Source organism: Equus caballus, chromosome 29 (genome assembly GCF_041296265.1).
Source record: "Equus caballus isolate H_3958 breed thoroughbred chromosome 29, TB-T2T, whole genome shotgun sequence".
NCBI lineage: Eukaryota > Metazoa > Chordata > Mammalia > Perissodactyla > Equidae > Equus > Equus caballus.
This window is the reverse complement of record NC_091712.1, coordinates 18,818,815-18,962,993: the sequence shown is the minus strand read 5'-3', so window position 1 is coordinate 18,962,993 and position 144,179 is coordinate 18,818,815. Positions and strand designations below refer to the sequence as shown.

Below are 144,179 nucleotides of genomic sequence, written 5' to 3'. Positions count from 1 at the left end.
TCTCACATCTTTAAACTTTTAGCTCTGTTCCTGGGTAGAACAGCACACGACATGTAGGGCACGTAGTCTCCAGAATTTAAAGGTGCTCCTAGTTGGAGGAGGTGCAAAGTGCAACGACTTGCGTCCCTTTGGAGATGACATCCTGACATGCTCTTGAGTGCTGAACTCCCTAGAAACTGGAGAAGAGGTATGCGGGTGGACGTCTTAGAACGAGCACAGAGTGGGAGGATATTTCTGTCCTATGCAAATACTCACAGAGTGGCATTTACAAGAGGCTCTCAAAAATGGGATGAATAAGGTGACACACTCTGTGGATGTTAGCCAGCTTTTCCTCTTACCCATGCTGGTGCTTGGTCAGTGTGTCCAGTACAAAGTGGCTATGTTGGTGGGGATGGAAGCCCTGCACGGACTCCACAACGTGGACTTTCAGTCACCAAGGTTAATTGGGCTGTTGCCACTGCTGAGTGCCTAACCTGCCAATAGTAGAAACAGGTACTGAGCCCCAGATGTGACATTATTCTTGAAGGCCACCTGCAGGTAGAGTGATTACATTGGATCCCTTCTATTCTATTAAGAGGGGAGAAGCCATTTATACTATTGGAATAAGCCCTGTTCTAGGTGGGGGTTTATCTTCCACCTGCAGTACTTCTGCAGCATCATCATCTATGGACTTATGGAGTATGTTGTCCGCTGCCGTGGTGTCCCTCACAACTTTGCTTCTGACCAAGGAACTCATTTCATAGCAAATGAAATGCAGCAGCGGGCTCATGCCTGTGCAATTTGCTAGTCTTATCATGTGTCCCATCACTCAGAAGCATTCGGCTTAGTAGAACATTGGAATGGCCCTTGGACGCGGCAGTCATAGGACAAGTTGAGAGACAACACCTGAGAAACTGGGACACCATTCTACAGTGTGTGGTAATTGATATTTGGTACTGTTTCCGTCATAACCAGAGTAGAAGGGTATAGAAACCAAGGGATGAAGATGGGCTTGGCTCCTATCACTTGTAAACCCACTGGAGAAATTTTTCTTCCCATCTCAGCAACTTTGGGTTTAGAGTTCTTTGTTAATTAACAAAAGATGTGTGCTTCCACTGGGGGACACAAATGTCCCATTGAATTGAGAGTTAAGACTTCCATCTGGACATTTTGGGCTTTCATGCCACTGAATGAATAAGGGTTTGCCCAGTGGCTGGGACGATTGAACCTGATTACCAAGCAGAAGATGAAGTTGCTGCTACACTGTCCGGTCGAGGAGAACCGTGTCTGGAACCTCGGGGAATCTTGGGTGGCAGCTCCTACTTCCATTAAGTCCTATAACAAAAGTTGATGTAAAACTCTAGTAACCTAAGAACAGCAGGACTGTAGAAGATTCAGTCCCTCAGGAATGAAAGGAAAAGAAACGAAGCAGAGAACTCCCTCCAAGTGAGGGGCTGGCTGGCCCTGGGGAAATGGAACATGGAAGAAGTAATGGAAGAAGGAGGGGACAGAAATCAGCAATGGCCTCATATCTCGCACAGAAATGAAGATGACGGCAGCAACGCTTTGCCCTCCTTGCTCATTGTTGCGTCAATTTATGTAAGCCTTCCTGTGGATGGCTGATTTTATAATTTCGTCTTTAGGTGACAGAAGTTCAGATGGTACCATGCCAGACCTAGAAGAGGAATTAACAGCAATCTGAGAGGGGTAGAGGACAGTTGGGACCTATATTTCACCTTTTGGGGGAGCGGGTGAGAGTGTCTTCATTTGTAAGAAAGGTTGTTGCATCTTCTAGGGCAGAAGCAAGTTGTTATTGCTGTATGAGTCCCAAGTAAGGGTAGGAGGTTGTGTACAGATGTTGCTGGCCAAAGGGATGTTTACCGATTATCTGTTAGCTCTGAGACCATTCTTCTATCTTCTGCTCTGTGGCTTTGGGGCTGAGACTCTGCAAACTGCATTTCCCTATCTTCCTTGCCAGACTCCTATTAATTCTGTTCATGGTAAGCAGTAGAGGAGTTTGGAAGGTGGAAGTGGAGGGTAGAAGGGACTTCCAGTGGGCTCTGGCCGCCACATGTCTGGATATCAGTGGGATAGGACTTTCCTCCAGAGGTCTGAAAGACAGCCTTGTGAGGCCCCCTCATTCCAGCTCACATTCTGGAACCTCACCTCTTCCATTTTATTCCCCTAGACTCCTTCTGCAGTTGTTAATTTCTGGGTTACTCTAGCATCTTCATTTTGCTCTTTCAGCCTTCCAACTCCTGTGTAACCAACTCCCTGTGTTATTAAATCCTCTCTGTTTGGAATATCTAGTGTGATTTCTGTTTTCCTAGCTGGACTTTACTATTACAGCTTTCTACCCCACTATAATAGTCATGCCTATCTCTATCTATCTATCTGTCTATGTATCTATCTATCATCTGTCTATTGATCTATCATCTATCAATCATCTATGTATCTATCAATCAATCTATCATCTATCTAGCTGTCATCTCTCTCTCTATTTATCTATCTAACATATCCTAATTTAATTAGTAAGAATGGCAAGCAGGATGAGTTTTGTGAAGAATTCATGAGTCAGGTCAGAGATGGCTTTCAACAGAATTCTGGAATGACAAAGCTTGCCTTTGCCTCTCCCCTTCTTCATTCTTTGGTCTCTGTCTCTTCATCCAGGGCCTCCAGAATCTTACATCCCCTCCCTTCCAAATCTGTGCCCTTTTCCTGCCAATTTCTTCTAAACTCAACTGACAAATAAAGTGCGGAAGCTTCTGAAGGAAGGTGCAAGGAATGGGGGTTACACTGGTCCACCCTGATCCAGAGACTGAGTGGCTCCTACGGTAGTCTTCTGAAATTCCGGGGCCTCTGGAGCACATGATATGCTTCAGTCAAGGAGACCGAAGCTGAAACATTTTTCAGCCTTTTTTTTTCAGTTACTGCAAAAATCAGACAAAATAAATGACTTTCCAGGAAGATAGAGCAGATTCAAAATATTCCATGACCCTTGAGCTTGATATTTTATTCCTGGTTACATGACGGAGGGAGAAGGGCCGTAGACTGGCAGCCTGAGTGTGTGTAGAGACCAAGGGCTTTCTCTTTGTGTTATTTACTTTAAAGTGTATCAATTAGGATACTTCTGGCTGCAAGAACCAGACAATCCAACTCAAAATTACTTAAATAACCCAGTAATTCCACTCTTAGGTATGTATGCAGGAGAAATGAAACAATATCACCACACAGAAACTTATACATGAACATTTACAACAGCACTATTCATAGTAGTCAAAAGGTGCAAACGACCCAAATGTCCATCAAATGACGAATGAATAAGCAAAATGTGGAATATCCAGATAGTAAAGTATTATTCAGCTATAAAAAGGAATGAAGTATATGCTACAATATGCATGAACCTTGAAAACATGGTTAGTGAAAGAAGCCAGCCACAAAAGACCAATTTATTGTGTGACTCCATTTATATGAACTATCCACAATGGGCAATTCCACAGAGACAGAAAGTAGTGGTTGCTTCGGGCTGTGGGGAATGGGAGATTGGGGAGTGATAGCTAAAAGGTACACGGGGTTTCTTGTGGAGGCGATGAAAATGTTCTAACAACGATTGTGGTGATGGTTGTGCAACTCTGAACATGCTAAAAACAATCGAATGGTACACTCTAAATGAGTGAATTGTGTGGTATGTGAATTACATTTTAATTTATTATTACCCAGAACATTACTTAAATAATAAGGGAATTTGTTTCTTCCATAACAGGAAGTCCAGAATTAGGTGTGTTTAACAGTTGATTAATTCAGTGGTTCCACCATGTCATCACAGACCGAGGTTCTCTCCATCTTCAGTTCTACTCTGCCATCTTCAGTCACGTTGTTCGTGCTTGTAGCCTGTTTATTCCACCCTGCCCTCGTGGTTTTAAGACAGCTGCGGAAGCTTCAGACAACCTGGAGTCAGAAACGGGAGTGTCTTTGTCTTATGTTCCTTTATTCAGGAAGAAAAGCCTTTCCCAGCAGTGTCCAAGCTAACCACTCATCGTATCTCATTGACTAGAACTCCTCTCTTACCAAACACTAGATCAGTCCCCAGAAAGGACTTGTGTCACCAAGATTGGCTTGGAGCAGTCAGGTTTCGCCCTGAGCCCTAAGGAGGAGAAGCGGACACTGGAATTTAACCAGGGCTCTGTCAGCGTGGAAGAGGGGACAAGGGCTGACAAGGAGGGAGCCCCAGCATCTGCCAAAAAGAATGTTTGTTGTTAGTGCTGTCGAATCGATTCTGACTCCCAGTGCCCTGTATACAGCAGAGTGGAGCCCTGCCCCGTCTTTGTGTGCCAGCCTCTCTCCTTCCAGTGTGGTGTCAGACAATTCTCTGCTGCTGTGCATGGGGTTTTCCTGACCAATGTTTTCGAAAGTGAGTGGCCAGGTCCTTCTTCCTAGTCTGTCTTAGTCTGGAAGCTCCGCTGAAACCTGTCCACTATGGGTGACCCTGCTGGTATTAGAAACAGTGGTGGCAGAGCTTTCAGCATCCCAGCAACACACAGCCGCCACAGGATAACAACCCACAGAGAGGTGGTGTGGTTCCCTGACTGGGAGATGAACCTGAGGCCACCGCTGTGGGAGCACAAAACCTTAACCACTAGACCACCAGGGCTGGCTAAAAAGGATGCAGGAAGGAAGAATGGGATCAAAGTCTGTCTGTCTGTCTGTCTGTGTATCTATCTCTATCATCTACCTGCCTACCTATGTCCCTAGACATACAAACAGATTTAAAACGCCCATACCTTTGACTTCTTGTGACTGAGAAGTGTGGGTTTTTACCTTTTTACAAATTCTTCCAACACTTGCGTTTTCATCAAAGTGTCCCTAGTCAGGGAGGATTAAAAAGGGTAATGCTGATGAGCAGCCAGCTGAGGTGGCATCCTAGCCTCTGAGAGGCAGGGGGACCTGTGCTCGGTTCACCCAACTCACCCTCCGGGCACCAGCGCTGGCTCAGCGGGAGCAGGCGGGAGGAGAGAGCGACGGTGGGGTCCTCCCGGGGTGAGGCGCGCACCCTCGGCCTTGGCCCGGCCCACCTCTCAAACGTTTCCAGTCCACCTCTCAAACGTTTCCAGTCCTGATCTGGCCTCTGCAGACATTGGCAAAGGGGACGTGTACACCGCCCGGCCACATGTGGTTGTGTTTAACTCTGTCGAACTTTGAACCAACCTCAAGCTGTGCCAGTGGGGAGATCAAAGTCCATAAAGTGTATGTATTTTATAAACGGTGAACTTTTGTGAAGAAACCAAACTCACTTAAGCCAAAGCCATGGGGAGTGTTATGTTTTGACTGATGCATAAAACAAAGAAATAAGGTTGTTTCCCCTGTGTGTTATTCAGGGTTGTTTTTTTTTAAAGACTGTTTATTAAAGTCCATACTTTAAAATAAACATAGAGAATTCTCGTGTTCTTTTCGTAAACACGTTGGAGCCCTTTGAAGCCGAGGATAATGAGGATGATGGCAGACGACCGTTTCCCTCTCCTGGGCTCCGTGTTTTAGTTAGCTGGGTCTTGAAAGGTTTAAGCATCCTTCACCCTTGAGAGAGAGTTTCAGAACTGACGGAGGAGACCGCGGAGTTAAGCATCTAAATTTGCATTTCTCTGCAGACAAAGTCCTCTCCCTGGGGTGGGGCGCACAGCCTGGGCCACAAGCTCTTCTTTCCCTGCGTTAGCATCGGGCCTAAACCCGCTGGGGCCCTCCCACCTGCCCCACCGGGTCCCTTTTCAGCCCCTCCACCCAGCCGTGTAGAAACATGTTGAAACATTGGCTCTGGGAGTGGGGAGAGGAGCCCTAGTTTGTGCCACTGGCCAACTTCTGTGGTGTGACTAGACGCATCTTGGCCCATGGCAAGCTACCCACGTCACCATGGAACGCTGGGCTGGAGAGCGCTGGGCACAGGGCTCCGAGCGGCCGAATGGCCACGAGCACCATGGCCTCTGCCTCTGCCCACTTTCCCTCCTGGGCCTGGGGGTTGATAATTTCATTTGGGCCAGTGTTTCTAAAGGGCAGTTTCCCCGCCACGCGGAAAGTTTCTTCTCTTGTTTTAATGTCCTCCTCCTGGTGCTGTAGAGACACTGGCTTCCATTTTCTTTGCTCCACCAGCATGCAGGGCTCGGCCAGGCTATTCTGGTCACTTCCTTTGGACAGTTCCTTGAATTGTTTCCATGCCATTGTATGATTCACTGAGCCCAGCTTCCTTTCCCCTCTTAGGCAGCTGGGAAAATCAGGCCCCCTTCATATTTTCCTTTGTTGAACTGCTGTATCCTGAAGTCATTCATGCCTCGCTGGGCAGGGGCGCTGTGAGCTGGGGGCCCAGCATCCAGCTCTCCCAGGCCCCAGAGATGTTCCTGGATGGGTGGAAAGCCGTCCTGGGCGGAGGCTGGGGTGCCTGGGGTGAGGAGGTTTTTCCACTCAGTTTCAAGGTCTCAGTGGGTGAGTGTGGGACCCACACCCTGTCATACAGCCGGAGGTACGAGTCCTATTCAAGACGATGAGAGCTTTGTCCAAATATGTAAACACAGATTTTGGCTGGTGGTTTAAAAGATGGAAGCTTAAGTAGTGTTTTGCAAAGAGGCTGGAAACTCAACAGAGGATGCACGTAGCTATGAAGGGCATTCACAGGACTCGGGGGGTGGGTCTGTTCAGACTCAGGTGCAGCCAGGAGGGGCTAGGCTACAACTCTGGGCTGGCAGTCCTTGCCTCATGGAGCCCGATTCTCCTGGGGCCTCGACAGCTTCCCAGGATTGAGAGAGAGCTGAAGAACTCTTCTGAGAACTGGTCTCAGAAATCAAAGACTGTTCGGATCAAGGCAACCACTGCAGCTCTTCTGACTGAGGCAGGAACTGAGTGGGAGGTGAGGGAGGGAGCAACGACCCAGAACATCCATCCTCCCACCTGCCAGCCTGTCATTCCTGAAGCGCCTGGTACCTGCTCAGGGTTCTGAGGGGCGGGGAAAGGGGGCGATCCTCTGGAAGGGCTTATACCGCTTAGTTAGAAGATGGGGGAGAAAGTGGAGCCCCACAAACAATGAGAGCAATGGCTTCACCTCCGTCCTGTCTCCTCCTTGCCGCCTTCCAGCCAGTAACCCCTGTTATTCCTGACACTGACAGTCACAGCAGTGAGAGGCGTCGCTGACTGCATCTTGATTAGGTGTCAGCCGCTGTGCGGACCACTCTGCACCTGTTATCTCCTTTAACCACTACATTAACCCAGTGAGTGATGTGTTTTATTATTACTCCCATTTTATAGTGAGGAGACTGAAGGCTTAGAGGGAGGTTATTGGCCCAAGGTCACAACTGAGCTGAAGTCTGAGGCCACATTTAAAAGCGCCGAGGCTGCTCTCCCAACCGTTATCCGAACTTGTTTCTCTGAACCCCACTGTGGGATGGGGTGCTCTGAGATTCTTGTGTCCTGGTAATGTCCTCCCAGAACATACTAGAAACTAGACCGGATGCCAGCTTCATTACCAGGTTCGGCCAAGCCAGGGATGAGAGGAAGAACAGAACCTCCCCCAGCCCTGCCCCAGAAACACCCCGGCCTGCAGGTTTCCCAGGAGAAGCAGCTCAGAGTGTTTGGGGGGCTCTGGGATCTGCCCTGTATCTGTCCCCGTCTCTCCACGCTCTGCCTCCGCTCTGGGGTGGTGGTTTGCATCCCGCTCACTCACCCATCTGACCCTTTCAGGCAGACGGCCCTGCCGGATGGATGGTTGGCCTGGCTTTCTGTTTCGCTTTGGCCCTTGGACTCTGAGCTCAGGCCCTGTGCCTCAGTTTCCTACCCTGCAGCTTGCTCTTTGAGGGGGTCATGGAGCCCAGCTCCACACTCTCCTCCACTTTCCTTGGTGCCTGAGTCTCTCACTGATCCAGCTGGAGTGTGATTCCTCCTCCTCATGGTGGCAGCACAAATCCAGCCACTGTCAGTCCCCTTCATTAATTGCCCAGTGTTAATCAATCATCATGGTTGGCAGTTCCCAGCGTAGAAGATAAGAGAGGGACAGGTCTGCATGCGTCTACACATCCACCATTGCGAAAATTGTATGGGAAACTTCGCGAAAATTATTTACCTCTCTGTGCTCCCATTTCCTTCCCTGCACAGCGGGGGTGATAATAATAGTTCTCAGCCCTTGGAGCTGTTTTGAGGATTAGATGAGTTGACATGTGCAAAGTGCTCAGAACAGTGCTTGGCAGAGAGTAATCCCTCTCGATGCGTTAGCTCTTTATATTATTGTACATACATGACTTCGCTTCTTCGGGGGTCCTGATCTGTGGTCACTAAGCCACGGATGGCCGGATCACAGAACCATAATAAACCAACTCTGTCCTGTGGTTCCAACCACATTAGCCACCCGTCAGATGCATAGTGTGGGGCGCTTGGCGATTAGCCCCAGCTGACCCTTAATTCCAGGTGACCCAGAGTTACTAGACAGTGTCCAGGGGTCTGACCTAGTTAAGTGTACCTCTAAAGGTGGGAAGGAACTTTGAGCAAAGAGGTAGTCTGGTCTTTGAAATTCCCAAAATTCTCTGTGTAGCTTCGGACACATCACACAACCCTTCCACCCACCCACTCAACATGATCGTGTCCAGATGGCCTCATGACTGCCCAGGATTTCTAACGAACTGTGTGAGAACGTATGTTAAAAATCAGAAAAAACAATCCCTGCTTTCAACAGTCTAGTACGTGGACCACAAAATAACAGTCAATTCCAAAGCAAGTAGTCAGCAATATAGACGGAAGAATGAGCAATGCGTGATGAGCAACCACTTAGCTAACTTGATGTGACAAACCCAGTGGAGCTGTGATGGCCTGGGTGGGGGGCCTGTTTGAGCCCACTCTTTGGTTTGTATCATCTGTTGTCTTTGCTGGATTGGCTCGGGGTCTGCACGTGAAGGGGGGCATTCCTGGAAGTCTGGCCTTCCTGCCATGGGATTTGCGTAGTGGCTCTGAGCTCAGGAAAGACCTGGGTGGGACGGGCTGCTGGTGCTTCCCCGCACGTGCAGCCATCCTGAGCTGATTTCCTTAAGCCTTCCACTCTGACGCTGCTGGTGAGCTGTCCAGAGAGCCGAGTAAATAAACAGCCGGCCCGCCGGGGGGACGAGAAGTTCCTGTCCCTCTGCAGTGAAGGAAAGAGCGACACTCTCCTAGCCGTCAGCACCGCCTCTCAACCCGGGAAAAATGAAGGAAAGCTTTGTTGGAACGTTCTAACAGCTAAACTAATGTGTACATGCATACCAAGACAGTGTGCACTGTCAGCTGACTTGACATTTTTGAGGGTCATCTGTCTCATAAGCCACACAGACTCTTGGACAGCAGTCACTGTTGCTACAGAGTTGTGTCTGGGGACAGGTTCCCAGGCAGCCTACTGCACGCTGGGTTTTGAGATGCGGTGACGGCTTTGTTGTGTGTGCCCGTGCACGTGTGTGTGCCTGTGCACATGTGTGCATCCATCAGAGCTGTTCAGGGAGCTGAGGCCAGGCCTGGGGTGTGAGGCACTATATTCTCAGACTGACAGCTGTGCCTCGCTTGCTTTTACCAACAGGTGAAAATGACCATGTGTCCATGTTGTTTGAGGACCCGTGAGAAAAGCTTTGTGGCAGCACTTTGAGAACAGCACAGCAGTGTTTACAAAGTACAGTATTTGGAAGTTGGGGTGTCAAAACCAGACCCAACTAGCAGGAATCCTGATCTGAGAAACCAGCTATGTACCAGCAGGGACGTTTCCCTCAAAACATGGACATGGAGCGCGTGGTCCCTGGTACTGTGCTCAGCACCTCTCCCGGCTGCAGAAAGGTTAGGACCCGCTGATTCAGCGAAACCGGGAGCCAGCGAATCTGTTTTGGTGACTGTCTTTCCTGATGTGCTCTGCTCCCATCTGGGCTCTCATTTTTTCCTTCTCCTCCGTTAAGACCTTCTCTTGGGGAGAGCCTGATGAACTAATTTCCCCACGATGTCAATTACTGATAAAGCTTGAGGCGTCATGCTCTCTGAGATAATGGTATCTTAAGAGGGAAGAAGGAAATGGGTCTTTAAGTGTGGAATGTCAGGCATCACTGAGTGAGGGGGGAAGGTGGGGATCTGATACACACACGTGCATACACACACATGCGTGCACACACAACCACGCTCGCAATGGCATGCAGCGTGCAAAGCCATGTGGCTCTCTGGAAAGGGCAGCGCTGGCTCTTCTCGTAGTAGGAGAAAAGAAAGCAGACGTTGTCATTTTCCTTCCAGATCCTTACTGAGGGTCTGCCACACACAGGCACTGTCCTGGGTGCTCCCTCGTTTCGCCTGCTGAACCAGAGACTTGTTGAGGCTTATGTCTTAGACACAGCAGCTCCTCAGCACGCGGGCTGGAGGGAGGAGAGTGAATTTCGCAGGAAGCCCCGAGGTGAGGTGAGGCCCACTCTGATGGCCCAGCACTCCCGGGGTACGCGCGGCCCCGGGGGGAGGCCAGGCCCCAGTCTGGTGCACTGTGGCCCTCCAGCCTTTGATTAAGCTTGCCCGTGGTTGGGTGCCCGGTGTCTCTCTGGTAATTTAGCCCACCTCCCAGCACTATGGCCTTGGGAGCACACATTTTGAATTGGAGAGAAGGCAGGCAGCTGGAGGCTGGTGTCAGGTTGCACAGCCATGGCAGGCAGGCGGGCTGGCTGTAGGACTGTTTGCTCTGTTCAGGCACTCTCCCCATGACTGCTGGGTGAGTAAAACATTCCATTTCTTCCCTCTCCTCTCTGTCCAGCCCTGCCAGAATTCCTGTCTGAATTCTTCTTCATTAATAGTGATGTGCTCTCCACCCGGAAGATCCTAAGAGCTCATTTCAGTCGGTAATGATTGTTTTTGCAGGAGGGACCCCGATGGTTTTTCCATCTCTGTTTCCATAATATGTACTGAAACCCACACTTCATTGAAAGCAGATGGTGAACGCGTCCCTCGACGTGCATGAGGAGACGCCGGGCTGAGATGCCTCTGACTCTCTGCCTTCTGGGCAGCTCTGGCAGAATGAGGACTGAGATGCTGGAGCCTGCAGGTGCAGAAACAAGGCAAGTCTGCATGGCTGGGATGAAGGAAAATAGAAACTGCGGGCGTGGGGGCCGCTAGGGTGGGTAGAGATTAAGAGAGAAGGAAAGAAAAAAGCCCATGAAAGAGATACACTCTGCACTCTCCAGGTCTCATTCCCACGCCCTGAGTCCGACAGTGCCAGATTCTCAGGGAAGCCTATGCCTCAGACAGCTGCCCCTCCAGAGGAAACTGGTGCTGAAGCCTCCGCCATAGAAACCCAGGCCTGACCCATAGGCTCACCTGCCCCGTGTGATGTAATGAGAAGCGTATTCTCCACTGTCTCTCTCCAGAGAACACAAACCTTATTTCTCTGTCAACAGAAAAGGCACAGAGAGGCTTGTTGCTCCCCACGCTGCCCCCAGAAAAAGTGTCACCACCAAAGCCCTGCCCAGAGCCCCAGGCCCTCAGGACAATTCCGTATTGTCCAAAGGTCCCCTGTAGTGGCCCCACAAGTCCCTGAGTCCCAAGGTTCCAGAATGCAGACCTGCTCACGCAGTAGACTCTTGGGTGACTTGCTCATCAGAAGCCACTGTCGCTGTGGATATGCTGGACACCCTGTACAGACGTGGCAAAGGCCCAGATCATTTAGGCTGTGGAGGACCCTGCATGACCTCGGTCCTGACCCCAAACTTCAGCACAACTCTCTGCTGGTCGAGAACCCTACTCACCATGCCCCCAGGCTGTAGGGCCAAGAAGAGAGCATGCGCTGTGATAGCCCTTTTTCTATGCACCTGCACTGGGTGCACCAGCCTGAGCCTATGTGGAGACCTGGGCCTGTCCAGGGATGACCTGGTAAGGCAAGTCTTCCCAAAACTTTATTTTTTCTTCTTTTTGGGTAGAAGAAGAAGATTGGTGAAGAAGATTGGCCCTGAGCTAACATTTGTACCAATCTTCCTTTATTTTGTATGTGGTATGCCACCACAGCGTGGCTTGATGAGCAGCGTGTAGGTCCATGCCCAGGATCCAAACCTGTGAACCTGGGCTGCTGAAGCAGAGTGTGCAAACTTAACCACTATGCCACAGAGCAAGCCCCCCAAAGCTTTTATTTTAATGAATCATTGAGGCACCTTCTGGGAGAAAACTCATACCAAGGGACAAGGGAGCCCAGCATAGCAGCTCTGACTCAGAGACAAAGGCAAGGGGAAGGTAGACAGTGATGTGAGCCATGGGATAAGAGTTCAGCTTACTGCTTGTGGTCAGTTTGCCTCAAGTCCATCTCCCTAGGGGCTCCTGGCCGAGTCTCCCTGGGTGCAGAGGCTGGGAGGACACAGATCGAGCCCTTTCACGTGAGCTGCACAGCCTGGGCTCTCTTGGTGGACTCTAACACAGAGAGGTAGAGACGCCTTCCCCACGAGAGCAGGAGAGTGACGCTTTGGCATGTTGAGGGCTCCAATGACGGGGAGCCTGGAGGGAAGTGGGAGCCGGGAAGTGCAGCTCACCAGTGGGAAGTGGGGCAGAGAGGAGAAAGGGCCAGAAGCAGAAAAGGCAACCAACTGCCATCAAGAAACTTGAGAACACAGTGACTCAGTGGACCAGAAGCCACTGAGCAGCGCTGCCTCTAGGTAGGCGGGGGTGGAGGGGGCCTCGTGAAAAACAGGAGATTTGCAAGATGGCTCCAAAAATGCCAGGCAACAACACTAAGTGAGTATAGGTCCCCAAAGCCACCCTGCGGTGCAAAGGGCTTCCTTCCAGAGAGTGAGCGTGTACAGGACCGCGGTGGTGGAAGATTTGCACACCCACCACATTCCTTTGTGTCAAGCACTAACATTTTCACTTTCCAGACCATCTTAGATAGTCTTCCCTGCCCTGTCCTGTTAGGATCAAGTTACGGTTCCAGTTTAAACGCCCTCAATTCAGGAAATCCAGCCTGAGGCCAGAGGTTTCATCCTTTACAGGGTCTCCGAATGACTGAGAATTCAGACTCCGAAGAGCAGGGAGCCTCAGAGAGAACTGGGCGTGAAGCGGCGCAGGAAGTCTGGGCAGAGGCGTGGCTTGTGAGGAAGACGAGGAAGAGGGAAACGGAGGACCCCAAGCCCACCAGTGATGTTGTGATTTGTAATAAGACACACATATTTATTCTTCGTCCTCTTTCTGGCACAGAGCTCCTTAAACTCTGAGAAGTTCCTAAGTGATGAGAAGAATAAAGGTGTCTTGTTACGCGTTAATGAAGTGACTTTCAGACAGCACCTAAGGACGGGGGCTGGCTGCCAGTGGAGCCAACCATGTAAGCAGAGAGCTGGAACTCTCGGTCCCACCGCAGCCTCCCAGGGAGAGGAGAGGGGCTGGCGGTTGAGTTGCATCGTCAGTGGCCAATGATTAAATCAATCATGCTGTCATAACGAAGCTTCCATAAACCCCCAAAATGTCAGGATTTGGAGAGCTTCTGGGTTGGGGGACACGTGGAGACGCAGGTGGAGTGGCGCACCTGGAGGGGGCAGGAAGCTCCGCACCCCTTCCCCAGGCCTTACCTTGTGCTCCGCTTCCATCTGGCTGTGCCTGAGTTATAGCCTTGTATAATCAACTGGCAATCTAGTAAGTAAACAGCTTCTCTGAGTTCTGTGAGCCGCTCTAGCAAATTAGTCAAACCCAAGGAGGGAGTGGTTAGAACCTCCCACTTACAGCCTTTCGGTCAAACGCGCAGGCCACAGTCCAGACTTGCAACGGGCCCTGTGTGATCTGACGCTGTCTCCACGTAGACAGTGTCAGGACTGAGTTGAGTTGTAGGACACCCAGCTGGTGTCAGGGAATGGCTTGGTGGTGTGGGGACCCTCCTCAACACACACATTGGAATAGGGTGCAGAACCCTTTACCATTCATGTTCTCAAGGGCTGGGACATCTCCCTCTTTCTCTGGAAAGCTTGGACAATCCCTTCCTCCTCAGAAGTCCTCCTTCACTCCCTGCCTGCCGTTCTGATTTGACTCTACACAGTGTGTCTTGTTCTGGTCCTCTTCCATGCCTCCCTCTTTGCCTCTGAGTAGGACCCTGAGTCGTCCCACGGAAACACCCAGTGTCCTGACGTGGAACATCGGCCTCTCCGGCACACGGCCCTCTCCTTGGATTGGATGAATTGGTTCAGAGAACTCAGCGAGGAGGGATTGCCTGGTTCGTTGACTGGTGTGTTTATCGTCTGAGGGCTGTGGCAAACACCTGCTCAGGGTGTCCCTAACCACTTCAGGTGGCAGTTCTGGGGGTTGAGAGGGAGCAGCCTCGTCTGCTGGTCATCAGCCCTCCTCCTTTGGCATCTGGGGAGGCCCTCTGAGGGGCTGGGGGCACACACAGCCTCACCTTGCGTCTTGACCTTAAACTTAGACGTGTGGCGGAAGGGCTAGGTCCTGTGCTGATTGTTTCCGTTGATGCTGTTCTCTGATTCAGAGTGGCCTTGTTTGTAACCCCTGAAAACTTGTGACTTTTCACTCCTAAAAGAATAAAAATAATAGTAGCAATCATTGAGCAAATATATATGGTAATATATTCAATCACACACAGAATTCACAATATATAATTCCATAGCAAATGTATGAGATGGGCATGGTTATTATCCTCATTTTTCTGATGACTAGAAGACTAGAGAAGTTAAAAAGTTGTCTGAGTCTAAACAGCGAGCAGGTGGGACAGCCAGGACTGCCCCGGCGCTCTCTGACTCTCAGGCCGGTGCTTCTGAGTGCCCTGAGGCTGGCGAAGGCTTGGAGCCCAGACGGTACTGCCAATACTTCCTGCCTCTGCCTGGACTCGGGAGCCTTACATGGTGGTGGGCCTGCAGGGTGATTAACCAAATGCACCCCCTGGCCCTGGAGCTGCACTCCAGTCTGAGCCACATGTTCTGCCGTTAGTCTGTTCCTTCTAGGAAATCCTGTTCTCACGGCTGGCCAGGCAGAGGCTCACTGGGGTGGCGCTCAAACTCCAGCAGGTTAATGTTTTGGTTCTACCGCACATCTTCTTAGAAAATCACTGCTCCTTCTCTGATGAGAAGACGGGGTCCAGGACAATGCACCGCGCCGGGGACCAGGAGAGCTGGCCTGTGGCCCCATCACAGACTCTCTGTCTGATGCCCTCAGGCAGGGTGCTTATCTCTCTGGGCCTCAATTTCTCCTATGAAAATGCAGGGCTCAGACTGTGCAATTGGTAAAATTTTCAACAACACTAAACATTAGATGATTTAATCACAAAGTTCCAGGATCTTTTTATTCCTACATTTTTTCCGTTCCCGTGAATCTGGCTAGATGCAACATGACGGAAATACCCCTTGAGATCTGGCATGTGAAGTGGTAGATGATACAAGGTCAGACTTGTTGGCATTTATCTTCTCAGTTAATCTTTTGTCATTGTAATCTAACTTAGACTGAGTGAGATACTATGTTCCAGATGATTTTGGTGGCAATTTAATTTGCTTAAATGAACTATAACAGAAAATCAAGAAGTTAGGGCGATTAATACAATGAAGCACATGTGCCCACAGCCCAGCTTCAGAAATAAACCATGAGCCGCACAGATGAAGCATCCATACACTTTTCCTGGAGACTGTTTCTCCTCTCCTCCCAGAGGTAACCGCTAGCCGGAGTTTCGCCCTTGTCATTCTCACACACATCAGACTTTGCTAGGTAGGGATATTTAGAATTTGTTCATGTGCGTGAACATCACGTAACCGGTATCATATAGTGCATTTCATTTTCTTACTGCTTCCTTTCCACATTTTGTGATTTTTATCCATTTTGACTTGTTTCTGTTGCTGAATGATAAGTCTATTGTATGGATCAACCAGAATTTCTTTAAACACATTTTCCCCCTGGGGAACTTTTAGGTTGCTGCCCTTTTTTCTTTCTTCCTTTTTAAGTTACTACACATGAGACTGTTCTGCACATTCCTGTATATGTTTCCTGAACATATGTGAAAAAAGTTTCCCTCAGAATGCTGTTGCTGGCCAAATGGGACCAGGTCATTCTAAATTGCTTTCCAAGCTTTACCCATTTGCTCTCTTCCCTGCAGTATAGGCTTCCACATCCTCCATAACATTTGGTTTGGTACTGTCAGACTTCTTTCTATAAACAACAAAGGTTTTTGAATAAGGAAAACTTTCAAGTGCTTCAAAATTCAAAACTACGAAAGGGCAGAATATGAGGATTCCTCGGCCCTGGTCCTCAGGCGCCTGGTATTCCGCTCCGTGTTAACTGTTCTTAATGTGTCCTTCCAGGACCTGTGTATGTGTGTCCAGGCAAAGGTGTGCATGGTGTGTCTCCCTGTTTTGACTTCTCCATCCCGTGCTGTCCCTGTTCTTTGACCTGACACAATACCTTCGAGTTCCCGCCACATCCCTATACAGAGCTGCTGCATTCTTTGTGTTGTTGAAATCATTCACTGCTACTTGACTCTTTCTTAAAAGAATAAATATTTTTGTAAAACATATCATATGTAATATAGTATAAAACATTTAGGGGCCGGCCCCGTGGCTGGGTGGTTAAGTTTGCACGCTCGGCTTCGGCGGCCCAGGGTTTCGCAGGTTCAGATCCTGGGTGCGGACATGGCACCGCTCATCAGGCCACACTGAGGTGGTGTCCCACACAGCACAACCAGAGGCACCCACAACTAGAATATACAACTACGTACTGGGGAGGCTTTGGGGAGAAGAAGAAAAAAAAAGAAAGAAGATTGGCAACAGTTGTTAGCTTAGGTGCCAATCTTTAAAAAAAAAAATTACGTACAATCAGAACAAGGAGAATAAAAGGAACCCTGTGTATTCTTCTCTCCGGCTCAGAAGAATTACCTCGGCATCTTAGAAACCCTCCTTTCTCCTCTTTTCATTGACAGCTCTTCCATCCACCCTCAGAAGATTCTTCTCCGATCTTGGGTGTTAACGCTTCTTTTGCTCTTTTAAAATAGATTCACAGCCCACGTGTGCATCCCTAAAGGATTCATTACACCATTTGACAGAGTTGCAAGTGCAAATTTAACTGGAATAAAAAAGTGAGACTGCCCCTAGGTTCCCAGGAGAAGATAAACTCAATGGCCTCTCTGGGTGTGGATCCTCTGAAGGTGTAGAAAGAACCCCTTCTAGAAAGGTCGGGGCAAGGCTGTGGTGAGACCTGGGAACCGGGCTCGCACCGTTGAAGCAACTGGTTCTGGGTCCCTGCAGTGATGTGGTCGGTCAAGCAGGCAGCTCAGAACTTCCTAGTCCAAACTGGCCACAGCCGGCCTCCAGCTCCCAGCAGGATGTCAAAGGAGAGCATTCCTGTGGGGTGAAATGAGGACCCTCAGCTGATCCAAGCAGTAGGTCATGGAGGAGAAAGAAGGAACTTCATCAATATAAGGACAGGATAAGTTGAATATGCTTAGCTGGACTCAGCAGGGTACCAGATTTAAGGAGGTGGCCACAGAGATGTTGCTGATGGCCTGTGGGACACATCTCTGGATGCTGTCATCTGGACCGTGTTGCCTCTGTCCACTCATCTCGGGGCCTCCCTTCACCATCCTAGGGGTGCCCTTGCCTCTTTCTGTGTTGGATTTCCATATACCCCTGTCCCTTCTCTTGGTTGACGCTCTCCTTTTGGTGGAACGCTTCTTCTAGTAGCTTCCTGAGAAATGACATGTAGGAGAAAAATTTTTTGAGGATTTGCATGTCTTAAAATGTCTTTATTTTAACCCCATACTCAACAGTTATGTTGGGTAAAGAATACTAGGTCAGACATCATTTTTCTTTAGAATATCTTCTTGCTTCTAGTCTCGCTCTTAAAAAGTCTAAAGCCATGAATATTGATCCTTTGTGCGGCCTGCTTTTTCTCTCTGGAAACGTATAGGATCCTTTAATGGTCCCCGGAACTGGAAATCTCACATGACATGCTTTGGGAGGAATCTCAACAGGCTCTCACAATTTGGCCATTCACGCCCTTTAGTTCTGAGAATGTTCTTGAATTATTCCATTGACGATTGCCTCACCTCTCCTCTCCAGTACCTTTCGGAAACTCCAGTTAAATCTCAGTGTCGGACACCTGGACCGGCCCTCTAATTTTATTATTTCACTCTCTATTTGTTCTCTCTTTGTGTTTTTGACTACTCTCTGGGAGATTTCCTCAAGTTTAACTTCTATCCAGTTTTTTTTGTTGTTGTTTCTGCAGTTGTATTTTGAGTATCCAAGATCTTGTTTTGATCTCTGAATGTCCGAATGATCCTTTTTCGAAAAACCCCATTCTTGTGTCACGGATGAAAAACTTCCCTGTCTCTGAAGATGTTAATGGTGTGCATCAGTCCTGACTTGCACAGTTTAAGAGCTGAGGAATCAAAGGCTGACAGAAGTTCGGTTCATGTTGGGGACTTTCTGATTTTCACACGGTGGTGTGACTGAGGAGGACCGTTTGTTGGGGGCCCCTGGTGTCGTTATCTCAGGATCTTTCTTCTTGGGCTGATAAGATTCTCCAGAGTCTTTTCATCTCCTGGCTGGAGAGGAAGGGCCTGGCTGCCAGTGTTCTGGGAGTAGAATGGGAGAAAAGGGCTGGGTGTCTCTGCACTGAGCATTCAGTGGACATACTGTACTTATGCCTACAGCTGGGACTGACATCATTCAGTCCCGTGACCTTCTGTCACACCCTCTCCAGAGAGGCAAGGACAGAGTGGCGGGGGGCAGAGCGCGCACGAGAGATTGGGTACTTCTGAAACAGCTTTCACCCGGTTCCCCAGAGCTCACCCAGTTCTGACTCTGCCAGCTTTGGGATATCTCAATTTGCCATATTTCCCTCTCAATTCTGCTTTCAAACTGGAAATCTTTTGAGAGCTTCTCTTTCTTTTAGTCCCTTGTCTAATGCAGACGATAAAAGCAAACTCATGGTGTCAATGTTTTGTTTTCCCACTTCTTAACTAAAACCATGGGTTCATTTGGTCCATTTTTCTAATGGCAGGCAACAGCTTGTTTCAGGCAACATGATATATATTTCAGGGCTTTTGCTAGATCAGCACTGCAGTTCTGGTCCTGATATCTGTATCCATCAGCTTAATCTAAACTATGTTGCAATAAGAAATGGCTTCCAAAATCCTAGAGCCTTGCAACATCAAATGTTTATTTCTTGCTTTTTTACATATTGCCAGTGCCTCAGCTTTTGCTCTGTATTCTTTGTTCTACAATATAGGCTGAGGGAGGAGCCCCTGTGTAGTCTGGTGGCAGAGGGAACAAAGCAATGGCACAACCAATGGCCCTTAAAACATCTCTTCAGACATAGTGTAGATTCCATTGGGCAAAGAAAGTCACATGGTGAACCTGACCTCAATGGGCAACATGCATACCTCTCTCACCAGGAGGGGCCCCAGGAGGGCTCTGAGGGGTGAGCCCAGTAGGAAGAACAAATATTTGGGATAAATAATACTATAATACAATCTGCCGCAGTTCTTTTTTTTTTTTAATCTTCTTTAAACTGACTGATCCAAGACTGGGATTTGTCTCGTTCATGCTACAATGTTCTAATAAAGTAAGAAGTTGTTGTCTATCGCCTCTGTCCTTATGACCCCTATCTCTTCAGCGGGCACATGGCCTGCATCCCCAAAAGATGACCGGCACTTTGATTAGCTCCCTGACCACTGCACACCATGAGCTGTTGGCACTTGATCCCAGGAGGTGAAGGAGTTCCCATTGCGACCCGCCCCGGCAAGGTGCCAGCACTCACTCTCAGAGCCTCGCTCTTCCCTGAGGCCCTTTTCTGTAGAACTCCACTCCTGCTGCGGGGCTAGATCCTGGGGATGCTTCAGATAGGGTTTCATTTCCAGGAAAGCCTGGGTGTATGCTGGTTTCCAGTCTCAGGTTCCCGCGAGGTCCCTCTTTCTCTTCCTACTCATGTATATCCTCAAGAGAAGCTCCCAGTACTCGACGTAATTTGAGAGAGATTGTATTCCAGCAAGCAGAAAAAGTCAAGCCCAACTCTTGTCTCCAAATATTCTATATTCGAGCACAAGGCAGGTACCGCATCCTTCCTGTTGCTAGCTGCTGACTGGGCATAAATTAATTTAGTTTACATTTTAGGAACAATGATTAGCTCATGATTCATGCTGCAGAAAATGTTCCTATCTCTTCAGCTCTGTAAGGGTTTATTTTGGTTTCCTCGCTGTTTATGTTGAAAGTTCCAAGATCCACTGGCTTCATTAAATCTGCAAAAAATCCACTATCTAAACAAACAGCACCTTTCTCTGGGTCTGTGGGATACAGACTATTTATTTTTATCTGAAAGTGACCAGCGTTAATTTATGCATTTGTTCCAGATGTTGCACCCAAAAGAGCTAACCTTGCCAGTGGGTCACAGCGTCATCTTGGCTCCTGGAGGGGGCCGGACAGAGCCTCCTCGGGCGAGAGAACAGCGGAGGCTCCGAGCTTTGTGGGCGAGCCTTGCCTCTGAACATCTCTCTCGTACAGATCCTTACAGTGGCCACACAAACCAGCCAGACAGGTCTAGTAGCGTGTCTGTATTGCTTGATTTTGCTCGTGAACGTGTTAGGGAAAGTCATAGAATTGGGGGTTATAGAAAGGCAGCTCTTCACTCGGACTCAAGGGAGGGAGAAGGAGCCTGCGGCGGTCATCAGGGCTTTTCCCGCGTGTCCCCTGCTCCTGCTGGGCACACCTGGACTTGCACCACCCCGTCCCCTTGAGCTCAGGTGGGCCATAGGATCACTTTGGCCAATGAAATGTGAGCGAAGCCTGCTGCGAGGGTGTGCAATTTGCCACAACTCCTTCCCCAGACACAACGGTGGCAGGCGCACCTGAAGCGGAGCCTCTGCAGGCAGGAGGCTGGGCGCTCTGCTCCGCAAACACGCGTGAGCAAGGAATTAGCTCTGTTCCTTTCAATCGTCGTGAATCTGCGGTCATTCACAGCTGTCGCTAAACCCGGGCAACCTTGGCCAGTGAAATAACCCGGTGACTAAAAACCCAAGCTTTTTCTAACACTGACACAAAACCTAGGAGCCATAAAAGCGAAGATTTAAATGTGACTGCATTTTTAAAAGTCAAAATTTTCTAAATGGTAAGAATCATCATACACAAAGCAAAAGGGAAAATATTCGCAACTCGTGGGCTTCGGGCTTGTCTCTCCCGTGTACGTGCAGCCTTTGCACTTGCTGCCCCTCTACCACCCCAGACAGCCACACACACAACCTCTCACCTGCTTTAAGAATTCTCCCCAGTGCCGCCTTCCCAGGAGGCTTTCCTTCAGAATGCTGTTAACAATTGTGGTTCTCCCCACACGGCCTCTCTCCTTCCCTGCTTTATTCTGCTGATAACACGATTGTCCACTGTTGTGTATATTTATTTACTTACTCCTGTTTGCCTGTCTCGAGCCACCAGAATGTCAGCTCCATGCGGCTGGGGATATGTTCTTTGTTGGTGGGTTTCTTTTGTTTACTGTTAGATCTCCAGTACTGAAGGAAGTGTTAGGCGCTCACATCAGTATTTGTTGAATGACTTAATGATGTCTGTTAAATAAAGAAAGTACAAAATAGTGTGAATTTTATCCTACCATTTATCTAAAAGGGATTTTTTTCCCTTTTATATAATCCAGACTGTCAGAAATTTTACAGAACCAACAAGTGATTTCTTCAACAAATAAATTTCAAGGAGTGTAAAAGAAGAAAAGCAGCGGGAGAATCTGTAGGTTAAAAGAGACTTTAAAGACCTACCAACAACTGTGATACAGGGACAATATTTGGGCCCCGATTCCAGTAAACAAACTTTAATAAAATTAGTGGCATTTATGAAGCAATTGGAAAGTTGAACACTGACTGGATATTTTATGATATTAAGGTATTATTGTTAATTTTTAGGTGTGATTGTTGTATTTTGGTTATGTTTTAAAAGTCTTCATCTTTTAAATATACACACAGAAATATTTATAGATGAAATGCTCTGATGGCTGGGAGGGGACAGGTGGGATGTGGCGGAAAGAACATTGTCCTCGAGTTGACATGACTTGAAGCAGAGTGATGGGAACATGGGGTTCCATTATGGGATTCTGTCCACCCTTGAACACCGTCAACATTTTCCACAGCAAAAAGGTTACAAAAGAATGTATGCATACATTCGCGCACACACATGCACACCCCCACCCCCATGACTTGTATATGCATAATAGATCTCTAGAAACTTCCTCAAGAAGGTTATTATATTGGTTGTCTATGGGGGAGAAACTGGGTGGCTATGGGTAGTAATTTTTAGTAAATTTATATCTCGTTTTCGAATTTTGGACACTGTGAATGTATTATCTACTCAAAAAGTTACATTAAAAAACAATCTTTGAATCCAGGTTTTGGTGCCAGACAGCCTGAGATGGCACTCAAGCTCTGTTATGATTAGCTGTGAGACCTCAGGCAAATCACCCAACCTCTTTAAGCCTAAATTCCCCTTCTATAAAATGGCCATCATAGTACCTCCCTTCTGGAGATGAGGAATGTAAAACACTTAGCATAATGCCCAGGACGTAGCAAACTCTTCACATGTTTTAGCTCTTTTCATTTTTACCAACCTCAAGTAAGGGATGGTGCAGAGCCAAGAGAGGGACAGAGGGAGCGAGCTCCCCAGCCCGGGCGGCAAGCTCAAGAGGAGAGCACGCTTGCTCACCTTCGGTGTCCAGAGGGGCTCGCCTTGATCAATATCAGCTGCGGGAGAGGAGACAGACTGTTATTCATCTTAGAGAAGATGACTTTGCGTGGTACTCTGTCTGATTTTCATGTGCCTTTATTTTAAAATTGTGGTTTGAGGCCTGCCTCAGGAATTGGAAACAGCTGGAGCCTTGGGACCTCTGAGGGGCTCTGCCACGGGCAGTTCCTACCTTCCTAGGCCACCGCATCGTCTTCATCTGTAAGGTGAGTGAGTGGGGTCAGACATCCCTGGACCTCTGGCTCTAACACGCTGTGACCTGGTGAACTGCTCCTTGCTGCTTCTCAGAAATATTCAGAAGTCTGTTTCCAATGGTGTCTGGAGGAGACTTTGAATTCATTGATTCATTCAATCATTCATTCAACAAATACGTGCCAGGCACTATTCCAGACACTGGGAATTCAGCAAGGAAAAAACATGTGTCTGCCCTCGTGGGGCTTAAATTCTAGTCGTGGAAGATAAACAACAAACAAGTGAACCAACCGCCAATCAAGAAATCTTTACATAATCGCTGATGCTCGCGTGTACTATCAGGAGAATGAGTACAAAGTGGCACAGAGGACAGTAGGGTGATCGGGGAAGTTCTCTTTCCAGGGGGTAATGGTTGAGCTAAGACCTCAAAGATAAGGCACCAGTTGTGCAAGGACCTAGGAGAAGTGGTCTAGGGAAATGCAGTTCAAATGCAAAATAAATGGCTTTGCTGCTCTCCTTCCTGGAGCGTCTACTTTTAAGGGAACTCACTGTACCCTCTTCGGTCCACTCCCATGGCCTACAGGAGAGCCTACGGCCTACAGGATGCTCGTACTTTAAAAAAACCTCATGTGAGCTGCCTCTGTGAACTTCTCTAGCGATTTGATTTACAAAAATGTAAACACTATACTTTGACGATGGATCAACTTGGTCAACAGATGCCTTATTTGATTCTGCAGACTGTCATAACAACAAATGCTAAAAGCTGTGAAAGCCTCTAGGGACAGTATCCAATTCTCAAGAAGCAAAGGAAAGTCTACGGAATTTGCTTTTTCTTTTGTCTTATCTTCCCTTATCTCTTTTCTTTTTGTTTTTTAAATGCTGTGCCCTTAGACGCTTCACAGAGAAAAGAATGGCAAGTCTCTGCTCCTGATAACTTATCTTCCCCAGGTCGCTTTGCTCCACTCCAGGCAGGCGGTTGCTTCTCTGGGACAGAAATATGCACAGGGCGGAGCAGGGCTGCAACAACCATGGGCAAAATGCATCTTCCTGAGTAAACTTGGCACATCATCAGTCAAGTGCTGCTTTTGTAAACTTTGCAATATAGATGGGTACATATTTTCAGCTGATATTTAAGAAAAGACCTCTTGAATGTAGAGCAATTGAATTCAACCACTGGCCCTTGGTAATGCAAGATCGCACCTTGGTCACTGTCACAGGGACCCTGCACCCAGGAATCAAGACTCAGGACTCACGTGGAGAAGTATGTGAGCTAAGCCATTCAACTGACCCAGGGTATTGTCAGAGCCAACTCTCTTATTCAGTCCAGTGGGGACAGTGCTGAGAGCACATAATACTTTCAGGGACCCCCCCAAAATGTCTTAATTTCACTTAAAACCAGAAGGAAAAACAACTTTTAGGCCAAAGAAGATGTTTTAATAGATAATATTAATATAGTCATATTTATACCAACATAGTCATAAAATAAAAATGTTTTTGATGGAGAAAGGGTCTACAGAGGCAAAAGAGCCCAGGGCGCTGGGTATTGTTCAGAGTTCATGACTAATAATACAAGAATAAAGTTACGCGTTTATTATCTATGATCAGAGAGTATGTTAGAGGTCGAAAATTTTAATCAGGTTTTAAAAACAAAAAGTCACATTGGGAGAAACAATTTGCCATCTGAGGACGGTCTTGCTTCTGGCTTCTTCACTCAAGGGAAAACGTTTTTCCTGATTTTCTCCATTAATTTTTTCCCCGCCCTTTTTTGGCAGCACTGATGTCCCTTCAGTCATCCTCTCAGTCGTGTTGCCATGAGGAATAAGAGAGAAAATGGAGGTGAGACTGCTGGTCCGTTACCTGAAACATGACTATTTCAGAAATCTCCTTACTCTCTCTGTCTCACCCTCATCCTTTCTCTCTTCTTTTCCTTTCACCTTTCATTTCACTTTTCCCCTCATTACCTCCCTTCTTCTACCCGTTCACCTCTTTCCTCCCTCCTTCTTTCCTTCCTTCTCTTCTAATGTATCATGATTTTCCTTGTGCCATGTCTGATGGAGCCTGAAGTGACACCAAAAGAGGAAATTCAGGCCTGGGAATCAAGATCTACATACAAAAAGACATCTTGGGATGTGGCTAATTCCCAAAGGACTTACCTCCTGTCCTTTTTACATACAAGGTAGTGTGCAAGTGTGTGTGTAACAGAATCCACCTGCTTTAGTTTCTCAGGACGTCTTGCCATAAATTTTATCTAACTCCTCACAGTGCTACCCTCAGAAATATCCTAAAAGTATACTTCTGTGGCTTGACAGCAAGTTGAGCAACACGACAGCCGAGGACACTGAATTAATGTAAGTCATAAAAGTTTCACCTCCATGAGATTCGCTCTTGAGATCATAAAGCTGTAGTCAGTGAAAAGTAGCCATTGACTGCGAGCATGGGGTAAATAAATTATCCTTTGCATTCTGCTCTAATCTTGGCTGCAAAGAGGGCATACTAATGCCTTCATTGCAAAACTTTGAATTTGTAAATAAATGTGATTTAGACCTTTAAAAAAAATGGAGAGGGGCAAGAGTTGGTTGCAGGGCAAAAAGAATGTCCTTGCTAAGTTTTTAAGCCCCCAGATTTATGAAAAATCTAAAAGCCTGCTTGGTACAGTGGAAATTTGGGTCCATGTTTAAACACTGGCTCTGCCACTTGCTACAGTCTTGATTGTTTCCTGGGCATGGCCAGGGCCAGACCTCTTGCAGAGTAGTGAGATTTCCAGAATTTAGCTTTCTCTACTTTGAAAGAGCACAATGATCTAAAAGAAAAAGTTTAGCCTATAAGTTATTGTACTAATATGTTATATAAGGTACAGTGCAAAATATATATATTTTATCATGATTTTAATCTAAAAAAGTTTTTATTTATTATAATTGTTATCAAACCAAAGTGGGTTCACTTCCTGGGAAGTTAAAATCAGACTCCCGACTGGAAGTAGTTGTCACACAAAGTAGAGTTTATTTACAGCAAATAGGAGACCACACAGAATTATTTCCAAAGTCGTGGCTCCCGGAACGAAGGGAAGCAGGTGACTTATTTCAGGTGGGGAATGTATTTAAAAGGGCAGTTTTGTCATGACGTGTAGAGGCGGGCATTCGCTGGTGCAGGTGCAGCCTGATAAAGTGCTCTCGCATAAATTGCATGTTATGCTAATAAGGCCCAGGCTTATTCTTGGGCAGAGATGTTAGTATTAAAATGAGGCAGAGGGCATCTCTTAGTCATCTCAGGTCGTCTGCGCAAGTGCTGCCCTTGCAGTAGGGCTCAATCTGGTTTGGGCCAGTTGACGCTGGTGTCTCTCCCCAACATAGCTCTGGAAAACAACTGTGAGGAAGCGTCAAGTGCCTTTAAGCTTCCTCTGAGCTGCTTAGGACATATACCGATGACGTAACCACATTATGGAAAGCAATTAAAGATCACATTACACATGTCATTACTTGGTAGTCATCTAAAATACCTGCTTACTTGAAAATGGAAGAAAACAAAAATAAGGGGGGAAAGTGGATGGATGAAGAAGAGAGGATTTTTTCTGATGGTGAATGTGTTCTGTAATGGTGGACACATCACTCTCCGCATTTGTCAACACCCATAGACCTTTACAGCACAGAGCTAACCTTAATATATGCAAATTTTAAAAAATCATTTAGGAGATCAGAGGATCCCAAGATGGAATGGAGACTGTGACAAAAGAATCTAACTGTCCTACAAACATACCCTCCCTGGAGGGGAGGAGAGAAAAGGTGCTGATCAAGTAACTCTGGGGGACCAAAGACAAAAGGAACTGCTCATAAGCCCTGTATGCTAGTTGGTAAAGTTGTCTTCCATGGGGTACGGGTTAAGAATTCTGAAACAACTAGACATGTAAACTGGAAGTGAACAATGATGTAAATACACAGAGGATGCTGGGAGCCGGGTTTCTCACTGTTGGATTGTAAGGTTACAGACAAGCAAGAAGAGAAGGCTGGAATAATCCATGTAGCACTGGATCAGAGATGGAAACGTCAGCATGAGCTCAGAGTTAGCTCAATTTAGACACAGACGGTTACATACACAGGTTAATATACACATACACGTTTGTTCGCTCTGTTTGTGGGGAGAGGGTAGCAGAAATGTCTCCTTAGTAACAAGTACCCCCAACCAAGATCTAGTTTTGCTTTCCAGTACCATTCTCCAACAGGAGGAAACAGGGCTTCTTGGAGAAATGGCTGTTTCTAGAAAGGGCTGAGACAAGGAGTACACAAGATAAGCCTAGAGCATTTGTAGTGCTAAAAAGCAAGGATTGGCTCAAAACAAAGCAAAACAAACAAACAACCCCCCCCAAAATAAACAAACCACAAACTCCCCCCAAAACACACACACAACAATGGGGCACATCCAAAGCACATAGGAGCCAACAAAAAGAGCTCCCAATGACCAAAGCTGGAATAATTTGAGCAACAAAATAAATAATACAGTGTCATTTACACATATTTGTACAAAGTATAAACTTCCACGAGTCCATCCTGATATAAGTTAATAACTGAATACATTTTTTATGACGGAAGAGAATAGACATTTGTCCCATGCAGGAGAATTCCAAATAAGTTCTGTAGATACTCCCTTCTCGAGGAGGTGGAGAATAATTCCCATCCTTGCGTGTGGGTTGTGCACAGTGGCTTCCTTCTAAGAGTACGGTAAGGAAAGGGGAGGCTGCAAGAGTAACTTTACAATGGAGAAAGCTGATAAACACAACCTCAGCCAGGAGGGCAAGGTCACAGCTACATAACCACGTTGATAGTGTGTGCCCTTGACAAGATGTGATGAGAATGGCACTTTATCTCTATGGTCTTCCTCCCAAACCCGGAACCCCAGTCTAACCATGAGAAAAACATCAGACAAACCAAACAGAAGAACTTCCTTTAAAATATTTGACCTGTACTCCTCAAAACTGTCAAGACCATTAAAACCAAGAAAAGTCTGAGAGACGATCAGTCAAGGGGAGCCCAAGGAGGCATGACAACTACATGGGACGTGGTGTCCTTGATGGGATCCTGGACCAGAAAGAAAACATGAGGTAAAAACTAAAGAGATCTGAATAAAACATGGATTTTAGTTAATGACTTAACAATACTCGCTCATTAATTGTGACAAATGGTAACAATTGGGTGAACCCGGTGTGGGCATATGGGGTCATGTACTATCTTTGCAACTTTTCTGGAAATCTAAAACTATTCTAAAACGAAAAGTTTATTTTTTTAAAAAAAGCAATAATACTGATTATCAATTCTCTTTCCAAAATCCAGGAATTCATCTGCATGCTTCTTCTGTTTAATGTTGCAAACAGGTTCCTGGCCCCTAAGAGCCCTGGTCGGCTCTGGCCACTCCTTTCTTTCTGGAATTTCTCCTCCGGCCTGGGAATCTGCAGTACCTCCTGTTTAATTGTAAATGACCTTTGTTCCACGGATTTCTGAGATTTTCACAACACAAAGTGTCTTCTGACTGAGTCATTTGCGATGGATCCATGGGTGCCCTCGCCCCTTATCCTTATCCCCAACCCTGTCCTTATCTTATGGCCCAGGCTGCCATGACCTCACTGGCCAGCCGTCTGGGCCCGGCAGACAGAGCACACCACTGCCACGCACCGCACACCACGGCAGACTGTTCCTCACTCCGTACAATGGCCTGATTTTTTAAATGGATGACGATAAAAATATCCTTTGGGGTAGTTTTATTGGTTGGATGCTTCTAGCGTTTGGACTTACTATGGCTGTAAATGACATCATCTCACATCTAAGGAGTGGCATTGATGATATGTACCTTGCAGCGTTGTTGAGAGGCTATACATGCAAGTGGCTATGCCAGCAAAAGGCGTGCAGAGCTCTTGGCTCATACAGACGTGGAGTCAATATTGTACTCTCTCCTCCCACTCTCCTGAGCACAGAGAGGGTGTACGGCCTAGTGCAGGGGTTCCCAAATTGTGTTTTGCACATCAATACTAGACCACAAGATAAAGGGTGTGCTGTAAACACATATGTTTGGGAAATCCTGTGTACCATACCCTTCTCTTGGAGATGTACAATAGAAATTTTAACCTGTTGGAAGCTCAAGGAAGCCCTGTGGTAAAGAAATGTTTCATTTTCTTTAATTAAAATTACCAAGACCCACTGAACTCTTTTACTGTGTGTGAAGCACCCACCACTGAACCAGTAGGAATCCTTAATCTAGTCCTTGGGGCCGGAGACCAGGCAGAAGGTCGGAGGAGACAAAAGCATGAAGACAAAATATCTAAAAATCAGATGAAAATACTGGCCACCAGCTGCTCATAAAGCATTTGGGAGACTGGCATGGGACAGAAAGCTTTCCCTGGCTCCCAGCCACACCAGCCACAGCTGGGTGAGTCTCTTTTCCCCTAGAAGGGTGAGTGGTGGGGGTGGGTGGGGGCTGTAGGAAACCGGGGAATGGTGTCTTCCAGGTACACATGGGGAACTTACCGCCACCTCCCACTCTCCTGCTGCGAGGGAAAGCAGAGACACAGACGGCTCCCCAGGGGCCCTCCCTGCTCAACGCCTCTGCGTGATCATGGTGTTGGGGGCACACAGGCAACCTCAAACCTCCAGCTCTGTGCTCTGTACTGGAGCGGGGAGGCTGGAGCGACTTCTCTGTCTCCCTTGAGCTTTTGCAATTCTCCCAGGAGGTGACTGGCTGTCCTTCTAGGATCACTGTGTTTACCAAAATAAATTAATCCGTGAATTATCTGCTTAAGAGGAGATAACTCCAGAGTGTGTCTGCCTAGATCCCCAAAGCCTGCGGAAGACAAGCGACCCTTTCAATGCGGCCGCGGGGAGACTGAAGCGCGAAAGCGGAGGCACCTCCCGGGCAGGAAGGGCCAGCCCTGCGGTGTTTCATAGGCAGAGTCATAAATGGTCATAATCCCTCTCTCTGGTCTATTTAAAAGCCTCAGGGACAGACAAAGCTCAGAGCAAAACACAGAACTGGATGTTCAAACACGTCTAAGGAAATCCTCCTCCTACGAGACAACACATATGGATCAGCCCTATCTTCTAGATCTCGAACTCTCCTCTTGTATAAACATAACCATAGCAAGTCCGCAGACATCACATTACAGCTATTTCCATAATCTGATCCCCAGTATAGAGCTTTTTTGATCTGGTTATAGTCTAGTTGCTTCATTGAATGACTCTATATGACAAATATTTTCTCTGGTCTTTGTCCTTGTAAAGTGATTTGCTCTTATAAAACAGTGCCTTAAAGTGGATGTTTGGTTTGGAGGGCAGGAAGCAGGCAATGGTTCTTTAAGCTGTATTTTTCTAAACCCCAGTTTCTCATCTGTAAAATACTTGATTTGGGATTTCTGGCCCCAGGAACTGTGAGAGAATAAATTTCTGTTGTTTCAAGCCACCAAGTTTTTGGTTCTAGGAACCTAATACAGCCCCAAAGTGGTGACGCTCCGGGTTTGTTCAAAGATCCGGAGGAAGACCCATGAGCGAGGTGAAGGGTCGCCTGAGATAGTGTGGAGAGTCAGAGTCCAGGCCACTCGAGGTCCTAGAGATCCTGGAAGGAAGTTTGGGTTGTTGTAAGTACAACGAGAAGCCACGGAAAAGATGAAAGCAGGGACTATAATGACCCACTTTTTAAAAGGAGACCACCCCTGTGTGGAGAGAAACTGGACTGGGGAAGCCAATGCAGAAGCGTGTGTGAGAGATAGTAGTGGCCTGCGTGAGGGGGTGGTACTGGAGACAAAGGGTAGCAGAGAGAATCAAGATACATTTGTAGATAAAGCTGACAGAACTTGCTGATGGATTGGATATGGAAGTAGAAGAAAGGGAAAAACCAAGGATGATGCTAGGGGTCTGGTTTGACCCAAAGGAGTGGCTTGTGACAAAGCCTAGAGAGAGAACAGGGTTGGAACAGAGGATGAGAAGCCGGAGTTCAGCCTTGAACGTGTGAAGTTTGAGATGGCTGTGCATTATCCAAAGAGTATCCCAACATGCAAAGCGGCAATTCCGGAAAGACCTCTAGGCTGGAGGTGTAATTAAAGAATCCCTGTAGAGATTACACAAAGCTGGGGTCCCCAAGGGAGAGACAGAGAAGACAGCTCAGAACCAAACCTTGAGAAGTACCGACGTTTAGAGATTGGGAAGAGGAAGATTATCCGATAAAGGAGACGGAGGAAGGCCAGCGAGATGGAGGGAAAGTGAGGAGAGCATGTCGTTCTGGAGGCTAAGAGAGGGACATATTTTCCTAAAAAGTGTGCCCAACTCCTACAAATGCTGCTGAGCAGTCCAGTAAAACAAGGCCACTGAACTGTCATTTTGATTCAGCAATCTAGAACTTGCTGGAGACCTTGCCCAAAGCCATATCAGGTGAGTGATGGGGGTGGACACCAGAGTGGGATGGATGGAAGAGTGGACGACTCAGAAGAAATTCCAGATGGAATAAAAATTAAAACATAAGAACAAAACTCTAGAAATATTGTAAGAAAATATAGGAGAAGATTTTTTTATAATCTTGGGGTAGGAAGGCTTTAAAAGAAACACAAAATGAAAACACATAAAATTTAATAAATTTGACTATGCATCAATAATTAAAAACTTCTGTATGAGGGCCGGCCCCTGGCCGAGTGGTTAAGTTCGCACGCCCTGTTTCAGCGGCCCAGGGTTTCGCTGGTTCGGATCCTGGGCGCGGACATGGCATTGCTCATCAAGCCATGCTGAGGTGGCATCCCACATCCCACAACTAGGAGGACCCACAGCTAAAAATACCCAACTATGTCCTGGGGGGCTTTGGGGAGAAAGAGGAAAAATAAAGTCTTTAAAAAAAAAAAAACAAATTTCTGTATGACAAAAAAGAGTGCATAAATTTTAGGAGAAAAATGAGCTACAGATTTTGATATGCAAATAATGTATATTCTCAATATATACAATAGAAAAAGGACTAGTATTCAGAATTTATAAGAATTTCTATGAATCAATAAAAAAGGACAAATAATCCAATAGAAAAATGGACAAAAGATGTAAAGAGGGCATTTCAGAGAAGGTAAAACCAAGTGGCCAATAAATATATGAAAGGATGCTCTGTTTCATTAGTAATCAGAGACATGTTCATGGCAAGTGCTGGTAAGCGGGCATTGTCAAACATGGCTGGTCATGGTGGGAGTGTAAACTGGTACAGCCATGAGTGGCAATTTGGCAATGTTTATTAACAAATTCCATTTTGTACAATATGCTCTTCAGAAACACTTGTGTATGTGTAGAAGGTGGTTCACTCATGTATTTGTAATAGAGAAAGGTAATCCAGGCATCAGCTAGGCTGCTTTCCTCTCTGGAGCTCTAGGTACTCTTCCAAGCTCACACAGAATTCAGGTCCTTGAGGTTGTAGGACTGAGGTCCCTGTTTCCTCATTGGCTGTCAGGTGGGGGCTGCTCTCAGTTCTGGAAGCTGCCCACAATCCCCTGCCATATGGCCCCCTCACAACATGGCAGCTCACTTCTTCAAGGCCAGCAGCAGAGTCTCTCTCTCCAGAAGAATCTGCTAAGATGGAGACAAATTATGTGATGTATTCAAGGGAATGACCGTCCCATCAGGCAAAAGTGGATAATCTCAAGAAACGTCTTAATAAAGTCATGGAAATTTTCTGGTCTGGTGAGAAGTAAATAAGCCTTTCATGATTTTTTTGCTTATGAATTTAGTTTATTTCATAGGAGATTAGAAAAGACTCAATTGTGTGGTATCAGTATACTGTGTACTTTATCTTCAACTTCTAAAAAAAGATTGACTTAAAGACCAAAAACTTTACCTTTTGATGGGACAAAAGAAATAACCAGAATGAACTAAACCAAGTTATGAAAAAAAAACAATCCCTGAGACGCTGAGCTTCCTGCTAGCTCTCTGCCCTGCTGCTGCCTTTACAAACACTTCCGTAGCCTCCTATCTCCTGGAGAGCCCTGGGAAATGCTGTCGAAAGCAAGTTGTGCGCAGGCTTTTGCAACCTGAGTTTTGTTTTTCTTCTTTTCCATTGTGGATAAGCTCACTGATGACGTAGGACTTGATTAGGCCTGAACAGGACCAGAGGTGGAAATACATATAGGACCCAGGATTTCCTGCAGAGCTTGTCGTCTTTGGAACATTCACAGTGGAAAATAAAGGTATCCTAGTCCCATGGTCCCCTGTGGCTAGGATAACACAAAAGCTGTGTTCTTTGGACACTTTTTGCTGCCCCAGCAGTCCATAAGAGATTTCCTCTGTGTCCTTAAGCCACCATCATGAGCAAATTGTTTTGTCAGTTGGCCAGGACCTCCAGATACTCAAGGATCACGTTAGCAGGAAACTCCAGCTGTGCGTGTGGAGGTGGGGTGGCCGTGCCTTAAAGAAAGTTTCATTTTTGTTTCAAGTTGTCATGATCTTTTATTGGGTTCAACAACATTAGATGAAAACACATCCAGCAGTGTTTCTACATCTGGAACTTAGCTGTCCCGCTGAGGATACTCAGGATGACTCCAGGGAATAATCATGGAAAATGACCAGGAAATCATTCTGAGAGCCAGAGAAAGAACTCTGCATTGTACCAAGATGCTTGAAGCATATTAGCTCCTGTGTCAAGCCCACATGTGTCCCGGGAATAATAAGACTCTACCACAAGCCCATTTCTCGTCACCTCATCCAGCTGTAGTTCATCTGCTCTTCATTTCTTTAGACCTGGGCCCTACCCAGCATCTGCTCTGGCAGGAAGTATATAAGGAGGTCTTTAACCAAGACTTGCTGATCCATTGTACTCAGATAATTGGTTCTGCCTGTGGGTTCATTTGCTTAACTCGCTGGACTCCCCAGGTGTTCTTGGCTAATGCTAACTGCTAGTCCTTGATTTCAGTTCAACCACTTATACTCTGGTTCAACTATACTCAAGTTCACCGATACTCTGGTACTTTAGATCTTGGTTCAACCACCTGTACACCAGCCTGTTTTTTGATCTTTGGTTGGCACACTCTTCTGAACCCTGAACTCTCCCCTTTAGTACTCAGGCAGTGGTCCTCTCCCAGTCCCAGTGCGCACTGACGCCCAAAGTCCGCCTGCTCACTGATGTCAGCTTTTCAAATCAAGGCATCCTTACCTCATCCTTGACTCCACTCCACCTTCCCTCAGGTAAAGCTCAAGCTCAGGGAAGGAGTGGGGTGAAGGAGAAGATGAGACTCCAGAATGAGACGAGCAATAGGGTGGAGATGAGAGAAGCCGAGTATCTGTTGTCTACATGTCTGGTAACGTACAAAGCTGGACATTCAGTGGTGTAATTAGGGCTATGAAATAAATATGGATGTCATAATAAACTCATCGAAATGACAGAGGCAAAATGGCGCCATAAAAGTATACACTCCTGCTGCCTGTGTCCCGTGTGACAATGACTGCCACAAGGCAAGATTTATAACTCATTTTGTAGCGGTTCTGAGTTTAAAGAGCACCTGTACATCTCTTATTTAATTGATTCTAAAATTGCAAGATACATTATATATATATATATTTAACATTTCTGAAATCTATATGGTTCTGACAGTCAGTGTTTTACGACCACTGTAGGCCAGGTGTCAGTTACCTCATTGTCATCAAAGTCGGCAGCATGGGTGGTAGCAGCCTGGAAATGTCTCAGGGACAGTCATTGTGTAACCCCTAGAGACGAAATTCTAGGGAGGGAAAGACGGTGAATCGATGAGTTGAGTAGGTCTTGAAGAAGTCAGCAGAAGGCAAATGCTACATAACTGTGGAGCCAGCTTAGGAGATCAGCGCAGTGGCTCTTAGCTCTTTGATGGATTCTTGTAAGAAGCATTGTAGCCTTAAAACTCTATGGCACAGACAATGGTTTATGTAGAAAAACACAGCTTTCAGCAACTCTGAGTCAAAAGCAATTTGGAAGAGTTCGAGTATGAATGTGAAGGTGTTTCTAATTTATTTCTCCGTTTTCCTTTTTATATATGCATATATATTATAAAACCTATGTCCAAATAAGACTAAAACAATTCTTTTAATAAGCATAAGATAAAAATTCTCCACGATAAGAAAACATTGTCTCATAGTTTGGCAGTGTTTTTTCTTTCTTGGAAATGGTGCACGTTATAAACAGTGGCTCCTCGAACGTGAAATATCTATGCCCCTTGGCCATTGAGATGAAGAAGGCACTTTAACTTCTAGTGTGGCTCACTGGCCCTCCATTTTATGTGACATGGATTCCTAGTTGGTAGGATTCAGTGGGGCTGTGTCAGTTTCCTTCTGCTCTGGCAGATTGATTCAGTTGTGGCGGCAGAACATTCCATACTTCTCCATATCGAGACACTCACAGTAGCCTCCTATATCAAGATCCAGGTTGAAAAGTGAGCTTAAAGTCACGGTGCCTTGTAAGGAGCCAAGCTCAGAGATGGAATAGTGAAAATTACGACAAAGTCCTAAACATCTGCCAGTGTTCGCAATGCAGCCTGGACGATGCAGGGGAGGACTGTCAAGCAGTTCATTGCTCGGCTAGCGGCCTTGAGGAATGTGGGGAAAGGGTGCGATGAGGAATGTTGCGATCAAAGCTCATGGAAATCACTCAGTGGGACCATGGCTACGCTTCCTGAGTTCACAGTGCCCATGCCAGGATTTGATTGTAACCACAACATTCAATGCCTCCATCACTTCAAGGGAAAGACTGATATCTGATTGTTATGGGCTATAACACATCCATTTTTCTTCCCAATAGCCACCACCCAGTTTCCTTATTGGGAATGATATCCTCTTTCGAGCATTTTCTTGGCCAGAAGGCCATCCTGGTTTCTGCCTCTCTCTTCTTTTCCCCACTATGGAGCCCAAGGTCGCCAAATACTTTCTCCATCTGCCTCTTGCTTCAGACAGGTTGGGCCAGTGACCTAAGCTTGACCAGTCAGATGTTCACTCTTGGGGACCCGGGATACTCTGACATAGAGAAGAAGAGTTTCAGAAGTTAGATTCAGCACAGTGGTGCCAGTCATTGTCGGTGATGTCTTGATCACACTGCACCTGCAACAAGCTGCTGCCTTGTTTTGTACAGTATGACCCTTTTCTCCAGTTCTTTCATGGTTCTTACCATCCCAAGCCTGTCTTTTCAGCTTCACACCAATTCTGAGAGCCCCATATAATATCCCATTAATCCCTTGTTGCTTCAAAGAGCCAGAGCCAGTTTCTATTACTTGTTACCAAGAACCCTGACTGACTCAACAGCCTCTCAGATGGGATAAGTGCACCACAAAGGAGAAGAGAGCCTGCAGAATTTTTCCCAGTGTCTTCTTTTGTGTCACTAGAGGGAAGAGATGAAGGAATGGAATCTTTCTCTGGAGATCTTCAAGAACACGAGGGTGTTGCATGTGGCATAGGGTGGTCCCGCCAAAGGGATAATAAACGTGACTTTTTATGGTTTCCTCACCCCAAGATTAGGTGACTTGTATGTGCTACAGAAGTTCAGCAGGAGAGTGTAGGCCAAGAACATCAAAGTCCCTGTACCCAACGGCCTCCATCCTATCTTTTCCTCCCCGAGGTGACAAAGGAGAGAAAGCCAGATTGGTTTAATATTTTAAAATTAACCATCCTTTAAAGGTTCCACACATATCTTAGCTTTGCCAGCCCAAGAACCCTTCCCCAATGACATCATACAAATCAATAATTTTTGGGCGGTAATTTTGGTGACAGGCAGACATACATCCTGGATGAAGGTGGTGGGGTGTATGTATGCATCTGTTTGGCATTCAGAACTGGTTCCTCTGTTGATAAGGTTATCCTGGCCATTTCATTACATATTTAATGGAAACAGACAAAACAGAAGTGACAATCAGTGGCACACCTTAGAAGAAAGATCAGTACATGCCAGTCTGCAAACTTGAGTCTTGCTTGGTGCCCTTGATGAACTACACCAACAACATCTATCAGTGCAGGAAGATTCAGAATTGCCCACACGTGAAGGTGCTTTGAAGGCGCTCAATAGTACCGCCCTTGCTCTTCTCTGCGGTGCTGCAGGGTGGGGTGGGGAACTGTTGCCATCGTTTCTTGAGTCCCAATCCATTTGGCTCTCCAAGTTAGTGCTGTGCTTCCCATGGGAAATACTTCTGAATCCCCAACAGGAGAATCTGAAATATGAATTATTCTTCCAGCAGAGGTAGCGCATTTGACTGGCTGGGCATATTTTTTATGCAGCTGGTCAGGATTAGCAGTTCTCGTTCGGATGCTGGATTAGCCTCAGAAGCACTGAACAGGCGTTGACAACACGGTCCCGGCCAAGAGTCCAACATACTGCTCATTAAGCTCCTCCTTCTTTTCCTCAATGTTCCAAGAAATGAATGTAAAGGGATCTTCCAGTAATTCTTGCTGTAAAATTGGCAGGAGAAATTAGGGCAAAGGTGCAAGGTTCACTTGCCCAGTCATGGATGTTTCTATTAGTTATGCATAAACTAAAGAGAGATTAAAGATGAAAGACTTCCAAAAAGACATAAAACCATAAAAGAACTGGAATTTAATGGTAAGGATCATAAATAAAGAGCAAGGCTAACGTAGTGGATCTCCCAGCAGCACTTCTGAGTTCCACATTTAGGGATGTCTTTCAAAACGAAACTTGATACCTTAAGGCTTATTTGCTCACATTTCAATCTGGGAAGAGTTGGCAGGGAGATGAAAATGAGGTCCTGTTGCAGAGTGAAGTAGGAGAGATGGCTGGGAGTGGAGAAGCCCAATTGGGAAAGGGATAAGGTAATTGAAATGGCGGGTGGGAGGCATCAAAGACAAACATAACCCCCTTCACCAGTCGATCTAGACCAAGGATCCTCAAGTGTGATGTACGTCAGAGTTACCTGGGGGCTTGTTACAACACAGTGCTGGACTCCACCCTCTGGCTTTCTCATTCAGTAGGCCTGGCTTGAGGATCAAGAATTTGCATTCCCAACAAGTTCCCAGGCGAGGCTGATGGTGTTGGTCTAAGAACCACACTTGGACAACCACTGATCCAGAACTCTGTGTTGGTTGATGCGAGTGTGAGGCAGACTATGGAGCCTCAAGATACCTATTGTTGGCTAACACCCACAGTTCTCTTTCCCTCTGCACTTGGCCTAAACTTTATAGGCACTGGTTAAAGTCTCAGGGGGTAAATCTTGGAAGAAAGTCAAGTATATTTCTTGACTCTCTAGAATGCTCCGGAACTCATCTCTTGTCTCAGATAACATTTCTGCACATAGAAGACATTAGTAGAACTTTTCTCCTGGAGACTAAAAAGTAGCACATTAGGAGAAAGGCCAGGCCTGGTTGTCCTTGGCATGATGTGAAAATGTGACTCTAAGAACAGAGATGGCAGAACAGTTAATTCAGAGCAATCTTGATATTGTCAAGGTGCTGGCAGCATCCATCCTTTGAGTTTCAAATTCCTGCTCTTCGACATGCAACTCCCGGCTGCCCTGGCCGCCTGCTGGTGACCGCGCAGGGACGTGGGTGTCATCCTGTCGCTCACTAATTCCGACAGATTCTTCTTGTTATGAAAAGTTCAAGGACTTCTGCTTTTTAATGAGTCAGGCAAAATTTTTTGGCCTGGTCAGAATTGAGGAATGTGTAAATGTGTGCATTTTAGAACATCAGTTTTCAACTATTCTGTTTTAAAGACCCCATTGCACTCTTAAAAATTATTGAGTACCCCAAAAAGCTTTAGTTTATGTAAGTTATACTGTCAATATTTATCATATTAGAAATTAAAACTGAGAAATTTAAAAAATATTTATTAATTCATTTAATTTAAAATAACAATATTTTAAAATAACAATAATAATACGTTGTCTTTTTAACATTTTAACATATTTTTTATTAAAACTATGTTTTTCCAAACAAAAAAATTAGGAGAAAGGTGGCATTGTTTTACATTTTTGCAAACCTATTTAATGTCTGGTTTAACAGAAGACAACTGGATTTTCATATCTGCTATGGTAGCTTGAAAAAGGAGGAGCATTTTGCTATCCTTCTCAGATAATTGTGGATATTCTTCTTTGTTACTATACGAAAACTCAACAAGTGGTAGTTTCTTAAATGTTAACAGCAGTGTGGAACCCAAAACCACGTCAATAAACTATTCATACTCTCTTATACTGAAGTCCATTGGTCTTTCATGTGCTTTAAATGCATCTTTTCTCATATTTGAAATGTAATAAAATTAATAATATTTACTGCTTCAGCTAGGGTGTCCTTAACTGAGACTTTTTCCCGCTGAGTTTGTAGTGGTGAAGAACATAATGGCCACTAGTAGAGTTTGGTGCCACTGTCTTGGTTTGTGCTGGGACATCAGCAATTTTACCCACCATTTCTTCTGTCTGAACATCGAGAGAGTGAAAAAGGTAAATAACACCTCAGCATCATTAGGGAAATAGCGTTGGCTCCATGAATTCACTGGAAATGTCTCCGCGACTCCCAGAGGTTCATTGACCACAACTTGAGAACACTATTTTAGGAGAATGAAGTAACAAGTACATCCTATGTTTTTTATCCTGAAAGCTCTTTGAGCCTTTCATCTTTCAGTGTGATTGTTAAAGAAAATCCCAAGATCACATTAAAACTCTTCTAATTGATTCAACGTCTAATTACAAGGCAAAATGAATCACCAAGAAAAAGCAAAATCTCTTGCATGTAATAAAAAGAATAATTGGTAACCCAGTGGGGAGTTACCGTCCTGGCAGTCAAATAATGAAATATAGTACGCTCAAGAACACACAGGAAAATATAGGCTCAAACTTCCTATAAATTAATAGGAACTATCATGAGAAACTAAAAAAATGGAACGCAATGGTGTCCATTATGTTTTGTTCCTTCTGTTTGGTGGAAGTAATAGACATGACCGGGACCTCTGAAAACCTCATGGTGCTGGGGAGCTGGGGTGGGAGGAGGGACTGAGTAGAGAGCTGGGGGTTTGAGGAGGATCTCTAGGGAAGGGGTGGGTATGAGGATAGCTTACACGCAAGAATCCCTGACCCTGAGCCTCCCCCTCCATGTGCTGTGCTCCTTCTCAGTCACCTGCTGAACTGGGTCTGGCCACCCCAGACTCGTGACAGACCAGAGAGCAACAGGGTCTAGCCTCTGAGTCACACTTACTCCTGCAATCCCCAGGTGACAGCCACTTCAGCTCCACATCCTACATCACCCTTGTCTTCCCCTGGCACAGAGGCTTGGAACCGCTCGTCTTGACTCCTTGTCCTGCAGAGCTCCAACTTGCCCTTGACCATATGGCTTTATGTAAAGCATTCCCCAGCTTGGCTTGGCTCTTCTGGCTTCCAGACTCTTTTCTCACCCATCTCCCCACGTAAGCCTAGAACTTGGTCTCAGACTCAAATTGAGACCCAGTGCTCCCTTGGTCTTGGCCCTGACCAGACCTCCTAGACTGTGTGGCGTTCTGGTACAGACGTCCTGTCAACATCACAGGGTAGAGTACATCCAGCAACAGATTTTCAGAGCTGAAGGGATTCCTTTGGAGCCTTAAGATACCCAGAGAGCAAGTTTGTGCTGTAGCTATGGCCGTGATGCTTAATGCATTGCAAAGAGGGATCACAAAATATACTTTAAAAAGAGATTCCCCTCTTGGAGTGTGTTGGCACTGTCTGTGCTGTTGATACCTAGAACCAAGGAAATAAGTCGTCCAGTTACCTATCAACCCCACCCCAGTCAAAACTTGGGTCCCCATTGGGTCCTTTCTGGGAGTTTGACCCTTCAGACAAAGATTGAAGTGAGTCAACAGCTAAGGGAAACTTTTGTAGAAACATCACAATATTCATGACAAAACCATGACCTTATGTGACTTGTGAAGGAACCCCAGAGATCATTGAATGTTGTTTGCCCACCACGTCGTCTTCAGAGCCCATCCCAAGGTGGAGCACATAGGAAGTGCTCCATAAAGATCTGATAGTAAATGAATGAATTAATGGGTCATCTGAACAAAGGGGACATTGGACGTGAGGAAGAGGGAACTCCTTTCTCTAGATCTTCTTTCTCCGAGTTTGGATTTTGAGGTGTCTAAACACGACTGATGTTGCTTAGGCCTTAGGATGGCCTTGGCCCCTTAGATGCAGACAGGGAGCAGGGCAAAGAAGCAGGCATCCTGGGAAGAGGGAGATGACACTATTTGGACGTCAGAGGGTCTGCTTTTGTGTTGGTTTTGTTTCTTTCTCTTTTGTTATTCGTAAACCTTCAATTTCATATTCCAATGCTATCTCAACTGTGTGGTAGGGAATAAATGGAAGGAGTTTATTTGGGTCAAAGATTTAAAGAAGAGTGGGTTCTTGTAGGCTGGCCTAAAATAGCCCTTAAAGGAAGATGATTTCCAGAGAGGCATGCGTAGGATGACCAGGACCCGGCTGTCTCTCCTGGAGATTCTTACTTCATTGATTCCATTTTTTTTTTTAAAGAAAGTCAAAGTTTTGCCTTTCCTTGCTCTCTTTGACCACTGGCGCTGTTACTTCCTCAGCTTAGCATGAGGACCTCTGGGAGGCAGTGTCTAGAAAACATGCACATGGCATTAACGTGAGGCTCCATCTAACAGCAGTGAGTCATAGGGTTGCCCGCACTAGATCACCAGCCTCAGGATTGGGGTGGGGGAGATGGAGCCACCCAAGCGACAGGAGCCGGCGCCTACAACCGCTTTGGAAGCGCATCACCCAAGTGCACACTGTTGACGTCACTAGTGTTGGTTGACCACACTAATAACATGGAGTATCAATTAAGGGCAAGTCAGTTTTATGGGCAGCTTTCTGACACCCACTGGTTTTAAGTTGACTTAAAAACCATTCAGTTGATCCTCCAACAAATAGGTATTTTTCAGACAACTGGCTTCCCTAAGGGGAGGATGAGCCCTCCCTGCTTCCTGTCGGAAGCGGCCGTGGGGAGCTCTTGGGCTAATTCAGTTCTGCAGCCCGGTTTCTACATTTAGCTAGCTATGAAGGCAGCTTGGATTTTTATAACTATCTGAGAAATTGGTGGTTATGGCTGGCATTTGGAAACAGTTTTTTTTTGTTGTTTTGCAATTCAGTATATGATATATTTTGAAATTTTGTATCAGATTTAATTAGAAACAAATTTCACACCATGTTCCTTCGCTTGATCTCATCCCCTGGACTCCACTGGTACATTTTGTCACAGATCTTTTCCTCAAGGGCAACTGTAATCTCCTAACACAATGGAAGCATGGTTCAGAGGTAAAGACCTTGGGCTCCGGCAGTGGACAGACCTGTGCAAGTCCTGGGTTTACTGTCTGCCCCACCTCCTCGGCACCCTCTGCCCTCATTTCTCCGCCTGTAAAATGAGGATGGTAGTCCCCGCTCATAGAGCATCATTAAGATTCGTGGTAATCGGTGCAATGCATCCAGCGAAGTGCCTGGCATATGAGAGGGGTTCAACAAATAATAAAAAGTACTTTTGAAAATGAATATTAACCTTTTATGTCATCAAACATACTTTCAATCTCCTAGGGTACTTCCACTTTAAAATATTCTGTTCCCTTATCAGACCAGATGACAGAAGGTGTATTCAGGAGATGTGGTCACTGTCTGCTCCCCCACTCCCACCCCCACTCCCTGCTGTCCCTTCCATACCTCAGGGCCTCCTTCAGGCAGCCCAGGAGGGGGACCCACACGTGGGGCTGCAAGAAATAGGTTTGTCAGAGCACTTCTCTGGGGCTGACAGGACACCGGGCACGTGGTGGTTCTGTGAGCCGTGCCTCTCTGAGGAGTGCACCTTGCTGCTCCCTGAGCTCAGCCCTGCAGGGAACAAGTCGGAGGCAGAGGTCGGCCTCCCACTGAGGGTCTTCACCCGAGCACCTTGCTTTCCAAAGTAGGCCTTGGACTGCGTGTGGGGGATGGTATGCGTGTGTGGTACGTGTGTGTGGTGTGGAGTGTGTTTGGTGTGTGTCTCTGGTGTGATGTGTGTGATGTGTGGGTGGTATGTGTGGGTGTACACGTGCGTGTGCATGTGATGTCCTTGGCTTTGGGAAGCAGAGGCATTTCCTGCGTTTCTGAACTCGGGCCTATGCACAGCAGGCACCCACGTAGGCAGCCAGCCAGCCTTGCTGCAGTGCTGCAGCCCTGGCACCTGTGCCTTTTGGATCCCAGATCAGCATCTTGGAGAGAAGGAAGACTTTGCCCCAAGATGGGTAGAGGCCAGCTGCATTTCTCGCTTCAAAGCAAACCAGCCTTTCCTGAGCGCCACAATGCGAAGCCCCACCTTTTTCCTGGCTGGAGTGTTTACTCCTTTTTGCTCAAGTGTCCAGGGACTTCAGTTAAGCTTCTACACTTCAACCTCTTTGCAGCTGCCTGGGTCGAAGCAGCATCCAGGTCTGTGGCCTCCGCAGCCCTCCTTCCCTGGCCCAGACAGTGGGCGGCATCGGCCATGCAGACTGAGGCGGGGTCTGCAAGCAAGTGGGCCGCGTTCCCTGCCTGCTGCGCTGCAGGGTCTCCAGGTTAAACCTCCCCAGGTCCATCTGGATCCACTGAGCCATTTGTGAATGGTTTATCCACACGGTGTAGGTGGCAGTGTGGGAGGGCCCTACACACCAACAGCTGGAATATTCAATCAGATTTTCTCTAGTTGGGGACCCAGCGTGACAATATTGCAAATAACTGTCAACACTGGCACCGGGGTCTGTGGTTAGACGCCCGCAGCCGTGAGCTGTCCCTTTTCTCTCTCCCTTGGTGGATTTTGTCCCACGGTTATTTTCAAGGTAGGAAAACAGACTGCAGATAGCAGATTTAGGATGAAGACTCCAGAACGAAATGCATGTTTTGGTGAATTATTGCGCTGCTCCTTCGTGAATTCTGAGCCACGCGCCTTCCGCCTCTCCCAAGAGTCACCTGCGTGTGGGCTGCCAGCCGGAGGGACCTTCCCAAGCCCAGACTTCGGCACCAACTGGGGCTCAGCCTTGTCCCATTCCTGGGAGGGACGATTTTGCTCTCTTTAAGAAAAGATTAATTTGGTTCCAGCCGGAAAATTGTTTTGTAAGTACTTATAGTCCAAGCGTATCATTGCTGAATCTGCCTCTAGAAAACTGCAGCTGCAAAATCACACATACCCCTCAACTTAGGAGGCAAGCATTTGTATCCGAGCCGCGAGGAGCATCTGTACCCCAGCCACGAAGGCCTGCCCTCCTCTGCACGGCCTTTTGGTCCCCTCCACCTCCCTGCCTGTCTCCTCCACCTTCCTCCCCCTCACCTCCCTGTTCTCTGAACATGCTGACATGTGACTGTCTTAAGAACAAAGAGAGAATGGGAGAAACGTGGCTCATTCTGATGGATGCTGTCAAGGAAATGTTTAAAAATAGAACACAGTGGCTTGTGCTTGTGGAGAAGGCCTTCGTGGCTGTCGCTGGAGTTTCCTTGGTGCCCGAGGTTTCGTGACGATCAGTGTGGGACTCAAGGGATGCAGTTGCCAAAATGCTGGGAAGAATCTCATCGGAGCACATGCTCCCTCTTCCTCTGCTCTCCCGTAAATCCCGAGCGGGGCTGCAGTGGGGTTCCCGGACGCTCATGCCGTGGCGGCGTGGGTCCCCTGTGGTGTAGCTGGGTCTCGGGTTGTGGATGTTTCTCACTGTGTATCATTGGCCCTGGATTTAGGGTTGCTTTACACTCCTCCTCGTCTCACCGGAGGATGCGTGCTCACGCTCGGCCATTGCTGCTCCCTCACAAAGCGGTGCTCAGAGGCTGTGAGAGATGGGAGTCCTCCCCTGAGAGCGAGGCCAACGGCTCCATTCACCTCTGAGGGCTGCTGACGATGGGGTCTCTTACTCTCAAGCCCTCACCATTTGACCAGCACTGTGTGGATGGTGTATAGCTAATATATTCTGAACACTATGTATGCTAAGTGCTGTGAGGAGCAGTGAACGTGTGTGCTTTCTCACTTAATCTTCAAACAACCCCAAAATGTACACAATGCTATTATCCCTGTTTTACAGATGAGGGAACTGAGGCTCAGAGAGGTTAAGTACCTTGGCTAAAGTCGCACGGCCAGTTATCTGTAAGCTGGAACTCAAACTAGCTCTGTTGCCAGAACCAGTGTAGTCTATTTCTCTCTAGAGCTACAAGACCTAAAAGGAAGCGTTTGAGCAAGGAGGGTGACAGGACCGGCTTCAGCCATCTGCCTCCTGCGCGGGGACAGAGTGTCTGACTGGGAGGGAGTCTTTATGGGGGCTCCTGTCTGTGGCCGCAGCCGTGCTTCAGGGCGCTCATGGAAAACCCCCGAAACTGTGTGCAAGACGCTGTGGGTGTGTGTGGTGTGTTTTTTTTCTGAAGAGAGGATGCATAATTTCAGTGATTCTTGAAAGGTTGGTGCCCCCCAAAATGTTAAGAACCCCTGACGTCATGACATAGGGTCACATCAATTTACCACTTTCTCAGGCCGCCCTCGTTTAGGCTTTCTTGCCCCCACCCTGTCCCCGCTGTCCACCCCATTTTGTTCACTTATTGGGAATCCAATCCAGGGCTCACAGGATGATAACCTGAGGCGCATGACCACAAAGGCAATCAACCTGACTCTCGCAGCGCCAGCAGAACTTCCAGATTCCTTCTGATTTGCTACCAACTCGCTGGATTCTGGAGCATCTCTGAGTGGAGGCATTGGACAGAGCCCAAGGAGAATCCCTGCCAGCCCACTTTGAGCTGAACTTCAAGTTCAATAGGGTCTTAAAGGGCCCTCCAGTGACAAGATTAGTACTGCTCTGTTGAGCAGACAGAAGGTGGCAGAGGTAGGAGTAAGACTGGACCCTGGTCTTTCTGGCTCAGTTTCCCGAAGTAAGAGCTGAAAGATGAATTCTCACAGGGAGCAAACCTAAGCAGGGTGAGGAGTGCGAGATGAAAACCCCAAACACCAGATGCTCCTAAATGATCAAAAGTTTTCTCTGAATAGAGGTCGTGTCCAAAATCAAACTCGCTGACTTAGAGACAGCCATGAGCATGCCAGACCCAGGTTATTGTGGCCGGAGCTAAGAGGGGCCTTGATGAAAATCTGGGCAGTCACTTCTCAGGTCTCTTTTTCTAGAACTATCCAGAAAGTCATGAAACCGTCCATTAATTTTTCCATTTATCTTTGGTTGAGGAAAACTGGCCTTAATAGTTGGGGAGCAAAGTTCGTTTTCATCATTTCTTCCTTCTTTCCCATCCCATCACCAGCTTGAATATAGCCTTCCTTTGATTAAGGCCATCTCTCACACTGCGAATGTTTCGTTCTTTTGCTTAACTTACCTGATTGTACCTAAAACAGGATGAGAGCTGAGTTTTCTGCCGAATCTGGTTAACAATGGATAAATATAGCTGAAAGGCCTTTGGTGGACTGGGGTCGCAGAGGTGTCGGTTTGCTGGAAACTACCAGTTGACTTTCGTCTTGAGCTGCCTTAAATCATTTTTGGAATAAGGCATGTGGAGGTAAGTTAATAAAGGATTTGGACCGTGGCTCATAACCGGAGTGGATTCTGAGCTGAGGCCGGGAGGTGAGCCAAGTGTCCTGGGGCACACCACTGTTGACTGTTGACTGTTTGGATAGAAGAGAAAGATCCTGGGGAAAAGTCTTGATCTTAAAAGAATTCCTTCCTTCAACCACAGGTTTTAAAATTTATAAAGAGAGAATATAGTTCAAATAAAGCACCTTTTAGTCTTGCCTCCTGGGAGTACTGTGAGTCAGAGATGGGTGCTGCTTGTTGGGGACCACAGGGAGACAGAGATTCTCACGGTGGGTAAGCATGGGACATTCAGAAACCGACTGCTGGGCCCCACACCTGGTTCTGCCTGCAGCAACGTGTGACCTTGAACAAGTCACTTAAGCTCTGTATGCTTCTGTTTCCTTCATCTGCAATTCGCAGATAGCAACTTGTTCAGGGGATTGTTCTGAGGACTAAAGGGTTAACACACATACTGGCTAGAGTTGAAATCGGCTTGTGGCAAGCACTAGAGGAAGGCCCCGCTGGGACTGCTGTTGCTGGTGTTAATGCAAAAATCAACTTCTTCACTCTCCAGGATGCCAGAGCCGGAATCGCTGGAGCTTTAAGGGTGCAATCCAGCCCACCTCTTTCTCCTGCCAGAATTCCACCACTCCAGACAAGTCTGTTTCTCCTCATCTTAAAGGTCTCTGAGAAAGGAGAGTCCACCGAGCGCTCGTTATCTGACCTGTAACAATCCTTCTAGTCAGAAAGTTTTCCTTATAAGTAAATCAACCTCTCTTCTTGAAATTAAAGCCACTTCCTCTCACTTAAGCCACTTTAAGATTGAGAAGTGCTTTTCTCCTTAAAATAACTCTCCTGTATTTAAATACCCTATTAAATCCCTTTTCTGGCTTTTCTTCTCCTGAAAAGAATTAGAATCATTTAACTTTTCTCTAGGGCTCACTTCAATGACCTGCTTGAATTGTTCTCGTTCTTGCCTTCTTGTTTTCTGTGCAACACTCTTAACCAAAGCCACAAGTGAAATGGGCAAACGATGACAATTCTTGCTGATGCCACAGGTGGGGAGAGACTCCTTCCTAACTCCTGCCCATTCTACCCCCATTTGGTCTTGGTATCATACTTGTTTTCATGGCCACAATCAAAGATACTAATGAATGCCCCCCACATTTCAACTGAGGTACCCTTCTTCACCTTCTTCAGTGTCTCATCACTTTCTTCTACTTGGCATTCACCATTTTCAGTTCTTAATGACCTTTTTGAGCATGTCCAAGATGCTAGACTCGCGTCCAAATTTGGACTCATCCTTAAATCTAATGAGCAAGTGAGCTCCTTGAGCTAGAGCATTCGACTTCATCTCCCAGGACTCATCATGACGCCTAGCTCACAGTAGGTCTTCAGAATACACTGTTAGATAAATCATTAGGACTAAGGTAACATATCCTGACAGGCTTCCTCTCTCCCATATTCCCACCTGGACATGGCTGGGAAGCATGCACATAGACGCGACTTCTCTCAAGTGGTGTATGCCCACATGGAAATGCGGTTCTTGGATTTTTTTTTACCCAAGTGTTATTTTATCTTAGAGTTGGAAATTCTCCAGAAGCATTTGCAAAGCCTCACTAAGGGAAAATTTGATGTGCTTAGTGTCTGGATGCCATTCTGATGAGCTTTTTGGAGAGATATGGAGGGGAAAAGTGGGACACTGTGAAATCAAACCAACAATTACAATGTCTTACAACTCCAATTTGGTTGGGAATTACTGGTTCAAGTCACACTCTCCACCGGGTCCCTGCCTCTGAATAGTGTTCTTCAAAGAGAATTACATAGCCATTTGTTAAATATCCATAAGTCAGATTTATTTCTATCTACTCCCATGTGTATCCCTTCCACCCCAGTCAGCTGGCGCCACTCCCTGCTCCTTGCTTAGTCTCATTTTTGTGGCTTTGCTAATACTGTGGTTTTTTCTTTGCCAGTGATGTCTCTCTCCTTCTCTAGTGTAGGGACATCTTATGTAGCATTTGAATCCACTCTGAGCCCTCCTTTCTCACTCATCAGTCTCTCCTTATTCATGTGCAGGGTCTGTCTTCCCAGTTACTCATCAATGAAAGCGAACCAGGGGCTATGCTTCTCTTCCCACCGTTAGTGCCCAGCAGAGTGAAGTGCAGAGAAAGAGATCTAGACCAGTGGGCTCCAAACCCAGCCAAGATCCAGAATCACCTGGGAAGTTCTTAAAAATATCTACTGAGTCAAAATCTCTGGAGGTGAGGCCCAAGAAGTTTTTTTTTCTTAAAAAAAAAAGCTGTAGGATGTAAGTTTGATGATAGGTCAAGTTTGGGAATTATCAGGATGTGAGAGGAATTTGTGTCAAGTTCTTGGTACTTAGATGATAGAGCTGCTGAGACTCAGGCTTGGTCCCCCAAAACCAAAAGGGCTTTCTTCCTAGGAGGTGCTCCGTGAGCCCTCACCATTGGAGTCCACAGGAACATTTGACTGCTCTGACACTGTATACATCAAGATATTGGCTTTTCTTTTCCCAGAGATATTTACGTATTTACTTATTTTTATATCCTGCGTCACATCCACCTCCAAACTAAATACCCCTGCGCTTCCCAGTTAATCAATTTTGCATCAATATGAACAAGGCTTTGCTCGACAACTGTCATTTTCCATCCCTCCTACTTTGGACGATGGCTCTTCCTCAGTCAACGTACAAGATAGATTCTGTTCAGCTTAGTGCTTAGAAATGGCTTTGTTCGTGACATGCTTGTCCATTCTCAGAAGGTACAATGCCAACCACTATCATTACTGCATTCACTATTCTTTTCTAAGCAGTGCCTATTTCAATGCGGTGTTGGGCTGGGCATCCATTCATTTATTCAGACATAGTCTAGGCTGCAGGCTGTAGCTTTTAGACTCACACAGCAAGCTTTGCTCAGCTCTTTGCCTGTAGCCTTACTAATCTGTGGTTTGGACTGTCCCATAAACCTCTAATCTTGGGCCTTGGATATGCTTTAATATGTTGACACGACAAATTTTTCTGAATCCAGAGGCATCATATTTTACTTCCCATGTAAACTCCAATTTATTTTATTTTGAATTACCAGAATGACATGGTAGCAATATTAATAAAATTATTTATTGAGAACCTAATATGTGTAAGTCAATCTACTAAGGAGGTATAGGGGCTTCAAACATTAATAAGATAACATCCTTGCTCTAGAGAGGACCATGCTCTGATGGGAGCTACAGAATATCATTTGTAAAAAGCAGTTTACAAAGCCAGACAGCAGACATCAAGTATCAAAAGGACGGCCCAGGCACTAACCACCCTCCGGATTTGGAGGGAGGCTTGACCATGGAGTACTAGAAATCTTCGTGGAGAACCTATTATAACACAGGGCCTGGCTTATAGCAGGTGCTCAATAAATGCCAGTCAAGTGAGTAAACAAATGACTGGATGATGGTAAGATGTGAACTGCGCCTTGAAATACAAGTAGAACATACTCAAGAGAAGAAACAGACACACACAGCTTCTTCACCAATGAAGTGCGACCCTGTTTATCAGGGAGTGACATGAGTCAGAAATTTAGGAAAACATACCTCTTGTTAAGGTTAATCTTTGTATGATTGGTGGTAATCATTTACTGAGCAGTGACTAAATTGACAGCACTTACTGAATATCGTTTATTTTCAGTAGATAGATTAAAGCCTTGCTGTGTAAATTCATCAATTCACAATGTAACAGGGACATGCCCGTTCAATCAGTTGAACTATGTACAGTAACTACTGATTTACTTTGTAATAAACTGATTTATATTCTACCTTCTTCTGAAATAGATTTGATATCAAACAAGTTATGAGACCCAAGAAAGGAAGCAAGATAGAGCGAAGCTGAGGAATGGGGCAGAAAAAAACTAAAAAGTTCGCTAATTGAGTCTTCTTGCAGCTTGGGCTAAAAAGAAAGGACAGGAGTTACCTAGAACTAGGAATTAAATAAGTTTATGGGAGAAGACAGAAGAAATGTTTCTCCTTGCTCCTAATTTCTGAAGAAAACTTTTTCATAGGACTATTTCTAACCTTAACCCCTTGGTTAATTGCTGCTCTTCCTCTTTTTGCCACCAGTGAGACTCTTACTACCAGCTGGCTGGCTGACTTTTTATGTGCCTGGCATCATGCTAAATTCCATAGACGCATTTTTAAAGGTTAATCCTACAACTGCCCTGTGAGTAGGTCGTATGATTCACTACCTCTTGCAGGCAGCCCATTTTTATGAGCAGCCCTTCCTAAAAGCAGCTGGATGCTCTCCATGAGTAGATCTTCTCCAGCCTGGGAATCAACATACAGAGAATGAGCAGACTGCAGCCAACAGGAAGCCTGCCCAATGGTAGATAAGAAGATCCTACTTCATCGGACTTTGATCTAGAGAGAGGAGCAGACACACAGGGCTGTGTTCTGGCAAAGCAGCTCAAGAAGACTCAGGAGGAGGTCTCAGGGCTGAGCAAGAGAAAAACCGTCTCTGGTCGTTGGGGACACTGGTTTGCTCAACCACCATCTTAGATGTTTAGAAGCAACCAGAGTGTGGAGGTCATCGCACTGGACTTGGAGTCAAAGAAGATGTTTCCAGCTGTGTAAACGTGTGCAGGTCATTTTACATCTCTTAGCTCCACTTTCTCTGTCTGTTAACAGTGGCAGGAAAGGAACTCCATCATCGCTTATGCCAATTCCAGGGGAATGGATGTGACAGTGTGCGTTAAGTGTTGAAAATGAAAGCTACAGTGTATTATTCAGCCCCAATTTAAAATCCTACATGTTCTTGTTTCTACACAGGTCTTAAGAATAGCTAAAATAAGAAACAGATTATTCTTCTTAATACTCTTTACCACTTCTCTGTCTCCTCTATAGTGTGCCCTAAGTCCTTGTAGCTGGCTGCCTCTCAGCCCTGCCCGTCCTCTTCTTGTCATCACTTAGTATTACCCGACCTTAGAGAAGAAAGGAAAATGAAGGGGAGAATATTTATTGTTGTACAAACATCCTTTCTTTTAAAGGCAATTTTATAAAAAATAATAATCCACCTATCATCGTATCACCTCAACATATCAACTCATCATTCTCCCACACCACCTTTAGTTTATCTACATACATTTATGATTTTCACGTGGTTGTGATCACAGAGTAGATACATTATCTGCTTCTGCTAGTTCTAGTTGTTTAACACTGCTATAAACATTTCCCAAGTTGCTACATCGCCTTCCTAATTATTTTTGCTACCGGTTGTAAACTATTCCATGGAGTAAAACATCTCATGATTAAAATTATAATTTTATTATCGTTGGACATTTAGATTTATTTTAATGAATATGCTGTAATGAAAACCTTGCATATATAGCCTTTTTTTCCCTTATGAGTTAAAGGAAAAAGTGTTTATAATTTTTTTCTAAAAGCCAGGCAAAATGTTCTAAATTCCTCACAAGTTGAGTGTTTATCAGCTTCACTGACCCATCTCTGCTTTATCGCGCTTTATCCTCATGGGATCTTCTGGTCAGTGGGGCAAGGTTTCAGCTGCTGTTTCTAATCATGACTTTTTCCATCACCAAGTCTCTTTGCACGCTGTTTCTTGGTCTCTGAAATGGCCAGAAGAGTTTTGTAGATGGCCTGATAACACTTGGTTCGTGGTTGTCAACCTCGAAGAAATGATCTTATCCAAAGTAATAGGAGGAATTCTACCCATCGAGTTGATGGCGCTGTGCAGAGGCTCACTCCAGCCCACGGGCGGGTGGTGGCTCTTTGACCTAAAGAGGAAGTGGTATGGAGAGCTGTATCAATCGGGTTCCAACCAGGAAGATGAGACCCACTCTAAGCATTTAAAACAAAGGACATGTAATACAGTGAGGTGGTGACACAGATGAGGAAAAGCCGAGAAGCCAAATGAGGGCGGTGAGACAGGTGAGAGATGAGCAGTAGCAGGAAGCCACTGCTACCCCCAGCCCGAAGCACAGAGCCATAGTCACCTGGGCAAAGCTGGGCCCAGGGCGCCTGGCCCACAGAGCTGAGGAGGAGGAGGAGGTGAGCCCTGCTGGAGACGCCCCCCGAGGCAGAGAGAAGGGGAGCGATAACCTGGCGTCGCCCTCCCTGGTGCCTCCAGTCTCCCACCGGTGCCTCTCCTGGGTTGAACCCAGCTGGAACCCCGGTATCACAAGAGCCTGTGCCACATAGCTTGCAGGAGTGGGCCGTCCACACACCTCCTATGATACAAAGTGAAGTAGGGAAAGGCCGAGGAACGAGCCCAAGGTAAATAAGCCGAGAGTTAGTACAAAATCACATCGCCCAATAGTCCTTCAAAATAGCACCAAGGAAGAAAAACAATCCTCTGGAGAAGCTGGCCAAGAAAGCAAAAGGGAGCAAAGTGGTTTAGATTTAAGCACCCACATCAGCCATACACATCTGCCTTCTTCATTGCCGACGGTACATCTAGCTAGTCTGAGCCAAAAGATGATTTATTGAAGACTGTCACTAGGTCACAGACTCTCTGGGAGACCAGAGTCAGGCATGGAAGCTGTAGGACCAGGAGCATGAGTTATACGAGGGGCTGGCTGTCGCCGCAGAGGAAGGGCCAGGTCCCTGGACTCACCCAGAAGATAATCTGCACTGGTCACCACGACTGGCCCTCCCTGGGGCTGCCCCTGAGAATTGATGCCTCCTTGCCAAGTGACGCCAACCTCCTGTAGAGTGGATTCAACCTCTTTCCTGCCTCGTCCTGATTTTTACCGAGTTGAAGGCATCTAATTGCCCAGCCTGTGACATACACTTGCACCCAGCTGCAAAGGATGCTGGAAGAGAGAGTCTGGGTGCTACTTTGGGAAGGGTAACTGCTATGTACTGAATTGTGACACCCCCCCAAATTCATATGTTGAAGCCCAACCCCCAATGTGGCTGTATTTGAAGGTAGGGCTTTTAGGAGGTAATTAAGGTTAAGTGGGGTCATAAAAGTGAGGTCCTAATCTGATAGGATTAGTAGACTTATAAGAAGAGGAAGAGAGAGAAAGCTCTCTCCCCACACGTGCACCAAGGAAAGGCTACACGAGCACCCAGCCAGAAGGTGGCCTGGCAGTCCACAAGCCAGGAAGAGAGCTCTCACCAGAACCTGACCGTGCTGGCACCCTGGTCGCACGCTTCTAACCTCTGGACGTGTGGAGGCTGTGGTTTAAGCCACGCAGCCTGTGCTGTTCTGTTACGGCGGTCTGAGCAGACTAAGACAAGAACTCAATGTGGGAAGTCCAAGTTCACCAAAGGAAGACTGTCCACAAGCCGGGGAGTGGCCACACATGTGATCAATGTCTCGGATACCCACGTTACCAACTTTTGTTCATTACAGAATGTTATCGGGTCTCCTCACATTTGTGACCATTAAAAAGGCTACAAATGAGGCGAGTGGTGGCACTGCTGCTGAAATGGTCCAATGCCAATGGCATTTGCCACAAGAGGATTGGTTCCTTTTATGCTCCAGACCTGATGGGGCAAATCTGCATCCTTTGTCCACGTGCTAGCTCTGTCTCCTGATGGGGTCACACCAGAGAAACCAGACTATTACCAAACCTCAGAGTGAGAAGGAACCTTCAAGAACACTCGGCCTCCTTTCCACCCAGGGCCAGGGCTTTCCAAGTCTTCTGACCACTCTAGTTGTTAGAAAGATTGTCTTCTTCTAACTACTGTTGGCATATATTTCTGCAATGAGGTTCTTCTTCCACAAGTTCAAAATTAGATGACCAGCTAACAAAGAATGTGGAAAAGTCAGCCCCACTCAGGGCCATGGGTTAGAAGGACGGGGTCACAGTCACCCCTGGGAAAGACTGTTAGAAGAATACTGAGTCTTCAGGGAATATCGGACAATTCTTTCTTCCATTTCCTTTGAGATTGTGTTCCAGGGGAGTCAGAGTGACTGAGTTATTTTTGTAATAATTATTAACGGAGTGTCCCCTTATATGTCTTTTAATGTGCTAGGTTCTGGGGATAAAAAGTTGAATAAGATATAGTTCTTACTCTCAGGAAATCCATAGCCTAGAAGACAGGCAAACAGAGAGATCACTGGGATGTGACTTCAAGAACTATGAGAGAAGAATGAGCAAAATATGATGAGAGCCAGGAGGAGGGAGCAACTGATTCTGTCTGGGGAGAACCAGACAGAGCTTCAAAGACAAGGTACATTTGGGGGTGACATGGAGGGGCACTTGAGGAGGCTCCCAAGGCTTCTCTTAGAGAGACTGGTTGGATGTAACCGTGGTAATTTCTTGGGGATGAAAGTGTGCTAGGCAGGGAGGGAGGGTTCCTGGGTAACAGAGTTTCTCTGATGAAGGAATAATGAAATGGGAGACTTGGGGTCCGAATACGGGGTTGTGGTATGGTAGGTGTTTCTTTCATAGTGTGATTGTTAGAGATTATTGAAACAGCCTCCTTGTTCCTTTCTTCCACCCCTAAAAAGCAAAACAGTGCAAAGCCAAACAAAATGCCCTACATCCGGGCTCTGTCACTTCAGCTCCACTCTGCCATTGTGGCACAAAAGCAGCCCAGACAATCCATAGACGAGCGTGGCTGTGTACCAATAAAACTTTATTTACAAAGACAGGCAGTGGTCTGGATTGGGGCTGGCGGTTTGCCACCCCTGGCCTACAGGATCAGATTTGACAAGGCAGTCGTTGGTTACTCCTGGTTTGCGATTTTGAGGTCCGTTTTGAGATTGTGGATGTAGCTAGGACCGGGAGCAAGACGTCACTGGGGGAGGGCTTGGGGCCTCAGGAAGGACAGTGAGGTGCAGATCCGAGAGGGCCCCTGTATGTCCAGGGAGGGATGGGCCGCCACTGGAAGGACTGGTCTCACTCCTTCTTCCTCGCAGAGAGCCTCCTGGCCGCCGTCCTGCTGTCAGACTGCGGCTCCGAGCCGACCGGCTGTGTCCTGGCCAGCAGCTGCTAGGCAGGAGCTGCCTTTCGTCCCCGAGGTGACTGCGCACAGGATAATTTATATTTTGGTGTAAACGCACCTCAAGCTCCTTTGAGATGAAAGACTCTATATAAAACTGAGTTATGACCCTGCTTACTGGAGTACTGCTGAGTTTTTCCAAAAGTGGAGTGAAACCCCTTTGGCATCTGTGAAGGGCTGGCTGTAAAGGAGTGTTGGCTATTTCAGCGGCTCTAGCCTTTGCTGTTGATTCTGTGCACGATAAATCCTTCTCCTCCAAGGCCAGAGGCGCGTGGGTATCTGCCAAAATACTGAGGAGGACGATCTCCAACTGGTCCAAGCTGAGGCTGGCTCTGTGCTTTTTAAGTTGTTTGGGAAGTGAGGAACACACACACTCACAAACACGCATTCACACTCATACACACACACCCACACTGACAGACATTCATATGCTCTCATTCATACACACACATTCACTCACACACTCACACACATTCACACTCTCTCACTCATATACACACGTTCACACACACTCACAAACACACATTCACACTCATACACACCCACACTGACACACATTCACATGCTCTCATTCATACGCACACATTCACTCACACACTCACACACATTCACACTTACTCACATACACACGTTCACACACAGTCACAAACACACATTCACACTCATACACACACACCTGCACTTACACACATTCACATGCTCTCATTCATACACACATTCACTCACACATATTCACACTCTCTCACTCACATACACACGTTCACACACAGTCACAAACACACATTCACACTCATACACACACACCTGCACTTACACACATTCACATACTCTCATTCATACACACACATTCACTCATACACTCACACACATTCACACTCTCAGTCATATACACACGTTCACACACATACTCACACATTCATACTCTTTCACACTCACACATTCACACACATTCACACACACATGCTTACACTCTCTCACACACTCACACACACATTAATCTTCCATAATAACATACTCTAGAGTAGCTATTGCCTTACCCTAGAACTTTCTATGGATTCTCTTGACACTGATTTTGTTGTCACACAAAAGATTTGACTGGGTCACGCTCTTTTGTCATTCTGCATTTTTAACTCCCAGACGAGCTCCTTTCCTTGAGGAGCAGAGCTATCCATCCACAGGTGTCACTTTCTCCTGCCGGAGGCCCGGGACTCCCCAGGCCAGCTCCGTGCTGGGCCTCCCTTCAGACAGTATCAGACAGGGCATACCAACGTGTCTTTTTTTAGAAAAGACCATAAGTGTCTTATCTTACTCCTTTGGAATTTTCCACAGTTATTTAACCTCTGGTTTAGGAAAAGTTGGTTTGAGGGTTCTTCAAATGTCCCTGAGCTCTTACATCAGATCTGCGAGCTCGTCGTGCTGGAGGTGGATGGGCGACTCCTCTTGCCAAGGTGCCTCATTTCCATCTCTCCTCCCGGCTGACTAGAAACCTTGTGGTTAAAATAACACACAGCCTCTATTCAGAGCTCATGCTCAGAGCTGCTGTCGGAGGCAGATTTTGGATTTAAGGAACTCTCAGAAGATGCATTTGAGTGGCTTTTTAAATATCCCATTTTAGACTCCCATGAAGAAATCAGGGATCTCATCAGGTAAACATTTTCTTTCCTTTTTCGTGGTTTTGTTGAAAAGATGATTAAGAAAATTGTGTCTGTGAACGTTGGAAGAAGCCAGCTGCTTTCTGGCTTTTTACCGTTGAACAGGGTTTGTGTCTGTTTCTCTGAAAGAGGAATAAAGTGATGAAACCCAGAATCTCACAGAAAGAAAGCTCAGTGGCAATTCTCTGTTGGTGGAGAAAGGGCTGGGTGTACGCGGAAGGGATCCGCCGGGTGGGGCAACGAGACTGCCTTTGGTGTCCACAGGTCGCCAAGGTGGGAAACCAGAGTCGGGCGGTCTCGTTCGCTCTCGGGTGCAGTTTTGGGCGGCTCGTCACGTGACCAGCTCACACGGGAGTGGTTCTCACCCCTATCTTGGCATCATATCTTCTTATCTAAAAAAGCTGAACTGCTTCTCTTTTTCTTGCCACTTTCTCCTCAAGAAATTGGGTGCCACTCTATCAATCTATTTACTTATAGCCCACTTCTAAATTTTTGGGAAATAGAGCTCTACTATCACATATTTTCATATTTTTAAGTTCATGCCTTTCTCCAGTGATAGATCATTAAAGATTTGTCTTACATCTATGTGTAAAATGTATTAGCATTTTCTTTGAACACGCGTAACTATGACCTCTAGAAATAAAAGAACGGCTCATTTGTAGAGTGAGTGTATTTTTATTTTTCTGAAAAACTCGCCTCCACTCCTCTGGGTCTTTGCTCAGTTGTGCAGTGTTTTTTTTTTTTTGCAAACATTTGTGCCTGTGAAATCTTTTGGTGTATCTCACCCTAGCTGGACCAGGTGTTCATTTGCCAATTGTGTGTGTGTCTCTCCCCTCCCCCAGAGATCTTTATGTTTCCTTTAAAGTTTTAATGTGAAGAAAGGTCCATTCTTATTTGATGCTAGAGCCAAATGAATCCATCAATCCATCAGTCGTTGGTCAGTCAAGCTTTTCTTCAAGTTCATTCTATATGTTTGATATTGGAATACTCACCAGGGTTGGGGAAGGGTTGTCACCAGGAATATAAATAGCATCGTTGTAAGGTGTTTACCATGTATTTTGACTCCTGTCTATATTCAGTAAATAATTACCAAATATTATAGTATAAAATGAAGTGCCACATTTCAAACCTCAGATTACAGGAAAGGCTGACGTAACAATACGACTGCTCTTCCTGAGAGCTTGCTGTGCAGCACGTCCTAAGCGAGGCACTTTGCAATCACCCCATTCTCTCAACAGTGCTCATTGTACAGATGGGGAAATAGAAGCTTCCTGAAGCGCTGAGTGTCCTGCCTCAAGGCTGATGGATGGCAGGCTCAGTGCTCAACTCTCAGTCTGGGGCCAGTCCTCCTGCTCAGACAGGCAGCAGAAAATGTGCCCCAGAAGAAGTGGTCCCTGGGCTGGGCCCCAAAGGGCCGTGTGGTGTCCAAATGGCTGGAAGGAGCCATTCCGCAGGTGGGGGTCAGGGTGGAAGGGGCCAGTGTGTCTGGAGGACAGTGCAGCAATGTGTGCCCTGATGAGAGGCAGGAAGGAAAGTGGTGGGTTAAAAGAGGCGGAGGGGTTGAGCCCAGAAGGAGCCGTTTGTGCTTCTGGACTGAGGAGTGAAGTAAGGAAAGTGGAGTCAGATCATGATGAATCCTGCTCAGCGCTGTCTGTCCCCAACCCATCCCCCTGAACCCCCCTACCTGGAAGGCTCTCTGCCTGGGTCACTGTCAGTCTCAACCCTCCTGCCTCAGGCCTCCGTCCAGAGCTCACCTCATCTGAGAGGCTTCCTTAACCCTCCCATTCAAGGAGCAACTCCATGACCACCCTCACTTTCTTCTTTTTTTATTGTGGTGAAATATACTCAACATAAAATTTACCCTTTTAACCATTTTAAAAGTGTACAATTAAGTGGTATTTAGTGCATTTATAATACTGTGCAATCATCAGCATCATCTAGTTCCAGAACATTTTCACCATCCCAAAATGAAATCCTATACCCATTAAGAGGTCATTCCCCATTCCGCCATCCCCCGCTCCTGCGACCACTGATCTGCTTCCTGTCTCTATGGATTTGCCTATTCTGGACATTTCATGTAAATGGAATCATACAATATACAGCCTCTTGTATCTGGCTGCTTTCACTTAGCTTATGTTTTTGAGGTTCACCCATGATGGAGCATGACTCAGTACTTTATCTCTTTTTCGGGCTGAATGATATTCCATTGTACGCATCCACCACATTTTCTTTATCCATCCATCACTTGATGGACCTTTGAGTTGTTCTCACCTTATGACTATTGTGAATAGTGCGGCTATGAACACTCTTGCACAAATTTTTGTTGGAACACGTGTTTTCAATTCCCTTGGGTGAATATGTAGGAGAGGAATTGCTGGGTCATATGGTAACTATGTTTAGCTTTTTGAGGAATGCCAAACAGTTTCCCACAGCAGCTGCACCATTTTGCCTTCCCATCAGCAGAGTATGAGAGTTTCGAGTTCTCCACATCCTTGCTAACATTTGTTATTTTCTATTTTTTTTATTACAGCCATCCTAGTGGGTGTGAAGTGGTATGTCATTGTGATTTTGATTTGCATTTCTCTGATGACCTTGAGCGTTTGTTCATGTGTTTGTTGGCCATTTGACCTGTTCACTTTTTATGCACTTTATGTAGCTCTATTTTTCTTTATACATAAGTCCTATGATCTATCACTTCCTGTCACATTGCGCCTTTATTTATTTACTATCTGTCTCCTCCTGTGACTAAGCTCCATGAGGACAGGGACTATGTCTGTTTTGTTCATCATTGTGTCTCAGTTTCTAGGACAGGGTTTGGTATTGTATGGACCCAGTATATATTTGCAGAATATTTGAAGATGGAATTAGATGTTTATTCCCCCACCCCCAGGCTTAGGCCTCCCCTTCCTGCAGGTGGATCAACGGAGGGGAGAGCCACAACCGGTCCACACGTCAGTCCCTCCCCACATTCCCTGCCCCCAGGCCATGTTGTTAAGGCAAAAGGATCATAGTGCCTTCCGCCACCCATCCACCCCTTGGTTTATGGGGAGAGAGGCTGGAGCAGCCAGATGCTTATAGAGATAACCAAGGTTTGAGGTAATGAGAGCCTGAGCGAAGGCAACAGCAAGGAAAGCAGAGTGGGAGGAATAAAGAAGAGGGAGGTATTTAAAGAACTATCATTAAGGCTAGGTGACTGGCTGAGGAGTCAATGAAGGTAACCTCAGATTTTGAACTCGGAGAGTTGGGAAAGTGGTGGTACCATTAACTATAAAAGGAAGTTGGGAGAAAGAATCTATTTGCGAGAGGGGACAGGAGAGGCTTGTTTTATGTTGAATTGGAAAAGACAACAAGGGAGCTGAGTAGACACATCCAGGGTGTGGTGGCAGACACAGCCCTGGAGCTTAAAGGGGAGACCAGGACTTGAGGAGACCAGACTGGAGATCCTGGTTTGAAAGGCGAAAGAGAAGCGTCAAGGAAATCAGTGAAATTCGGAGACTGGGTCAAGTTTCTGAGAGAGGTGGGGAAGAGAGAGACACCAAACACAGAAACATTTCTATGGTGAGGGGTTGGGTGGACGAAGAGGAGTGAGTGAAGGAAAGAGGAGCGAGAGGAAAGGGAAATGGGGAGAAAGCCAGAACAGGGAGATGCTGGAGCCCAAGGGAGGAAGGAGGTGAGGGAGCACACGGACAAGAGGGCGAACAAGAAAGGAAAGGAAGAGAGAGTAGGGAGACGGAGAGGGTGAGAGAGAGAGAGAGAGAGGGAAGGAAGTGTAGGCTGGAATATGTGTTTATGAAGAAGGCGTTATTACTGAGCCTGGAAAACTTTGACTTGAGGAAGAACATTTAGTGGTGGAAATCTCCTCCCACGGGCTCTGTGAAATCTCTGGAGAGGGGACGATGGCTGCTGCCTTTCCTTTCTGGCTGTGGATACCAAGTTGGGGGCTCATACAAAGGAACTGAAGGCAGGGCTATGGGGCACATACCTGTGGGCCTCTCACTTTGAGCGTATAGTATCGTCCCCAAACTGGAGTTTTTCTAATAAAATTTTCACCTCCGCATTGCAAAGCAGTGACCCTCAGGCATAATTCTGGATGCTAATACTTCTCCAGCTCTGAGCCTGAATAAAGAGAGAACTTCTGAGAGCCAAATGCACGGGGCTGACACTCCACGATTGCTGCTCCCCATCTGCGGCCACTCATCACAAGATAGGGCTCTTGACATGTTTCTGGAACATAAGCTACTGACTAAGGTATCCTAGGTGGAAGAAGGGCATACCAGAATAGAGGTGCATATTTTATTAAATACTATGGCCAAAAAACTTTTTTAAAGTTTTCAGAAAGTTGTCCCTTATGCAACCAAAGAGCAGATGAGAGTTTCTTGTTCATTCCAAAATGATGAGACTTCAGGACTGACTTCTTTGGATGCTGTGTTTTCTAATTTCATTCCATCATTAATTTACATACTTATTCATGTAACAAATATACGCTCACTGCAAGCCCACTGATGGTCCCCCCGGGAGGGGCATCTGAGACCCTGTTTCGCTTCTCCGGTCTCAATAAAGAGGTAGGACTGCCCTGGGGACGGGAAGTGATCACAGAAGCGAAGTGTGGAGAAAACAGGGGCTGTGAGGGCAGGTGGGGAGGGCTCCGCACACACGGCTGTGGCCTCCTCACCTCTGAGCTGGCGGCATCTCCTTAGCATGTCCAGCCAGGAGCATAATAACCAAGAAGTCAATAGGAGAATGGGCACCTTGCAAGGCATTCAATCTCAAAGATCTACAGCCTTGTGTTCATCCAAATTAACCTTTTGCGCAACTTCAGGTTTCCCAGTGACAAAATCCTAGAGTGTGCACTTGCTTTTCATGATGTACCCTTCCCTGTTGCAGAACATCTCTTTAAAATGATAGGTGATGTTTCAAGCGTCATCTACAACGATGGTTCTATTGTTCTAGAATTGTGGTGGAAATGAAATACTGGTTGGAGTCTTAGTGCCCAGGACGTTTGTCCTCAGGAAGTGGTGTGTTTCTTCCCCAATGTTGCCACTAGGAAAGAAACGATTAGAGAAGTTCACAGAAGGTTAATGTTGGGTCTGAACCATTTCAGCATAGAGGATGTCAAATCACCGTTCTGAGTTTTTGCACATACATTGTAAAACGAGCCTTTGCTCTTTTCTATTTGTCGAAAGCAGTAACGTTAATGTTAATGTATAACGGCAGATGATAAAAATGAAACAACTCTCCCACTGGCATTAGGCTTTGAAAAAGTGCTGCGTGAATTATTTTACAACAGGTTTACCTTCCTGATCCTTGATTTTCCTAAATTAATAATAAAATTATATAGTCTGATTTCAGCACATGCAAACTGAAGGTGAGGAATTGGGCCAGAAAATTGCCAGCAGGAGCCCCTTGGAGGTTAAATGTCACCCACAGTGCAGGGCTGGTGACAAGCACAGTCAGGCTCAGCTTTTGTCTCCTTATCATCCTTCTCAATACCAGTCATAGCAGGGATGTCTAAAAATTACTTTCACCTCTCCCCTTGTTCCCCCTCAACAAAAACATCGCCAACTGGAGTTAGCGATAGAGGGGAATGTTGTCCCTCAGTGAAGAGGGTGGATTTAGGAATAAAATTGACCTGGTTGGTTCTCCAGTCTGCCTCTTTCTAGCACTAACTCTCTAAGCTTCAGTTTCCTGATCTGTAAAATCAAAGTAATAAAAGCTCCTAGCCCACAGGAGTGCTGTGACAATTAAGTGAGCTAATGTGCTCACAGCTCTTAGCACATTCAATCAATGTGAAGTATTATTATCACAGGTAACACGTGAATAACAGAACTGAGCTGCCATTTTTCAGCCCACTGCCAGCTTGCCTCTCTTCTCTCTCCTGTGAGTTTAATCTCACAGCACAGTTCTAATGAAGTTGCCCCTCTGCTCAGAATGGTGACTGGATGAAACCAAGACTCCTTGGGCATGGCATGCACGCCTCCTCCACAAGATGCTTCACTCTCCCTTCCCACCTCCGCCCCCTCCAGCCCTTGGGAGCCCTACACTCCAGGACCCCTCAAATCATTTCCTTTTTCCTGAATGAGCCCTATGCCCCAAGGCCTCTGTGAATTAGCTTCTGATGCCCTCATTCCTAATGCCCTTTCCTCCCCCTCTCTGTTTGCAGGCTGGTTCCAATCAGAACTAGTCAAGCTGGCATTAACTTCTTTTTACGCATTTCCATGAAACTTTGTGCCTCTACCATAGCCCTTACCCGCCTCTCTTTGAATTATCGCCCCTGTGTTATACAGCAAACTGCTGGAAAATTGAAACCAGATCATGTTCATTTTTATGCCTCCGAAAGTATTTTGCACATAACCAAACAGTAGAAAAGGTTGGTTGAATTGAATTAAGAAGTTGACTCTCTAAGTGGTTATTGCCAGTAGGTCGTTACAGTAACAATAGAGAAAGGGCTGGTTTGGGATGAAGAGAACTGGATATTTATGTTTATATACATATATGTATACGTGTGTACCTGTATATGTAAGTGTGTGTGTGTAATATATATATGCGTATTTCTGCATTTGTGAAATAGACATATGACATGTGAAGTTCCTTCCAACTCTAAGTCTGAGAGTCTGAGTTACTGGCTTCTCTATCCTTGCAATACACCTTTATATATCATGGCAAGAGAATAACCAGGGCTCTACCATAGAGTGCTGTGGGACACTGACTACACGGGAGGTGAGTCGCCAAGAGTGGTCTAAGGGCGCTGTACCAGCTCACCCTCCAGCCTGATTGGCCTTTCCCCGGCAAAAGCCACAGCGGAGTCAGCTCATGATTTCAGTCCTGCTTTTAAAGTCCGAATGTCGCAGGTTTGTCTGTTCTTCATTGCAACACTTTGCACGGATGGCTGTGCCTAGCCCGTGATAGACACTCCATAAATATTTCCTGAGTGCCTGTGCGGATAATCTTCCCTTTCACTAAAAAAGTAATAATAAAACCAAGATTTCTTAATACATTTATGACAGGACTCTGTGTTTAAAAAACAAAGTCACAATTTTCCCCAAGAATAATGACCCCTCCTCTAGATGTTATGCGCACATTAGCTCACTTAATTGTCACAACGTTCCTGTGGGCGAGGAGCTATAGAGTCAGATATTTTTCGCTGCATATACCACGTATCATATAATGTTATTTGTAGAGCTTTTCACTATCTAAAATTATTTTGTATATGTTTGTTCATATGTTTATCATACGTCTCCCATAGAATATAATTTTTATGAGCAGAGGGCTTTTCTTTTATCTTATTCATTGCTGTTTCCCCAGCACAGCGCCTGGCACACAGTATTTGTTCAATAAGTACTTGCTAAAGAGAATTGTAATTTATATCAAGAATTTGGTACTAAATAAGGTCTAATAGCCCGTCCTGGTGGTCTGGTGGTTAAGATTCGGTGCTCTCACCTCTGTGGCTCGGGTTCGTTTCCCGGTCAGGGAACCACACCAGCCCTCTGTCTGGTGTCATATGTGGTGGCTGTGTGTTGCTGAAAGCTGTGCCACAGGTATTTCAAAAGCCAGCAGGGTCACCCATGGTGGACACGTTTTAGCAGAGCTTCCAGACTAGACAGACTAGGGAGAAGGACCTGCCACCCACTGCCGAAAACACTGATCGTGGAAACCCTGTGAATAGCAGTGGAGCATGTCTGATACAGCACCACAAGGTGAGAGGATGGTGCAGAAAGACAGGGCAGAGTTCTGCTCTGCTGTCCACAGGGCGCTAGAGCCGGAATTGACTAACGGGCGCTAATAGCAAACAAGGTCTATTAGAAAGGAAAAATCACTTAACCAGTGAAGAAGGCTCATTCTGAAAAAAGAGAATGAAGCCTGAGGCATAACTGCTTGACTAGGTTTAGGGAGATGGGATAGGACTAATGGGAGTTTTTAGCCCTGATTTGTTTAGAAAAAAAATGAAACTAGACAGAAAATGGGAAGCTGGGAATCCCCTGAAGGTTTTGGAAACTGAGACCTCTTTTTTGTGGTGTTGTTTTATGTTTCGAAGGGAGGGGGTGAGAAGAGTTGGAATACATGTAGGTTTCATGTTCCCCACTTTTTAATACTTTTCTTTAAAAGCAAATGAATATGGAATAGAAAGATTATAAATTTAGAGGAAGTCTATGGAAGAGATAACAGAAAAAGACGGGGTAGAGGATAAGGTAAACATCTCAGAGACAATGCAGCTGTCCTGGCGGAAAGGAAGTAAGCAAGGAGTTCAGAGGCTATCAGTAAAATCAAGTGAAGGAAACAGTGAAAAAAAAAAAAAAAATCAGGAATCGCATCCTTAAGGAAAGAACCACAGACGCAATTCAGCTTGCCAACAGGAGATCCAACGGTTTAAAGGAAACAGGAAGTTTTGGGGGCGAATGTGGTAAGTGGAGCAAATAAGGGAGAGGTGGGTGGAATTTTAAGGTTGAAGATTTCATGACAAGAAGCTATTGGACAGTAAGAACTTTGGAATGGCACTAAAGAGAAGCTGAGTCATCCCAGAGCGGAAGGAGACTTTATAAAAAGATGTGAAAGTGTTAGGAATTGCAAGACAGTTGTCATACTTAAAATCTTATGAGCAAACCAGAATTCATTCATTCTTTCATTTAACATTTGTTGAATGTCAACTGGGCACTGGGGATACAAAGGTGAATGAATCAGGCCAAGAGCAATCGCCGCTTTCTTAGAATTTACAAATGAATAAATCAGATAATCTCAGTGATGAATATATATATTCAAGCAGGTGTTCTGGGGGAAGGAGTCCAGATGGGAGAGTGGCTAACGAGGGAGCCAGGCCTGGATGGGGTGGGGAGGGGTAGAGGTGTAAGCAGGCCTTCCAAGGAGCGGCATTGGAGCTGGGATCCGGATGGCGAGAGGGATGGGGGTTGGGTGGAAGGATTCTTCTAGATAGAGGCTACAGCACACACTAAGTCCTATGGAGGGAGGATCATGGCACCTTCAGGAAACAGAAGGAAGACCAGCGTAGTGGAGAACAAAGAGTCAGGGGAAGTGGGGTGAACTGAGGCAGGAGCAGCGGGCAAAGCTACATCAGGCAGTGCAGAGGGTCACGGTAACTATTTGGAGTTTCATCCCCAGAGCAGTAGGATATCATAGGGAAGGATGATTTCTTGCTTACAGGAAGAATGAGACATGATCAGTAGCTGGAATCTCCAGATGACCCATACTCATCCATTTGTGTGCCAAAACTTTATATTTTTACCACTTTCAGTGGACAAACGTATGGATGAAGTCTGCTCATTTTCTTGTTATTTTTCCTGAAGCTCATGTCCCTGAACTCAACATTTTCTCAGCAGTCCAAGGCATCGATTACTATACTTTTGAGGTATAAAGACTGCTTGTCCAATAATCCTGGACTGCTTTTCTCTTAACAGTCCTGTTTTCAACCTTTTTCATTTTTGTTTCCAGTTGCTGCCATTGTTATCTGCCTCTCTCTCTCAATGGCTGCTTCCAATCTGCTGTGGAATGGAAAACCAGAGAGCCCAATCAAGAGGCTTCAGCTGAGCTTGAGCACATGGGCTCCGTGGTTCGCCAGGGCCTTTAGGCTTCTTCCTCTGCCCCACTGGTGTTCCAGTGTCAGGGCAGCTGGAGTGAGCTCCAATTGGTACCTGAGAGCTGCGCTATCCAATGCAGTAGCCACTAGCCACCAGCCACCAGCAGCTATTTAAATTTAATTAGTTAACATTAACTAAAGTTAAAAATTCATGTCTTAGTCTCACTTGCCATATTTCAAGTGCTTGATGGCTGCATGTGGGCAGTGGCCTCCATATGAGACAGCACAAATCCGAACATTTCTATTATGGCAAAAAGTTCCATTGCTCAATATTAGAGCATTGATGGAGAGCACAAACCAAATGGTCTATACTATTGTCACTCATATTTTTAAACATCTATCTGACAGTAACTCCAGGCATGTACCAAATGCAGAGCTAGATGTGGCCTTTCTTGTTCCTCTAAGCTTACAAAAATAATCCTGTAAATTATTCCTTTCAGAATTGTTATAATTACTGTAATGCTATTGAAGAAACGCTCAGAGATCTGCTATTTCCAGCAGAGAAATAGACTCAAAGCTAATTAAAACGCCACAGTTGCTCACTGGAAAATCTGAGCTCTTGCTTGATTCACCTTCCCACAGTGTCTCCAAATAGACACATGTCACATGCAGCCTTAATCATCTGTTCCAGAAATTCCATGGTACACCTGAGCCTTCCTCAGTTCATACCCCAACCTCAGGAAGCCAGGCACACTCAGGAACCCGAGACCTTGGCAAAAATAGATGCTCATTTTTTACAGAAAACAGCTCGTTGAACTGATGAGCTAGTTATCCTATGTTCTGAGCTCAGAATAGCAAATGAAGAAGAAACAGATCGAAAACATTCTGGCTGAATGTTATATAAAAGTCATGTCAAGGTGTGATGAATAATGCATTAGCGACTCCTTGATTTTCATTATGTGCCAGCTTGAGACTGTGGTGTGCGCCTAGAGACTTCCGTAATAATCACAGTCGTAAAGTCGTTTATATGTTATCACTAATCCCTGTATCAGCTCTGTAAGGGAGGGAGCTTTTTCCACGTCTCACAGATGGGGAAACCCTAACATCGCAGGGAGGTGGGGTTAGCGGCAGAGCAGGTGTCCAGCTCTAGGCTGGGTGGCTGTGTCCCCCAGAGGCGGCCCTCCACAGCTCTGCTCTCAAATGCACGCTCTCCTATCTCCCGGCACCTCTTGCGGTGGGAAGGCCAGGGGAGGAGCGACAGCGAGAGGAGACCTTTATGGTCCGGGCTAATTGTGTCTTTCTGGAAGCTTCTCCACACTCTAGCTCTTCTGGTGACTGCGTGGCTTGTGTGCATTGAACCTTGGCTTTTACTGACGAGGCAAAAAAAGTGGAACACAGCAGTATTTTTTTCTGACTGTTGTGATCAGCTGACTTTACATGACAAGAGTTTTAGAGAGAAGCTCCACTCTATTTGAAAACAAACAAATAAGTGAACAGAGACAAAGAAACAAAAAACTGCACAAAGTCTCTAGGGTGAATGAGAACTGCCTGCCTTTTGCTCATTTGGTCATTTTTTATTACCACTGCTCCCAGGATAAAGTGAGGCTGGGGTTTTAGGATTCTGTAGGATTTCTCCCCTAGAGAACCTCAGCTGCTGACCTGAGCGTCTTGTAAATATTTTCTGCACAGCTGTCATGTGCCAGGCACTTGGTATGCAAAAATGAGTGAGATGCAGTTCTTGCCTGAGAGGAGCTTAGAGTCTGGCCTGGAAGACCAACAGGTAAGGTAATAATTAAAACACAGCAGAATAAACGCTGTGACATCAGGACATATGAAGTGCAAATGAGAAGAGAACTAAATGCACAACCCCAAGTTCCAAGTTACAGCAGGTCTGACAGGGACGCAAACTCAGAAATGGGATGAGATGGGGAGCAGGCACAGCTCCGCGTGGAGCCCAAGCACTGTTGTTTTTCTCTGGTTTTTATCTTCCTGGGATCCATACTCTGGAGCCGGGCAGGCCTTTCCTCCTCCATGGGTGGGATACAGAGCACCAGCACCTGCTTTGTGGGAGCGGGCCCTAGAGGCCAGGGTACAGGTGGGACCCAGCGGTGTGCACATAGTCATGCTTCCTGGAAAGCTCCCCGCTCCCCTGGCAGAGGGTCTGGACCAGCCCCCACTGAGAGTGCTCCTTACCTGAGAGTGGGCTGATCCTTGCTTTGCAGAGGGCTCTGCTCCCTCAGGAGAGGTCTTCCGACTGCTGCCTGAGGGGCAGGAAGACCCCCAAGACAACTGAAATGCCACTCTGTTTACCAGGATGCATTTTGCAGGATTTTAACTTAGAAATCTTCTGGTCTACCTATCTCATTGCACAGATGGGAGGACCAAGGCCCCATGGGACAAAACAAAAAAACAAACAAAATGCTCTCCCCCCGCCCCCCCACCCCGCACCGACAGGGAATGGACGTAATGTTTGCCCCAGGGCCATAGGAAATACTAGGAAAATGGAAGAAATGATCAAAGGGACTCAGAACCACGCTCTAGTTTATGGTGCAACAGCCTGAGTCTACCCTGGACTGAAATCTGAATCACTGGGTCCAACACCCTACCCATACAATGGACCTGATCCGTGGTGAGGACTAGATGTTATCTGCACTCCAAAAGGGAACTTTGTATGCTTGTTTCAGAGAGAGCTTGGAAGGAGGAAAAGATGGGGACCTACCCCACATGTCAGCGAGATCAGGGAGAGAGAAGTTCGGGCAGGAGGTTGGGTAGTGAAATGACAGAGAACAGGTAGGCTAAATCTGTGAGGTGTGTGGGCAAGAGGAAATTGAAGTAGGAGTGGGTGGCTGGCCTTTACAAAGGCAAGAATGGTGCTTTAGTTTAGACAAAAGAACCAATTTCTTTCCCTAAGACCACCATCCACCCCCTGCAAGACTCCATAAGAGAGAGTGCAGGCAACGGTAAAGCTCATCTGTCTTTGACAAGAAGGTATATTCTATACAGCCCCTCGGGCGGTGACAGTGACCCCACAGTGCCTGGGAGTCTGACTTGTTCCCTTGTATCTCCCATATTTCACAGTAGCCCTCCAGTCCGCAGTTCATGATTTTTCATCTTGACTTCAATACGAGTAAGGACAAACCAGGAAGGCAAGTTCTCGAAAACTTCCTGTAGCAACCCCCAAAGAAGTATCACCTTCCTTCCTTTCACACGGCAGCAATCACCTCATACTCAGTAAGTCTCATGGGCCTAGCAAAGTGCTATGCAAGAAGGACAGACTCCCATGACGTCCCCAACCCTATACTGAGATGCCCGAGCTCTCAGGTGAGGGCCTATTTATTGCAAGCACTGTGAAGAAACCAATATTCTACACAACCAAAGAGTTTAGAATTTATTTGGGAGATGCTTATGAAAGAACCTTGAACTCCAAATACTTGCTGAATCTCCAAGATGTTCTCTATCCCTGGGGTTCCCTTGGCTTCGGTGCTGCCCGCTAGCGTTAAGGCCTGAATAACAGCATGCTGCCCTGATAATATAAGAGGGCTATAGACAGGGACTAGAGGTCAGGAGGTGTTTGCAGGAACTCAGAGGAGCAAGGCACCAAGCAACTCTATAAGCAGATGCTCATCATTGACTCAGCAAACGGTCCAGTTTCTTCCTGTTTGTTCTGCAGCTCCAAAGGGTGCCAGCTGTGGGCCTATGTCTGTCTCACACCTCTCCACAGGCAACCTGAATGCACCAACGAGTTCACTGACATGCCAGTTCCAAATTATCCAAACCAATATTGGCGCCCAGACGTGGAAAACAATGGGCTTGTAAGCAACACTAGTATGTAGACCCCAAAAATTTGTCATGGAATGAGTACAGCATTGGGATCTACATGGAAAATCAGGAGACTGTGGGTTTTATCAACATTTAAACCACACCTATCACGAGTGAGATCTTAGTTTTGGCTGAAGGTAGATTCCTCTTATTACTTGGTTGCAGTATCTATGTCGAGAGCACGGCTCTTTCACATCTCAAACTCGGGAAGTATGGTAGATTCGACATCCGGGACCTTGGCATATATGCAAACTCTGAATTCCTTCTATGATATATCCTCTCCATTATTTTCTAATTCATCAAAAATTTCTATTTCCTGGCTAAAATCTATGGTTCACTTAGAACATTTTGCCTTCTTTTCACTTTCAAAATTAGCATACGTAGTTGGCTTTCTTTACAGACCTTTTTCTGCAACAGAACACTTTATTTTTCAATAGCGCCTCACAAGAGTCACTGAGCAGAAAAATGGCAAAACCTAAGTTGAAACGCAGATGCTAAGCCATAAGCTAAGCTCATTCACTTGCTAAATGGCTCACTCTCACCCCCAAACGTTGCTCTATACCGTTCTGCTCTGTGCCTCAGTGGAAGAACAAATTCTTACCTGTCACAGGCACTGGGGGTTGTTCACAAATAGTCAAAACTGGGAGCGTTCAGGCTGCAAATGCCCGGTATCCAATATGCTGGCTCGGCTGCTGCTGTTAATCCTGCCCATGGAAGGAAAATGCTTTTTTCTCGAAGCTTCGAAGCCACTTGCTGTGAGGACTGTGTGACACACAGCGCAGGCCTTGTGCTCTCAGGTGAGGCTTTTGCCCAGGATGTCGTCCACGTGTGCAGGTGTCTCTGAGAGCCTTCAGGAGTTTCTTCCCTCAGGTTCAGTAAGCTAAGGACAACACTTTGGCCCACTGGCGCCTGTTTGCAGGGCCTGGGGTTTGGATGGGGGAGTGAGGGGCGGTTGTGATGGCTTTGACAATTATGGAGCCTCCCAGCTGCTCTGCTTTGCTTGCCACCACAGGCCGGGAGCTGGAGCCATGCAATATGTGTCTTTGGCCCTCCCTGCTGCTATGGTCCTACTTGGATCCCCATGTGCAACAACCCATCGCACACCCCGCTGCCCAGCGTGTTTCCAATCTCCTCTCTTTTTTCTCCTTCCAGAGGATCTGCGTGTGTTGTAGAAAATGTGCTCTTTGATTTTAAGCCTAAGGTGAATTTATGCTAAATAACTTGAATAGAGTTTAAAATATAATTATTGCCGTTGTGAGGAAATTCAAGCAGTTGATAAAGTCATCTTTTCACATTTTTCCACCTTCTTAACTCCTACACCCCTCCAAGAAAATCTGACGTCAGTCACCATGTGTTAGGACCGCCTACTTTATTGTCTCAGCCCTGCTTTTGATAGAACTTCCTTTACGGATAAATTTAAACAGAAATTCCGTGATGCCACTAGAGTCGCATCCAGAATCACATCTATTTTTGAAGTTTTTTCTTCGTTCTGTTTAGCGATCTTTTTATTATGCCAAACAACTGTCAGAAATCATATTGCAGAGCTTCTCAGATGTGCCCGTCAGTCGCCTTTAAGACACCATATTGCTACTCCTCCAGAGTTTTCACGGTTTTATTTAGCCATGAAGATGAAGACAAGCCTACACACCTGCAGTCTGAATAAGTCAGTGGGCCCAAAAGGAGATTGATGAGTGTGGCCCGGGCTGGCTGTGTGAGCCCAGGCCGCTCTGCGTGATCTGAGGCTGTGTCTGCAGCGCCTGCCATTTCTAATCTTGCCGTGGGGTTTGGCTCCCATTCTCTCCCTCGTCCCCATCTTATTTATCAATAGCATGTGAATTAGAGCAGAAGCTAACAAACAGACAATGAGCTGACCATGGCCATCCTTCCGCCTTGTGAGGACAGCCATGTCCCAGAGGCCTGGATGCACCCCCTTCCCTGTGGCATCTAGATTTCTACTTTCTAGGGTCCCACCTGTCCTGGTCTGACAGGACCTTTGACTGAATAGAGAAAGGGACTTAGGAGTAGATAAGGATAAGATCTAGAATGTTTACATTTTTTTCTCTTAACTGCCTCTTCTATTCGCCCCCTCTCACCCCCCTCCCGCACCCAGTGGGTGCCTATCACTGGAGCAAATATTTAACCTAAAAAGTTCCTCAAGCCACCAGCAAGTGAGCAGACAGTGTCCGTGATGAGTTTTGGACCTTGCTGCACTCAGAGTATTTTTAGTGTCATTAGCTTTGGAAACAAAAGAATATACAGAACATCATCAGTCACATTGCTGGGCTGGCAACTTTTGGGGTAGTAGCCCTAAATTAAAGATGACAACACTTAGCAAAATAAGCAGCCATTAGGTGCTTATTAGGAAAATGTCAACAAAGCCTCTGGCTGTTGGTGAAAGTTAACCAGGTTATAAATCATTGACCTTAACTACTAAGATACAGATATTCTTTTGACCATTTCATAAACATAATTGGGGAGAAAACAAACCAGCCATTTTGAATTTATTTTGAAACAACTGTGTTTTCGTGTATTGTGAATATTCATGAGTGAACAGCAGAGTTGACGTGTATGTGTGTCTGTACTTTAAAGACCTCAAAACACAGAAAAGCCTTACTGTTCACTAGACAGCTAACATCTGCTGCTCTATTTCAAGTGATTAACTCATCGGTGATGACTTCTCACCCCTTTGGATAAATCAGAGCGTCACTGGCTACAAGGATGGGGGTAGCCATCCTGCATTCTATGAAACAATTATCCAGTGAACTCTAGATAATTTTATGTATTTCAGAAGGGACTTCCAAAAAGGTTTTCCAACATTTCTGTCCCTAGACAGCCATTAGCAACAACTAAAAAAATATGGAAGAAGCATCTGCATTTCACACCCCTCATCCCTGATGCTCCACGGAGATTCGACAGATGGAAGCACAGCAGTAGCTCTGCAAGTGGTTGCCAAACAGGGCAGCCAGATGAAGCAGGGAGAGAAGAGGTGCTATTCAAGACGCTGAGGGGGATGCTCGTCTCTGAACCCTGCTTTCTCTCAGGTAGCCATTCACTGACACCACTGCTAGATCGAGGCAGTTGGAGCCCGGAGGCCGCCCTCACCACCCATGGAAGAAAGCTGCCTCGTCCATCATTTCACGGATGGGAAACCTTGATGCAGAGAGGGAAAGCGACTCATCAATCCACTCCATGATGGATTGTAAGAGAATTCCAGTCTCTTGTCTCCCAGCCCAGCAATCAGCCTGTCACACCCCAAAGTATCATTTCCATCATAGGATCTAAAAGGGGATTTAAGGACCAAAAACCCTTCAGTCATCAATGGCTTCTTAAATTTTCCCTGAAGAAGAAGAAGAAGAAAACCTTCTCCATTTTGGTTAATGAGCATTATTATTTTATTGAGATATAATTGACATAGAACATTATATTAGTTTCAGATGTACAACATAATGATTCGATATTTGTGTATATTACAAAATGATCACCAAATAAGTCGGGTTAACATCCATCACCATAGATAGTTACAGAATTTTTTTTCTTGTGATGAGAACTGTTAAGCTCTACTTTCTTAGCAACTTTCAAATATGCAAGACAGTGTTACTAACTATAGTCACTGTGCTGCCCATCTCATCCCCAGGACTGACTTGCTGTATAACTGGAAGTTTGTGCCTTCGGACTCCCTTCACCCTTGAGCACTGCTGTCTGTAGATTGCCTTCCTCCTCTGGATAGAGATCAATTGTCTGTGCTGTGTCTTCTTTTCTTCCCATATCAAGTCCTGGAGACCAAATGGACTTCATCCAGCTCCTGCTTTTGGATCACTGTGTTTCTGAACCTTATTATTTTTAAAAGAGAAAGAAACTGAAATTGAATCAGGACGTTTATCTTGCCATCTCCCAAACTGTTTGATTTAGAACCTGAACACTGGGCTGGCAGAGCTCTCCACTTGCTCTGAGTAAATAAATGACCCAGGAGGCCTACAGCTTTGGCTGAGACCAAGAGATTCTGAGAACTGGGGAGTGTTCTGGAATTCTAAGGGTGACCATTTTATCCTGAACTTCCCATGGGGAGAAATACCACCATTTTCTATTCTAATGGTAATGATCTGTCTCTGGGCGTTTGAAGCTGGATCAACTGCTTCCAACTGCCTATTTATAATTTTCACACTCAGTCTACTTTGCTTTTTTCCACCAGATCCACTCTCTCCATCTTCATTAATTTTAAGCAAAAATTTACTAAAGTCTAGTGAGGTTCCAGGGACCATGCTACGTCTTTTTGAATAGGGATGAATAAATAACGTCTCCTACCCCATTTCCCTTCCATTCAGAACCAGCTGAGTCAGACAATTGTATTACTGATAAAGTAACATTGGAGAAAGCGGTCTCAATCTGTTGGCCAAGCGGACCTGCTAATGCCACGCCCCTAAATTAGATATACTTCCACAGCCATCGACGGCGTCACTGCTCAACAACCAGAGGCCACCCCCCCTTGAGAACTGACTGAGAGTGTGTGCTGACTGGTAGATTCCAAGGGAGGAAGGAGGAAGGTGCTGGGCCGAGTGTGTTCGGGTCCTCCTAAACTTGACACTCGGATACCACTTTACTCCCTGCCTGGGGTGGAGTGTGTGAAGGAGCGCACAGCCTGGAGTACGACTCTGTATTACCAATGGGGAATAAAGGCTTCCCTATCATATAGGTGTTCCTAATTGAGAAAATCCAGGATTCCCACCCTAGGCTCTGGACCCCAAGCCTGGGGTTCAATCCCCCTGTACTTATCCTGCTATTCCTCTGATGGGTAATAGCAGGAGTTCTTTAGTTAAGAAATAAAAGTCTACTAAAACTAAGAAATTTACTCTATGCCTTAAAAAGACAGAAATATATCAGCGAACCTTTCAGAAAACTATTTCTCATTTCTTGGGTCAATCTAGTTTCTTTGTTTGTAAGAAGTATATCAAAGTAAAGTTGGACATTCTTAAATAGAACAGGTTAGCTGAGTCATTGGTGATGCTAGAGATTAGGGCTCTTGGCCTAATTTCGAATTGACTGGAGGGCATCTTCAGGGTCAAGCCGTCACTCCCCACTCACATGCACGTTTTCCAACGTATGTCTTTGGTTCTTGAAACTAGTTCTCACTTCTATAGCTCATAACTCATATTGTCCCTTACTTGGGAGGCCTTCCTTGCTCCCACCCTGAGAGGACATTTCATCCCCTTCAAGTAGCTTTTTGTGATTGATTCAAATCATACCCCATGGATTGAAAAGAGTTCAGAGCTACTGGTTGGAAAAAGCCAGGTGGCTATCCTGCCATCTCTTCCTCCAGTGTGTGAGCTATGGGAGCACCGTGGTTAGGAAAGTGAGAGCAGTTTTTATCAGCTGGGACAAAGCACTGGACAACTTTTTTCAATAGTGGGATTGGATTTCCACCCAGGCTAGGTAGTAATCAGTGATCTGGGTTCGTAACACGGCTCTCAGCACGCAGAATTCACTATTGAAAGCCCAAAGCTGCGATAACTGGCGGGGTCCAAACACAGACAGAACTACCTACCTTGGGCCTACTGGCATCATCCTGCAGGCAGGCGAAAGGAAGCGAGCTCTTGACTGGATTGTCTGATGCAGCTCTTTTCAAACTCAGTAGCAGACTCTGCTTTCTGCCCTGTCAGTAAAACGCACCCGTTGGCTTAATTCCCTGCACAACTGACACACTATTTACATTGATTTGTCTGCCAGAGGACCAGCCGTCCTTTGTGGAGGGGAAAAGTTCAATATCTGAAAAGAGGCAGATAATAAACAGAGTTTGTGCCCAGTTGTTTTTCTGGGCAGTTAGTCTTTAGTGTCCTTTGAACATGTTCATTTTTCATTGAGAAAAATCCTTTTTAAGAACACAACGTATTGTTGATTTTTTGGTGACAGTTTAATGTTAAAAAATTCTAGGTTTCCCATTTTTCAAAAGAGTTGGTAGAGATACAGAGTTTTATAAATTTTGTCTAAAAAATTCCGTCTAATTTGCCATGTAATTTCAACTTTTAACATTTCAAAGGAGTTCATTCAAATAAGCAGGCATTCTGGAGAGAGGACTAGGTTGGTGTTATAATTTGGCTAAACAAAACTCTCCCTGATGCCACGGATTCCTGCAGTGTGGATGAGCAGGCCACGCACTTAGAATCCCATGGATTTGGACAACATCACCTTAAATCCATGGGCACTCTTAAGGAAAACAAGTAAACTGAGTCATGAGTGATGCTAGAGATTAGGGCTCTTGGCCTAGTTGCAACATGACCTGAGAGCATCTTCAGGGTCAACTCATCTTTCCCCACTCACACACACAGTTTGCAACATACGTCTTTAGTTCTTGAAACTAGTTCTCACTTGCGTGGATCCTAACTCCTAACTCCTAAGCCCTTCCATCTTCCCATCCCGTGAGGGCATTTCATCCCCTGCACGCAGCCTTTTGTGACAGCACAGCTCTCACTGGCTTCTGTCTTCTCAGAGCTTCTGCAAAACCTGTGTCCTATATTACAACTCATCTACATGAGTTAGCACATCTCTCTCTAACTTCATGGTGAATTTATTGAAAGCAAGAACCGTGACTTTTATTCATTAGAATTTCAAAAATTCGCTTCAGAATTTTTGAGCTAAAAGCAATCTTACAGTAAAGACTAACGGACACACGTAGAAATACTATTGAAATGTAAAGACCATTACAAGACACATAAAAATAGTGGTGAATAAAGCAGACTGTCCACACAGAATAGGGCTGCAATACGTGCTCATTTTACAGTGCGTCATTTTGTTTAAGTCTCGCTTTTTCCCCGATTTCACAATCTGAGGGAATCTCTTTCACACCAACTATATAGGTCAGACCAAAAAGACAATCAAATTACTCCTGTGAAATAGTGAAAACGTAAAAAATGAACTTGAGTTCATAAAGAAACCAAAAGATTAAAACACAAAAGCTTCCGTAACTGGAAGAAGAGCCCCCAGTGAGGAGCGGAAGGCCCGCTGGTGCTCCCGGGTCAGGATTCTGACATCCCGCTAGTTCTGGAGTCAGCGCTGTTACTTTAGTTTTGTCAGGGGAGCAGATGAGGGCAAACCAATCTGACAACTGTATGAGAGGAGAAAACGCAGTGACCACGGATGGGGGGCTGTGATGATTTCCGGAGTGCAAATAATTGCTATACTCTACATGAAGTTAACTTACTCTCCCACTTCCAAATAGTAGATGTTGTCAGATTCTTTGAAACTTTGCCCACCTGTGTGTTTTCTTTCTTGTGGTTTAAATGCCCATGTTTCTGTTCTGATTCATGACTGACTTGTGTGAGGGCTGATGGACGTTCCGTTTCACTCCCGTGTGAAGTTGAGTAATTTACAGGTTTGACGGCTTAGTAAACAAGCGTTTAAGGTTTAACTATTAAATTAAAGCACTCCCAGCGGTCTGTAGACCCTGTACTCTGGAGAATACAAAGAATTCTGCTGTTTCTATCAAGTAGAGCAACACACCCCTAGATATATTTTTCTTGAAAACTGTGGTCGCGTAAAATGTAGTTTAAAAATCTTTTATGAAATCATTTAGTAGATCTCCATGAATATACACATTCAGAAGCTCTGATATGAGTGACTATAGAAATAGTCCTCTAGAAATGACTGCTTAGCGTTCGATGGACCTGGCCGAAAGGCGCTGGAGACAAAACTGGATTTCCAGCACCTGCTCTGGCTCTAAACTGTTGTCTGACCTTGGACAAGTCATTTTCTCTATCTGTAATGACTTCTAAGGCTTTCCACAGTTCTAGAGAACTCCATTTTTGTAGAATAGGAGATTACTTTGTCCTCCATTCTGTGGTTAATGTTGGAGACAAAATGTTTCTACAAATGAGGATAGAAAACCATGCATATCTAGAAAACCCTGGAAATTGCATTATTTGGTCTGGAATCAACAGCATCATTTAAAATATATTTTGAATTAGGTACCATAGCATTTGATCAGAGAAGCACTTTTTTTCCTGCAGTTTGTGACATTCATTAATAATGAGTTGTCCTAGTCTTCCCATGGCAAAATTTTTACAGAAGAGCCCATATGCTAAGGTATTAGAATAAGTGAGAGCTTTGCTTAGCACTACCTGAGAACTCACTCTATTTTTCATCCTCCAGGAAGCTGGATTTGACAGCTAATGGATCTGTCTTGTTCTAAAACTACCATCTGTTCCAAGGCACTTTTTAAGGTTTCTATTATCACCATTATGTGTGAGATGTATAAATATATATTCATAATTATTCATTTCTAAGAAAAAGGTGAAAACACAATTACACTTAGACTTCAAAGATATTTAAACAAATGCAGCTAAATTTAAAGTGCAGCAAATAAAGAAATTTGATATACCTGCTGACCCTCTAGTTATACACACATTTGATATCTCTAAAAACTGAAGGAATGTCTTATTGCAACGGAATGACAGGCACTGCTGGAAGTGATAGTACCACACTCAGCTTCCAAACAAGTATTGACCAATGGCAGGGGCTTCTCCGCAGCAGATGTGTGTGCTCTCCTCAGTGGTGTGTCTCAGCCACACTGGTTTCTTTTCTAGTCAGAGGGATGCTGGTACCACTGTGGTACCTGCTGGCATTTGAATTCCAGGTTCTGATTCACCTCTGTGCCTTAACTAAGCCCACTTGTTGGTTCAGTCCTTTCTTCAATTCTGTGATCCAGTTAAGCTTCCTTATATGACCAAGCTGGTTCAAACTGGGTTTTTGTCATTTTAACCAAAAAATTTCCTGACTGATATGTAAAATATCAAAATATAGTGGCCTTTTTTTCTAGTCCTTTCTTCTGCATTCTCTAGCTAATTTGGTAAACTTGCCCAAGGTTGAGTTAACTAGCTGCTGATAATGTCTTATTTCTCCCAGGTAACATAGGTCCCCCTTAAACTTGACCTCAGAAAGCATTTGCCTCCTTCTGGGGAACCATGGGTGGTCAGCAGAAAGGGGAGTTTGGCTGGGGTCAAGGTTTGTTCCCCTGTTCTTCAGCGAATTTGGAATAAGAACAATATCTGGAACAAATCTAAAGTAGGACTGCCCTGATGACAAGAGAATTTGTTTTCCTCTTTCTGTAAGCTGAGAACAAGTCTTTCTTGGTCTCACACGGAAGAGGAGTTTTAGGAACCAACTGGGCAGCAAGGATTATGGACAAGAAGATGCAAGTTGAGTCATAAGGAGGCAGTTAAAGGAGAGGATGCACGGTATGCAGGCCTGTGGGATAAGGCTGGGGGATTGCAGCTGGAATTGGAATTGAAGGGGGCCCCGGAGGGTGATGATGACGAGGAGCATTCCAGAGGAGTCGATGGGCTGCAGAAAGGCCGAGAGGGGGAGCGGGCCCAGCACGGTAATTGCAGAGCGGTCAGAGGTGCGGCGATCCTACCGAGTGGGGGGTGGGTTGATAATCCATGAAGCGTGTGATCAGCAACTTTAATGTAGGAAGCATGTGATGCAGGACTGGAATTTGACAGAGGCTTTATCACAGGTTTGCAAACAGGAGTGGGGTGATCCAAATGAGATTTATGTCAGATTGTTCTCCAGGTTCTGCGTAGGAAATCTGAGGGAGCACAGGAAAGCCAATGGCAGAGCCCCAGATGGGACACTGTTGCCAAAATTGTGGGAATATATTGGAAGGGATAGGTTGAAAGGACACAAAGGCAGGAGCCAGTGATGACTTACTGCTGGGGAAGGAGCGAAGGGGAGGGAGGGACTGAAGTCACCAAAGCTGTGAGCCCCAGGAACTGACAGCAGAGCACCATCAAGGCAGCTATTTGAAGGCGGGAAGGAAGGAAGAGGGAGAAAGAAAGCAACAAGGAATCTTTCAGAAGAAAGACACAAACGACGCTTTGAAACTTAGTAGTTCTTCTAAGCTGACAATTCCAAAGAAAGAGAAGAATTCCTTTTCACTCAATGACTATTAGATCAAACCACGGGACAGTGAGAGAATTAATGCCATCTGGATTTACTCTAGGAACATCTAAACTCCTCCATTCAGGTAACTCCCTAAGGAAACCCTCTTCAAGACTTTTCTCTGCCAAGAGATTTATATGGATATTCTTTTTCATTCTTGTTCTCTCCTTGGGAGGGAGGAGTTGTTTGAAAAATTAAATAAATGACGAATAATGATTAGGAGTAATTGTGCAAGTAAGACCTGAGCTAAATTCTTTTTATAACTTACTCTCATAACGCACAGAAACTGTTCTAAGTTTTAAGCAGAGGATTTGCAGTTCTAGTGTCTGTTTTCATAAGTGCAGAGTTAGATAAGAACGTATTAGACCCATCAACCATAGGTCCCATGCATATCCCAACTCCAGAAAAATATCTTGCCCTCTGTCCTCTAGTATCTGAATAGGAGCAGCCCTGTTGTGTATCATGCGACCCAGACCCCCAGCCACAGCTGATTGGAGCCTGATGAATGAGATGACACAAGGTCACCCAATCCATGGCCACAAATCCACGAAGAAGTTTGGCAACAAAGCTTTGCCCAGAGATAATGGGATTAATTAGACTAGTCAGATTCCTTCTCTGGGAAATTTTGCTCCTTGGAAACTCAAAAGCCCATCTAGAACAGAAATATCTCCATCACTCTAAGTTTCAATTGTCCCTTTCTGTATTCTGTTGCCAGCTAGCCAGAAGCTCCTATAATTACCAGTCTTCTTGACCCACTAACAAAGTAAGTCAGATCCCTAGACCAGCGTCACCAGCAGAGGTGAGTTTCATTGGTGTTGACTGGAATAGCCTCAGCAGAGTCTGACAGCTGGAGTCCAGGCCAGATTTGTGGAGCCCTTACCTCCATCTCGATAGCATCAAATAAAGCTTCCTGCTCCAAGGGCACGAGAGAAGATGACTACGACATCTGACCACCTGTTACTAAGGTGTATGCAAGAACACTGGCCACACCCCTTCTCTCCTGCACGTTGCCAGCCTTAGTCCCTACATCAGGGGCACCATTATCCTAAGAGTCCTCGGGGAGAAGTGTCTGCCACAGCTCTGACGTCTCTAGTCCTAAAGAGGAACGCACTACTGTCCCATGGCCTATCCATGCAGCGGTCTGCTGCCATCAGCCAATCAGCAGAGAAGCGACTTCTCTGATGGATCCTTCCAGATCCAGCTCTTTCCAATTATCACAGGTACAGTTAACTGCTCTTGCTGCTGGGTCAGAGCAATCAGCTTTTCCCTCAAAAGCAGCAAGCCCTGCAATGGTCACCTTTGTCTAGTCTTTCCTTCATTAGAGCATGTATTTCATCCATCTTCACAGGCTTGATGAGTGAATTGCCCGGTTTGCACTGAATGGCAGGTCTCTGATGCTACCGCATTAAAAAAAGAAGAAAGAAGAAACCCTTCATCCGGCCCACTGGGAGTGCGAAGTGCCCTTCCTGATGCTGATATTTGCCTTTCTCCAGTCGCAATCAGCCTCTGCATGCTGTGTGGTTGTGACAAGTACAAGGTGGAATCCCTGCAGAGCAGCTCCGAGATATGTCAGGAAACAGGCTTCACACACACCCTGCCTGGTTGACTAGAGCGAGCTACTGAAATTTCAAAGGAAAAGCCAGACCAGTCTGTAGCGACTAAATCACTAAGCAAATCAAAACCACAGAGAGGTACCACTTCATGCCCATTAGGATGGCAATCACAACAAAGAAAATTGACAGTAACAAGTGTTGCCAAGGATGTGGAGAAATTAGAACCCTGCTTTATCGCTGGTGGGAACGTCAAATGGTGCAGCCAATGTGGAAAATAGTCTGGCGGTTCCTCAAAAAGTTAAACATAGAGTTGCCATATGATCTGAAATTTCACTCATAGGTATATACTCAAAAGAATTGAAAGCAGGGACTCGAACAGATATTTCTGTGCCAATGTTCATAGCAGCATTATTCATAACCACCAAAAGGTGGAAACAACACAAGTGTCTGTCGATAGACAAACGGATAAACAAAATATGGTATATACACATCAAGAATATTATTCAGCCTTAAAAAGGAAGGACATTCTGATACATGGTGCAACGCGCATGAACCTCAAAAACGTTATGCTGAGTGAAATAAGCCAGGCACGAAATGAGAAATATTATAGGAGTCCACTTCTGTGAGGTCCCTAGAATAGATGAATTTATAGACAGAAAATAGAATAGAGGTTACAGGGGCCGACAGGAGGGCACAGTATGAGGAGTTATTGTTTAAAGGTACAGAGCTTCTCTTAGAGGAGATGGAGAAGTTCTGGAGATGGATAGGAAATTTGTGGTGGCAGCAGCGCAGTTTGATATAGCATCTTCTGCCCAAGGTTTGTAAACGAAGTCCACACCCTGTGCGTCCCCGTGCCACAGAGAAGACTGGAAGCTCTGACTCTGAGAGGCGGGTTTCATCGGACCACTCCGGCTGGCTTGCAGCAGCATTGTTAATACTCTCTGCAAGTCTAGACGTCTTCTTGTATTTTTCCAAGTTCAATCAAATACACGTCCTTTCTCTGCCTGCCATTCTGGGCAGGTGAATTCTGCTGGGGAGTGTGCCTTCCCTGCTCCCAGAGAAACCCATCTGAAATGAATAAAACACGGACCTGAGCAATTCAGTCTTCGCAGCTGGTCCTTACCAGCTCATAGTATGTCTCTTGTTTCCTCCTACCCTTGACAAGCATGATGGCTTTGCTCTCACGCTGACTTTTATTCCTGTGAAGTTGAGGATAACAAGCCATCTATCGGCCTCATCACACCAGAGTTTAATTTAGACTCTGGTGATTAGCGATGCCATGGTACCCAAAACCACATGTGCAGCCGTACTTTGTCTTAACTGCACACTAACAGCGCTTCACAATTTCACCACAAAATTAGAAAAGAGGGAACCTGACAGCACTGGGATGCCATCCCTTGCTGAAAGGGCAAGCCCTGTTTCTACATCTGGCTGAGTGAGACCCACAGTCTTGGAGGACCACGACTTTGAAACTCAGCTCCAGCTGTGGTTTCTTCAATCAACAAACACTTGTATAGTGTAACTACTTTGATAAAATAAAAACATTGGCTTTCTAACTCTTGAAAGAAATCTGTCAGATTCCTGGGTAGGGACCAAATGCTCAGAAAATTCCTGTTTGAACCATATTTATAAATCAGAAGTGAAAACATGTATGCCCCAGGAAGCATCAGGCTAACCCCGTTTGTCATCTCAGTTGAGAAGATTCAGAACAAACGACAGCACTTGGAAAGAAATGTTATAATATAGCGAGGATACAGTAGAAGCAGGCTACGGGAAACACAGACACAGGCATGACAGCTCCTTGCTTTTTACCCAAATTCTTCCAAAGGACTTCTTCCCCCTTTAGCAGATCTTAGTCAAACAAAAACAAACGGCCCTGATTTTGAATGCATTTTGCCCCTTCCTACTCAGTTTTGATTTTTCCACTGTGCTGCTCCATCATCCGATGGCGTGATTCTGACAGGTTGGCGTCTGCTGGTGTTTGGCATTTCTGATGTAACACTGGCTTCATTTTATGCAAGAATTTTTATCGAGAATGAATGTCAGTTCCTAGGGTGGGTTAAGGGTACAGTTTCACCTCAAAATCCAACAAAGTTGGAGCACACCTTGGACACTCTATCTCTGTAGCTGGTCATTGGCCCTCTCATTACGTAGGAATCATCCAGGGTCATTGGTGCTGACAGAAATGTTAAGCCAATTAGACCATTCCGTGTAGTTGGAATAAAGCTGAAGAAAATGTCACCAGACTAATAGATTTAATGAGAAGAGCATGCTGTTCCTAAAGAATCCTACTAAAACCATATTGAAAGCAACCTGTAATGGAGTCCGTTATGTGAGCTTTTTCACGGTAGCAAGGATTGGGGGAGCGAAGTATGATTGCACTGTATCCACCATTACCAAAACACATTTGCTCCCCTCAGGGGTTAGGACAACTCAGACGCATTCCATTCTGGATTCCAAGGCCTTTGCCCCACGAGAGAATAAGATGGTTCCCAGAAACCTACACAGATTTCCTATTTGTGTAGTCAGCATTTAAAGAAAATACTTAAAGCTTGTAAAAACTAGTGAGATGTGGGAAATGGACAGGAGAGCATCTGCCTTCTAATCATCAGCAGCTCTTGCTTCTTAGGTGGGAACGCACCATGTGTTGGGATGTGATGGATACCATAAGGCAGTGGTGGCTGTGCCGCAGGGACACAGCTCTATGATCTTCCTCCGCCACAACCCGGCTCCGAGGACTGTGGTCGTGATTTCTATACCTGTTTTGGATTTTCCTTCTATGCAGGGAATCCCTGGCAGCTGGCAGTGAGCCAGGGCAGATCCTCTTGCCTTTCTGGAAATCGTTGTTGCTGTGTGTTTGGGTGGATGTAGAGCTGTGCATGTCAGCACTACCCTTCTGTGACCTACCCACATGTGAGCTGAGATATTGTCCACCTGGGAGCATGTGGAAGCCAGGCCTGGCTGGCTCTTCTGAATGCTCAGGCCAGAGAATTTGGCTCAAGACACATAGAGTCCGTGAACTTGAAATCACTGAAACTTTCAATGAGTTCATAATATAGTGGCATTACTTTCACCTGGCCAGTTGCCTGCTTGATGCCCTCCCATCAAATCTAGAAGACAAGGACGGAAGGCAGTGGAGTACCATCCTAGCCACAGGGACAATATGTGTTACTATCCAAAGGAAGAGTCATGCAGATTTATCCCACTCATGCAAGCTTCAGAGAATGTGCTTGATTTAGCATCAGATGGCTATTTTGTCCATAGTATTTTTGCCAAGATTTCTAACTCATTTATTCATCCTCTTGTCACTGGGTCAAAACTACTCTTCTAATTCTGAAAACTCCTGAAAGCTAGTTCTTTTATTGCCCTTTTCTCACACACACACACACACACACACACACACACACACAGAGCCATAGGCTCAGATTAAGCTCTGAGACTTCACGTTTCACATTAAACAAGAGTCCTCTCATTAAACTATTCTCTTGGAATCTTGTGATATCTGGGCTTCCTGGAAAAATGAAGGTATCTATCTCTAAATACTCTCCTTACACAGTATCTTAACTAACTCCTTACGATACTTCAATAGACTTAAGAGCTCTAACACTTTGTTTTCACTTGAAAAAACACATGCTCTTTGCAATGCCATTCTCTTGTCTGGAAGGAAGGAAGGAAACCACTATCTTGCTTTCCAATTAAAAGGCTAAGTGGAATAGTCCTTCTTAAAATTCGTTGATCATCTCTTATCTCGGTAACATTTTTCCCACAAAAAGCTAATGAATATAGACAGTGTCCTCTCTTGGTCCTCAACAAATGAGGGAGCTGTGCTCATAAGTTGCATTTAGTCCCCAGAAACGGAAGATCTGAACAGCTTTCCTTGGCAGAAGACTATTACATGCCGGGTGCTCCGCATTTTCCTCATTCGTCCCCATGTGAACCCCAGGAAGGCTGCACTAATGTTGTGGAGTGCTGACTCTGTACTCACTGCTTCCACCAAATATCTCATTTAATCCTCGGAAGAGACCGTGGTGTGTTATCACATAAGGAAACTGAGGCTCAAAGAACTGAATTGATTTGCCTAAAGACACGTGATTAATAAATGGCAGCATGGAGATCCAACCCAAGTCTGTCTAACTCCAGAGGCGACATGCTTCTGCCTTCAGGTATGTTACCTCCTGACAAGCAGGGGGATTGGGAGGCACTTCGCTGTGAGTGCATTCAGCTCCTCAAATGGGGCAGCCAATTGCTTTGTGGTTAATGAGATCTACAGAGTGAGGGGAGGGGTATTACTGAGAAAACCTGTCAGCAAGTTGATTCGTATTAGGATAGGTCCCAAGCTGTGGCTCTCAAACTTTGATGCTCATTAGAATCAGGAACTTGTTTAAAATGCAGATTTCTGAGCCCCACTTCTAGCTTCCTAGCCAAGAACAGCTAACCACTAATCTTTTTCAAGTGGCCCATAAATTTACTGATGGATACTTTAATAGATTTAGATAATGGCATTAGTAGTCTTCATGTTTTGTGTTGTGAATGGCAGTTGTCACCAGGTATCTTGCCATTAAGAAATTAACAGTCTGGCGTGATGAATGAGCCCTTTGTGCATATGGGAACCCCGCAGGGAGGCGGGAGCTTATTTTCAGATATTAGTAGGAAATAGTGTCTACAATTGCATGGAACACAAAATACAGCATGTAGCCTGCAAAATGGGAATGTTAAATAAATATACTTTACTGAGTAGCAGTGGAGGTTAACTGTGAACTTAAGATGTTTTGCGCCTTTAATTTAAACACCAAGTAAGTTCCTACGATAGTAGCCCTTGTCACCCATTGTTATGAGGAAGAGGAGAGTATTTTGTTTCCCCAAAGCGATGATGTCCTGGTGTCTGTGGGCTTCCTTCTTGTCTCTATATTAGTGTTTCAAATCTACGTCTAAGAAACTCTACCTGTTTTTTCACTTTTAAATGTTTCCTTAAGCATAGTTATTAAGACCTTAAAATTCTACATCAAATGGTTGAAAACTAGATATACCATTCTGCAATGGCTTCAACATTAGGATGTTTTGTCCTTACGGTCCCTAGTCTGTCACCATCTCCGTATCTCCGTTTCCCATGCTGTGCCTTGTTCATACTGCAGTTCCTTAGGAAAGCTGGGAAAAGTAAAAACAATAATAATAATAATAATAATATTGGAACAATTTATTGTGAGATTGCAGCAAAGAATTAATAACTAGGAAATGTTCTTCCACAGTTTTTTTTTTTTTTTTGGAGGGGGGAAGATTAGCCCTGAGCTAACATCCACCATCAATCCTCCTCTTTTTGCTGAGGAAGATTGGCCCTGAGCGAACATCTGTGCCCATCTTCCTCTACTTTATATATGGGACGCCTGCCACAGCATGGCTTGACAAGGGTGTGTAGGTCCGTACCCAGGATCTGAACGAACCCCAGGCCGCTGAAGCAGAGCACGCGAACTTAACTGCTGCGCCACAGGGCCAGCTCCCTTCTACATCTTTAATTAATCCTTCAACATATAAAATCCATCATAACCTCATACATAGATTTGCCTACTGATAAACAGGTGGCCCCTGTCCACAAACAAGGCAGTGTTCTCTGGAAAAGATATTAGTTTTGTTTATGAAGAGCATCTGTTCCAAGAATGTATAATATCATGGCTCCAGTGTATGCTGTATAGAAAGGGGAAAAAAATAGGGGTGGATTTAATACTACATCTGTGACTAGTTAGTTATGGTAACCTTCAGGTATTTGGTGGTTTCAGCAAAAGTTCTAAGACACATTCCAGGCATCAAGAACTACAGGCAAGACTGTAAAAATATTTAGACAAAGAATTAATACATTCACTAGTTCGAGAAAACTAGAAAGTACAGGCAGTTCCCTGCTGACTTGAAAACTGCCCTCAATTCATCCTCTCACAGGGAGAGTGTGCTCCAGGGTCCTGAGCCCGGGGATGGGGATGGAGGGTCCTGACAGCACATGCAGAAACGGCGGGTGGGGGGGCCTGCTGGGCCTCATCAGCGATGACTAGGAAAAATGGCCTGAGGGAGGGAGAGTGACAAGAGAAACATTGGAGCTGAGAAACATCCGGAAGCTTACCAACAATTCTTCCAGCCAAGTGAGACAGTGGGTTTGGACTTTCATGTTACTTTTTAACTATTGCTGATGAAAAGCTGACTTTCACTAATGATTTATTTTCTTTTCTCAGACTTGTGTTTCATGTCTATTAATGGCCTTCCTACAAACTACTAATCATTCTCTTTGGTCTCTCTTATTTGCATGTTTCATATAATTTGCTTTTATAAAATTTAATTTTTGTTGGATTAAACCAAACAAACAAATAGCATGCAGTCAGCTTGATATACCCATCACCCAGGTACTTAAGAGGCTAATAAACAGAGCTGGAGGACAGTAGCCGGGTTTAAGACAGAACACAGAAAAAGCAAAAGTAAAACTCATAACAGATTTAAAACAAGTAGACAGCGAATTCAAGAAAACAGAGACATTTTCTGAAGCGCTGGCTCGTTTTCCTTTGACAAACCTCAGCCCTCAGCCAACTGTTTTGACCCCATTCACATGGTCTGGATTCATGACTCAGGACTTGCATAACGTGAGTTTAAATGACCATATTTTACTTCAGAGACATTCGACAATTCAGTGTGACAGCCAGTCATTTGGTCTACCTGTCCAAAGGTATGCAGCTAGGTTGTGGTAAATGGAGACATCGATTTGTACCTGGGTCTTAATTTATAAAGGTGACCAAATGACAACATGGAGAGGTCAATGTCACTGAAAGAAAAGTTTAAAGTCACTCACAGTTGCCCTAGAAACGGGAGGCATGGCCTGCCACTCAGGGCCACGGGGGGGGGGGGAAGCACCGTATCCATCAGGAGGCAGCAAGGAGCAAGAAAGAACAGAGACCTCGCCTTTATTTGGGTCTCTGTGGAAGGCAAGGCAAGGCAGGGAAACAGCTTAGGACTGGCTGCTTTGAACAGCTCTGGTGGGCTTTGGGCATAGGGGCTGTCCCTAGATGTCTGGGTTGGTTTAGGGCAGGGAAAATATTAGCTTGGTGTGTGCGAGGTAGATAAGGAGGCGGTTCAGAGCATGGGCTCCAGATCCCAGGGGAGCTGTAAACAACTGTGACCGTTACTTTGGCCCTGTAATTAGCGGAAGCCAGACAGACGAATATGGAACCTAAGAAAACACGGTTAGGGCAGGGATAGACAGTCCCTTCCACCAGGAGCTCAGAATCTAGTAGCTGAACTAAATGTGTATGCCAGTAAAGCAAACCCAAGGTACACCACGATAAATGCCATACTATCAGCTTCAACAAACGCTATGGGAGATTTATGGAGGCAAACAAGCAAAGATATGGAAAGCTCTCTTATATGGGAGATTTATGTTCTCTTCAACACTCAACTGGAGTCACTACTTCAAAACCATACAACCCTGGTCATAAATGCAACCCTTACATACATGGAAGATACCCATGTGCCTGGCACATACAGAACAGTAAGTGAAAGGTAGTTCTCGCCTCTGCCTCCCCACTTGGTGTCACTTTTGTGTTACTAGGCCTCACTGACTTAACAAAAGCCCGATATGTCGTTTGCTCCCCAAGTGAAAACTTTTTTTTTTTTTGCAATTAATGTTGGTAAGCAACTTGCTTCATAGTTGCTCACACACTTCCAATTCTTTAAATAAAAAGTCACACAGGGTTAAAGGAAACACTCTAGTCTATTTTGGTTGATTCTTGATTAGCTGGTGTGTGATGGCAGGAGAGGTGGCCCAGGGGTGCCTATGCCCAGACCACCAGCCACATCACTGTCCTCTTGAAGCCACGTTTGTATCTCCCTTGTACCACTGGGATCTCAGCCAGCCACTGTCATTCCCTGGAGGACAGGAAAACAGGGTTTTCCTTATGAATTTGGCAAAGAATTGTAGAGTGCAGGCAGGGAGATGCTCGGAATGTCTGTCAACCACTAGCAAACAGCAGCCCTTTGCTGGGGGGGTGGTGACAGGGCTCGGGACAGAGGCTGTTTCCCATTAACACGCAGCCTTATGGAGGAAAAAGCTGACAGAGATAGCAAATAATTAAAAATGCATTTTCTCACGCAATCACCGTGCAGATTCATTCTCTTAAGAGTGAAGGTATAGGGTTGACATCTTTTTCTTAATCCCCAGGGTTTTAAATTTTCTGTTTGGGTTGGTGTCAAGTCTTCTGAGTCAACAGTGAACCAACACCTGAGGCACTCTATTCCCGAGGGACGTTGTTATGCTATTCTTCAACATCATACAATGATGTCCATGGCTAGTGATCTTTGAATGTTGATTATGTGCCAATCATTCTCTTAGGCCCTGACACACTATTTCTATTTCTTGTGCTCTACCCCTGCTTCTCCAACTTTACCGTGTGTAAGAATCATCTGGGCATTTACTTAAAGTACAGATTCCAGACCTCAACTGTAGGAATTAGAAACTCTGATTGTGTCCCTTGTTGACAAAGCCCAGGAATCTGGCTTTTAGTCAACCCCCAAGTTGATCCTGAAGCAGGTGGGCCATGGAGCACACTTTGAGAAACAGATTTCATGGTTCAAAATAATTATGCATATAGCCCCTGCATTAGTATAAAGCATGCTGATATCTACAAACAAGTTTTATTAGCACCGGTTGACACAAAACCCTTTCTCGTTTTTGTCCAGTCATTATTGTCTGACTTCCTAGAACAAGCCCACAAGAGGGACTTCAAGGTTTTACAAGAACATTCATCTTTTAAAAAATGAGAACTGGTAGTGTTTTTTACAGACTAAGAACAACATCAAAGAATCTCTAAGTCAGCTAAAAGAAACCTTATAGTAAGTCATCACAGAAGAGCCGAAAGGAAGGGGGAGTGGAGGGTTGTTCTAGGTCCTTGAAAAGGCAGCAAGTTAAAGAAACAAGGATTTTGTCTTTTTTTTTTTTCTTAAGAAGTCCGTTAAGCATTCCTTCTCTGGTCGTCGCACATCTGCCCCGATGACTCAATAATTCAAGTTCCTTCCTGAGTCTGTGAAATCCCTTCTCCAGGGCTCAGAGACAGGCGGGGACCTTGGGCATCCGGGGCTGGATCTTGGCACATGCTCCCAGGGCTGCACTAGATTTCTAGCAGCATCACACTAAAAGTTGTTTTAAATCATGTTTTATAGTTTATATCACATCAGCAGTAGAGAGAGATTTTCCCCCATGTTTAAATCTCCCAAAATTAAGTAGGTAGGAAAACGGAAATGAAGTGGCACAAAAGTGGGAGGGGGCGGTGACGAGAAGGAATGTGATTCTTATGGTGGAAAGAAAACTGACACAGGTGCTTTCTGAGTTACAACCACCTGACTTATGAAGAAATTTCCTTTTTTCTATAAGCATAATAATGAATACATATATATGTATGTGCATATGTATATATCAAATACGTGAGACTACATGTGTACATATAGATCTATAGCTCACATCTCGTGTCCACCATCCCAGCTCCGTGTACTGGTGAGCAGTGTGGGAAACTGGTCCAGCGGGTTCTCCTCATCAACTTTTATTTTCATGTAGGGAAGCACCATGCTCCCCTTCGCCTGTCTTCTTATGTTATAATTTGGACAATCCCCTACTCATATGCACATCTTTTCATAATTCTATTTCCAAATCTTCAGAGAAGTCCCCCAGTTTTCTCCTTGCTCCCCGCCACCCCCATCTTCTATCCTCATGTTTTCCTTCTGCTTGTTCATTTGCAATGGCCTTAGTCATGGCTGGAAAGCATTTGCGCAGCCCGGTGATTGCTCAGTGCTGAAGAAGCGGGGGTGCCAAACATTTTGAAATGAGATCGTCGTGATAAAGAACCAGTGTCAAGAAACCACAAAAATCTGTGAAACTGTGAAGTCGTCTTCTTCAGAATCTCCAGTATCTCAATCTCATTACGTTCCTCTAATTAGATCTGCCTTTACCAACCTTTCTGTTAAAACACAATTTCTCTTTAAGTTTTATTTGGGTGGGTTTACCTTCGTTCCCTAGCATGGCTTCAATGTTGTTTTCTACTGCAACTATACAGCGTTTCAGCTACATTATAAAACTTCTGTGGGGTTGACCCAGAAACCCAACAATGTAACATTGTTCTACCGGAAAAAACGTGTCCTAATCTCAATTTTCTGGCTGAGAAATGATCTTGCGGGAATACTTGGCTCCATATGGGTCTGTGTGGTGCTGGCACATATAGGTGCTCCACAACAACAAAAAGTTCTGTCATTGAGGTGACAAATGGGAATTGTGTATCACTGAGGCAGTCCATCCCTGAAAGATGTTTGTCTGACAGGAAGTAATGTCACCACTGTATATAACTGCAATTTCCCAGAAAAGCCTCTGTATTTCATTTTCTTTTCTTTTTTCCTCATCTTATTCCCCCAGCCTGGAGATGATACCCCTTGTCTCTGCCTAGCCACGGTCTACCTGTCCTTCAGGATGCCCCCCACAGAGCCTTCCCTGGTGGCTCCTGCCAACAGAGCAGTATGAGTACGAGTATTAGTAGCAGGAGCTGATGTTTTCTGCATTCTCACTCTGTGTCAGTACCATGCTGAGTGTGAAAAAGGCATTATCTCATTTAAATCTCATGGCTTTCCTATGAGAAGAGGACCATCATTCTCCCCATCTTGTTAGGGAGGAAATTGAAGCTAACACAGTAAAGTAACACATCTAGAAAGTGGCAGAAACGTCCAAGATCAGGACCCAAGCCACCTTCCTCTTGAGCACCTGATCACGCTGTCTGGTCCCCTTCCCCAGGTCGCTTCCTCAGATGCACTATAGATAATACAGAGCACAGCACTTGATCATACTGTTTTCTTTTCCAGCGCTAGTGTGCTTTTCTTTTTTGCTCTCTTAGAGTGTATACTCCTCATGGCCAGGGTTCAGAGCAAGGATCTTGGGCCAGATTCTACAGCTTGCTATCTGTGTGCCTCCCTGAGCCCCAGGTTCCAGGTGGCACTCGCCTCAAGGGACTCTGGTAAGGATTAAAAGAAAATAATGCCAACGAAGGGCTGAGTCTGGGGTCCCCTATGGTGAGAGTGCAAACAGCTTTCGGTATTGTGGGTACTATGGCAGTGAGCAGAGCCCTGCTCCACGGTGTGGCTAAGCCGTTTTCCAAAAAGTCCTCTGCAGGGACTCCAGTCTGCTCTGCCATCCATTTTCGCCTCTGTGGACTCGACTTAGCTCATACCCTCTCCCCAACTCACGAGCAAAGTGGAACATTTTATGTCTTTTCTTGCCCTCCAATGTACAAGGACTTTGGCCCCCCGAGCGGCCCGGCAGGAGCACAGTCACTGAGCGGGAAACGAGGAGCGGGTTGGGAGTGGGAAAGTGCTCAGCCTGGTCTGACCCCACCACCGACCCCCTCCGACTCTTGCCTTCAGTTTCCTCAACTGTCACAAGGCAGGCCAGGCCAGCGGACCCTCAGGTCTCCAGCCTCCAGCTAAGCCTCTGAGATGTCTTTTTCTAAAGGAAATCCTGGGCACTAAGCCGGTGTCACCGTCTTCTGCTCTTCATGCCTTCAGCGAGACTGCGTTTTTATGAAAGTGTGTGTACAGGCGTTTGTGTGCATCTGTGTGTGACTAAACATGAGTTTGTGTGTGCATCCATGTGACTGTATATGAACATTTTTGTGTTTTGTGTGTATCTCTGCGTGTGTTTTTGTGTGTGGACATTCGCATAGCGTCGAAGCTGCCCAAACCCAAGTGACGAGAAAAGAGAGGGAAGGGCGGCCAGCTCACCGGTGCCTTCCGCGCGACCCACCCAGGCGGGGTCCAGAGGAGGCCTGAGCACGAGGCCCTAGGCCTGGGCGCCGCTGGCCCGCCCAGAGAGCCCGTGCCTGGGGCGGCCGGGCGGGCGAGGCCAGGCGGGGGCGGGGCGGGCGGCGGCCGTCAGAGCTGGGGGCGGGGCGAGGCCGGGCAGGGGGCGGGGAGCGGACGGGGCGGGGCCGGGCGGGGGCGGGGCGGGCGGCGGCGGTCAGAGCGGGGGCGGGGCTAGGCCGGGCGAGGGGCGGGGCGAGGCCGGGCAGGAGGCGGGGAGCGGGCGGAGCAAGGCCGGGCGGGGGGCGGGGCGCGGCGGGCGGTGGGCGGGGCGGGCGGCGGCGGTCCGGGCATGCTCGGCCGCGGCGGCTGCGAGCGGGGCGGGTCGCGCTGGTCCCCGGCCGGAGCGGCGGCGGCGGCGGCGGCGGCGGCGCGGGGCAGCATGAGGGAGCCGCTCGGTAAGTCCCGCGTCTCTTGCCGCTCCTCGCTCCCACCGTCCGTTCGGCCCGCTCCCGCGGCGCTCGGCGAGGCTCGCCCGCGCCTCCCGCGCTCGCCCCCCAACTTCTGCAGCGCGGACGTTGCTCGGCTCCGAGCCTTCCCCGGCGTCAGGGATGTCCGCACCCCGCCCGGAGCCCCCGCGCCGTGCCCGCCGGCCGCCCGGCCGCCGCGCCCGCAGCTTCGGGGAGGGGGCGTCCCGCCACCCAGGTGCCCAGCGCGGGGCGCCCCCCTTGGCGCGGGGAGGGGGCGGGGAGCGCTGTGTCCCCTTTCCGCGCCGGCCCCCCGGGTCCAGCCACCACCCCTCTTTGCCTGCGCGCCCCGACTTCGCTGACACCGCCACCCAGGAGCTGACAGCCGCTGCTCGCGGTCCTCCGGGTCCCCGGTTCCCACGGTGCCCGGCGGCCGGCCCTGCCCGCGGGACGCTGGGAGCGCGCCCCCGCCCCCGCCCGGGCCCCGGCCCCCGCCCCCGCCCCCGCCCCCGCCCCGGACCGGGCTTCGGGCGCTGATCGCCGCCGCTCCCGGCGAGTGCCTGCGGCTAAGCAAAAAAGAGAAACGGGTGGGAGAAAGGAAAGCCGGCCTGAGAGTGCTGTAAATCTGGTCCGTCAGCTCGTTGATGGGGCTGCCGGCCCGCCCGCCCGGCCTCTCCGCGGGCACCCGCCGCGCCCCCGCCCCCAGCGGCCGTCAGTGCGCCCCGGGAGGCCAGGGTTTTCCTAGATGCCCCGACCGCAGCGAGGCTCAGCGCCTACAGCCGAAAGCGCCGCTCTTGCTCCTTGCCACTGGCGGTAGCAGCTGAGCGCCTCGGATTCTTCTTGGGGGTTGAAAAGGAAGCTGTGATTTCACTATTGAAGAAAAAAATAAAAACGGGAACTTTACGCCAGCGCAACCTAGTCGTGCCCTAGTCTTTGCTCATCCACGCTTTCTAGGAGCAGAGGACTTTGGGGAATTAGCTTAGGCGGATCATCCCTGCCCCCCAGCCCACGCACACGCCCTGCCACCCACTCTCCCACTCCCTCAGCCCCCCATGCCCGCATCTCCCTCCTCGAGTCCAGTTGCCTGGTCCATCTTGAGAGAGGGGTGAAGTAGGGTGGACCACACCTTCCTGTCTTCCTTCTCTGGCTTTTGTCTTTTCAGATAGACATCCCAGGGATTCCAGGTGAGGGTTGGCAGATGGGAGGGGATTCCTGGGAGAGAAGGGAGTGGGACGTGGGATTCAGGCAGCCAGGAATTTTCTTGACAAAAATGGCAAACTGAATAGTCTAGACTGAGTGGTCACAGGCTGTGCAGGTGAAACTTCAGGAGAATGGTGCTGTGTGTCAGGTGGTGTTTGAATTTAAGATGACTGCATCAAAACCGTGTGGCAAGGCAAGCGTGTGTCAAGTTTATTTTGGAAGTCACACAGATTCTGTTTCATGGGACTTGTATTGAATTTCGTATGAAATTGGGAGTTTGGTCAGTTCATTTGGTTGGTTTTCCATAATGTTCTGTGCATTTAGACTTTATGCTTACCTTGCTGTTAGGTGTCTAATTCTTAGCCATCAGCTGAACAGGCTTCCTGAAGGTCCCCAACTTTACTTCCGGCAGGCAGCATGTAGCAACACTGCTTCACTCCTGCTGGAGTGGGTGAGCAAGTATTTGTTGCACAGAGGCCTTAGTCTGCTGGGCCTTCCTCCTGCAAACTTCATCCTTTGCTGCAAAGACTAGAAGGTCAGGCCCTTGGCAGGCCCAAGAGATTTAGGGGGATTGGGTGGGTGAACAAAGCATGTGTCAGGAAAAAAAAACCGAATTTTGTCTTTCCACCTCCTTGGAACATAACTTAAAATGCCCAAGTGTCCACAAGCTCTGGAGAGCTTGACAAGCCAATCAGAGGCATCTAGCAACACATCTGAGTGGTCACAGATTCTGGAGGCGTATGGCGTATTGTCCAGGGGCTGTAAAATGGAACTGGAGATTGGAGGTACACAGGGAGAATGAATAAAGACACATTTTTCAGTTAAAAAAAAAAAACAAATCTGGAAAGATCCTTGGAGTCTAACTTTTAAAATGTAGTTTAAAAAGAAATCTTAGAAATGCTATCAGTGAAGAAAGCCCAGGAGCCTGTGGTTCTGCCAAGTCCTCATTGTCCTTGCTGGAGAGCCCTCTAGTTGGGAGGCCGGTAAACACCACCCGTGCTGTCGTGGTCCAGAGTTTCTCTTAATGAGCTTGGCAGGACTCCCCGCTAATTAATCTAGAGAGAGTTTAGAACACAGAGCTTTGGATTGAAACAATTGTTCTGTTGTGGTTTTTATTTTGATAAGCAAAGACTCTATCTCTGAAATGCTCCAGGCCTATTGCTGAAGCCATTACTGCAGTTTATTTGTTTTTTTAACAGATGTTGTTTTTCACCTTTTGGATGGAAAGGGTTATCTCACTCATTAAAACCTTGCCATTGTGCTTTGTTTCAAGGGCCTGCTGACTCAGGGAGTGCTGAGGGACGCTGGCTTGCACAGCCCAGGGAGGCTAGATCAGTCCCCAAGACTTTGATACGGCCTTTCAACACTAAATCTCGTTTAAAAAAGACAGGAACCACCCGATACTAAAGTCTCAATTATCTTAATTTGAGTTTGTGGCATCTTGTTTAAAGTTTGGATTATTCCCTTTACTTCCTTTAACAGAGTGTATTTCCCATAACTTTCTATGGTTAACATAGTTGGGAACAGCCTGGCCAAACTGGCAAAGATTATTGCTTATTGGTTCTCTTTCTTTGGCTTACCTATTAAGCTTGTTTCTTCTGTATGTAAATGAAAGAATGTAGATACTATTATGAAGAGACATCAAGATATATTTTAAAGAGGAAAAGAAAAGAGAAAACAGCTGTATGTATAGGAAGAAGAGTTGGAGAAACAGAAACCGAACTGTGGCTGCAGGTTATCTCTTGGCGCGGTGGGCTTATTGAGAACTGGTACTTTTTACTCAAACACTGAACTTTGCAGTGTTTACTTCTAGAATAACTTTATATTATTTTGTAATTAGAAAATAAATAAAAGTGTAAGAATTATTTGAAATAATGTAAACTTTAACATGGCTCTTTTATCTGAAAGATCTTTAAAAACAAAACTAGTGTAAGTTTAATAGAATATTTTAGGAATCTTGACATAATGGAGTTTGACATATGTGATGATAGTGGAATTAAATTCTAACCTATTAGAAGTTTTACACTTATTTTTGCAAATAGCCAAAAGTTCCAGAAGATTTAAAAAAATCTTATCCAATTTCAATTCTTAATGACTGCTAATCTTGCAGAAAGGTTAATTACGTACTTAGGTCCCATAAAAATGGGATGAGGTTGCCAAGGCAATAATTTTGTGACAGAATTTAGAGGTGAAAGAGAAGACAGGAGAGTGTGTGTGTGTGTGTGCATGCAAGCACAAGTTGTGGGGAAAAAGACAAAAAAGAGAAGTTACAAGAGATAATATTTATGAAAAAAGTAAAGTACATAATATTTGGTGCTTTATTTTTTCTCTTTTTTTCTGTCTTTTTGAATCAATGTCTTAACACTGACCCAACCCAGCAAGATTAGCGTTCCAGGATCCTTTTGATCTTCCACCCAAGTTTTCCATCTCGTATTTTTGTAGTCACCTTAAAGAAATGTAACTCAGTGATGGTTGCCCTACTAACATTGTTACTTCACAGATGAAGTATGCTTTTTATATTTTAGGACATTTTAACAGCTTGAGGGCCGTGGCGGAGCTAGTCGTCACACTGTGTGGTATGGTAACAACAGTGCGTAAGAACTTACTGTCCCAGGACTTAAACTGGAACTGTTGAGTGCTTTATTTAATTATTAAGGCTGAAAAGGGACATGGCAATCCTTTTGCTCATGATAAAATGCATAGTTCTACTATTAAGGGAAAAAAAGCTGTGGAAAACGTGTAGGATCTTTGTATCAGTTAGCAATGTGCTCCATTCTGGGTTGTTGTATGTCTTGGCTATTTACCTCTTGTTTAAAGAAAGTACTTTGTTATATATTAATCATAACGCCAGACTGAAAATTTGTCAGTTGAAGAAATATTTACAGTGAACTGCCAACAATTTGAGGGACTAATTACATCTTAAGTATGGAATGTCAGTGAATACAACTCAGAAGTTTTCTAGAGGAGTAACAATGTCTAATCAAGACCTTTAGAATGCTGTTTGTAATCTTCTATTAGATTTTATCAGCAGGTCGTGTAATGTTAGGCTTACTGAAAACAGGTTAAGAATCTCTGTAGCAGGTAGACGCATGTACCATATACTAGACTTTGGAACCTTATGTAATTTACTATTCATTTATTCTTTTCTTTAATGTTTCTTTTATGCTCACTGAGTCCTCCAAATATGTAATATGTTTTCAAAGATGCATTTTCCTAATCCTACTTACGCAACTCTTTTAAAAGTTTTTTTCTGATGATGAAGTAATACTAAGTTACGATATATGAAAATGACAATATTTGACCATGTTTTACCTGTAAGATGACAGCTTCATATGGTTCTACCTAATCCATTTCATGACAGGACATCACAAAATACAGTATAAATAAGGACTTTTTTTAAAACACATACTCCAGTACCACTGTTGATATTTTGGTGTTTTCCCCCATATGCATATGTATTTAAATGAAATTGGTATTGTACCGAATCTGGGGTTTTGTATCCTGCTGTTATTATTTAACATGGTACCATGAGCATTTCTCTGTGCTGTTATATATTTGAAAACGTAATTTGATACATTTGTATACATATTATAGTCTACCCTGTGGATGTACCAGAATTTTTAATCATCCCTTAAATGGACATTTAGTCTGATTTTTTATTATAATTAAAACTTGGATAAGTATCCTTATAGAAAACTTTGTGTGTCTCTCCGGTTATTTCATTAGGGTGGATCCCAAGAAGTGAGGTTCTTAGTCCATAGTGTTCCAGATTTTTAAAGATTTTATAATATATTAATCCCTTTTAAGAAAGGAAATACCCAGTTACACACAAACCCCGTACGTAGTCATACTCCCCAAATCGGAGAGCCCTTATAGCTCACCATGCCCTCACTAACAACAAATATTGCTTTCTAAAAGCTTCAGAAATTTAATAAGCGAATAATGGCATTTTGATTTCATCTGCATATGTTTGATTGCAGGTAAGGTTGAGCATTTGTTTCATATTTTTAATTAGGTATTTGTTTCTTTCATTTCTTAATTTTCAGTTCATGTTCTAGGCACATGTTGAAAAAGAAAAGTTCTGGTTGACTTAATGAGCATATTAATATTTTGTTTCATTTCAGTGTCTTGGGGAGCCTTATAAGTGTAAATATGAGAATAAAAATATTTTTATTTTTATAAATGGAAAGGGAGGGGGAAATGTTACCTCTTCAATAACATTCACTTGCGAGTCTCAACCTCCGATGATGAGAAAGCCCATATTGAAATAAGACCACCTAGACTACAGCATCCACAAGGTGGGGTGTTGACGGGTCTTAGGTGTCTTCATGTTCTCCAGCACAGAGCCCAGTGCCTGCGGACGTCTGCACAAAGTAAGGGTCTTGACCAATTTAAGTTGGACTAAGTGTGCCACACCTACACTTTGGACTCCTGGGACAGAGAACTGCTAGATGGTGTACTCCCTGGCCTAACCCCCACCCCCTTGCCCCCCGTGCCAGCGTCCTTCTCTTCTCAGTGTGTGGCCATTGAGCTCTGCTCTCTTGGTCACCTTCTGTATGGGTGCTAATGAGGCCAAGGTCAGAGGTTCTATCTTCACATGACCTATTTAGCTTTGTTCTGGTTCATGGCCACAAGCTGTGTTCTTTTTACTCTGGCCAGCTGACTTGGAAATGCCTGCTGTTCATCACAGGGAGACCAGGCTAGAGAGGGGCTGATTTCCAGAGCTAGAAGGACCCTGAGGAACCTCTAGTTCAACTTCTTATTTTACTTTTTCTGGAGAAGCCCAGAGCCCAAAGAGCATCTCTCCTTTTGTGCAGTGTCTCAGGCTCGGTGCAGCCCAACAGATAGACATTGAGAACATGGAGAAAGAGAAATTCATCTCTACAGGGAGTGGGTGGACAACTCAGCTCCAGGCTTCCATGCTAATGCATCGTTAACAACTCCTTCCTAACTTTATCATCCCTCCATCTGAATATAAATGATAGGCTGATATTTAAAGAACTTGGAAATCTACCACACAATAAGATGACTCTCTTTCAGGTTCTTTGAAAGGGAGAAAAGTTCTGATGAAAATCCATTTGAAAATGATTTGGGGAAAAGAACATTTTGTGGGAATAGCTTGGTTAAATCAAAGTAAAATTACCTATCACAACAGTGATTTCTGATTTTTATATTTCTCTTAATGATATGACCGTTATCTTAGTCACCAAGACTAAAATCCATTGGTTGTACTTCTTCCTTTGAAAATTACTCTTCTTATTCCTTTTTTTCATATAACCTCTGCTACTACCCAGCACATGACAATACAAGGGGCTTGTAACTACTTGTCCCCACATCCGTCCTTGCTCCGGCCACGTCAGTCCTCCGCTTTCCTGCCAGATTCTCTGTAGGGCAGCCTTCCCCTTCCTTGTCTAGACCCTTTTGTGGTTTCTCATTGTCTGCTCAAATAAGGTCCAAATTCAGCTAAGAGTGGCTATTTCTGTATAGATAATTTTTTTCTTTTCGAATTCAGGTTTTTTCCTGAAAGTTACTCCTCTCCATTTATCATAGATGTAGTTTGTCTGCTTTTCAGTTTCACACAACAGGTTTCATGACAGCTGCGTGTTACTGATGAAGAGCCTGCCACCCAAGATGCATGAAGAGGTCTGCCGAAGGTCACGGAGTGGTTGCAGGGTGTATTTGTGAATGCATCATCCTACTGAGTATTTAAAAATGAATTCTGGCGTTGCTGTCGAGACATTACGGTCAAGTGAGGCATCAACCCTTGTGTGTGTGCACGTGGATGTGCGCGTGTGCGTGGTGTGTGTGGTGTGTGTGCGAGTAAAGAACTTTTTCCTTTTAAATATACAGTTTTTCATTTTAATGCCACCACGCCTTATATCTTTTCTTGTTTATGTTTATGCATTGTTTGGTAAATTAGGAAACTTTTGTTGCTGGAAAGGAAGGAAGTGTAGATGGGTGAGCCTAGGGTGGTACACGGGCTTCAAAGCTACATAGACTTTGGTTTGGATCGTGGATCCTCACTCACAAGCTGTGTAACCTCAGACTCTCAGCCTCAGTTTTCTTGTCTGTAAAATGGTGACATCTATATTTACATTAGATTTGCTGGGAGTATAAAATGAAATAAAGTGAGCCAAGCACCTAGCAGGCACCTTTCAGATGCCCCGTGGGTGGTTGGCTTTCATCATCTTTCCTGCATGCTGCTGTTCTGAGTTTATAGAGCAGGCTCTTCCTTCTGCTCTGTACAGAGAGTTCATTGGGCTGGAGGGAGAATAAATTAACCACGAATTGGAAGGTATTCTTGGTGAATTTGTTAAGCATCTGCTGAAGTGTATTTGAACATTTTACCACCTATCACAAGCATCCTTAAGGGGGTAAAATAATAGGATATAAACTTAGTGATATCAGGAATCAAGCGAAAAATCTCACCCAGGAAAACTTGACTGTTCAGCCTTGTTGTTCCTCCCTAACCCGTTCCCTTTAAACCACCTAACTTAAATAAATTAGAGACTGCATCCAATAAGCATCTCATTTTGGGTTTCATCTCATGACTTTAATGTAATTTAAACCAGTCCTGTGGAGGTGAGCAAGAGAATTGCCGATTGAACCCTGACTTCTCACCAAGCTTGTATTACTTGCTTTTTGTTTCCTTCACTTTATCTTCAATTGTTATGAGTTTTGATGCTTGTAAGTATGCATTTTAATAACACAAAACAGGAAAAAACCCCAAAAGTTTGCATTTATCATAACTCCTTTTTTCTGTATTGTACACTCAGCACAATATCTTTCTTCTATACAAAGAGAGTTGCTATGAATCCAGTTTTTCTTCTTTCTATATACTGTCCTACGAGGTTTCCTTTAACCAAACAGCTTGTTTTGCTTAACCCAAGTTGTACAACTGGGTGTGAAGTTCTCTGAGTGGGTGGCTGGGTCTAGCCCTGATTTCTCACTACTTAAATTGAGCAGTGCTGCAAAGTCCAATAGAAATTACTGTCCAGACATCCTCATAGCTCCTAGGAGCCGCGTCCTTTTCTTTGGAATAAGTGGCAGCTCCATCTGTTTACAGATGAGAAGACGGAGGCCTGGAAGTCGAGTCCCTGGGTGGAGGCCCCTCCCTAGTGGAAGCCCAGGTCTTTCTGACATCACAGCCTGTGTGCTGACTGCGCTGCCTCTCTCTGTGCTTGTGGGGAGAAAGTCTGCAAGTGCTTCCACCTGAGATGAGAAGCAGCAGCCGAACACGCGCTGCCCAGAGACAGAGATCCGTTAGGATGTGTGCCTTTTACCAGGCTGTCCGTTTCTATTGTGGTGGTAGAGTTTTTAAACTGCTTTATAAATTTTATCGTTGAAAAGATGGGCTTAGTCTAGGAATATATGGGTCAGAGAATAGGGGGAAATATGAAAAGAACAATAGTGAAATCAAAAGAAGCAGAAAGCTGCTTCTTGGCATTCTCAAACCAAAGAGAGAGGGATAAAAGGCAGCTCGGCAGACCCCGTCCCTCTGAGGGACCTGCGGCTTCCCCCTGTGCTTCCGTGGTGCTGACAGACCTGTCAGCCGGGCACTAAGTATTCCGAGGCTCGGATACCAAGCCCCCAGGAGATCATGGGTAGAGTGAGGAAGGAAGCAGCAGACAGGGCTTTTCCTTAAGGAGATTTATTCCTTTTCATTTTATGCTCTTGAGTATAGGAAAGTAGCTTGACTTTGTAGCTGTGACTTTATTTCTTGGAAAGAGAATTTTTAATGGGCTAGAAGAGCTGTATTTGTTGTTGAGAACAGAGCAATGAACCTGTGAGACCAAGGAGTTTCTCAGAGGTTGATAGGATCTTTGAACTTGACAGAATTTCGGAGGTCATATAGCCCAGTATCCTGACCAGAGCAGGAGTGATTTCCACATCAGTGCTTTTCAGACCATAGGTCTTGACCGATTAGTGCATCCTGAATTCAGTGGGTGGTGAGCAGCATTTGTGAAAAGTGAAATAGAATAGAAAATACTACATATTAGACTGTGAGGGTGACTCTTTTTCCTCTAAAGTTCTGATTGATGTGTGTGCACATACCATCAGTGGGTTGCTGTAAAAACAAAAAAGTTTACAAATCACTCACTCAGCCTCTGCTTGAGAACCCCTCAGCGTGGGACTCGCCACTCTCAGGCAGCTGTGCCTTGACGGACTGTCTGGTAACGTGTTTGTTGTTATGTTAAATGTTTCCTCTGCATTAGTGGTGTTTAGATATTCATAAAATGAAAATGCTATTTAAAGTGGGCTCATTTGTCTCTTGTGATTGTGTCCTGGCCCAGCCAATGCTAGAAGTCCCTTCCTTACCTGAGTTGGTATCTGGGCACCTGCACACTCTGGGCCATTCTTCCTACATGGTGCACTATGTGTATTTGATCCAAGGCAACAAACTGATAAAGTAGTGAAGGAACAGCATTCTTCAATGAACTGGCTGGGAAGCATACTTGCAGGGTACCTCACGGTGCAGGTCTGCTTTGAGGTAGAGGATTTGTTTGGCTTAGAAGCAATCTTCCAGAAGCCTCCCTGACCTCTTGAGACTGGGTCAGGGTCCCTCTGTCTCATCCTGTCCTTATCCCTGTTGCAGTGCTGTGACACTGGGGAGAGGTGGCAGGCTCCCATCACTAATCCATGCATACGCTGTGTTAATCGCCAGTTTTCCAGCTGTCTACAGATTCTCAAGGGCAAAGAATACATCTTATTCATTATTATAGTCTCAGTGCCTGGTGCGTCATGGGCATTCAGAATTAATGTTTTGGACTCTATGAAATAACGCTTACTGTTCTAAGTGACTTGGATGGAGGTTGAAGTATCCAGTCACAAAAGACAAGGATGTGGGTGATATAAAGCGGATATGACTTTGGAAATCAAGAGTTAGATCCCAATTCATACAAAAGGAATTAGGAACTGGTCTAAACTACATGGTGAAAATTAATAACTAAGTGAAATCTTTCCATGAGGCAAGTAACCCTTCAGAGACAAACTGGAGCCATCATCGCATAGTAAATCCACAGTCATATTTGCATGGTGATTTACACTTTTCTTTATTCTTATTTGGCCCTCAAAAGAGTCTGGTGAAGTGGAAAGATAGTGGCATTGCCATTTTGCAGATCAGAAAACTGAGGTGTGGTGCAGGTGATGACTGCTCCAGGTGTCCTGGCTGGGCCTGGGGGGGCGGCACTAGTGCTGGGATGATGAGGACCGCACCTGATACTGGGCTGTTTTAACTCACACATCTCTCTCCAAGTTGTGAAATCTAATGTTATAATTTACGTTGATATCAGATTTTGGCATATGCTTGTTTGCAGCCACCCTTTGAGTTGGTGTGGGTGACAAATTAAGTTCTGTTGATTAGAATGCTGGTATCTCAGGATTGAAAAGAAAATTTGAAAGGACCAGCTTTTAGTCCAGCAACTCACTGGATGCCAGTGTCCTCCTCAGCACGTCAGCACTCCCTCCTGATGGCCTGTGTAACTGATGTGTTAGTGATGGGGCGCTTGCCACCTCTTGAGGCAGCTCATTCCATCTTGAGATCAGGATGCTCAGGAAAGTAGGCTGAGTATGATAGGGGTTAGAGAAACTGTGACTGTTCCGAAGTCTGTGTAGGGGACAGGTGAGGTTTCGCGTGTGTGTGGAGGTGAGGTAGAAGCCTAGGCTCTCAGTTGGGATGAAGCAGGTGAAGAGTGCAAGGCTGAGGGAGAGGAGTCCTCCGTGGGGTGGAGGGGGCTAGGAACACTCACTGGGTTATGGGCCTGCGGGTCACCACTCCTCTCCTCACCTCTCCCACTCGGCTCCAAGTCCTGCTTGCTGAAGCTCGTGTGTTTCCTACCCCTGCCCGCCACAAGCTACTGGCCTCTGTGAGACGAAACAAGTTAGGAGTTTCCAAGGATCAGTACACTTCTGACCTGAGCCCTATAAGGTCAAGTTATGGCTCTTACGAATTTGAGTCTTTTTTGAAAGACGTGTGGCTTTTATGGCTTGGCCTGTGTTGTCATGCCACTTAAGGGTTTGCTAAATATGATTTGCTTGCAGACCTAGCCATAATGGTCCAAGGTACCTAACTCCAGTATGAAAATGACCCACATGCATGTTTTGTGAGGGTCCTTTCTTCTTACCACTGTAACAGTGGGCTGCAGCACAGCCAGCCCTGCGGTGGACACTGGCCAGTCGCTCTGCATGTTGGATGGCCAGTTGGAGAGCAGTGCACTTGGCTTTGCTTTTAAAGAGCCTGACGTGGTAAGAGAGAGAAACTTGAGTGTCATAGACCTAAATTCTAACTTCAGCTGTGGTGCTGTCTGGATGTGTAACATTGAGCTGGTGAGTTTCGGGACCTTGCTCTAGGCTCCCAGGATCCTGTTTCTATGTCATTTCTTTACTCTTGGGATAATTGTATCCAAAATCTATTTCAAATGCCTGTTCCCCCTCTCATACACAATGCACATGCAGTTTATCTAGAGAACTCCTCATCATTCTTCAAAACCTAGCTCAAATGTCCCTTTCTCTCAGTTTTGCACTCATTCATCAGTTATTATTGAAAGCATACTGTCTCCTAGATGCTGGGGGTGTACCACTGAATAAAACGAAGACTTTGCCCTCATGGCCTTGCCTTTGTGTTCCCATAGCCCTCTGTTTGTAATGGCATCTCTTTCCTCTGCGGTCTCTAGCCCAGTGACTTACTCAGTTGAATCAAATGACAAATGCTTGCCTCTCTGGGCCTTCCATTTCCATCTAAGTGGCTGAGCCGAGTTGTCGAGCTGCTTAAAAGACAGATAGCAGGAGTGTCAGGAATGGCAGAGTTGCTATGGAGAATTTTCTGCTCATACAGTAACAGCCAGAGCTAGTCAGCCTTCCATAAAACGTAGGTACCTGGTGGAAAATTATAGACATGGATACTCTCCGTGCTGACAACCAAGACTTTGCTGCTGCCATAATCTAGCATGTGATGAAGAGTGAGGCCATGCACAGTCAGCAGAATCGTGTGATAGCCCCAGTAAGAATTCCCACTGACAGGAAGGACATGCATCTCCCCGTCACCTGCACATGGGCCAGCAGGCATTTCCTGGCCATTGTTCGAGGGGCTGCTGCGGTGCTATTTCCGCCCACTGTCCCCAGCGAAGTGGCTTGGAGCTGGCCCAGCTCTTCCAGGCCCAGCTTCTGTGCGCTTCTCTCCCAGGCCAGCGTCACACCCTTCGGGGACGCAGCAGCAGATCTGTCTGCCCAAACTGTCTTCCACTCTGTTAACAATGTGAAGACATAGGAAAGAAGATTCTCTTGTGTAAAAATAAACATGGCGGCCCCACCACTATCACACTTGTGCTCTCAAGTGGGTTCCTGTCCGCTTTTATTCTTCTGTGTTGGTTCTGTCACCTCTGGGCAGTTTACTCAGGGAAGGTGCTGCTGTTGAATTAATGCACCATGGCAGCATCTGGACGTGGACACCCTTGGCTCAGAGATGCAAAACGTTCCCCCAGATTCCTAGGGGACAAATTTGATTCTTTAAAGTCTCGTGTAGAAAGGAGGAGTTTGGGATTGTGCGGTGGGTGGGGGTGTGTGCTGGACCAGGGTGTCGTGTGCTTACTCATGAGCCTGAAGCCTGGAGATCTGTTTTCAGCAGCTGGTTGACCTCCCTGGGGAGGTTCCCCATCTAGATTGCTTCGCTCAAGTGTGTCATGGCTGTGAGTTGATTAAAGATTTCACTCTGCCCTTTTAGAGCAAAAGGTATGTCTACAAGATGAAAGGAGGGAAGTATAATAAGATTAAGCTGGACACTGGTCGTTTCTCCTTTTAGAAACATGGGGTTGTAATTGCAGCTTCTGAGTCTGTATTTATTTTGTCCTCTCTCATGCCTGCTGTTTTCAGATGACTGAGGCGAGGGGATGGTGGACACTGTTACTCATTTCATTGCTTAAACACTATTCTATTCCGGACTGTTCTACAAGGCAGCCATCAGAGGGTGGGGTCCCCAGAATTACCACCATATCCTGCAGAGCCCGTGCTGCATCCACCCTCTCTACTTGAATAAGATGGAGAGTGATTTCAGGTGGAGCACTCCACGTTTCTCCACCGTGTGTGCAGGCGCGTGCTGTGCTCATGAGCAGGGTCTGGTTTGGTCGGGGCAGAGGGAGGAGGAGGTGCCAGGTGCAGTTCCAGGGAGGACCAGTGACTCCTCACCAGTGCTCTCTGTTGTCCCCTCAGCGTGGGTCCTGTCACCACGACCGTCCCAGCGGCTGCGCTTTGATGAGGCCAGTGTGTGTGCATTATGTACAGCGTAGAAGACCTCCTGATTTCTCACGGATACAAACTGTCAAGAAATCTCCCAGCACCACACGAGGATAACTATGAGGGGCACCAGCAAGCAAGAAGAGGCGCCAGAGCTGGGCATGGCCTGCTGAATGGATGTGAGGATGGCCCTGCAGCCTTCTCACGCAGTGGGAAGTCCCTGGGGAAGGGACACGTGAGTGACTCTGAAAACAGCCACCGCATCCCGAGAGGCCACGGACAGACCCAGAGTGCTTCAGCTTCCAGAACTTCTGAGGCAAGGTAAGCTTCCACGTGAACCCACCGTTTTCTTTCCACTGGGGTGTTTGGCAGTGGGTGTGTAAGTAACTCCTTCAACTCCTTATATTCGGCTGGACCAGGGAGGGAGAGGGTCAGAGACGAGAATGCTTCTTTCCATCGGGCTCCTTGGGATGTCCCAGCAGCACTTAGCACGGGGCCCGGGCGTACTAAATAGTGGTGAGTACATGAATTCTATCATGCTAAACGAAGCATTTTAATACTCGGCTTCTTTGTTCCCTTGTAAACTTCGTACTGCCTCAGCTAGGAGTCATTTTAAAACTCTGTGAAAGCTAGTTTATGTCAGGCGCACGTTCCTAGTACATTTGGCTTTCTTATTAACGTGTTTCAATATTTGGTACATTACAGAGTTGAAAGGGGTCTATATTCCCTGCTGTTGTGAAGAAGAAAACCTTTCTTCTTGTGTATTCATATAATTCCATTGGCTTCCAACCCGTCTTTCCCTTGCACACTCGCTGGCACCAATGTGCGTATCCCATCTGAATACAGCTGCATCTGTGAGTGTTTTCTTACAACAAAAAAGAGGGTGGGTTGGCTAGGGAAACAGAGGGGCTAAAAAAGAGGGGATTTCAGCAGCTCTCCACAGAGCCAGTGCAGGAGACCAGCCCTGCGACTCTGATCCACACGGTTTGAACCTGGAGGAAACCCTTGTCATCGCTTCATAAAACTGTTGTCTTTAGTGCCGCCTCGGGGTCAGCCTCAGGTTGGGGAAGGCGGGCTCTGCCCATATGGAGCATGTTATGTAACTGTGTGTAGCCAGGAAGAAATGGACCAAGGAAACAAATGCAAGCAGAGGCGTATCTTTAAGGGGAACAAACAAGCATGCAAAAGTGGGGTAAATTAAGTCTAATGGGAATGAACCAGCCCTCCAGGGTTAGAAGTCACCTTTTCACAGAAAGGATCTTCCTTCTTGGTTGACAGCTTCCGGGCAAAAACGGGAGGGATTTTGTTCCTGTAGTTGAGAGCATTCACCACCTTAGTTACTGAGTGAAAGCAGAGGTGCCAGCCCCTCTTCCTGTCCAGGGTGGTAGAGGCAGGTTTCTGTTGCCTAGTCAGGAGCACTTCTCTGGCGAGGGGCAGGGTTAGCATTGATGGGGCCAGCTCCAGGAAGGGCCCCGGGATGGAGAAGGACTTGAAGCTGCTTTTCTTCAACTTTGCCCTTCAGAAGTCGCACTTGCGTCCTCTACTGTTTTGAGCATACTGTCTTTTCAGCCATTTTCCCTGAGAACTGTGCCCACCGTGGATTTTGGAAGCGGGTGTGATGGACCAGCAGGCTGAAGGCTAGGACAGCCTGAGCTGCTACTGCGTAGACTCGTGCTTGATTTTATCCTGCCTCCACTGCTTCTAGTTTTGTGCTGAGCGTATCTGTCCCTTCCACCTTGGGTTTCAGGTGCTGAGGCTGTCCCTTGTCTGCTCCTTCTGTTATATTTCCTACAGAGCTTCTTACAGTGCCGGCACACAGTGTGTTTAATATATGCTCGTGGGATCAGCTCATTCTTCCCAGCATTGTGGCACCTGTTGAGAAGCAGAAGGCTCAGTTTCCGACGATATAAAGAGAGTGGCCTGGAGTCCCTGTGAAGGTGCTATGTAGGCGATGTGGGGCTCTCAGTCTTAAGTGGGACCCAACTCTATCCCTAGATGAGAGATTAGAGTTGGGTCCTCAGTGGCCACAATAGAATCAGGTTTAGAATCCCGTGTGGGCAATGTGACTCCCAGCTTCATCTGTAACTGGCTCAGGACTTTCTAGCCTCTATGTGATAACAGGTTCCTGAGGACCACAAGGGCCCACCAGCCTGGCCTCTATGCGGGTAGGGAAAATCAGGTCTACAAGCCATCTTTCCATCGTGGTGAAGTGCTCAGATAGGTGGCTTTGTGTGGCACTGGGATGTCTTTGTACAGATGGCAGAGTTCTTCACGGAACTGGTCTCTTCCCCCTGTTTCTGAGGTTGGCTGATTAACTTGGGAGGTGTATAGTAGCTTTCAGATTGAAGATTGCCTTGTAGGGTAGAAGAGAAAATGCATACATGTTTGCAGAAATCCATGCCAGTGCCCAAAGCCTCTGAGAGCAGCTGCAAGGCTTCTTGGGTTGAAATGAAAAGGTGTTTCTTTCTTTAGTAGCCAATAGACAACTGAAAACAGGAGGCAGACAGAAAGGTAGGCAGGAGAAGAATTATTTTCCCCAATAGAAAAAAAATGCTTGTGGAGGAAATAAATGCATGCTAATTTAACAGCTTAAAAATTTTAAGAAAAAGAAAAAGAAAAACCAACAATACTGTGGCTTATGTGAATTCTGAATCTGGATGAATAAATCATTCTCTGCCAGATCCCAGTCACTCTACAAGTGCAGTTGTGGTCCTGCAGCCTGGCCTGTCCCACACAGTGACCCTGCTGGGCTGGCCTCTGGGTCTGGGGGCAGCTGTAGCCAGGATGGCCCTGTATACCTACAAGGCATCAGGATGACTAGGAGGAGTCACTAGGGTCCCCTCTTCCTGCAGTGTCTCGGGTGGGTTGAGGTCTGCCCTAGAGTGTGTCCGCACACCATGGGCCAGTCCTCAGTGCCCCGCAGACTCCCTGGGGAAGACGGCCGTCAAGAAGGCCACAGGGCTAAAAGGAGATTGTTTTGTTTTGGCAAGATGGCGAAGATGGAGACATGTTGGCAGTGTTATTATTTTATAGCCAAAGAATGTGAAGCCTAGAGAATGTTGGTGACTTGGCGAGGGCCATTGGACGCTGCCGTGTAGGGAAGCCTGACCCAGGCCACAGGCCCTGGGCTGCCAGGCCAGCTGGTGGCTGCCACTCTACAGCCTCGCTGGGCCTGGCCCATCTCTCCCTTGTGAGGCCTGCCTAGTTTGAAAGGGGCGCTCCATTCTATGAGCAGCTTTGACGGTTGGCCTGTGCTGGACTGCCCCGTCTCACTCCATTGTCCTCCGCCCTCCCTGCGGCGTGCGTGGATGTGTAACAGCTCTCGGGGCACAGCTGCATCCCTTTCCTGTCTGGAGCTGCATGAGGAGTGCATCCTGTCGTACCTAACTTAGAGGATGCACGTAATGCTGCTTCTCTGTGTGCATTCTTAAGGGCTACATACTTGGAAGGTAGTATTGTCCTTTATCTGGGGTGTGGTGACAATGGTCAGGACTTCCTTCTTTCTCTCTGGTAACTGACATCAGCTTAGAACAGAGTTTCTTCTGTAAGGGCTGGTTATATCCAGTAAAACTTAAAAAGAGAAAAGGAGCACAAATTTCCAAACATGCAAGAGACGTTTCCTAACTTGCTGAAGAGGCTGTGCTTTGCGTTTTCACTATTGTTAGATCAAGTGACATTGAGCACCCAAGATGGCAAGAGAATGACAGTTCTGTTGTGAGGAGAGGTGAAGGACCGACTGAACGTGCTCACAAGCCCTTACACTCAAGTGGTGGGGACAGTTCTCTTCTCATGTGTACACAGTTTATCTGAGTTAATGATTAGAGACTAACTGTTTTCCAGAGCTGCCTTCAGTGTGTTGCGCTGTCCGTCTCAGGGCTGGTAACTGTAGGAGATTTAATGCAAAGAAGATGGAGCCTGAAGCCTGGTTGTGCGACTCCCTGCTCAGGGGCCTGCCTAGCTCTTTAACGGGCCCTGTAGGCCTTCTCCTCCGAGCCCCACCTGCCTTTCTTGAGCCTGCTCCCGTTCTAGGGTGCCAGCCACACGGGGCCACCATGTGCTCCCCACCCTCTAAGCCCTGCCTGCAAGTGCCTGGAACCTCTCCTCCCCATCTCTCTCTGGAAACTCTGCCTTAACAGTTTGACTTCTTGAGCTTCCTGCAGTTGAAAGTACTCTCTCCCATGTGTTCTTCCAGCACTTTCTCCAGCTTCCTGAAGGCTGACACCATTTCTAATTCATCTCTGATTTTGCTAATTCCTATTAAAGAATTTTGCATTTATTAAACAACCAAAAAGATTTTAAAAATAAATTGGATCAAACCTGGTACTTATACACCACGGCAGTTGTGAGTGCTGAGTCATTGGGCTCCACTGGCGAAGTGGAGGAGGTTTCCAGTGAGAGGACCTGTGTGAGGCTAGTTAGGAAAGTTCCGTTGTGAACAGGAGGAGTGTTGGCTTTCTGTGCTGGGCAATTGGGCTAGAAATGTTCATGGCTGCATACGTGCTGACTGGGGGCTGAGCAGGTGGGAGGAGGAAGTGCCCGTCCCAGTCAGCAGAACTCCCAGGAGGCCAAATCCTTCCTGGTGGTAAAGTTTCCCTGCTTTTTAGATTCTGTGGGTGCAAAAAACTGCAGCCCACCTGGAAGAAAAGGGGGAAATGGTTGTGAGGCTCTGACGGGCCATCTTGTGGACGCCCGTAGGTAGGAAATGAAGACGAGCAGGCCTCATTCCTGTGGGAGTGAGAGCTGGGAGCCAGGATGGGTCCGTCCCCTGCTGTCTCTCTGGGTGGTGGGTTGTTCGCCTGGGGGAATCTTTAGATCTCTCTGCCTCCTGTGGCCTGTCTCTGCATCTCCCTGTGCTTCTGCTTCCTCCCCTGCTGACCAGCTCTTCTGTTCACTGACGGTTACTACTTCCCGGTGACTTTGGTTCATGGTGACTTGTATTCTGCTATTGCCTCTGCATGGCGGTCTAGCTCCAGAGCCCCCTGATGACTACCACCTTGTCTCTTAATTTCAATTTTTGAGCTAATTGATCATTGTGGGCAGCCAATGGATGCTTTGGCCTTGGTTAGTGAGTTACCCCTATTCTGATGAGTGGGGGCAGGGGGGAGGGGGTGGCTGGGGGAGGGACATGGGACGGGTTTGGGGAGGCAATGACCAGACCTGGATGTCTGAGCTTTCCCTGCTGTGATTAAAGGGGCTATGGATGAGGGCCGTTTCCAGGCTGGGAGGGGGGATAACCATGCACCCCAAAACATGTTCTCTTCTCTCTGCACAGAACATTCACTTAGTAACTTGAAAGCCTTGGCATTTCCCCTTAAGTCATTTACTCCTCTGAGAGCTCATCTAGATGCTAAACCACTCCTGAATGGTCTGAGTTAACAGATTGTGATGATGAAACTGGCTGCAGGTTTTGCATGAAAGTCACTCACATGAGCCAGAAAAAACCTCACAGGCCATGTCAAATATTGCTGCAGTGTTCATAGGTTCATAGCTGGAAAACCACGAATGTCTATAAAACTGCAGTCAGCATTCTCTGTATCAGATGATTTAATGCTAGATTTTTACTATGTCCTAATTTTTGCCATCTAACCAAAAACTGATACTGAGTGTACCTTATATGTGGCATCTCTGTCCTCTTCTGGCAGTATGAAAAGGATGCTTCTGAGAGCTTATATTTACATCTGTGTTTAAAGATTATAGTGAGGCATATTCTTTTAGTTCATCATTTTGCACTGAGTTTAACTTTTTTGCACGTACTGTCTTGTTCCAAGGCTTGCTTGCCAACACACACACACACACACACACACACACACACACACACACGATAATTAAGGGGAAAAAGAGGAAGTGGGAAGGGGAAAAGCTGGCTGTTGGTACATGGAGGGAACTGCATGCTCAAAATGAAAGTAGCCATAACTAAATAATACTTAGCTACCATTAAAATATGTAAAAGACTGTTATCAGGCATTCACGGTTTCCTTAATGTGTTTCCTTTGAAATAATATAATCAGAGGAAGCTGTAAAATACCTTAACATAGCGGAGGTTTGAATCTGAAAGTCGTACTATAATGAGTTCTTCTCTGCTTAGTCCCAGGGATTCTGGTAAAAATTTCTGTTAGTTAACCATGAGAATACCTTGTAATTATCTCTTGTCATCAGCGGCGGTCCCAGCTGATTAGAGACTTAGCCAGCGGGGAGCGTCTCTGATGTGGCAGGCTGGGCCCTCATCTTGGGAGGTTTCTATTTGATCAGTAAACATCCATTCTAGATAGTGCTACTGGATATGGTAAACAGTTAACTTTCAGAGGCTTTCTAAGCTTCTCTCAAATCATATCCTGCTTATAATGGTTTTCCAAAAAAGGCATGCTTCAAGTTTAACATCTGTTTCTATGTATCTCTTTCTCTTTACAAAATTATACTTTCACAAACATGAGTTGTCTTCTAGCTGCTCAGTATCCTAAGTGGTAGGCGTTGTTTTTGACCTCTTCACAAGAAAAGCATGAATTGATCGAGCTGGCGTGCTCAGGAACACACCTGAAGATTCGGAGCTCCTGTTTTCCCCATTGTCTTTCCGTAAACCCTTCTTCTGAGGTTTTTGTTCTTGCTCATAGCTGTGTAACCTTCCAGAAGTGCCCGAATGCTGGGCCTCTCTCCTGCATGCGCTCCTGTGTGTTGGTTGCTTTCCTGTCACTAGTTCCTCCTACCCCGAAGCAGGTTGGGCCCTTTGAACATGAGGCCTCTGGAAGATCGGTGGTGAGCAGGCACTTCTGGAAGTAACAGGAAGACCTCAGCAGCAGCACAGCCTGGCGCTTGTCTGCCTCGGCAGCATGTCATCACCAAGAGGAGAGTGTTAGGGTTGAGTTTCTTCTTTAGCTAGAGAATTGGATTAGTTAGCAAGCGAGGAAATACCCAGGTGAGAGGCACTGGATGGTGAGGACCTGAAACACGGCTCTGAAAAAGACCCAAAAGGTCTTTAGGTCCAGTCGCTTAGTTTCTGAGACGACTGTACCGCTGAGTACCTGATGAAGCACAAGGAGCCTAGACTGGAGTCTGGTTGACATCTGACTTGCACCAGCAGTGGGCCCTGAGGGCTTCAGTTAGCTTCCCAAGCACGGAGCATCCTCATCTGTCTGCAGAGAGGGGACTAGGGGTTCTTGATAGCCCCTCAGGCACTCTGGCTTACTCGTCCCTGGTGGCTGCCTCCCCGACTCATTGCTGCTCTAAGCTTGGCTTCCACAGAGCAGAGGGGCAGAGGCACAGAGGACATTCCCTAAGTGTCTGTGGAAGAATGAGTATATGAAAGTGAGGAGTGATGATAGGAACATGAAAGGGAAGTGAGAAACTAGGGTAGTTTGTTTTTCATGTCGATAGTGGCAATGTGTGGACTGTACTAATGAAAATATTTTAACTTGGTGAAAATCAGAATATCCTTATTAATAAGAAAATACGGAAATAGTCTGCCTTGCCTATTGGATTTATGTGAGAGAGAATGGATCCTAGCTTGCCATGCCTGGTTTGTGTAATAAACTAAATACCAGTTTGTTCTACATCATCATGGAAACGGGTGTAGCTTCTTCCTTAGAGACCGGCCATCACCGGAGGGGCAGAGCCTTGTTATGACAGTCAGCTCTGTCACTCTTTCCTGTTGTGGTGAAGGCCTATTGATTACAGCTGAGAGCAGACAATACCGCTCTGAAATAGCCATCACGTAAACAAACACGCAGCTCTCCTCTTTCCTCTGTGCCTGCACCTTCTTCCTTGGATGATGCAGGGGGAAGGAGTTTCAAAATTATCTGCTCCACAGAATTTATTTTAATTGGGTTAATAACAGTATTAATAGCTAAAAACAAGGGTTTGTTGTGTTAGACACTCTGCTAAACAGTTTAAATATATTATCTCATTAATTCCTCCCAACAAAGTCAGAAAGAAAGGAATTGTTACCATCCCCTCAATAGAAATGAAGACTCAGAGGCAAAGAGAGGCGCTGTGTGTGGCAGAAGAGATACGTTTAGACAGAATGGTGTTGGCGCTTGAACCCTGCTGCCGGCCAGTGCCCATGGGGGCACCCACACGCTCCTGGCAGCCTTGCCATGCTGCTCCCTGTCAGTGTGGCAAGAAGCCTGAGCCACCTCTGGTCCCTTTATCCTGCGCAGCTGCCCCAGTCATCTTTGGGGATCGGCTGCAGGTTCACCAGGCCCCCCCAAGCTCTGGATTCCACTCTTTTCCATCTAAACCCTTTCTTCCTAAAGCTAGGAAATTCCTCAGAGGGTGGGTAGTAACCTGCAGTAAATGCAGGTGCAGCTACCAGTCAGTTGGAGGGAAGGCCCCGCATCTGGGAGGGAGGGGGGCATCTGCCCCTGCTTTAACCAGGCTTTACCTCTGGGGAACTACAACTCCAGGTGGTCTGCAGGGCTTCCTGCTCCCTCTGATGGGAGCCTCCCTGAGTGTCGGCTTCTCCAGAGGCTCGAGGCTGCCCCAGCATCGTGATGTATACAAAATGATGTTTTATGTAGAGAGAGAGTGTCGTCTGTCATTGGGATGCTTGCATGGGTGACAATGGTAGCACACAGCCTTCTGGGGAGGCTGCTGCTGGGATAAAGAGGACTCCGAAGTATCTTCTTGCCTTTAAATTCAAAGTCATCGATATGTCCGTGCCGTTTCAATCAGTATAGCAAGTGGACTAATTTAAATAACTGACAGGAGTCAGAGATGCGTGTGTATGAAACAGGCTTTCTTCTCTCGTAAGCGCAGTTGTGGGGAGGCTGTTGTTATGGATGATGATTCACCAGGAGCAGTTCTAGTTCTCTCGTTGAGGATGACTCAGTGCACACAGCCAGTGGCCTGCCCGGGTGGCCCTCCACCAGGTGCCACCTGTCTGTCCTCCCTCCGTGCAGACCCCGTGCCCTCCTTCCTTCAGCTTTATCCCTTCCCTCCCTCCTACTTCTCCCATCTGCTTCTGTTCTAAGTATGCATTTGTCAGTGGTCCACATGGAGACAAGCTCAGAAGGACTCTTCCGTCATGGTTTTCCTAGTCCCTGGTACATTCGAAAGATACACTACTGGAATTTCCACCAGTTTCTAAGAAGGCTCAGTCTTGCATCAGCACTAGCTGTGCATTTAATAATTGGTAAAAAGCATGCAGCAAGCCCGCACACCACTCCCCGAGGCAGGCCTCTTGCGCGGGGGCTCCGAGTTACCTTGCGTCTATAAAAGGTCTTTACTAGACCTGGCACAAGCAGAAGTCTCCTAGTCCAGAGATGATTCAGAAAATTGCTGGCAACCACAAAAGCTCAACTTGTGTTGAAATTTTTTAAATATTCTGGTCCTGTGGTAGAACGAGTTGGCATTGCAGTGGGGATGGGTTCCAAAGTGCTTTTTCCATTCTGAGCTGATCTTTGTAGGACCTGGACCCCGTGCTCAGGCGTTCCGAGCCTTTGTGTGAAGGGCCCCTGGCTGAGGGGCTTCCGTCCGGATGCAGCCACAGGTGCTTTTCCAGGTGAATCCACTGAGCTGCCGCTGTGCGCTGAGACCCTGGGTGCTTGGAATTGCTTTCCTGTCCTGTTCGTATGTCTAAAGTTGGCGTCATTTGTAAATCTAGTAATTTATGCTTCCTCTTGAGATCCATTATTACGTTTGTGTAGTTTTGAAAAGTAACAAAAAAGTGATCTCCTGAAATAGTCTACCTTGTACTTTATTTCAACTGAATCTATATTATTTATCACTTATGTTCATTTATTATGACGTTGTGAAAAGCAGGCATAAAAGAACTTTGCAGTCTGACCAGGCATTTGTGTATTTTCTAGTTAGAACTCTGCCACTTAGAATTATTTGTTCAAATTGAACGTTGCTGAATAGTAGTGTTTATCTGTTATATTTCCAGAGCAGCTGTGTCTTTTTTGACTGATGTTTAATTCATGCTAACCTCTATACCTTAGTCTTCATCTTCTCTTGACCTCATATTTCCCCTTTCCAAAATTAGCTTATTTGTTGCTCTGTGTCAGAGGGCTATTTACACAGGGTAATGTATTGAATGTAGTAAGGCGCACTGAAGAACAAATTGCAGGCTTCCTTCCAGGCCCAAAGAGCATTAAGAGCAAATTCTGTAACGGTAGATGGCTGACCCCATCACAGAAACATGTCAGACAGCTCACACTGGGGCTGGTGGATGTGAGTCATTCTGAAGAGATGCCGAAAGCGCCTCTGCCAGTCTAGAAGAGAGCTTCTCCTTCGAGGAGCGTGAGGTTCTTTAAGTGGCATGCACTGCCTTTATACTCAGATTGTGCATCTGGGTAAGAACAGCTGACCCATCTGGATGAGGGAGTGGCTTCCGAAGGAAGAGTCACAACAAAGTCATGCAGCTTTCCCCTGTCCAGAATGTGACACCAGGGTTGAAAGTCGATCAGCAGCACCAGCATCTACTGGGCTGGCAGACCTGCCAACCGAAAGAAATCACGGGACCTGGGGACCACTTTAGTGAAGCCCCCACCCAGCGCCCACAGCTCCCCAGGGAAGCACAATTGACTACACTTTGGGGTTCGCCCTCGGGGGCCCAGGTTCACAGAGGAGGGAGGGGTCACTACAAGGTCTTTGTTGCTAGGGAACCCCCAGTTCAATGAGTTAGGCAGTAAGTCTTGACTAGTTATCTTTATTAAACCACACATCTGTCCCGTCCCCACCGGGCACAGAGCTCAGCTGTAGGTGCCCAGATGGTAACAACTTGGTGCAGCTCCTAAGCACCTTGGTCCACTGGGATGATCTTGGAGTGTGTGAAACCGTGGTTAAAAGTCATTTCAAATATTGCCATTCTAAGTGGGCTTTTACTTTTTAAAAGCAAGGCAGTATTTTCTATTGTGGTTGAAAATGAGTCATGTGAACTCCCAGAAATGTCTCCTAATTTTTTTCGTCACTAGCTTTTATATAGTCAGCAAATAGGTTTGTCAGTTTTCCTTTAGATGTGTTGTTTTTCACATGTTCGTATTTCAAATATTTTCCGAACAGTTTTCATCACTTGTTCTGTGGGCATCATGTCTCTCTTCTGGAGTGAGGCGTGGAGCTGTTAGCAAGTGTCACCTCTCCCTCGGCTCCATCCTGTTCTGCAGGAATTCTCTATAAAGACCTGCTGTCTCGTTGAAGTTGTCAACACACTTTCTTTGGGCTATCACATTCCACTTTGCTCTCCTTATCTTTTTCCCACCCTTTATTAATATGTTCAGCATGTTTTTGTAAAATGTCCCATTGTTAACTTTTTAAAAATGTAAATTATTAGTCTCATTTTTTTAAAAAGAAAAATTTAACCTCATCTTATTTCCTCAAAGGCATTAGGAAACATATTCTTGGCTTTGAGGCCATATGAGGTAACACACATTTTAGCTGATAATTGGCATCCTATATCAAAACCGGTAGAATATCCACACTTAACAACTTGTCTGAAGGAGAAATTTGCCAGAACTATCACCATGTGGGGTCCACTTGTGCCTGTCAGAGCCAGGTGCATACTAGATACAAGATAATTTTTGTTAAGTAAATGCTTTATAGTTTTCTATGTCATGTGGACTATATTTTTAAATAGATCATTTAAAATTTCCCAGATGAGCCATGTTTTCCTTAAATTAGGATTGTGGTATATTGTGAAAATAGGAAAAAGTTTAATCCGGAATGCGTTTGATTAGTTATCTGTTAGTTATCTATGGCAGTTTTGACTAGGTTAAGGTGATGCTATAACGTTTTTGGGTGGAGAAGAAAACTGACCACATTACTCCTATAGGTCGTTATGGTCTGTTTATGTCCTTGTCCTGTTTATGTCATTCTTTATTTGTCTTCTGATGATGCGCATGGCACGTACCTAGACAAATAGTACCTTGGGATCTCAGCCACCTCGTGGCATATGAGCACACCACATGTTTACTGAGAAACCGGAACATCCATTGAGAAAATGAGCAAAAGCCACAGTGTGGTTTCCTCTGTAAAGCCGGGCACCCCAGGGATGTGCTTCCAGGACAGTAAGGAGTAAGAGTGGTGCTAAGGAGGCCAGCAGAGATGAGTCCTTAGGGAACCTGGCCCAAGAAGTGCTCTGTTAACAAGCGTTCAAACCTAAATGTTCAAACCATCATTTCAACGACAGTAAAAGCAACAGACATTGCCCTTCTCCCGTGCCCAGTGTGAAGACAGCCTGCATGGTGTGTGAGTCGTGAGTGCAGAAGCATTTAGGCTGCTCAGTGGCAAATGCTTTACTTCAGATTGGTTTTAAATATTTTCTTCCTTTTCAACCCATAACTCAGCTTTGCTGTAAGTGGAGCTTAGGTTATTGGGGGTTGGGGCTGGAGGCAGGATTTGAAGAGCTACCCTCACTTTTTAAGGCAAAGAAGTGATTCCAAAATAATAATTAAAATGACAACAATAATAATAAATTTTATTTACATACAGGTAGAGGCAGAACGGGCAGCCTCTACCTGTGTGTTGGGAATGGTCTTCCTTAAGCCCAGTCCCTAGCAGTTGCTCTGTTCCACAAAATGTGGTTTAATAACACCTAAGCACAAAAAAATAATAATAATAAACCTTACTAGTAATCAAAGAAATGCAAGTGAAAACCAGTGAGATGCTATTTTCATTTATCTAATTAGGAAAAAAATCACTTGTAACCCCAGGAATGGGAAAGGTTCAGCTGGCCAGCTCCCCTCCGCGCTGTGGGTGGGAGGGGAGCTTGGGATGGTTGAGCGAAGGTCGAAGGTCAGGTGTGACAACATGGATAACATAATGCCCTTGATGGGCTGATTCCTTTCTAAGCGTTTATTCTAAATAGCCCAAGGCATGCTTAGTGTTTGCGGACAATAGTGTTTCTCACAGTGTTTTAGAATATAATCTCCACAGACGTCCACCAGTGTTACAGCAATTAAATAGGTCATGTGCATTTGATAGAGTGTTGCTCGTGTGTTCGAAGGTGCACTGGAGGAGTGTCTCATTACGTTGGGAGAAGGAAAACAGAGTGGCTACCTGAGCGGGCTTTGTGGTCACAGTTCTTGGGTTTGAATTCTTTCCTCACCACTTACAAGCTGTGTGACTTGAGAGAGTTGTTTAACCTCTCTGTGCCTCAATTCCCTTATCTGTAAAAGGGAGAAATAACAGTGGTTATAAAGTTTAAATGAAATAATTCATTGGGCATGCCTGGCACAGCGTAAGTGTCTAATAAATGTTAGTGTTAAGCAAGTTTCGTAACTTGTGTGCCTCTTTCCTCCCCTGTAAAGTGGGAGTGACAGTGGTTCCTGCCTCAGAGGGCTAAGGATGAGTCAGTGCAGGGAAAGCACTTCGTATGGACCAAGCATGTGGCAGCCACCATGTGAGTGTCCGCTGTTGTCCGTACTGCACGTGCTTGGAAGCATGCATATAAACCAGATTCCTGGTGGAGCCCTGGGGCTCCTTGGAGGTCCACGTCCTCACACACAGCCTGGAGGACACACAGGCATGCCTTGTTTGACGGCACTTCGCAGACAGTGGATTTTGTGGGGTTTTGGTGAGGAAGATTGTCCCTGAGCTAACATCTGTGCCCATCTTCCTCTATTTTATGTGGGATTCTGCCACAGTGGGGCTTGATGAGTGGTGCTGGGTCCGTGCCGGGATCTGCACCTGTAAACCCCAGGCTGCTGAAGCCGAGTGTGTGAACTTAACCACCAGGCCATCAGGCCGGCCCCGACAGTGAGTTTTTTAATAAGACCCTCCACCAGCAAAAAGATTACGACTCGATGAAGGCTCAGATGATAGTTAGCATTTTTTAGCACTAAAGCATTTTTTAATTAAGGTACGTACATTGCTTCCTTAGATATGATGCTCTTGTGCACTGAATAGATTGCACTGTAGTGTAAACATAGCTTTTATATGCACTGGGAAACCCAACAATTCATGTGACTCACTTTATTGTGGTATTTGCTTCTTGGCAGTGGTCTGGAACCGAGCTCACAACATCCCTGGGGTGTGCCTGTATATCAAAATAATCACCTCTGGGTAGATTGGTTTTTTTTACTTTGCTAAATTTTTCCAAATTTTCAACAATGAATATATATTACTTTTATAATCTAAAAAAACAAGCAGCTGTGTTAGAGTGAGACATTTTCTGCTTAGCCCATAGTTAATCAAAATAGTTGAGTGCCCCAAGCTTCCTTGCAGGTAATGGTTTTTCTGTGCTACAGTCCTAGTCTCTGGTCGTTTGCAGGCAGGAGCGTAATATTTCTGCGCAGTGTAGCAACGTGCAGCGTCTTTCTCCAGCTGCATTGGAACAGGGGTTCTAAACTCGAGAATCCTGGGAGGAGCTTTTGAAATCTACTGGTATTGGGCTCCTCGCTTGACTGATTAGATGCACATATTTTGGAGTGAGCCCTGGGCATTGGTATTTTTTAAAAGCTCCAGGGAAATTCTCTTGTGCGGCCAGGTGGGGAACGACAACAGGGAACTAGGCTGGTATTTCAGACTACCAGTTCCTGCCTGGCAGAGAGTTCTGCTGCATGAACAGAGCCCCCCTCCTCTGGTCAGTCTCAGAGTTGGCCCTAGCAGCATTTCCCGCATCTCCTGAAGGTAAGACTCCCCTGGTGTTTGTTAAAAATACAGATGCCTGGACCCTAACCCGGACGTACTGAATCTGAGCTTTGACGGGGAGAGACCTGCTCCTGGGATTCTTACATCAGGGGAGTGTGCGAACTGCTGGAACCGTGGTTCTGTCTGAGCCTCACGCTGGGGGACCTGGAAAAACGCTGATGCCTAGTCCCCCTCCTGCCTCCATGGTTCTAGTATGATGGAGCTAGGATACTGTCTGGACATCAGGAGTTGTGAAGTCCCTCCAGATTCTAATGTGTGGTTGTGGTTGACAACCGTTGGCAGTGATGGTTCTCAAAGTGGGGTACTGGAACCGGCAGCATCAGCATCACCTGGGGGCGTGTGTTAGCAGTGCATAGATGCAGCCCTACCTAGAGCTGCAGCATCAGAAATGGGGAGCGGGACCCAGCAGCCTGTGCGTTAGCCGCTCTCTTAGGATTCCTGCACGTGCTCAAGTTTAAGCAGTACTGCTCTAGAGCAGCGTTGTGAAAAGCGGTTTCCTAGACTCACTCCCAGAGGTTTCACGGTGGTCTGGACTGAGCTGGGAATGGATGCCCAGTGGCCCAAAAGCATGCTTGGGTAACACTGCTCTCGGATTTATCCTTATTCCCTTAGACATTTCAAAGTTATAAAGGCCTTGACATCGCTCAAGTACGACCAGTGTCCCAGTGTTCTTGTGGGTAGCCTGTTGCTGCCACTCCTGGGCAACACACATGGCTGTTTTCCAGCCATAGTTACTGGGACATGTTTTCTTTAAAGTCGACAAGTACTGTGGTTGGAAATCTATTTTTCAAAAATACTGACCTAAGTCTGACTTGGAACAGCAGTCACAGAAGCAGAGAAGTGCACACTGCTTCTGTGTGCTTCCTGCCTTGGTGTAACATCCGTGCCTCTCTGTTTTGTAGGTTTTATCATCCACCTGTGCCAGCGTGGTCGTCTCAGCCCCAGACCGGTCACAACCGCGCCTATCAGGGAAGACAGGAGGTCAGTGGCTTGCTAGGGCCAAGGGACCGAGAAGACTTGGAGGTCAGAGGAATGGCCCAAGCGCACAGTCTGCCCATCCACGTGAGGGAGGGCCCGTGGGAAGTTGGAAGAAGGACCGAGAATGTGATGAAGAAGGCAGTTTGGGAAGAACTGAGAATGGCGGGTCCTGCCGAATGGCAGAATGTCAGCCTCGAAAGCTGGAACCAGCCAAGGAAATTAGGAAGGCAGATGTCTGATGGTGATGGGGAGAAATTGTTTCAAGATCTCTACCCATTCGTGCAAGGAGAACATGTGTTGAATTCCCAAAGCAAAGGGAAATCCCAGTCATTGCCTAGAGTTCTTTGCCCTGAGAGCCTGAGTTGCATGGAAATTCCTCTTCCGTTAAATGATAGACATTTACCAAGTGTTCCTAAAATGCCATCTTATCCTCCAAATTGTGCACCACATTTGGAACCCACAAGGAACCCTGAGAAGGGTGGCTCCTCTGTCCCTTTGCTGCGGCCTAAGTTTGGGAGGCCCCTCAAGCCTCCATCTTATGATTCTCACCAACACTCCCGGGGCGGCGTGGAAAACAGTGACTATCCAGACAGCCAGCAGACAGACCTATGTGTTCCCCACTTGACCAAAACTAACGACCCCAGGCAGGAGCTCTGTGCGCCCGACTCTGGTTTGGAGCCGCCAGTGTATGTGCCTCCACCGTCGTACAGGTCGCCACCCCAGCACATCGCAAACCCCTACGTGGAGGATGCAGCACCCAGGCCTGTGTGTGGTGGTCGCCGTCAACAGGAGCACCTGACCGAGAAGGCCGGTGCCAGTTGTCAGCTTCCTTCGGGCTCCCTTGGGACTGGGAATGAGTATGGTGCAAGCCCACGCTCTCCTCGCGGACTCCGTCCACAGCCCCGGCCCACCGCTGCTTTGGATGGCTCTGTTCTGTATATTCCCTTTGATGACCCACGGATCCGACATATTAAACTAGCTCAGCCCCAGGGTTTCTGTGAAGAAACAAAGCTTGATGAGAGGTTGTACAGCTCCCGTCCGGTCACTCCCCCAGAGCCGGCTCGTGGGAACACGCGACATGGTGGTGCCAACTTCAATCCACAGAGCCTGAAACCCCTGCCTGGGGGAGAGAGAGGCCTCCACTTTGCTGATCCCAGCCCCCGGTTGCTATGGGGCCAGCTCCCCAGGGATGGAGAAAATGGTGGCTTTCATGACCCAAGAGACCACTGTACTGCAAGAGGACAGCGGCCGGACGTGCAAGGCGACCAGCACAGATATGCAGAAGGCCAGGTTTCCTTCCAAGACCCTCAGGGCGAGAGCACCTGCGACGCCCGGACCAAGCTCAAAATGTTTGAAACTGGGATTCAGACCAAGAAAAGTTCAAAGAAAAAAATGAGCGAAACAATATTTTGTTTGGTTTCCATCCCAGTTAAATCAGAATCCCATCTGCCAGATATAGATACGAACAACAATGACTTAAAACAGAGTGCTGATAAAAAGAATGGGCTCGATAAGAGCGCAGCTCTGCAGGAACAAAGTCCGCTGAGCACGTCTTCCACAGACCTGGAGCTGCAGGCTCTCACAGGAAGCGTGCCTGGGAGAACAGAGCTTCGAAAACAAGGTCTGGGGGGACCAGAAGACGACAAACAAACAAATGACCTCAGGTTCATTCACCCCACAAAACACAGAGAACTCAAGGATTCTGGCTTGTGGCCAGGGCACCAGTACAGAGATCAGCAGACACAAACCAGCTTCGCCGAAGAATCCAGAAGCCTGCAGCCCCTCCCTGCAGAGAAGCTGGGGGGCCCACCTGATGCAGTGCTGACTCCAAAGTGTGTAGACCCTGCTGTACTCTCCAAACCTCAGGGGCACCTGGCATTAGCTCCCAGTGACCAGAACCAGAGGCCAAATGCTCGGCCCCCAAAAGCTCAGGTGTCCCTCAGCCCATCCAGCAACAGTGCTTTCTCAAGGACATCCTCGTCCCTAAACCAGGCACCCCTGCCCAGAGCAGGCCCGAGTCAGCCCTGCGGGGACCAGCCCAGGGGCGAGGTGGTGAAGGGGGAAACCACCGGCCCGTGCAACAGTCAACAGCTCTTTGGGCAGTTTCTTTTGAAACCGGTTAGCCGTCGTCCCTGGGATCTGATCAGCCAGTTAGAAAGCTTTAACAAGGAGCTTCAGGAGGAGGAGGAGGAGAGTGGCCACAGCAGCAGCGGCAGCAGCAGCGAGCACAGTGATCCAGAATGGCTGCCGGCAGGCCCCGCCGGTGCTGCTCCCGGGAGTTCCGCCTTCCGTGAAGACAGCTGGGAAATGAGAGTTGAGGAACCACCAAGGAGGTCCTCCAGGGAGGACCCCGTGCTGAGGTCGGGAGGGGTTAAGAGTGCGTCTGAGCGCTGGAGTGAGGAAGGGAAGCGCGGCCACCTGTGTGCCCGCCCGCCATCCCTGGGGCCCCTGCAGGTGGGCGTCAGCAGAGGGGAGGCGTTGCTGTCAGCAGATGGAAGCTTGATGACAGAGAAGGGAAACCAGGAGCTCAAGAACAGAATCGACGAGCTAGCACTCAGCCCAGGTCCTGCGAAACGAACATCTTCCAGATTAAGTGACACAAAACCAGCGTCCCCATGTGATCCAGCTGAACTGAGGGAGCCCCAGGAAAGTCAGAAACTCTCCAGTGTTTTAAATCCTGTGGGGCTGAGCAAAGCTGTCCCTCCGGAGGCTGAGAGTGGGGAGGAGAGGGGAGCAGTGGTCTCGCTGTCCCTCGCTAGCAAACCCCGCGGACTCTCGGCACCAGACCTGAGGTCTGTGGGGCTGACCCTGGCGCAAGGGCAGAGTGCTGATGAGTTAGAGGGGGCTTTAGGGGAAGCAAGTGCAATAGAAATCCCCCCCAATGAATCCCTTCAAGCGAGGGCCGCAAGGATCCTAGGCATCGAAGTGGCCGTGGAGTCCCTGCTGCCCAGCGCCAGGGGAACGGGACAGAGCCCGCCTCCCAAGCCTGACGAAGGTGCCCACAGGCCAGCATCCCCTGGGGAGGAGTCCGTGTCCAGTCCAGCACAGGCGGATGGCCCCACGGTATCCACTGATGCCTTTTATGGCAGGAGAAAGTGCGGCTGGACCAAAAGCCCTCTCTTTGTAGGGGAAAGGGACAGTGCCCGGCGGGCCTCCCGGGCTCCTGAGCACTCAGGTGTAGATGGGGCCCTCCCCAGCAATGCCCCCGGCCCAGAGCCTCGGCCCAGCCCCCAGGAGTTCACGTCCTTCACTCACGAGGACGTGGCCACAAAGCCACCCTTCAGGTCCACCTTGTTCCATGTTATAGAAAGGACCCCAAGTGTGGCCGGCTCAGAAAAGAGGCTCCGCAGCACGTCCAAAGTGATTGAGAGTTTACAGGAGAAACTGGCCTCCCCGCCCAGGAGAGCGGACACCGACCGCTTGATGAGGATGAAGGAGGTGAGTTCCGTGTCTCGGATGAGGCTCCTGAGCTCCCGGAGCGGTGACTCGGTGGAGGACGCCGAGGAGCTGAAGGCCGAGAGGGGCCTTGGGGCACAGCCAGGAGGCCTGGTGACCCTGAACGCTGGGGACATGGCGCGGAAGGCGGAGCCCTCGCTGTCTGTCTCCAAGGGCGTCCCCTCACTGGAAGAAAACGGGTGTCCAGCAGCACAGAGGGAGCAGGACGTGGACCAGGACTTCTGGTGCCCAGGTGAGGAGGCAGGCGCGGGCAGGCGCTTGGTATTAATTTGGCGTCCTTAGAGCACAGAAAATACCAGCTTGGTGAAAAATGAAAATCTCTGTATTCAGAAGATACACTTGACCCTGTGAATTATTGTACCAAAAGATTCTTTGTTTTGCAAAGAGTTATCTGGAAACTTTCCTTGAAAATTAAGATCTTACGGTGCGTTTTAAATGATTATATCTATAGAAATGGTCTATGCAAACAGCTGTATGATGTTATCTTGGTGAACGACTTTGGGCCTTCACCGTGAAGAGGGAACTGAGTAAAGTCTCCCAGCCCGGCAGTCCCTCCATAAGCCTGTGGGAGACTGGGGCGTTTGTACTCTGCTCTCTCCTCCTAAAACAGTAGGACTTCACCCAAATAACCCTCATCGCTCTTTGCCAGCCTAATAAGAAAAGACGTACCGTATTGATTCGATAAACTACCATCCTATGATGCCGTGTCTTAATATTTTCACATTCCAAAATCTTTTGCTCCCATTTTTATGTTTTTAGTACCACACCATTTAATAACTTTAAAAGGTTTCGTAGGCAGCATTAACACTTTCTGAACAGCCCACCCTAACAAGTTCACCCACCAAGCTCTGTTTCTTAAAGTCCCTTGAATTCGGATTGCTCCATTCCAGGTGACACGTTTTGGCCACAGCGTTCTGCAGGCCTCCGGGTCTCTCCATCCTCTCCCCTGAGCATGTGTTCAGAGCCTTCTCCGGTTCCCGGTGACAGGGATGGTGGCCTCCCCAAGCACAGTCCCACCGTCATTGCCCTGACACAGACGGGCCGAGAGAGTGCTCAGCATCTCTTGTGTCAGGTGTTTTCTTCAGGGCCTGTCCTGGAATTGGTTAGAAGAAGGGCTGACGAAGATGTCACTGGTCCCCATCATAACCTGCAGACTGGAGGGGCCTTACATTGTTAATCCAGACCTGCGCACAGACAGGAGGAGCCGGGCCCTGCACTGAGTGCTACAGCTCGGCCCAGGCCGGCGTCCCGAGTCAGGCCCTTCCATCTCACGGGGCGCCCCAACAGGGTGGTCCCCCCGCCCCCCACTTCTCTGTGTTCTATTTTGAGATCTAAGGATTTAAAAGTAGATGGAAAAGACCACTTGTTTCAACTAGAAAAATCTAGAAATTTTTGTTAAAAAAATCCACTTGGCACTCTTTAAATTTTCCCACAAAGCAGTGTGATTCTTAGGAGTGTTGGCGGGTGTTGCCCTGTTCCTTATGCAGAATACGGTACTGAAATGATCCATACCACCCTCTCTGGTCGTCTGGTTGGCAGGCGTGGTCTTCGCTGAGGAAAAGCGGACTGACAACACCGAGCTTTGCCTTTCCCGCGGTGCTGGGAGATGCGCTGCGGCCCGTCTCTGAGCTGCGGCTTTGTCAGGCGTCACCATGATTGCTCCTCCTTCCCCTGCTCCCCAGAAGATACCGCTCACTGTCGAGTGCTAGTTAGAGTGTGTTCCTTATCTATAAAATTAGGATGATTTTATCAGTCCTGCCTCTTCCTGAGAATTGTAAGGGTTTTAAAATAAGACAAATATTGATGTAATAAAACACCAGTTTGTAAAGATTTCTTAGTCTCAGCCGTGGCCACATACTTCAGGGGGTATTTTATAACATAAGATTTCTAGGTCAATAAAGCACTCCCTCAGTTTTCAGCTTGATCGTTTGCCGTGCGAGTGGGGTTGGTTAGGCATCTGAAAACACCTAGATAATGCCAGTTTTAATTTTAGCCAGCCATTAAAGATAGCTCCCTATGACTTTATTATGTTTTTAACCATCGTTACTGACAAGTAGAAATTTTAGTTATTTTTTTCTCCTCTCCGTCTGATGCATTTATTAATACACAATACAGTGACCCAAACTCTGAAGGCAGAGTTGCTCACTGTGACAGACAGCTGCCTCCGGCATTCGTAAGTACTTGGCTGGAGGACAGCAGGGACGGCTTCTCCACACTCTGCGGCTCAGGTCAGCCCCCGTTGGCCTGCTGTGTGACGGTCACCAGACCTCAGTAGCAAAGCCAGTCCTGTTGAGAAGCCGTATGATTGAGGTAGTAAGACTTTTGACGTGTGTTCGCTTTTCCTCCACTCATTGCTTCACAAATTAGAACAAAGGCTTGTGCTGTGTCACTGATGTGCATTTGGATTTGTTTTCCTTTCAGTGTATTTGATCATTTTGATCACAAGAAGCATCAACCCCCCCAAGACCCCTGACTCTGTCACCCCCGTGTGCCAGAACCACTTCATTGCTCACTTCATTGCACAAATTCACAGCCCACTTAAATTCAGATTTTGTTCTGGAATTTTAAAACAAGATTATACCATGTCGACCTGTAACATTGCCCCCCCGCCACAACATGCACACACACCCCTCCAGAACTTCCTTATCTGTCTTGTATTGTAGTACCCATCATATCATAAAGTGTCTTCAGATTAAAGATGCTAATTTCAGCTAACATCTCTTCAGTGGTCTTTTGGGGCTCTGACTCAGAAATCAGCAGCTCAAAACTAATTCAGGTGACAGAACCCCATCTCCGATGGATGGATTACAATTCAGAATTGCAATTCCCAGCACTGATAGCATTCAGAACCTGCTGGGTCCATCACCCTCCGTTGCATGCTCTCTTAATCCAAGTACAAGAGGAGAATGAGGAGAGATTGTCTGCTCCAGACTCACCCTGGGGGAAATCTGGGAAGGTTGGTGATGCGAAATAATGCCAGTAGAAGGCTAGACGTTCACGCGTCTTCAAGGCCGGTAGCTTTTGAGGGTGTTAATACATGAACCCCCCCAGGGTGGCCCTAATAAGTTGTCTTCCCCTGAAATACTGCCCTGGGAACCAGGGTTCCAGATACTCAGGGGAACCTCTCTGTCCTCTAGACCTGTGCTGGCCTACATCGTAGCCCCTTGCCACAGGTGGCTGCTGAGCACTTGAAATGTGGCCTGTCCAAACTGAGATGTGCTCTAAGTGTAAAACACACACCAGAGTTCCAAGACTCAGAACAAAAAAAGCAATCTAAAATTTCTCAATAATTTTTGTATTAATTACCTGCTGAAAAGATAATATTTTGGATATATTTGGTAAAATAAAATACATCAACTTCACCTGTTTCATTTTATTTGGTTTAACATGGCTACTAGAAAAGTTAAAATAGTGTATGTGGCTCACTTTCTATTTTTGTTGGACGTAGACCCTCCACGATCTGAAGAAGGGGCCCATTGTTCGACAGAATTCTTTCCCCTGCTCCCTGTCTGTGGACCCTTGGCTGCATCAGTGGGGCTGTGGGGGGCAGGCCCGTTCTGTGGAGCTGTCGCCATGTCCCTGGCCCTGCGGGCAGCTGGTCGGGGCCCAGTGTATGTGCAACGTAAGGCTCGATAGATGGTCCCCTTCTCACAGGCCTCTGCAAAGCCGAGGGTGCCCTTTCCAGAGTGTCATCTGTTAGTGACCACCCGCCGCATTCTCAGTGGAGAAAAGACGTCTTTGCTCACAGGCTCGCTCTCTCAAAATCAGCACACAGTGAGGCTGATGGAGCACAGAAGTGTGGCGCTCTGCTGTGACCGTCCTGTGCTGTCACCCTGCAGTGTTGTTGAGGGTCGCTGTGAAAAGGCAGCTGACTCACGGGGCCTCCACCGGCTCTTAGCCAGGTGGGCACTTGGCAGTGACTCCTGTTTGAGGAGGAGCTCCTTCTCCAGAGTGCAGACTCTCCTGTCTGGTTTGTGACGCCTCGCGCACAGTGCTCTAAACCCTTAGTTGTCACAGTTGTAGCATCGTACGGTAAATCTGCCCCAGCTGAGGGGGGAAGGTGTGAGGATGACTTGGGAAAACATTTTGCTGCTAGGGAAATCGAAATCCATGTGGCATTCATAGTGCACAGCTGTCCAGATGGATTTGAGAAGATATTGTTCTATAACTATCAAATTGTACCATCCTTCCAGATTTCGTATGTGTTTTCTCTTAAAAGGTTAGGAAACCTTTGAGCTGCTGTGGCAGGAAATTCTGACCATAGGAGGCACAGGTGTGAGCTTCCGGTCTGCCTGGATCCCAGAGATCTGTGCAGCCCGAGGCAGTCAGATTTAGCATCACCAAACTGCAGCCCTAAAGGCAGTTTAGGACTGTTCCTTTGTACGGTGTCCTGTTTCGGAAGCCCAGATCTTCTGGGCCCAGTTTGGGATTTTCCAGCTTGGGCTATAGAATGGAGCAGTGTGCTGGCCCAGACTCGTACCCACTTGTGTGTGGAGAAGATTTGTTCTAACAGGCGTGTGTCCCGCCCTGGGCCCGCCTGCTGGCTCATGGCCGTCAGAGACAGAAGGCCTCTCATTGCCAGCCAGGCAGTCAGGGTCCCAGGGTCCTCCAGACTGCTGGGGACAGCACTGGATTACAAAGATGTGCACCCTAAACCAAGTTTTCGTTAGAGGTATAATTTAGCAAAAAAGAAATAGTCAGCATCAGCCAGGCACGCCACTGCTGGTTTACAAGTGTTGGGTCTAAAGTTAAGTATGTTCTTTTAAAACAGACTTTTGATGATAGCTTTTCACTCCTTAGTGAAAACAAGATTGTTGAAATGTCTAAAAATTAACTTTTATCCACTGGTGGATTTGGCTCCCTGAACATATTTATTTATGCTCTGAGTGTTAAACAGAAAACAGAGCTGTTGAATGTGTCACTGATTTTCTTGTTCTCTTTTTCACAGATTCGTATGACCCTAGCAGAGTGGAGCGGGTGTGATTAGATGCCAGTGACGGGTGGGACGCCCGTAGTTTGCTGACTGAGTGATCTCTGGTGAAGCCGTCGGCCCAGCCTGCCTGTGTATAAGCTGTACGCTGCTGGCTTTTAGTGCGCCGTTACATCTTTTACCACTGCCGCCAGGAGGCTCGTCATCCCTGCAGACTCGCTTTGTGGAAATAAAGCAGTAGTCTGTTGAAACCATCTGTTTTTGTAGCATGAAGAGTTAATACCTGTATTTAGCAAAGAGTCCCATAGACTCTCTTTCATGATGGATTTAGCCAGGCTGATAAATAGTTTGGTGTTAATCTGGTTAAGTGAAAATTTAAACGTGGATGATAGAGTGAATGATTTTGGAAGGACTGTGAATGTCATAAATTCCCCTTGGCCTCTCCACGGCCTGTGGTCCTGCTCGGGTTAAGGAGTTTGGGGCGTAGGCCATCGCCTCGTGTTCCCGCACTTGGAGTTGAGGGGGCTGTGAATGAATAGTTGTGATCCATTGCTAATCAGTTTGGCCTTCTGTTGCTGGGAGTAACTTTACTTATAAGTAACTTGCCGTCGGAGAATAAAAGCAATATCTTTTAAAGTTCCTAAAAGATTAAAACTTGTACTATAATGTACTGAGAGTATTATTTATCTGGCAATGAAATACTTGGATAGTTTGCAAACATGCTATTGTCTGCTTTGCACTCAGTATTATCTATTTTTATTTTCTGTATGGATGTTTAGAGAGTGTTTATATGAAAAATAATTGCTGGTTTAAAATAGACCATTTTAACAAAGTAACTATATTTCTTTTTACAAAAATGCTATTTTTCTATGATGTAAACAATTGTTAGGTGGCAGATTTTTAAGGAAGTATTTTATTTAAGAGTCTGTATCCCTTTGTGTGAGAGGAACCCAGAGCAGGTTCCCATTTGCTTTAAAGCCTGTGGCCCTCACCCAGTCACAACTCTGCTACTTTTGTTTTATCTTAGAAAGAGATGTCAATATAGACATTTTACAGGGTTAATAAAATTAACTTTTCACAAAGATTTTTTACAAATGTAGCTGTAAGGTTGTAATTGAAAATAACCATCTTAAAACCAGCCAACACCCTTACAAGAATTTTTGCTGCCATATCCACTAGAATTACCAAAAAACAGTTTCATCTTTATGTGTCTGTGGGGATCTGCCCTGAGACCAGACTTCCCTCCTCCCCCCCGCCCCTTTAAAGAAATATGTATTTTTATCTAGAATGATCCTTAATTTGTCTCTGCATATTTTTAAAAGTGCTAGAGATACTACATATATGCCATTACAGAAGCAGTATGAGGCCTGCGTATTCTACTGTGTTTACGGTTGCATTAACCTGCACAAAGTGTGTGCATTTTTTATGCATTTGTCCCTTCTTTCAGAGTGAGGCATTCTTACTAGCTAACATGTCCTGAATGGTTTCTTGTCTCTTTTTTCCCTCTCTCCCTTTTTATTCTTTCTTTTTTACCTCTCTCTCTCTCTCTCTCTCTGTTTTTTGGGTTTTTTTGGAGGGGGGACCCACCTTATCTATTTTTAGACATTGCAAATTCCTAAAATGTGAACTATTGGGTGGTCTGCAGTTTGGCCCGAAAATGACTCTGACTGGGCTTTCATGGCCTGTTTTTATCTGTACCATATGATTTTATTTCATAAGAACTTCATGTATTTGGACTGTAATAAACAAACAGACCCTAAGGAATTCTGAAGTCTTTTCAGATACGCTGCTCTGCCTTCTTGGTCCTGCCTCTTGACTGAGGCGCTGCTCTCCAGATCTTGGCTCTTGTGAAAATTTAGAGCAGCTCTCGTTTTCACAGCACCGCGAGATGGGCCAGGGCTCTGCTCGAGATGGCTGAGAATGTTTCTCCCGGGGGAAGTCCAGTGGGGAAGAGGTGAATCGCTCTGTTAGGGCTGGTGAGTCACTGGGTCACCTGGTAGAACTGAGCGACTGTGCTCCCCTCTTGAAATGCATGTGAAAGGAGGTCACGTGTATGTACATAGACGCCTAGACAACCTAGAGACACATACATACATATGTATACGCATGTAGGAACTCTGTTCTGGCTGCCTCAAATTTTGTTGATTCCATCTAAAGACTTCTTTTAATCAAAAGAGTTAAATTTTAGCTTATTTCTCAAGAGAAAGAGAAGGACCCTAGAGACAGAAAATTACTGCACCTTATGTATATCAGAAACCAAAATATGATGCTCTTCTGTTTTGTTTTATTCTAAATCGTTGTATCATATCTTTCTGAAACCATTCTGAATTTAGTTGAAATTATCAATAGTTATACTTTTATCCTTAATTTCTGGATTCCAGCCTGTGTATAAATCTTCTGGGGATGGGGAAAGAGAAAGGTAACTGAAAATTTGACTTTTAAATTTGTATATTCTGAGATAAATAATACAGTCTTTAATCAAAAATAGCTTTCCCCAGAGGTTTTGAACTTACTGCTGATTATCCTTTTATTAATTCTATTTCTCATAAATACACAACTCTGTTATTACTTGTGGCTGGAAAAAAGCTTTTCATATTTTGTGTTTGTCATTGTTTTTCTGATACATATGACTTACTGTTGGTGTTTAATAATTTGGGGCTTATAAAATTAAAAGTTCTAATTTTGATTATTTGGACTAAAAAATTACTTGAGGAATTACATATGAAATGTATTTGTATTTCTTAATTTGCAAGAGAAGGGGAAAAATTATGGTAATATAGCTCTAATTATCTTTCTTTGAAGAAAATTTCTGAATGCTTGAAGACCAAATATCTCTGTGATCATTTTCAATCTTCTGTTTCTGCACACCCCAGAAAATTCCTCTGTAAAGACACAGTAGCCCCGGATTTCACCTTCAGAACTCTTTTCCGTGTTGTTCATAACTATTTGGATTTCTTTTTTAAAAGTTCCTTAAAAAATGTATTTACTCTCTGAGGTCCTGATTTTCTTACTAAAATTGTAGGTTAAGGATGTGGTTCATCTGAAAATTCTAAGAACTTTTTCTATCCCATTTGACTATTGGTGAAAGGTTGTTGCTAATGGGAGTTCAACTGTTTAAACTCAAATAACTCTGAAACTAGACCCTTCCCTCTTTTTGCAACAGCAAAACGACTTACTCTGATAGCGGCTGGGTTAGGGCTTCTGAGAAAAAATGCTGATCCACTGTTGACACAGCTCCTCCCCAGCTCTGGGCAGAAAGGACTGACCAAAGATAAGACTAACCCACCATTTCATCTGTGGCCCCCAAAGATTATCTTTGTGTGTTTGGCTCTGTTTTTGTTTGTTTAAAATGATTAAATAATACACTGTTGTCAGGTTAGCATCTCTTGGACAGTGACCAGCGCAGCAGAGTTCTCCCTATGTAAATATCTGAGCTTAGAAACACTTCCAATTTTCTGAGTTCTCGCAAGCCATTACTTGGATGTTTGGATCATTGTTCTGCCAGATCCATCTGTGCAGGGAGGTGAAGCTTAAGGGATGGAGTGAGGGTCGAGAGTATTTCTAAGCTGAAGCTATTGCAGGCCTGGGGGAGTTTTGCGTTTCTTTCGTTTTGTTTTTAACTGCAGATTCTGTACATCTGTTGGTGGGAGGAGAGTTGCTACTCAGGACAGGATTTAAGAGACACTTTCCAAGTGACCTTTATGAGTCTGCATGGTGGGAGGTCTTTTGCAAGTGGTGGGTCCACTTGGACCCACCAAGCTAAGAAGAGAGAGATTATAAAATAACTATAGAAAGAATGGTCCCCAGCCTGCCTGTTTTGTTAAGAAAAAAGGAGTGGCTAAGACCGTAATTCAGATGGAGGCCCCTAGAAAAGGTCGATATAGTCTCGCAAACTGCCCGTGGAAACAGCCCTTGGGGTTCTCTGCGTGTGGGGAGGCGGGCGGAGTCTCTGCAGGTTCCCTGGTGTGGCTTTGAGAGCCCCTGTCACGGTTGTTTACTGCAGAGGACAGGGAGGGCCTTGTTCCATGGCCTCTGCTCACTGACTGAAACTTGACTGCAAAAGCAGGTCCAGATAGTCGAGCCATTGGTTCCATTGGTCCCATTGGCCTGATGGGGTGAGGAGCAGGCGCTCCCTGTGAGATTTTCCCTTCCCATGTGGAAGCCGGGCCTGCGGGGCTCACAGCTCAGCCACAGAGCAGACTTCCCTCCCGCAGCTCCCTTCGCCCAGCCTTGCAGCAGGCCCAGATGTGTGACGCTCGCTGTCAGGGAGCATGGGGGAAGACAGGCAAGTTCACGTTGAGAAGCATATGGCAGAAATTAGAAATGAAAACCGTATGTCCTGGCCAGGGAGAACGGCAGTAACCTACAGATTATTAAAACCAGCGAAGCACTCTCCACCTGGGTCAGCTGAAATTCGAGCCCTCACACTCGGGCCGGTCAGGAAAGCTGAGCAGAAGCGTCTCACACACACACACACACACACACACACACAACTTCTAAAATTTGGTGAAGATAAGGCCCTGTAACCCCTACAGAAACTTTGTATCTGCTCGTCATTTCTTTGGGCACCATTAATACATAAGGCAGGTAGAGAGGTCCCAGGAAAAGACACAACTACTAATGGCCGATTGCCAGCTTCAGGTCACGGCTCCCAGGTGGGGCAGTACAGAGAGCTTAGGGATGAGGGAAGAACAGTAATACCAGCAAAGCACACATGAATGTCCTCAAGGAGCACTCGTGTTTCTCTGCTCAATGTAAAGACTGCTATTTCAGGATGGTTGGCCTGCTCAGTAACACATGTTCCAAATAAAGATTTTGCATGAAGGTGCCTGTGTCCGTTGTCTTTGGCTGCTGGTGCAAGAGCTGCCCTGTAAGCTTTAAAGGCCCGTCCCACAGGCTGCAGGCTGCGCACGGCGCAGCTCAGATGGTATTGGTAATTCAGGGACAGGCGGCCCCAGGCATGCCAGCACCCTTGGTCTCCACCGAGGGTTTCCTGGGCGGTAAAGCTCGTCTTTGCCCCTCCTGCAAAGGCTTGCTGACATGGTGAAAAGAGGCCGAGAGGGTCAGTTTGGGGACCAGGTTTGAGTTTTTGGCTCCATCAGTAACCGTGTGGCCTTGCACATGTCTCTTCTCTGGCTTCTGTTTCCCCATCTGCCTTTCTCACTCCTTGAAGGTAAGAGTCACGTATCTGAAAACGCCCCCGGCACGCCTGGGTGTTCAATGTGTGGAAACGAAGGTCGACCCCTACCCTACGGGGAACAGAAAGTGCTTGTCTGGCAGCCTGTAGGTTTGAAGTCCAGGCCTTGGCCTCTTAGGTCTTTACTTCCTGGCTCTGGAAGCAGGTGCAAATTTATTGCTCCATCATGCTCTCCACTTGTTGCTAGGAGCCCAACAAACTTAGAAGCTTTGTTGTTTCTGAGTTTTAAAAAATTTGGTCCTTTTTTCCAACTTAAGCCCCTTCCCTCTCCCCATTAGCTTTCGTGGACTCTTGTCCTCGAGCCGGCCTTGGCTCCAGGCGTGGGTCTCAAAGCTCCAGTGTTCCAGGGCCCCCTCGGTAGTCTGAAATCTCAGATCATGTTAAGAGGCGGGTTTTAAAGTAAGAGCTGTTCCCAATTGGTTAATAATTGAATCCACATTTTAAAATATAGCTGAAAAAGAAGTCCCTTGACCAAATTCTGTAAGATGACATACACAACCCAGGAATCGGGGGACCCACTCCTGGCCTGGCCTGCGTTAACCAGCTGTGACCGAGGCCACCTCCCTTACCCTCTGGAACACTGTGTAAGTGGAGAAGAGAGGTTGAACTAAATTAGCTGGTTTCTTCCAAATTTAAGGTTATATAACTGGTTTTTGGCAAAATTGGAGGTTCATAGGGTCTGTAAGGGCCCGAGAGTAAAATAATTTGAAAACCGTGGCTGTACATGGTCGAGGGCCGGGTCATCGCCGGGGCAGGGAGTCCTGCCATCATTCCTTTCACCAGGGTGGTCCGCTTCCCCATTCCAATAACTTATCCTGCGTCTCTTCCCCTCACCGTAGCTATGGACCAGCCAAGACACTGACAATATTGAGTTCTCCCACCATACTTTCCTTGCGTTAGAGCAGGGCACTGAGGTGTTTACGGGCCTGGCAGTCAGCCCAAGGCATTAATTTACAGTGACTGTATAGATAGCTTTTCCCACCATTTGGCGGCTCTGGGTCCCTTTAAATGCACGTCAATTCAGCGGTGGTTGTGTCTTACCAGCTGCGCTGGCCTGTCTGCTTCTGCCCCAGACATAAATCTTTCCTCAGGTGGTCAGCTTGTATTTCACTGGCTGGAGTTGCTGTCGGTCACCCCATTGCTCAGCATTTTGGGGACAACGGCTCCATGGAAAACTGAGCGCCAGCCCTCCTGGGCCCAGTCGGCCTCTGGTTTGGATTCAGCTGCAGAGCCGAGCTCTTCTTTGAGCTCCAGGAGTTTCCTGCTGGCCCCCGCCAAGGCTCCACTTGCTGGTTTTTCTCTTGGCTGCCTCCCGCTGTCCTGTGCGTCCTGCTGCTTTAACGGGGGTGTTGTTACCTAGCCTAACCCTACTGGTATATGTCTCATGTTAGGGTAGCAGGGGCAGCTGGTGTAGAAATAAACCCAAATGTGCATTTACCTAGAGTTTCTTTTGAGTATTTGAAACAAAATGCTCAACATGGGAATGAGGGGACAACACAGAAACCAACATTGTTGGCCCCTACCATGTGCATATACCATGTTATATGCATGAATGAATTAATGCACGCCATCTTACGAAAGACAAACGGGAACAGAGAAAATAAATAATTGCTTGCAGCATGCAGCTAACAGCAGAGCATGGATTCAAACCTATTTCTATACCCCAAAGTCCATGCTGCTCATCTTGGCTTGCTGTAGCACAGGAGAGTGCAAGAATGATCCTCCAGTTACTCAGGAAATTCAAAGGCAACAGCTAAATGCAGTTGTTAGAATCAGATTCAGCTGCTTATGTCACAAAGTTGGAAACAAGAGTGGCTTAAATGAGATGGAAGCTTATTTCTCTCACACTTCAAAGGAGCCCAGAGGCAGGCAGTCCAGGGCTGGCATGTCAGCTCCATGGCAACTGGGGAGCCAGGCTCCTTGTATCTTTCTGTTCCAGCATCCTCACATCATGGCTCCCATCCTCAAGGTAACCTCATGGTCCAAGATGGCCACCATCTTAGACACTTTCCAGGTAGCTGACAGGAAGAATAATTCTCCTCCCAGATGAGTTAGCTTTCTTTAAAGAGACTTACAGGAGGTCCTACACTCTTCTGCTTATGTTCCATTTCCTGGAATGTAGTCACATAGTCAAACTAGCTGCAAGGGAGTCTGAGAATGTAGTCTTTTTAACTGGGCACCACTGTGGCTCTGATTAAAATCAAAGATCTGTTACTAATAAAGAGAGTGACATAGTTATTGACTGATAACAGAAGCCTCTGCCACACTTAGGCTACTTACGGGCATTTGCCCCACCAAAGACTAGACATGGTGCCCCAAATGAGGAGTTTTTAATGGTGCCTTCACTTCAACGAGGGAGCAAACCACAAGCCCAGAAGGGCCAGCTGGAAGCAGCTACGTTCGCAGTCCAATCTTAGGGTCTGTCAAATGCAAACTCTCACTTTCCTGGGAGATGCACCTTCAGGTGAAAGTGATGATTTTGCCACATTGGTGCCCTTGGTTCACATGTCGGGGAAATGTGAGAAGAGGTGACTGGCAAGCACAGGAGGCTGGATGCTGAGTTTCTGGGGTCTGGGAACAAGACAGTTTGCACATCCTTTTCTGCTCTCTGTGGATGCTCATCACACCTCCTGCAGAGGTGGAGCCTGTGAGCTCTAGGCTGTCTACATCGAGGATCCCAAAGGTCTTCAAGAGAAAGCCCCAGAGTGGATGGGGGAGGGCTGAGTGGTGGGTGAGACTAGAGGACAGGGAGGGGGTCAGTGGCCACGGAGGTGGGTGGAGCAGCACAGCCTCCTGCATCCTCGCTGGAAAGTTCCCAAAAAGGGCTTATGCCAGCGCCCTCCTGCCGAGAGGACCCTTTCAGCCTTGGAAGACCTGCAGTTTATCACAAAGGAGCCAGAATAGAGCTCAGAGCAGTTCAGATGGCAGGTGTTACCACTGAATCTGCCTTTCTTATTAATGGTCTCAGCCGGTCTCAGTTGCAGGGGAAGAGCTCTGAAGCGTCTTTCCTGGTTATTGAGATTTTCATTTATGAATGTTCAGTGATCCCCCTTATCTGCAGGGGATTCCAAGACCCCCAGTGGATGCCTGAAACCACGGAGAGTACCGACCCCTATATATACCATGTTTTTCCTATACATACATCCCTATGATAAAGTTTAGTGTATAAATTAGGCACAGTAAGGGATTAACAATAGCTAAGAACAAAATAGAACAATTATAACAATATACTGTAATAAGAGTTAAGTGAATGTGGTCTCTCTCTCTCAAAATATCTTATTGTACTGTCCTCACCCTCCTTGTGACGCTGTGAGCTGACATGATGTCTACGTGATGGGATGAACTGGGGGGAATGATGTAGGCATTGTGATATAGAGTTAAGCTACTACTGACCTTCTGGCGCTGGGTCTGGAGGAGGAGCATCTGCTTCCGGACATGAATTGGCCGCAGGTAACTGAAACCTCAGAAAGCGAAACCTCAAATAAGGGGGGACAACTGTATCTCTGTTGAAGAAGATGCACCCCAGGAACATTTTTAATTTTTATGTCAGACTTTATGCCTAAAGGCAAAAATGAAACAAGAACCACAAGAAAACATTTAAAGATGTCAGGGAAAAAGTTGTGGTGGGTGGTGATGTTCATGCAATGTAAGTTAGCATGGCACCGGATATTCTGAAGGGTGCCCCGGTGGGTCTGTGTAAGAGGGAACAGAAGAGTTCAGTTCTGATCAGGTGGGCGTGCTGTGCCTGGCAAGTGCCCAGAGGCTGGGGGAAAGTGGGGAGAGATGACTAACGTATTTCGACAAATCTAGAAGACGCCATTGTTTGTTTCATCCTGAAAAAGGAAGAAAATGCTGTCTATAAATTACCACTTGCCTTGGATTGTAAGTGCATCCCAATGTCAAAGATTTTAAAATGTGAAGAAGACAGGTGCTCGTATAGCTGGTGCGATACAGTGTCTAACCTTCACTCCCTGCTCTCCCAGGGTCCACAAGCACACCTCTCGCCTGCTGGGCCCTGCGGGGCTGGTTCTCCAGTGATGCCGGAGGAGCCAGGATCCCGGCCATCACGACAAGGGGCTGTGGCTTTCACACTTGCACGTGTATCCCAATGCCTGGAACTTGTTAAAAGAGAAAAAGAGGCTGATTTAGTGTGTCTGGTGTGGGAACTAGGACGCTTCTTTCTTAACGGGTACACCACGTGATTTCAGGGTGAGCAGTCCCATCGACACTTGAGGAAACACTCCTGGCGTCTTCAGAAGCCGTTCAGTAGACCAAACAGCAGGTCTTCTCTGGGTCCTCCCTGGCTTGGGGTGCCTGCACGTGCTGGTGCCTCTCACTGGATGGCCCTTGTCTTCTCTTCCTTTGACAACGTCCATTCATCTGTCAGGTCGGTTTAATCCTCGGGTTCCACAGCCACTTCCCTGACCTGGCCAGGTGAGGCTGGTGCTATGTCTGAATGTGATCCCCCCAAGTTCATACTTTAGTAGAAACCTAATGCCCATTGTGATGGTGTTAGGAGGTGGGGCCCTTGGGAGGTGATTAGGTCACGAGGGTGGAGCCCATTTGAATGAGATTAGTGTCCTTACAGAGGACACCCCAGAGAGCGCCCTCACCCTGTCTGCCACGTGAGGACAAAATGAGAAGTCTGTGACTGGCCAGAGCGCCCTCGCCCCACCATGTTGGCACGCAGACCTCAGACTTCCAGCCTCCAGAACTGTGAGAAATAAACGTCTGTAGTTTCTAACCACGCAGTCCGTGGTATCTTGTTATGATAGCCCGCAAGGACTAAGACAGGTCTGGTGGCTCTGGGATGTGCTCTATAATGAAGGTAAGGAAGTGTACTTAACGTGTCGAATGCCACTGGCCCCTCCCCCCGGGTGAGAGAGCAGGTCTGCCCCCTCGGGCATCGCTGGCCCACTGAGACCCTCCTCCCACACACAGCCTGGGCTGGCCCTTCACTGTCTTGACGCGTGGGCCGTGTGGGCTGGTCAAAGGAGAGCCCCACCACCGGAGAAAGTCAGCAGAGCACACAGCTTCTTCTAACCCACTCTCACGGGCTCCAGTCCAGTTTCACCCTCAAATCCAACCTTCGAGAAGTCAACAAAAAGTGACTTCAGGGGTCCCCATGCCTATTGGCTCCTGCATATAGTTCCTTCATCATGGGACAATGCCTTTTGTTACAGCTAGAGAGAAAATCCAATGCTGGTTGATGTGACTCTTGACTGAAATTCACTCTGAAATCTAACCACTCAATGAACCTGTGTCAATAATTGATGTCAGGCTATTTTCCTTTTTGACAGGAGAGAGAAGTTTCTTTTAAAAAGGCCCCCAAAAGGGAGCTGAAATTTTGTGACCAACTAGTATATTGCAAAAATTACACTGTGTGAATTCTGAAACTGAAGTGTAAAAAATACTGGCTTCTGACTTGCTCTCTCGGATCCCTCACTTTGAGAGGAGCTGGCTGCCATGTCAGGAGGATGCTCAAGCAGCCATGTGGAGAGGTCCACATGGTGGAGAACTGAGGCCTCCTGCCAACAGCCAGCACTGGCTTCCAGCCATGTGAGTGAGCCACCTTGGAAGGGGAACTTCTGTCCCTGGTGGAGCCTTCAGATGACAGCAGTTGACGTCTTGAATGCAGCCTCACGAGAGACCTCCAGACCACCATGCTCCACAGCTCCTACAGGCTGATCCACAGAAACTGCAGGAAATGCTAAATACTTATTATTCTTTTAAACTGCTATGTTTGGAGGTAATTTATTTTGGAGAAATAGAAAACTTATTTGGGAGGTTTGACCTTGAACTGGAGAAGGGAATTTAGAAAGCGAATGGGAAATTTGTGATTGCTATTGGGAAAAGAAGAAGAAATCTAAGCCTGGGGCTGGAGCTTCATAATTTTGCTATAGGGTGTGGCCTTTTGTCTTCAGCTCTGGAAGAACAAGTAGAAGCTATCAGGAGAGGCATTTCTGCCCCTGGAAAGCCCTATGTACTTGAACTTGGAGAGAACACTGTGTTTGAGTCCCACCAATATTGTCCCACACATTTATACCACTATTTTTAAATGTCTTTATTATAAATGTCTGTCACTCTCTGAGGATTTTCTGTCAGAGCTATAATTGTGCCCATATTATACCTGGTTCAGATCCACTCCACATACGTAAGATTGCACCACGAAGAAAAATAAACTCAAGTTTGCAGAATTTATTTCATTTACAATAGATGATCTTTATTAAGTTTGGGGACCTCCAGTGGGTGGTGCCTGTGAAGCGTTTCAGCTTTTTCTTAAGCCAGAGAAGTTCAAGTAACAGAGCCATTGCACAGATTCTGGTGTCACGTACAGGAGAGAGGAACATCTGCTGATGACAGTAAAAGGTGGCTGCCCAGGGTGGGTTCTTTACTCTGCCTTGCTCATGGCGTATCAAGGAATCTCTGCGGGGCCTCCCACTTCAAGGAGCGAGTTCTGGGATCAGAACCAGGAGTCTCACAGAGCAGCCGTCTCCACAGGCAGCCCCACGTGGGCCACACGCGCCTGCCTCCTGGAGAACTCCCAGCCCTAGGAATTCGGACTGTCCCAGAGCCTTTGCCAAGTTGGCCTGCAGGGTTTTGTCTACTCTTGAGTGGTCTTGGTAAAAAGTGGCAATTTTTCTGAGGCACGCACACAAATCCTCCAGTCTGAAGCTGCTGTGCCACAATAAGTCACCCACTGGAGAGCAAGGCCGCGTCTCCCCGACATGGCTGTGTGTGTCCCACCCATTGCTTAGTGCAAGGCACACTGAGGTCTGACGGGGTGTGATGGTCTGGATTACTGTTGAATGAATGTTTCTTCTCTAAACCCCGCCCACCCCTCCCCAGTGCACACCCTGAGGCAGAGTATAAATCCTGGCCCACCAGTTGGGCCACATGCTTTGCTTTGGCCAATGACATTTTAGCAGATGTGATCTGAGAAAGGCTTGAAATGTGCTCACATGGCTGGGCTTTCCCTCTCGTGCTTCTCTCATTGCCCTGGGACTAGGCCCCAGACAGCTCCTCATTCTGGAGAAATGGGAGAAACACAGAGGGGAACCACCCTAGTCAACCTCAAGACCCAGAGCCTGAAGCAGGGTCACCCCAGGTGACCCATAGACATGAGAGTGAAAAACAAATGCTTCTTGTGGTATGTTCTGGAAACGTTGGTGGCTGCTTGTTACACAGCGTTATAATGACAGTAGCTGCTGACTGGGACGTGGGCTAATTACATTTTTCATTTATGTGCTACTGCATTTACGTGGAGAATTGTGTGCTCTTAAGATATCCATGAATTTTTTTGACATGCAAATGCCTGAGCTCAGGGCCTTCAGGAATATCAGGAATCTCCTGGAAGAGGGCGTGTGCTCCAGAGATCGTTTCTCTGCCCTTTGACACTCTGTCTGTCCTGAAAACATCAGCGCTAGACTGATCCAGGCCGGCTGCCTTGGGAAGTCTCTCCACTCACCCCAGCCCATTTGCACCTGAGGGTCAAGTGCGCCCAGACTTTTCCTCTCTTACTTCTTCTTCAAAGGCTGAAAATCAGTAGAGGAGGACTCC

The 144,179-nt window shown here is 46.4% G+C and overlaps 1 protein-coding gene and 1 long non-coding RNA gene across 3 annotated transcripts; one reads left to right on the top strand and one right to left on the bottom strand.

Annotated features, from left to right (window-relative positions):
* The first annotated feature begins 56,666 nt into the window (after nucleotides 1-56,666).
* JCAD (junctional cadherin 5 associated) lies at nucleotides 56,667-136,246 on the top strand. Of its 2 annotated transcripts, none has more exons than XM_023632270.2 (4): nucleotides 56,667-56,950; nucleotides 107,455-107,799; nucleotides 122,961-126,724; nucleotides 131,441-136,246. In XM_023632270.2, exons 2-4 carry the CDS (start codon nucleotides 107,519-107,521, stop codon nucleotides 131,473-131,475), a joined length of 4,080 nt encoding a protein of 1,359 aa, XP_023488038.2. In that variant the 5' UTR covers nucleotides 56,667-56,950; nucleotides 107,455-107,518; the 3' UTR covers nucleotides 131,476-136,246. The 2 variants fall into 2 exon arrangements, with proteins under 2 accessions (XP_023488038.2, XP_023488037.2); XM_023632269.2 differs by lacking the exon at nucleotides 56,667-56,950 and adding an exon at nucleotides 93,911-94,041.
* LOC138921405 (uncharacterized) lies at nucleotides 73,670-75,950 on the bottom strand. The gene is made up of 2 exons (XR_011433961.1): nucleotides 75,841-75,950; nucleotides 73,670-74,131 (listed from the first exon to the last, which is right to left on the bottom strand). It is a non-coding gene; the product is annotated as an uncharacterized lncRNA (long non-coding RNA).
* Nucleotides 136,247-144,179: the final 7,933 nt, after the last annotated feature.

Excerpts from the sequence above, each read along its gene's own strand:
- JCAD (XM_023632270.2), top strand. The coding sequence starts at position 107,519 with ATGTACAGCGTAGAAGACCTCCTGATTTCTCACGGATACAAACTGTCA. Across the intron at positions 107,800-122,960 it reads TCCAGAACTTCTGAGGCAAG|GTTTTATCATCCACCTGTGC; the intron begins GTAAGCTTCCAC and ends TCTGTTTTGTAG. Across the intron at positions 126,725-131,440 it reads CCAGGACTTCTGGTGCCCAG|ATTCGTATGACCCTAGCAGA; the intron begins GTGAGGAGGCAG and ends TCTTTTTCACAG.